Source organism: Erithacus rubecula (genome assembly GCF_903797595.1).
Source record: "Erithacus rubecula genome assembly, chromosome: 8".
In the NCBI taxonomy this organism is placed as follows: domain Eukaryota; kingdom Metazoa; phylum Chordata; class Aves; order Passeriformes; family Muscicapidae; genus Erithacus; species Erithacus rubecula.
Window position 1 is genome coordinate 31,814,356 of NC_136659.1, and position 142,769 is coordinate 31,957,124.

General features: G+C 40.1%; 2 protein-coding genes and 1 long non-coding RNA gene across 5 annotated transcripts; 1 reads left to right on the plus strand and 2 right to left on the minus strand.

The window, feature by feature from the left end:
- Window positions 1–29,561: 29,561 nt before the first annotated feature.
- Window positions 29,562–34,170, minus strand: LOC306804562. Its single transcript, XR_013774921.1, has 3 exons — window positions 33,668–34,170; window positions 32,701–32,769; window positions 29,562–29,654 (listed from the first exon to the last, which is right to left on the minus strand). It is a non-coding gene; the product is annotated as an uncharacterized lncRNA (long non-coding RNA).
- Window positions 34,171–34,996: 826 nt separating this feature from the next.
- On the plus strand, window positions 34,997–68,194 carry SPOPL (speckle type BTB/POZ protein like). 3 transcript variants are annotated; one of them, XR_013774970.1, is made up of 11 exons: window positions 34,997–35,289; window positions 50,197–50,331; window positions 50,505–50,626; window positions 50,893–51,044; window positions 54,430–54,557; window positions 58,608–58,785; window positions 58,882–58,937; window positions 60,511–60,633; window positions 61,738–61,880; window positions 61,966–62,124; window positions 64,035–64,174. XR_013774970.1 is itself a non-coding variant. In XM_079311659.1 (11 exons), the coding sequence occupies exons 2-11, from the start codon at window positions 50,254–50,256 to the stop codon at window positions 64,177–64,179; spliced, it is 1,179 nt and encodes a 392-aa protein (XP_079167785.1). In that variant the 5' UTR covers window positions 34,998–35,289; window positions 50,197–50,253; the 3' UTR covers window positions 64,180–68,194. The 3 variants fall into 3 exon arrangements, 2 of the variants coding, with proteins under 2 accessions (XP_079167785.1, XP_079167786.1); XM_079311659.1 differs by having other exon boundaries at window positions 34,998–35,289; window positions 61,966–62,019; window positions 64,035–68,194; XM_079311660.1 differs by lacking the exon at window positions 34,997–35,289 and adding an exon at window positions 47,789–48,269 and having other exon boundaries at window positions 61,966–62,019; window positions 64,035–68,194.
- A 12,267-nt stretch (window positions 68,195–80,461) lies between these two features.
- Window positions 80,462–113,858, minus strand: NXPH2 (neurexophilin 2). Its single transcript, XM_079311663.1, has 2 exons — window positions 113,399–113,858; window positions 80,462–83,207 (listed from the first exon to the last, which is right to left on the minus strand). The coding sequence occupies exons 1-2, from the start codon at window positions 113,450–113,452 to the stop codon at window positions 82,464–82,466; spliced, it is 798 nt and encodes a 265-aa protein (XP_079167789.1). The 5' UTR covers window positions 113,453–113,858; the 3' UTR covers window positions 80,462–82,463.
- Between the last annotated feature and the right edge of the window lie 28,911 nt (window positions 113,859–142,769).

Genomic DNA, 142,769 nt, shown 5'->3' on the forward strand with positions numbered 1-142,769 from the left:
AATATTAAAAAAATTAACTGGGTAAAATTACCATATATCTTATTTTCAGTTATTTCTATTAAAAATGGCAGTGCTCATATATCAGCTTAAATTGAGACGATGCTGGTACATGACAAAATCTTTTTCTTTTTTCTTTTTATGTTTTCTCATCAACTGTTCCTATTTAAAACTAAGAAAAAAAAAGGCAAAACACTATTACAGCATCTCAAATAATTTCAGAAGTTAGAAGAAATAGAACTATTTGGGATTTCAAGTTCAGAAATGGGCAAATACTATAAATACAACAAATATGATGTATATATATTAGAAAGCACTTTTCTGGAGAAGCCTGAATGCAAGAATTCAATTGTGATTTTCTGCCTTTTAAACACAAACTCAATTTAAAAATAAAACATTGCTTACACTGAAGTCCAAGACCTGATTGGAATGAACTGCACAGTCTTAGCCTGCCTCAGTGAATGCTGTAGGAATTCAAGTTCAGGTGCCAAAGGGAGTGTATCCACTACTTCAGCAGTGCCTCTGTTTGTAAAGAGAAGTGGTTTTCCAGCCCCTGGGAATTAACAACTGAGCTCTATACCAGATGTCGAGCTCTTACTGGGATTTCAGGGTGGAATGAAAGAAAACAAGAGTGCTCTCAGGGTAAATGGTACAGGAAATTGATAACTAGACTTGCCTCTAAAATGGGATCTACTCAGCTCCACTTGCTTCACTCAGTTTGTACTTAGAATGTGTCTTCAGATAAGCAACTCTCTTTTCCCTCACTTGCCAACAAAATCCAGCAGTCTTGAGTGGTATTCTAGAAAGGTTTAATACAGCTTGCAGTTTAAATTAAGCAGGATTCAAAGTTATTTCTCAAAAAAAGGGTCAATTATTCAGGATGGAAAGGATAAAATTCAGAGTTTTGTATAGACTCTTTTACTGTTTTCAGTACAAGGATCAGTTTAGCTTTGAATTTTTGTTGCAAGAACTTCATACTCTCAGAAACCTTTCTTTCCCCCTTCAGTAAAGAAGTGCTGTTAATTTTCCCCTGTTATCAGTTACTAGTAGAAGTTAAGACAAAGTGTCCTAGTTAGAATTCCAATTGACACTTTGTGGTGATGCATTTTATGGCTGATTTAGCATTTGCCCCTCTGCAGACTTAATACCAAAAAAATTGATTTAGTACTTCTGAAATGAATGAATGATCAATTATTGACATTACTAGTCTCATTCATTACTTTAAAAACTGAGAAAATGCTAGTGATGACTTATTTAGTAGTAACCACTGACAAATACAGTTTAAAGAGTTCTTTAATTGTGCCTGATAACTGGTGAAGGTAGAGGAGGAGGTGGAGGTGAAGGAGGAGGAGGAGCAAGAGGTCTTCTGATCCTTTCTAAAAAGGGTTGGAACTCCCTCTGCTGCTCTCTGTGGTTTGTGGGTTTCCTCTTATCTATTTCTGCTCCAGTGAAACAGAGGATGAAGAATTTGGTGTAACTATGAACCAATTGCACTGTCATGGTATGCAATCTGAGAGAGGTGAGATGTGAACACGGTACCTGCTTTGGGAACTACTTGGTGTGACTCATCTAAACAGGGCTGCAGAAATGCCAGGGACTTTCTGCTGATGGTCCCTTTGGGGACCCCTCTGTCCTCCTTTAAGATGTCTCAGTTGTCTTGAGAAGAAAAGCTTACATGCAATCAGGCAAAGCTGAGTCTTCCACATCTCAAGGTCTTCCAGCTGTCACTTGGCTTCTGAGGACAACAAGGATTATCCAACTGCCCACTTCCTACTGGATGGTTACAGTGGTGGTCCTGCCACATCCTGAAGGAGTGCAGAGACTTCATCCTGCTGCTTTATGCAGACTCTGACCCAGCCTCCCTCAAGCCAGAGGGATTTGAAGCAATGATCAGGTTTTCAGAGTCACCTCATGAGCCAGTGATCACATCCAAAGTCATCCAGCCCCTTGAGTCATTTATTTAACAGCCTACCTCCCAGTACCCTGAATCACAGCACAGGAATTCTCCATCTGGAAGGAGTGACAGGAGCATAGCCCTTCAAATTTTATGTGCCAAACTGTAAGTTATACTGAAATAGTAAAAGAATGAAGAGATACTTACAAAGAGAAATCTCGCTGACAAGATAGTAGGAAAAAAAAAACTCTACAAACCTGAAATGAAGTCAGTGACATTTAAAAAGAAAACTAAGAATCTACTCAGCTTGGCTTTGCAGTCCAGCAGCTTGGAAATGATGGCTCATGAGATGTTCTGTAACAAACAAATGTACCCTCTGGGCACAATACATATTATTGATCCTCAGGCAAATAGAGAGAAGATTGAAAAACATAGAGAGGTTTTTAGAAAAAAAGCTGTAAGAAAACCTCAATTTCAACTTCTCTTTCAAGTTTTAAAATAAATGCAATTGCAGATGTATACTTGGGAAAAGTGCTTCATATTTTCTAACACAGCACCTTCATATCTGCTGCAGTTCCACATGACATTGTAATTCACAGGGAATTCTCACAGGCTTCAGCTGTTGTGGACACTAATTGGAAAATTCAGTGAACAATGGAAATATAAAGAAGTTACATTTCAACACAAAATCATGTCCTCAGAAAAAAATAAAAAATACACCTGCAGTAGGATGTAAGCTCCTCAAAAAGGAGCTCCTCACTGTCCTGCAAGGCAACTCAGGGGAATTATTGTACAATGTTACACAGACATGAATGTCCTGAAACAAAATGATTTAAACAGCAGAGTCACCAACCCTCCCAAGTGTCTTCTCAGTTAAGAGTTTATGGAAACAAATTCTGAAATTATTTGAACTAGATTTGGCCCAAATTTCATAATTCTGGATCTAACAACCCTAATTCATTTAATTGAAATGCCTCCCAGGATAGTGCGAGAATGTGTTTATATAAACCTTTTCTTTTGTGAGACTAACAAAGCATTTCTCCCCATAAACTAACCCACAGCTTTGGATAATTCGTTTCTAGGTAAGTACTGCCCTCAGAAGGACACTTCTAAAATGTTGGGTGAGAAAAGGGGAAAAAATTAGTGCAGACACATAAATGTCTGCAATAATCAATAGTTCATTGCTTAAATCTTCCTATGTAACTGAGAAAATTTATATATTAAAAATCAAAATGTAAATATTGCAATTAAGTGTTAAAATTTTTTATTCAATCATTTTCTTAACTGGACATGATCTGTCCCTTTAAAAATATCTGCCTGTAGAAATCTGCAGCACAAATCTAGGACTCATTCTCAAACCAAGATTTTTAAGAGCAAGTCTTCTGTGATCATGGGGAACAGAGACTAAAAATAGTCTCCTACTCACAATTAATAGCATTCATGACTTTTTGTTGACTTTCTATTAATGATTTCAGAGGTATTCCAAGTGGAGTTACATTCAAATTAAAAATTAAAAGCACTTACCATATATGATGTAAATTCATCAGGATTGCTTAGTTACAGAAATGTTTATTTGAGAATATTTTTTGCAGTATTGTTAAAATAGGTTATCAGGTTGCAGATGCAAAATCTATGAATAATTATTGTCAAACTATACAATTAATTATAAATTATTACTATCTTACACCATAAAGTTGATGTACAATTTATTTGGCTCTGGAAATGCTGCCAGAGTTGATGCTAACCATAAAATTGATGAGATATCAGACAACAGAGCAATAAACAAAACAAACTAGACATTTTAAGTAATTGTATGGATAAAGCCCCACTTTTCTAACACAAATATATCTAAAATTCGAGTTGATGTTCGTACTTCAACTAACTGGAAAACAGCTGATCTGAAAAGGTATCAAAAACATACTGGTCTAGTGGGAGCTGATATTTTGCAGTATCATCCAGCCCTGGCCTGCTCTGTTTAGCTTATCATTAACATTTCACATTGCAAAGTCTGAAAACCTGCCGACAGGTTCTTGTGCAGCATCTCTTGCTCAGCTTCACTGCCCTTTTATGGAACATGATAATGCTTGCTTTTTTGTTTTTCAAAGCTTCTTTCCTTTATAGTTCTTCGACTGAAGGCATTTCCTGCTTCAAGAAATTTCTTTTTGTGTTTTCTACACTGACAGCACCCTGTTAAGTCTCCAGAAATCAGCTGTGTTATTAAATGATTATTTATGTATGAGGTCATGGTAATTACCATTCCTAATGCCTTGCATACCCTAATACCTCCAGGCTGGTAATCTTTAGCATGTCTTCTTCCAGTAAGTCTTAAGAGGCTTATGCCTGAGAATTTCAAACAACTTGGAGAACAAGACAGAGCCCTGTTGCATTTCCAGCCTCACTTTTAACTGACATGCCTTTCCAGCTTCAGTTCTCACATGTGTTATCATTCTTTCATCATCCAGTCTTTATAGCAAGTCCTCAGGGCTTCATCAATCTCAGACAACCTTCCCATACTGAGTAATACACCTGTTTAAATTCAAAAAAGACCGTTTCCTGGCCCTATTTGTTTATTCATCTCAGCAAGATCGTCTGAAAAGCACAAACATCCTCTTCTGAAGCTGGAGACACTTTCCTGCAACTTGTAAGGGCTGTAAGAGTACCCAGGAGGCATATTGATAGAAATTTCTGCTCCTCTGTTTGAGCAACAAGAAAATTGCTACAACTTCACTCACCTTTCCTTGTTATATGTGCAGTTGATTACTCTACACTAACTTACTGGCAGTGTGCTAAGTGCTACTCATATACCTTGTGTACATGTGACTCCAACTCACATTTCTCATTTTTATTACATCTTCTCCTTAATTCCATATCTTTTTACTGGTCTCTTATTTTTCCACAACAGCTTTTTTTAGCTTATTATAAATACCGACTGGTTCTAGTATGTCTGCTTCAGCACAAAACCAAACTTGGACAATGGTTTGCAGGTTTCCAAATAATCTCAGTAGCCTCCCATTTTAACCACATGGTGAGAAAATCAGTTTGGGTTCAAGGAAATAGTCAAAAGCCCCATGTATTGTCTCATCCTATTGCTGTTGTCTCAGAGGTATCAGCAGTGATTAGAGGAAATGTTTGCTCATCACATACTTGCATGCTAATGAGGGAGAATCTCCATCACACCTAAAGCTCTTTTTTTTTTCTTTCTTTTTTTCTTTTTTTTTTTTTTTTTTTTTTTTTTTTTTTTTTTTTTTTTTTTTTTTTTTTTTTGCCACAGGAAACTTTAGATGATTCAGCTTCCTGTGCATCACTGGTGATGAAAGAGGTAAACAATATATGGGTGGGAGGGCATGGCCCAGAGCTGACAAATGCAGCCTGATGTGGATGCTCACCCTTAACCTTTCTTAATACCAAAGCCAGTTAAAAAATTCCTGTTCCCCTCAACCCATGCACTCCTGAACCTCTCTTATGTTCTTCCAACTGTGTGATTTCTGTGCTCAGAGAAGTATATTAGAGAAAAGCTAAAGACAACCCTGAGAGCTTTAGACATCTCCACCTGCTGGATTTGGGTTACCATCTTCTTGATGGAGGTGACAGTGTGTCATGTTGTGGAATCAGTAATCCAAATGGGTTAATTTGACAGCTTGCCCACAGGAGGTCTGGTACCCTTCCTCTTTCTCCTTCTTTCTCTGCTTCTCACTGTGCCCTCAAGCCCCTGAGCCCACGCTGCTTTGGCCAAAATAATGCTAATTTTTTTTTCTGGCTAATGTTTGATCTGTTCGCAAAGGCTGGTGGAAGGAAAAGGATGAAACCAAGCAGGGTTTCCTCTTGGAGATCAGCAGGATCTGAGAAATGCAGCAGGTTCTGGAGAAATGCAGTATCATTCAATATTCCATGTTCATGCTCATGAGCTGCTTCAGTGCCAAGTCTTTAAGTTAAAACTGTGAGCAAAAACCAACACAGAAAAAAAACTTGTCACCCTCTGGGCACTGCGACCAGATTTCTACTGCCAGCAAGAAATGCAACATCCAGCAGATGGGCAGAATAAACAGCTGGAGGAAAAATGTAGCAACATATTTTGAAATATCATGAGAAGATGAGTTAGAGCTCATGTCATCATGCTGTCATGACACTTGGAGCATTTTTCTGCTCTTACTTCATTAAAAGCTGAACAAATTGCACAACTGAATCCATCAGCTGAAACCAACCACGTCAATCAAATCTGCATAAAACCACCCGAGAAATCAAAACAACACATCACTCTGGGCCAGCCCCAAGAGCTTTGGTTGGACCCATTTCATTGTGTCAGCACTGCAATGTGCTGACTGTGCTGTGAGCTCTGGGGGCTGAGGCAGAGGGCAGAGAGGGCCCCAGCAGCCCATGGAACTCTGTTCTCAGGGGTTTCTGTCCCCATTGCAGAAGTGCATGCAGTTCACTGCCTCCCTGCCTCAAGGTTACACAGAATGGGTGACAAATCTCTTTTAAAGCACTGGCCTAAACACCACTTAAGCTGCACTTTTTTTACAAGGTCTCCCTGCCAAGCTGCCCCTGCCCAGAGCAGGAACTCAGCAGTCCCAGTGTGATGCTGTGATTCCACATATCATTTAGGGCAGTAGAGGCTGGTGTTGTGTCCATATCCTCTACACTTTCAGCTTTCCTTTTCTTGTTTGTACATCTTTCTTGTACAGCACGAGCACTTGGTCACAAAGAGAAGCAGAGACTGAAACAAACCTTTTATGTTTAACTCCACCAAATCTGTTCTTTTAGACACATCAGCACAAATATTTGTGCTCTTACTAGGTCTTTTCTGGAAACACTTTGTGTTATGAGTCAGTGAGTGGTCATGTTACTTGCAGCCTGAGTTTAGTTCCTGTATTATGTAGTTCATACACAAGGAATTTTACCAGGTTCCTTGAGAAACTTATCTATGAATTTACAAACAAGAAGCCTAGTTTAAGTTCAAAGAAAATTAGGCAAATTTTATCTGGCTTGGCAATCCTTTTTGAAGATGTCTCTCTGGCTCTCCACCTCTGAAGAGTAGCTCAAACCAGCAAATAAGAAAAGATGAAAAGATTTCCAGTTCAGAGTCATAATCAAAGTTATTTTTAGACTAAATAGTCACACTTTTAAATAGTCAGATGACAAACTGTCTTTCAATGTTCAAAATGGCTAAATATTAATTCCTTTTAAATAAAATGGCATGATAGGTATCTATAATCCCAACTGGTATTTATAATCCTTGACATTAACGTGGAACCCTACACAATGTGTAATTTTGCAATTCTGCAACTATACTTTCAAAATTATGCAAATGAGCTCTTCAGTGTAGTGCAGCTGTTTCCTCAGCCACATACAGTGTTTGCTTGTTGCAGGAAAACATACGTAATTACGTTAGGTTGGCTGCCAAGAAATAATAGTCCTAGAAGTGAAACCTATGGATCAGACAACTGGTACATCAGTCTGCATGTCACAGCCCAGCTGCTGCCACTAGGAGCTGTGGGATCAGTCCTTTGTAAACTTTCCAGCTTTTCACAGGTTCATGCCACGCTGCTTTCCCTCTATTCAGCCTAATCTCTTCATGCTGTAAAAATCAGCACCCTTCATTTCTTCTGATAATGGATTTTCAAAAGGCAAATCCTACAACTCTCTTTTATATACATTTCTTTCAGGTATATAGTACATTGCACATGCACTTTCCAGCATCAATTGGATTTTCAGTGGAGACAGTTATGAAGCAGAGAGACTGAGTGTTCAATTTGGGATTCTGGAAACCACTGTAGAAATTTAATGGTGGGGACAGAGAGGTTTTGGGCATCAAAAGTTTGGCTGCTCCTCTGGGCACAGAAGCTGTTCCAGCTAGTTTGGATCCATCTGCCTGGCCTCCAAAAATTTCAGGCACCAGCTGCCCAGCAGGATGTATAAAAGACTAGCAGCCACACTAACAGCTCTACTACAACTACTTGTTGCTGGAACCATGGAGAATGGTGGCAGCTTATGAATCATTTAAATGGGATTCCTTAAACTGCGAGGGGTGGTCAACTGGAAACTTTACTGGGTTGTTAGAATCTCCTCTAATGCCAACTGGTTAAAACAAAACACCCAGATAACAACTCGCACTGTCCACTTTTCTCCATTCTGGAGTGGAGTAAAAAGCAAACTGAGACTCTGAGGTTGGTATTTTTCCTTTAGAACAGGCAGAGGCTGCAAGTCAATGACCAGGGAGAGAAGATAACAACCCACTATCCACTACAACTCTAGGTAATCTGGGAAGCTCTGAGACATGATTCTAGAGATTTCACATCATCTTTTCTCTCCCACAAAATGTTCAGGCAAATTTGTAAGGATCACCTGAATCAGAGAAGAAAAAATGATTACTGCTACATCCAGCCATGCCTTTTTTTGTGAATATGTTTCAGACTGACCCTCACTGCAGTCTCCAACTTAATCTTTAATACACATCAAATATTTTGCCTGCTGTACCATTTTATGCTCTCTGACTTAAGGTAAATAAAATGTTTGCAGCAACAAACACCTCAGCTGTAAACTACCTGCCTTCACTTGCAACACTGTAAGACCTTGAACCTCCTGCTGGTTCCTGCTTAGGTGTGGCCATGAAGGCTGAGGGTGTGAACACCTTTACTCAGCATCCCAATACGACTGTCAAACTGTAATAAAACACTTCAGAGTCAATGGATAAATGGATATATGTGTTTCTCTAGTTAATTATGGAATGCCTAACTGCCTCTGTGACATTTAGACTTTAACAATTACTTTAGAAAAATGCTTGCTATCTGTATTATCCTGTTGATTTTCACGATGAAAGAAAACCACAAAATAAGCATTTTTTAAAAAGCATTAGCTCCTGACTTTGTGGATATATGTGGCAAAGTTGTAGCAGCTGCAGCAATCTGATCTCACGTTGAATTTTGTTTGTTACAGATTGAAATTAGTTTATTTTTTCAGATGAAATAAGAAAGCTTGGTCAACAGTAGCATATATTTCGTAAAACCACAATCTATATATAAGCCACTTTGCAAATCCCATCTCTCAATCTTTTCTCAAATGAAGGCTCACAAATGGAGAACGGTGAAGACCCACATTTTGTCATAGCAAACAGTTTTTCCTTCTATTTTCTATTACCACATCTCAAAGTCTGTCCTCCCTGCCACTTTCCAAAAATGAAGATTCCCTCTTTTCTTCTGAGAGCCTCAGACTTCCCCTTTCCACACAGCCCACAGAACTCTCATAGTGAATCAGCAATGCAGTCACGGGAAGGCTGATGTGCCTCGCTCTGGAGAGCAGCTGAGGTGCAGGGAAATGAGGCACGCTGGCTCCAGCTGAGGATGTGCCTTATCAGCCCTCACAGCCCTGCCAGGGACTGACCTTGGTGATGGATTTCTGCACAGCTGAGCCACCAGCTCTGTTCCACACTCTATTTTCTCTCTGGCCTCTGCTGACAAAAGGGCTGCTGGTGCTGGATGTCCAAGGGCGTAGAATCCATGGAAAATCAGTGGAGCAGCCGGTGCTGCCTGAGAGCAGGGAGAGCTTCAACAAGTCCCCACCTGCAAACTCTGCTGAGACACTCACAGGCACAACGAGGGGAAATGCAACAAGCTGAGGTGTGTAGATGTTGGGGGAAAAGGGTGCCTTGAACTGCTGTCCATCCCATTTCACTGTGCTGTCAGTGGTGTTGGGCAAAACCTGCCTGTCACAGCACCAGATCACACTCATCTCTAATTAAATTCAATTCGCTGCTTCTAGTGCTAAGTAGAAACCACAGCCTCCCTGGAATTGCCATTTCTGCTAAAAAGCAAGTAAAAAAATCACAAGAAAGTATAGCTTAGAGCATGAAACAAATAGACAACTGTACAGACACTGCTTTTATTCTTTTAAAGAGAAGCCAATACACAAGTTTACAGCAATCACTGAGTTTATGAAACAAAGTTTGATGGGGAGGACCAAGTGCTCTGATGCTAAGGATTTCACAATCCCAGGGAGGCATTCCACCAGCACACTGTAAGTGAACTCCCACTCACCCATTGCAGAGGAGACAACAAAGCACTCATTTACAACACTGCACAACATCTGCAGGTAAAACCAGTCTCTGTGAGGACTCTGAACCAGGAACAGATGAGTTGCAGAAGCTCTTGTGAAAGAACAAGAGTGCTTCTGTTAAGGCCACCCAGTGCAGGTGAGGCCCGAGGCAAAGACAGTAACATAAGAAAAAGTGTAATCTAAGCCAGTCCATCAGAAATTGGTTCATCAGTGGTTAGTGCCTATTTCACAGGAAATAGATTGAGAAGCTGATAATTAATATACACAAACTAATCGTTACAAATCATGACTACAGCAATTGCTGCAGCTGAGTAAAGCTATAGATCTACTAATTTGCCACTTACACAACAATACATTCATTTGTTACAGCCTGGACTGGATGAGTCCTGCCAGGCTTAGTGGAACACTACTCTAATGGGGACATCAATTTGCTTTAGAGTAATCACAGGTAAGAGCTACTGTATGCTGAGAACTGATTTCTCACACATCTGCAATGGGAAACAATGAGCTTTCAGCTGCTTCTAGAATCTGAAGGCTAAAATACAGACAAGCCCGGGATCTGTACCTGGAACAAAAGCTCAAGCAGGGCAAAGGAATTAGAACAAAGGGAAGTGTGTCATATTCATCAGTTTTACCCTAAAGATCCTCTTGTTTTCTCTTAAGGCCTATTCCAGTTCTAACTCGAGAATTTCATTGACTTCACTTGGGCTGTGTGTTATTTTTTTTTCACTTCTACTGCATGACCCAGATTTTAGACACCATGCTCATTAATCTATTCCAAATACAAGTTAAGCATATGACAAACTATTTCCTCGTGTGTATTCTGTTCTAAAATCAGACCCAAAACAGCTCAGTAATTTGCATTGTTAGTATGTTTGAAAGTTCCTCACTTTTTGTCTTCAGACACTTTTTGCTACTATTAGAATTGTCCTTTCAATAAATGCACTTATTTAACCAGAAGAGAGGAGATCACTAATACAGAAAGAAGTTTTAATCCTACACATATCCACATAACCAAGGAAAAGGAAGCATGAGCCCAAATATATCAATTTTACTTTGAAGGACTTAATAAAAATCATAGACTAAAGAAGCTTATTTTCTTGGAGATGATTTTTTGGTACAGCAATATCTGACATCAATGTAAGGACAGCCAAACTTCCTTAGTATGCAGAGATGTGCCTGGAGCAGTGCAGTAATTACACATTTGGCAGGATGTAAACTCCTCTGCGTTTGTGAGCAGCCAGAGTTAGTCAGAGTGCAGAAGGTGAGGGGCACAGATCAAAAAGCAGGCTCAAACACCACATGAAAAAATAAAACAAGAAAGGAACTACAGCATCAATGGTCCACTGATCCCATCCCTCTGCATGTGGTAGAATAAAATCTGCTGAAGTCAAATCCCTTCCCTAAACTCTCATCATTCTTGAAACCATGAATACTCCTCAGGGTTGATGTAAATGTTGTCAGGCACCCAACCACCATTTCAAAAGCACCATTTCTCTCAGCAGTATGTTCCCCAGGTCTCCCAGCACAGTCTGCACTGTCTGCCTGCCATTAGACTGCACACTCCTTGGGCCACCAAGTGTCATTTTTGCTGCCTCTTACAGCACTAAGCACATTATTGAAGCTTAGCATCCATAACTACGAAAGCAAAGCAAAATCCCACAAGTTAACTTTGATGTGGTTGCAGATCCCAGTCCTGTTCTGACATCAGGAAATTGGACTCATGAAGGATTTGGGAAGGCTGTTAGAAAACACGGCGAAGATATTTAGAGCTCACCTACCGAGGGAAAAATGGGAAACTTGACATGGTTTACTGCAGGTTATTTAACTTCATGGAACCTCTCCATGGGCACTCATAATCAGTGACTTGGACTTGCTTAGGGAGGGCCTCTCCACATAAAGAAGCTTTATACAAACCTGAGCTATGAATTTCTGAATCTCTGATGGCTCTGCATTCACTTCCAGGTAATGATGATGGCCAAGTCTACTTTTACATACATATATATAAATAAATAAAAATACATATACATACAAATATTAAAAAAATATATAAATATATATATACTCACAAGCCATGTTCACACAGGGATTTAGCATAAGGAGAAATAAACAGCATGTCATCAACTCACATTCTGCTGAGCAGCACTCTGAAGTGTCAGATGGCAATGATAACAGCCAGATCTTCAGGGTATGTGTACCTTTATCATCAAACTTTAATCCAGACATTCTCTGCCATCTCTGAGCCCTGTTATTTCAGACAGTTTTTCTTCCATGTAGCATGGGGAATGCACAGGCTGGCACAGACTTTTTCATTTCTAGTTTCTATGGGGTGACAGCACTGTACCATTTAAGAAGAGAATTAAAATGCCATCATGCTGGGTGCATGCATAATGCCATAGTGAGAAATTCTGTCTCATCTCCTACCATTGAATATTTATACAGAACAAGTGACTGGATTCCCCAATGAAGTTTGGGGCTCTGCTGTGTTTGTGATTTTTTGCATGTCCATAACAAGTCAATCACAGGCCTAAAATATTTATCTCATTTTGAGATGACAAAATCCCAGAGAACATCTCCCTCTCATGATCCAAAACTCACATGACAGCACATTTTAGCAACACTGGATACTTCTCTTATAAATAGGTTTTAAGGGAAGCTAGGATTTTGTTTAAAATTCAACTGTTCCTAGAGTATCTAAGACACACTCCTCCTTGCCTATCTCCATTTCCAGTGCAGTGGGGAATGTTTTTACTACAGTAAAAGCTGGGACTTAAAGTACAGCAAGCCATACTCTGCTATGATAGTTGTGTGTAATTAGTGACAAGAATTCTGGAATGGATCATTGGATCAGGACTTCATCCTGACCTTTCTGAATAGGACATGATGAACTACATCCATCTAGATTTTGCCACCACTATTTTAAACCAGAAACCACAAAACCACACAGTATCAAATGCATTCTTAGTTATTTCATTCCCTTGGTGGAAGGAAACATCACTGATCTCTTCCTCAGGAGTTACATTCACAGTCTTCCTATTAAAAAGCAGAGAGACCAAGCACTTGTACCAAGTCATATTACATGATCAGTCATTCTGTTGGAAGGAGAATGTTTGGATGTACTCTGTCAATTCAACCCAATTCTCAAGTAATACTGCCCTTCCTTGCTATTAAGCCTCCCAGTTTATAATAAATGGAATTGGAATCCTCTGTCTTTTACCACAGCATTTCCCACTGATTTAATCAGTCTATTCATATTTCTTGCTGACCTGATTTTTCTCCCCTTTCACTTCTAAATCCTCTATTGACTTGAATTAATCTTGCAAAGTACAACTGGGAACTCATTGAGTTTTGAATGCAAGCTCTGGTAGCTCACAGAAGGCTTTCTCACACATCTATTTAAAAAAAAAAAAAAAAAAGGTTAAATGCTTAGTGAGAGAGGTAGCCAGGTGTAATTGAAAAAAAACATAGCTCAACACACACAAGTAGAGAATAAAAGTCATGGTTAAAGCAAATCTGCTCCTGAGAAACAGTTTCAATTCAAGTCAAAACTCATTTGGGTGAAAGAGTACAACTTTGCATAGGAAAAGCAACGACAGAATTGTTACTGAAATGAAGGCCCAGACAAGTTTCATGTGTACCATACTGAGGTCCTGCAATAAGCTCTCTTACTTCATCCTGTGCCACAGGCAAAATACAGACAATGCACTGCAAATATCAAAATCTGTAACTAGCTACACTTGAATAACATGAAGCTATTTAACAGGATCTGATCACAGGTTGATACTTTTGATCCCATCTTAAAAGTGGAGAATATTTACACAACAGCTACCTACCTGTACAAGCAAGGGCACTTCAGTATGATAGAAGCTCATGCTGTGCACCTGGTACAACCTCCCTAAATTAAAACTTTTTAGTTAAGAGTTTGTGAACAAAGGGCACTTCAAGCTGCTGCAGTTTCATGAGAAACACACATTTATCTCCTCAGCCTAATTGCCCCTTCTTAGCTGTACTAAACTGAGGAGACAAAGAGGCTGCAATTTCATGAGATAGACTGAACCTTTGTAATATAATAAATAAGAACACCAGAAACATAAATTCAAAAACTATTTTGTAATAGTCAGCCCATGTATACTGGGAAAGAAACATTCTTCTGCAGTGGAAAGTGTGAAAACAAATATCCAGTGATACCTAGAAAAATATGAAATTATTCATCACCTGTTTTTTTTTCTCAGTGTAACACGGTGTGGAGTAAAACAGTTCAGCCAAGTACAGTGGTTGCACTTGACATTTCTACTATTTTATAGATTTGAAAATTCTCTCAAAACTGGGAACAAGAAAGAGCATGATACTATAGCACTGAACAACACAACACAGATGTGATAGAAATCCCTACTTCAGTTTGCCTTTCATATCATTCTTTGGTTTTGGGGAATTGTTCCTGAGCTGTGGTCTGTGGATCACTGTTAGCCAGCTAAGTTGTGTCAGGGGCTCTGTAGAGCTGCATACTCAGTATTTGCAGCAAACAATTTGACAGAAGTGAATGTTTCCCTGAGAAATGTAGAGGGCTAATGTTGACCCATAATTACATGCTCAACACTCAACCCCTCCTCTCAGTTATAGGGAAATATTATCAGAAAGCACCATTGTCCATGTAAAGAACAAGGATTCAGGTTTCAGCTGGAATAGAAAGGTTTTAAATGGCCACAAGCTACACTTTCAACCAGGAGAAGGTACTCTTATCCAATTACAAGAAAAGTTCTTGTCCTTTCCTGTGATTAAACCATTTGCCTGCACTATTAATACCACCAGAGCAGTATTTTTTAGTCTAGAGAGGCAAAAGCCAGCACATGCAAAACAGAGCAGCCATTTGGCAGGGAAAACAGTGCAAGTTTAAAGGCACAGAAGTTGTCACTTAATAGCAGAATTGTTATTAACAGGTTTTTATCCCTTTTTTTTTTTTTTGCTAATTTTTATGTTCTTTGTGTTGTATTCCTGGTTTGTTGTGGTTTTAGGGTACTTTTTATTGGATTACTGAGAGCTTTATGACTTTCTGTCATGAAAAATACTACATAACTATTGTGCTAAGACAGAAACAAATGAAAAGACATTTTTCCTTAGGTGCTTAGGCATAAGGGAAAAGGTAAAGGAGAAAACCATTTCAGCAGGTTTCACAATTGCATTTAGCAAGTGTGATGAAGATACTTTAAAAGATGAATTTCATATCACAATAAAAGGTACAGAATCTTTTTGCCTATGTTGATAATTCTCCTCATTACTATACCATTACAGTAGCTGTTGATAGCACTCTTATGAAAGTAACAATTACAGAAACTGGTACATTAAATCTCATTTTCCTTCTTTATTCTAGTGCTTTGACCTTTGAAAGTTAGGGTAGATTCTTGGAGTGATTTTATGCAAGTTTATGTCCAGTATCTGCTGAAAGTATTTGCAAATTTAAAGGAAATATTTTCACCTTTAATTGCAACAGCAGAACTACTGTCTTATTACTATTCTTACCTACTTTAAAAGTGCCAAAGCTGCTGTGGGCAAATTGCCCCTTGGTAAAAAAACTGCACACAAAGTTGCTGAAAGAATCGTGCAGTACAGTATGGGCATTTAAAAATGAAATAAAACACATTATTCACAGATTCAGAGGATGAGCAATGAAAAAAATGAACTCTATCCCAGCCAAAACCAGAACAAGCAATGACAAGCATTTATTGGCTTTAAAGGTATTTGGGGCATTAACACTGCGATTTTTTTGGTTGTTTTTTGGGTTTTTTTTTACAAAACTATCTCATTTTTTAAAATGTCCTTGAGAGTTCCATGCCATTAGCTATCTGAGAAAATGAAATGCTCTTTTCCATCAATATGTGCACAAAATCCATATCAGATTTTCCTTTGAGAAGCTTATGCCAGTCAATATGGTTTCTGTATACCAGTGTTTTCCATATTATAACAAATTAAAATTAAATATCTGGTGAAGAGGACATGTGCATGTTTTTCTGACAAATAACTCTTTGCTGTGTATTATCACCATGTCTTCACCATGCTCAGGACACGGGAGCAAGTGGAACAAAGAGCAGAGGACAACAGAAGTAAGAAGAGGAGAATGAGTACATGTTTAAAAAGGATTTGAAAAGGCCTAAGAGCTCTTTGACACCCATAGCATGGCTTCCACCTCACAGGCAAAATATCCCTTACAGTCCAAATAAGCACTCTCCATATCCAGGGGTGCTCCCCTGCAGCTTGAAGAAGCCAAATCCTTTCCACAGTCTGAGCAAACCACAGCTCCTCTGGAAATGCTTCCCTCCAGCAGCATCTCTGTGGCCACAGCTTCTCTAAGTGTTCCAGCAATGCAAACACTGCAGACTGCCCAACATGCAGGACCAGCTCCTGGCTGCCTGCTCTGCTCTGCCCTTGAGACAAACACCACACTCAGGACCATCAGTCACTCTGTGCATCAGAGGAAAAACCTGGCTGAATCAACACAGTGTTAGGATCTAATCCTGCCAGAAGAGTGAAGAGAAATTTCTGGTCAAGCAGATTTGCCACACTGCATGTCTGTGATTAGTTTCAATTTAACCTGATGTAGTCTAAATAGAAGTGACAGCTAGAAAAAGCTGGAAACTGAACCTAAAAGTAAAGGGATGAACCACTGCTTGAACAGTGATCTTCCCTCTGTATTAAAGCAATTAATTTAATATTTGCATTGAATCACATCAATTACAGTTAACTGAAGGGGAGGATTCCTGTTTTCTGAAAATCCAAGATATAAATTATATCCTTCATTCTCCTATGCATTTATTACCTGAATTTTCAAGAACTCTTGGCTCTATAAAAGAGATACCATTCCTCCAATTTCTGGTTTTGCTTGAAATGTCTAACCTATTTGGTCCAGACTCCATTTGATTGTCAGTGAAAACAGCCTGAAAAGAATTAGAGATAATAAATTTATGCTAAGCCTTCAGGTGTTAATTCTTATTAATCAATTTGGCATGTATAAAGAAGTCTGTCCTAAGCCTGAGACCATGAAGATCTCAGGTCTCTCAGCTTTTCAACCATGATCACAATTTAATGCAGACTACATACACAGTACCAGGTAAAAATCAGATAGTTTAGTCCACTTAAAAGTAGCACAGAAATATATACTCAAGGATGCAGTTTCAGTATTACATTTGAGGTACTACAGCTGAACTATAACTCATCTGCAATTCCAAATGACTAAAATCACTTAGGGGCAGTTAGGTACAACATTCAGAGCCTGTACAAGAGTCCTGATCACTGCAGAGAGGGTACAAGAAAGGAGCACTTGCTGTTGTAATGATTATCTCTGGAGGCCATGCCTTTTGGACTGCACTGCTCCCATTCAGAGCATTTTGCCTGCCACTTGTGTTTCAAAGTGAAAACGGAGCTGCTGGAACACTGCAAAGAAGTCAGAAAAGAATCTGAGCTATTTCTCAGTTTTAGATCCCCATAAGCATTCAGATGTAATTCACTTTCATATGTTAAATTGGAAAGGGGAAGATTTGAAGTTTCAAAGGCCTATTTATCATCCTCTTAATCTGCCCTGCTTGTTTCCCATGCAGTGAAACTCTTCCTGTTATCTGCTCCTGTCTATTATCACATTCTCCAACTCCTCTCCAGTGTTTCTGACCTTCACCTGCTGCTTCTCTCATCCCAGGCTCCTCTGGGGGATGCCAGCTCTGCTCTAAAATGTAGCTACTTTTCTGTAAATTCTTTTTTTTTTTTTTTCTTAAAATCCACATCCACTGTGACATGTGGAAACAATGAAGTGACTGATGACAGGTCTGCCAAAGAGGATCTGGGAAATATGTGATAGTAGAAACAGCAAAATTTATTCTTCACTTATGAGTTTTTTTAGTGCATTTCTGCACTGTAAAATGCTACAGGATACAGGATGCTACTGGATGGAGCAGCTCTGAGGGACAGAGCTAATTAGCCCGAGCCCAGCACCAGGCCAGGAAGGTTAGAGAAGGAGCTTGGTGTGTCTTCATCAGAGTGTAGAATTTCATTAGCAGTTGAGCAAATGCAATTCCATTAATGTTAGCATGATGCTTATTTGTAGAGCTTTTTTTTTTTCTTAAGGTCTTAGGTGCAGGCAAACAAATGCTTCTTCTAGTAAAAACCCACCAATTTTGAACTGCTGTTGGAAAACAGGAAAAGGAATTCCTTGACATTTCTTGAAACACCTACAATGAAGCAATTATTCTCTTTTTATGGTGTTTTGACAATACAGAAATATGAATAATTATAAATTTAATTTTGAGAGGTCCCCCATCAGTGGAACAGAAAGCATGCCAAGCTGAGCTGCTCTGTTTGCTCACAGCTACTCCAGTGAGCTCTGAAATGCCATTCCCCACCTCGGGAGGCAGAGCAGAGAACTCAGTGTGCACACCAAGGCACCAGCTCACCCCATGGGAAGTGAGCAGGCACAGAACAAACCAGCTTTAGGGATAATGATCCGGGTGTGACCGACAACCAGCCCTGTCCCAGGGTCTCTCCCACGGGCTCCTGTGCCTGGTCAGCTCTGCAGCATCACAGCTATTTTTGAAAACATAGAACTCCTACACTAATGGGATTACTTGTAATGCTGTGTAGTGAAATCAAAACATGAATTTTGATTAAGTGCGTGTCCTGAATTTTTGTAGCTAGCCAGTGCCATAAACTGCATTTTTATGACATCCTCATCCTTGACATTTTGACTTCTATTTTTTCCAGGTGGGTTGCTTAATGACCAATTTCCAACATGCTCCCAGTGACTCAGGCATCGTTTCTGCACTAGTCTGATCACCCTGTCACAAGTTCTCACTCACACAGATCTCTACACCCACCTTCCATCTCAGGTTGGGGGCCATATCTTATTGGCTGAACAGCAGGAAAGCATTAGCAGTAATTACAGAAATGTTTTTCCTCTGCTCTAATTACAGTGACATCAGCATTCTATTAACCTTTAAATTACTGGTATTTTTCCAGAGAGAACTGTAATGAAAAGCAGTTAAGAAAAAGAGTTTCAGAGCAGAGAAAAGAAAGCAGAGGAGCTTTATGCTGGTGTCAGTGTAAAACCCTCCTGACAGTGCTCTGGTACAGATGGACACCACTGCCTCTCACAGGCCAGAGCTACAGCTGGTATATTTTGGAACAGCTTCACTGATCCTGGCAGCCTGGTATCTACAGAGCACAGTTTTTATTTCCCAGTCCTTAGACATCTTGGGAAAAGCCACCTGGAGATCAAAGTTTCAGCTTGCAGCTGAAAACAATGAGAAGTTACTATCTTGCATATGCTCCTAGATAGACAGAAAAAAGAATTTTTCTGGATTTACTTCAATAACAATATACATTAAAAGCTGAAGAAAATGAAAAAGAAATAATTTTCTTTCATTTCTGATAGTCCAATTTTATCTGTTATAACATTGATTTTATTTCCTTAATTTCTTTTGCAACTGGTCCCAAAATGGAAGTATCTTTTCAAGAGAAGCTAAGGAAAGAAAAGACTGGCAGGAAACCAATGTTTTTTGAGCAAGTCAAATGAAGTAACAGATATTTTTGTGTATTCTGAAAATTATGTTCAATATTATAGGGATGCTTAGTCAGAGGAAATGATCTTTTTGTCCCTTTAGTCTTTCCAAACACTTCATTCCTTTAAAGGAAGTGTGTGGAAATACTTCCCATGAGAATATGAATATTCTGGAAAAATAGGGACCATTTATGCAGCTACATATTTTTTGACTCAGTTGCTTCTGGCAGAGGTGCCCATTCCCCAAATACACCTCAGCATCCTGATACACAATGGCAAGCACTTCTACAGTGCTATAACACAAATTTGTGCTCACATCACACACACAGAAAGAACAGAGGAGAACCAGTAATGGAATAAAATAACCTTACTATCTCACACACAGCTAGAAGGAGCTCAATGCAGACAATTCTTTATGAAAACAAAATTGTTCTCTTCTTTCAATGACAAGAATTGCTTTTCTAGATGCAGTTCTTACTTCAGTATAGAACTCTGCTGTGTGCCCTTTGTAAATGTGCTTAGCTATTGCTTTCAAGCTGAAGCTTCTCTGGTTTTCACATTGATTTGTGGCTAACATATTTATGCACATATATTGTGAACTTCACACAATCCACTCCTGAAGAATAAGACCTGGATACAAGAGTTCTCACTCAGAGAATTGGGTTTTTTTATCAGAAGACAACCCTTATTTCCCTTTTTTTAGTGTCTTTCCAAAGAACTATTCCAGTGAATGCAAATACTTAGGAAAAAAAAATATTTTTTTAGAAATCTAATTTTCTAATTGAAGTGAAGTGAGTGGTATGACAAAAGATCTCAACTGAAACTCAAATCCTTGACCTGAGTCAGGCAGAGAAGGGACTTGAGCCAGATTTCTTCTCTTGCTGTGTGACAGATCCACCATGCCATAGATTATGCTGGATTGATTATCTCCCTCTGTGTTTGAAATTCCAGGCAGAATTTCAGGGACTCCTTCATTGGCCAAGAATGAAGGGGAAGTTTCTCAAAGGGGAAGTTTCAGCCTTTCCACAAAACAGTTCTGTCAAAACTGTTCTGAACAAAATATCATGACCAATGGACTTGTACCATTTCCTAAAACAGCCAAGAGGTTTCATTTTCAGAACTTTATACTCTTAGAAACCTTAATCTTACTTCATTTCCTTGAGGGTGAGAACAGTCAGCATGAATTTACCACAGGTCAGATGAAGATTAGAGAAAGCCAAAGGCAGAGAAGAGCATGTAACTGCAGCACAACCCTGATGGCTTTGGGAACGTGGTGTTTTCTGAGCCTTGGCAGGGGTGACTGACTCCAATACAGGAGCTCTTAAATCAGCACACACATTTATTGGAAATGCATCTGCAAAGAATTTTCTCCTAATGAAGCAAGTAAAAAGAACTGAAATTGCTTAGTATATGCCTTTAGAAAATCTTACTCATCTTAATATATTGGCATTGGTACAATTAATAGCCTGTTTGAATTTCCCTTACAGTTTCAATTACAAGAGGGTCATAATTCAGGCATAAAAATCTTACTCTAGGCTAAAACTTGTTATTATTTAGTGTCTGAACTTGTTTCATGCAGCTTTTCTGCACAACCCAGCTCACCCCCCATCCCCTAAGAGTAAGAGATGTCAGGTTCCTCAACATAACCTGCTGGTAAGGGGTCAACAAGCTCAGGTGTAAAATTTGCAAGAGTGTATTTTCAAAAGAAACAGCTGAGTCTGTCCAAGAGCAAATGGGGTAAGAGCTCAGGAATGGTTCTTCTGTCTAAATGTTTAAACACAATCAGAAAATGACCCTGTTCGGGGACAGGTCAAACAAATGAGCCAGAAAGAGAATGGAAACAGAACCATGTCTAAAAAAGAAGTGATGACATTGGGATTCTTTCCAGATTGGTCATTACTGTTCATTCTGGCTCAGGTCGTGACTGCAAACATCAAAACCAGACCTGTGCAGGATCAAACCACTTTGCCATGTTAATCTGATCCACAGCAGCCACAGATGCAAACTGCACTCCTGTTGAATTATCCAGAACAATGATGATACTTAGAAAGATTTTCTACCATGGTATGAAAACAGAGAATCTTAACTGCCAAATTATATTTTTGTGAGATGATGGTTTGCAGATGGAGCTCAAAATCCCAATTTACTACACCCTCAAATGCACTAAACATTTCCTTTTCCTTGAGGCATTACACGCTTTCTACACTCTCACTTTTACAACAATTTCTTGGAATGCTTTTGATAATCCTGAAATTTACAAGTCCATTCCTTGAACTCTCTCCTAATTTTTGAAAATTCTAAAGATTCAGAATTAAGACCTGCTTTTTAAAAAAAATATTTTCTCCAAAACACTGCCAGAATATCACCTTTAACTATTTTGCAATAAAATTGTATGACATTGATAAAGGTGACTTAATACATCACTTATCATACTATCTGCAAACCCGTAAAGATAATGACTTTTAAAAAGCAAATTTAAAAAATAAGGAGTAGTAGGGAATGGTCTCCATGCAGTAAAATGGATCTAGCAGTAAAGATCTCCAGTTTCTATTCCCAGCCTTGCCACTTACAGTATCACCATGAAAGTCACTTTCCTTCTCTGTTCCTGATCTCCCCTATTTGTAAAACATGAATATAAAGACTGACTTCACAGGAGCCTACATGGTTCACATAATCAAAATGCTTAACTGAAAAATATATATGAACCTTCCTTGAGGAAAAGAAAATACAAACTGCAGTTGATGTAATTTCCAGCTCGTTCTTCCCAAGACAAAAATTAACTGTCAATTATAATTTTTAAGAACTTTACCAAACTGTAAAGGCTATGACCCATGACATCATGCTAAAAGAGATTTCATGTGAAAATACAACTTTACAGGTGATCATTAATGAGCACTGGACAGGCACCCACCAAGGAAGTTGTGTTTATAGGAATCACTTGATCAGAAAATACAGAGTTCTTTTTCAATTTTATGTGCGTCATGTCAGAGCATGACAAGATTCCACCAATTCTTGTGCACTGATGCAGATTTCTCATAAAAAAGAAAATCTCCCAGGCTAAATCCACATATTTTAAGTCAGAGATTGGTTGAGTGTTTCATAGCCTTAAAAATAAACCTGTCTTTTAGGGTCTTTAAAAAATCTCTTCTCTTGCATGAGAGACAATATCTTCTCATTTGTACTATTTTGTTTTTCAGTGAGATCACTGAGCCTGGATTCCAGCTTCCTGTGGTATGGATGATCATCTTCAACCCGTAGTTCCCATGAGAACACTTCCTCATTTGCTCTAGACTGACATTCAAATTTTGAAGAAATAACGAACATTTAAAATATACAAAATAAAATAAACACTGCAACTTGTTTGGGATTGTTTCAGATGTTTGGTAGTTTGTATCTGGATAAGAGTTGGGAGGCATATCTCTGATAGTCAGGGGAGAGAAAAAACCCAACTGAACTAGAAAGGTTTATAAATTCTCAGATGAAATGATATATTTTTAATTCACAGGCATCTCTCTACAGCTCAGAAGCTTTCCTCTACTGTGACAGATTGGAAAACTCCAGTACAATTTGTCTTCTTGAGCTGTCCCTGAAAGAAGATTCTGGGGGAAGCTTTTCAAGTGCAGAAACATGTGCTGTGTTCTTTGCTTTTAGCTTATATCCAAGCCACTGAACTGAGAACATTTTATGTTCTGTCAGTTTTAATGTTTGTTAGTCTACTTCCATAATTGCGTCACTTGTGGGATTCTGTAAGAGCAAAGACTGGGGTTTGTAAAAATGTGAGGTGTGAATGCAACACAGGAATTCACAGAGAGCTTTGTATTAACAAAATTCCCAAACAGAAGATGTGTAAACTTTCTGGTTCTCCTGGACAGATTTGTCAACTCAGGCTTTGCCCTGTATCTCATGTGGAAACTGGAACCAGTTCCTTATTCCAGAGCAGTGAATTCTGCCTGCTATTCAATATCAAGGCACACTTTTTCATTATTATGGCACAAGTTCCTTGATTCTCTTGGTCAAATACTTTTTTATTTGCCAAAATACTGAAGAGAATCCAAGTTATTTGTGATTTTGAGTTACATTTTGTCTGGGTAAGTGTCAAAAATGAAAGGTAATGAAAGAAGTCAATGCATTTTAGAAAAAAATATTCTTCGTCTAGGTTATATAATTAATTCATTTGGGTTTTTCATTAGGACACATTTTAGGAGTCACTTTAATGTAAAAGAAAAAAGTAGAAAATATTTAACTCAATTTGATTTTAGAAAAAAAAGGTGAAACATTTCTATGGTAGATCAAGTTAGTGGCTCATCTGAGATTTACTCAGCTGTTTGGGAGGCAGTTTTCTTGGAAGATGGGGTATTTCTGTGCCAGTTGTTCAAAAATTCAGGCAACAATGCATCATCTCGTGCTGAATTTTTTGATAGCCAGTCCACTGGTCCTGCAATGCTGAAGTTCTCTTCTCATGGTCACGTACCACTTGCTTATCAGTGTTGCTGGAATAAGATTGCAGCTCTGCTGGTCAGCCAGAACCCAGCTTGTTACTGGTCTTACAGCAAGGTGGCAAAATAACATCCAGGATGTTATTTTCTCCATAAGAAGTTTTCTTTTGAGAATCTTGTCACACAGCTTGTGTTTCCTGGTAGCCTCTGTGGGTACTTGCATGTGCTTCAGTTTCCATTTTCTTTAGGGAACAAAAACTGGGATATTTCCTCTGCCCACAAAACACTCAGCAATATTTTGAGCTCAGTGTTTTAGTTCCTGCTTTTTGTGTGTTTTCTCTGCCTTAAGAGGCAATGTCTGCTCTCTCAGACAGTCCCTGCCTGCTCTGCTTCCCTGTACCCTTACCCTGAACTTTTGTAATTGTTGTGCATTAATGGCTATTAAGGTTTTGAACCTTTTTGCTCTAAAGCCTTTTTCTGTCTCAAGTCACAGTTCTCACCAAACACTAAATACTTATTCCAGAATTTCAGGCATTGTTCCTATAACAGTGTCAATCATTTTATATCCTTGCTTCACAATGGGAAAGCACAGAAATAGAAGAGCAAGAAAAATGAAAAACAATTTTATCTTCATTTTTCTTCATCACCATTTTCTGTAGGTGTTGCAGTTTTGCCTTGTTAATTGCATTTCCTGCCATGTAGTGGATGCCATAAATCTGCTCAGTGGCATCAAATTTCATCTTGGGAAAGCTGAACAGTAACAGCTCGAGCTTTACAATCAAATTGTTCTTTATCTGCTGCTTACAGAAATCCCACAACTATGGCAAATGCCTGAGCAGTGCATTTAGATTTGTACTGTCTGGTCTACACTCTTCTGTCTTTCAACTTGTATTCCTCATCTAAGTGCCATCCAATTTATTACTTGCATGAAAGACTCTTCACAGCACAGGAATTGAAAAGGCTTCAAATGCTGCAGGTTTTCAGCCATAATTGCTGCTCAACTTCAGCCTTATCTTCATGGGTAGCATTAACACCATGGTAATTTCTTTCTTTCAGGTGAGGCAGCACAGTCAGCAATAGTTACAAACAGGGCCTGCACTTGTAAAGTTGTTTGAGACTCAAAAGAGCTAATTAAAGCTTTTAACCAGCATGCCATACTCTATAACTGCAACTCTGCTATGAATAAAATGTTGTAAGGTCAGGAGCACGAGATTTTCTTTTTCAGCATTGTCTCTAACTGCTCCCAGGACACATTCTGCAGTTTTGTACTATGAAGCCCTGGGCTCGAGTCCTCAAGAGGTTTCCCTTATCTGGACAAATGAGTTTGCACAAATTCACTCTCTTCTTGTATTGTTCTGAAAGCCCTGCTGTGTATCTGCATTTTATTATCCAGTGTGTAGAGAGAATAACAAGTAATATTGACCACTCAATAACTAATTCTCTGATAAAGAGGCCAGCTGAATGGAAAACAGCTTTCCATTTATTTTAAAGAAAAGTATTGATAAATTTATCTTTTTAAATAAAACAGAAACACAATACCACCATCCATGTTTCTCACAAGTAAATATGTTTGCCACTGATGAGGAGCTCTCATGAACCAGTTTTTTAAGCACCTCTTGTGATTGTTCATTTAGGTAGAATAGAGCCAAATTCCCAAGCTTCGGTAAAAACATTTGAGACAAGGTGTACACAGTTAAGAGATAAGAGCTATCCACCTCCTTGCACATGAGCAGCCAAGGAACTAGAAGCAAGTGGAGGTGATATTAACTGAGAACAACAGTTGGAATTTTTCCTCTCTGTTTTGGGTTCTGAGTTAGCCTGTAACTCCAAGGAATTAGCATTTGTGAAAGGTCCTCCTTGCACAAAATTTTTTGAGATAAAAACTAAAAAATCAATCTCAGCAATGGTTGACTAAGCTTTGTCAACAAAGGCTGCTCAAAGCACTAAAACTAAATCACTCTCCATGCAGATGTTATGGAATTCAGACTCCTTCCTAAAGAAGTAGACAAAAAATTAGAACTGATTTCTAAAACAACAGAAAACCAAAGCTGCAAATCAAAAGTATTTCAAAGGCACTTTGATTAACTGGACTACAGTTATGTATTGTATTAATTGATCTCTGTTTCTTTCTTGCCAAGTATTGTTTCTTGTCTCCAGAATAAATTGTCCATATACTGGAGTATTAAAATTGCTATGAGGAAGAGAAAACTCAGAGAAAAGCCTCAAGGTATTCCATGAGATCATGGCTTCCCGTAAATCTCTTCATTTTGAGGAGATGCTGCTGCCATCTTCTCTGATCTTAAAACTTGCAGGGTCAAACAGGTGGTTTAGATGACAAATCTGATCCTTGTGTTCTTAGAAGACATTTTTTAGAGTTGAAACCATGATTGTCAATGACTCTGAGATAACACACTTTGAGTTCTGTTGGCACTTACAGAGTGTTCAAGGTAGTTATTCAGGATGATAATATTTTTTCTTCCTTTTTAATTATCTACCTTATATGCCTATGTAAACACCTTGAAATACTAAAATTCAAAGGACAGGCCAGTTTTTGAGTATTGAGCAACTGAAATGCAAAATATCTGTTTGGATTTGTACCTATCTGGTCTTTTTCACCAAGACTCACTAGGGAGCTATTATTTATGTCTTCTGAATTTAAACACAATATCTTGCCATTGTTCCATAGTGAATTCCTGCTTTTTGGATATGACCATTACTGAGTCACCTTCTGTACCACTATGAATAATTCTGTTGAATTTAATAGAGATACTCAGGCATAAAACAGCCATGTTAAAATACCTGATTCTAAATATCAAGTATTTAATTTTAAGTATTCAAAGTATAAAACAATAAAGAATTGAGAGAGATTAGGCACCTGAATTTTGGGTTACAAGAAAGTTGTTTAATATATGCTTGGGAAAACTATGGCAAATAATTTTTAAATTAAGAGATACAGAACCAAGCCACATGTAAATATGAAAATATCACATCTTTCCAAATCAATGGTGTCAATAAACTTTTTCTTTCTTTAAATGAAGCTACTTTCACCTTTTGATATAAGTGGAATTTTGACCTAAGCATAATGTGCACAGGAGTTTGCTGCATAATATTCATTGCTAATTAGCATTTGTGTTATGTAAATTTGGTAAAGCAGTTGAAAGCTGAAATCTCAAATGAAGTGTGCATCCAATTACAGTATTGCAAAATGATTCTAACACTGTTTTACCACTACACAATCTGACTCAGAAGACCCCTGCCTTAATCCACCTCTTCCTGACCAGCAGTTTTAAGCTGCTGAAGATTCTCCAGCAGATCTCCATCAGTGAGTAATACACTTGTCATACCACATTATTCATCTGAGATTTTGCTCTAGGAATAGGATACTTCCATGCTGGTCTCTTAAATCCCAGAGCAAGGGGAAGTTATTCATCTTATGAATCATAATATGTCTAGAGACACTAAATGCTTGCCAGCAAGGAGAAATGAACTGTATGGAAACATCAACAGTGCAAAATCTTTGCTAAGGAGAACTACAGCACTTACAGCACACATTGATAGGCAAAAAGGTGTTAAGTCAGGTAGATTCCAAAAAGAATAAAAAATAAGTAAGAAATACCTGTATTGACTTAAAATGAAAAGCTTGGCTTCATCCAAATTTCAAATATCTGTCATAATTCTGTTAGAAATTACCATGGGGCCGTTCTGCGCTGCCAGCTTGGTATTTAGCATTTGCATTGGGATTCTTCCAATGATCCAGAAAGTTGTTTGGTGTTTTTTCCTGGTATTCAGAATATGCCATTTGTCCTTACATGTATTCACAAGGAATGGGGAATCTCTTATGCAAATCTCCAATATTCCTTTTCAGTAAATTTCAGGAATCATTCTGCTTAGGAGGTTTGACTACAAAAACTCACACTTATTGCACAGATTATTTTGACAACTGAAGGTATTGTTATATACATATACATATACATATGCATCTAATATTGTTTATTATCTATTGTACATGGTTCAACACACTTTAACTTAGAGGATGTTCACAGTCTTATACTTTAACTATATAAATTTTAGTAAAACCATATGACCAGATTAATTATAGATAGTAGTGGTGAATAAAGCTGTGTAAATTACAACTTTTGTGGAGATGGTGAAATTGAAAAACTAATAAAAACAGCCAGTATAAAGCTTTCATTGCCCAGAAAAAATTATAAAAAACAATTTATGGTCAAACAAAAATGCTGTTTGATACACAGTAAAAGCATGTTTCATTAGGGATTAATTAACTTCCTGAATTAACAGAGGCCAAACCATGGGTAAAACATGAAGACATGAGATTTAAATTTAATATTTCTTCCCCAATCCATTTTTTCCCCAGTGTATGATTTACTACCCAAAAAATTGCACAATAGGGAAAAAAAAAGAATTAGAAAATACAGGATGTTTTGGTGGAATATGCAGAACTGAACAAAATAGGCAATTTCTTGTGTAACTCATAAATCCATGGGTAAATTATTGTGCAACAATCAGTGAATATCCAATTGCCTGTTATGCATATTTGGCAGGTCTAAAAGCAGGCATTTACTGGAATTATAATGCAGCTTTATTTTAGTCATTTTTAAAAGTTATGTTACTAGTGCTCCATGCTAAAAAAGTTTGGTTTACAAAGTATGGCAGAAGAGCTCAGTCCTATAAAGTACTACATTAGAAGGAATATGGGAGCTTTTACCATGCATGGAGACAATTAAACCAAGTCCTGTCAGGAAACTCAAGAGAATTTGGGGATATTAATATTGAAATGTACTCCTGTGAGCAGCATAATTTAGGATCTTGTTTATCAGCTGGGAAGCAGGAGGCTGTTTCAAGAGGCAACACCACACAATCTCACAACCAAAAAGGGTAATAAAGTTCAAAACAAGTTAATTTTCTGACAGAACTGAACTGAGGTGTGGTTTTTTCTCTAAATGTGCCTTAACAGCTTGATCTTCATTCAGTGAAGAATCTGTGGATTCCTCTGAGAGTCTGTTCATAGACTGTCTGAGCCAATGGAATTGTGTTAAGATGCTGGGCATATTTTCACTTATAAATAATAGTGTTTGGGCTTTCAGAAAATTCAGAACTTCATGTTTGTTCTACCCTCTATGAAAGTTACTTTTAAAGACATTTTAAAAGCTACTTGGTATTGAAATGAGGAAAAGATGCATTTGAGCCAAAATGCATTTGGCTTCATTATCAAATTCATGAGCATAAACCACAAAGCAACATTTGCTCTTTATTTCTGCTTTCTGGTACAAAAAGAAGTTTCCACTCTCTGAAGTCTGTAGAAGGGAAGCCCCTTTGTGTTTCAGTGCTGTTTGGAGAGCAGAAGGAAGTAGAGAAGGATAAATCTGGCATAACATTTAAAACCACAGGGTTTGATTTTACTTTTTTTTTTTTTTTTTTTAAGAGAGGAATGTTTATTTGAAAAGAACTTTAAAGAGGTTTTCTCATCCTTTAGCACGATCTCAAAATAATCTATTATTTTTACAAAGAAATTTTTTTTTTAATTATCTTTCCTTGAAGAAACTGTTATTAAAAATGTTACCACATCCAGTTGTGGCTATCAAGTTTGTGACTTACTGAGCAGATCAAATAATACCCACTTGTGATCCTCAGTGACCCAGCAGTGGTAGTGAAGGGAGAGTAAAGGAGAAAAACCCTGGGACACTGAACATGGTTACACAGCCATCATGGTTATGGAGTTCTGGAAAATAAGCAGGAAGAAAAATTAAGTACAAAATCAGAAGGGCTTGTTGGGGTGCATATGAGTTTTGTTTTTTTACAAGCAACTGGTGATATCACACCAGAAAATACTGAGGAGGAATAAAATAAAGGTGGTCAGTGATTTGCAGCTCATCATTCTGCAGAAAAATTATTGTCATGCAGTGCTGCAACCAGTTTCCAGAAATTTTCTGCCATTATGAGTTAAAGAAATATCCTCAGGAAGATAGGATACTTGCTTTGAAGTCCTTACTCTCTATTTTAAGGCATAACAGTGAGCAGTGCAAACACAGAAACTGATGGAAAGGAATATGACAACACAAAGCAAATTCTCTTTAATAATTCTTTTTTAACGCTAATAACATATAAGCACTTCTTGAAATAAAACGTATTGAAAAACTGACTGAAACTATTTGGGAAACATCTGCCTGTCTAGTAAAAGTCAGAAAACTGAAATGTTTTCACATTTTGCATGAAAATCCTTTCAGAGTTTATTTATTTGTTTTAATGGAAGAAGAAAGGGAAGCTCACAGCCAGCAGCTGCTGAGCTCAGGCAAAGTTTGGAAGTCCCAAGTTCAAGCCTCTATTAAAACTGGTGTTTGTTTATATAAAATAAAAGCAGAGAAGTCTTGGTGGTTACAGTAGCTTGGTGTTCTTTATGTGCTGTGAAAGATAGATCAAAACTCACACTGAATCAGGAAAAACAGATTTGGCTGTGACTCACCCCCACTGCCAGGCTCTGTGCTACAGCCACTGGAAGAACATTTCACTCCTCCTGTGTCACCCTCCTCTCTCAGGAAAAACTGCATCTTTGCTAAAACCTTCCTACTAAAACCAGCTTATATTTCACAGTGGAGTGCTGGCTTCAAAACATTGACCTTTTCAAGTGAAGACCCATTCTGTTGAAACATTTCTGAGTAATTTCAGGGCCTTATCACCACCTTTTAGGAAATTAGTTGCTTGGTGTGGCTTAACTATTTTATTTTCTTTTTCAGAGAGGAAATCCAGGAAAATATAAAAAAGAATTTAAGGTGGAAAAGTCACTCTAAATTGAGTAATATCTTAATGCCCTGGAACTTTAAATTCCAAAGAGCAATTTAAATTCTGAAGCCCCTATATTATAAAAAGACAAAAAACTCTCCTGCTGAAATTTTTCACTCCTTTAAAACTGCCTATATAATAGTGATTTATATCAGCTAGATCTGCCTTTGCATTTACTTAATGCAAAGTCACCCATACATCTTGGCAGCACATTTGCAGTGTTGTCTGCTGGCTCTGTTAAAAATAGGGTAGAATGAAATAAGATGCTACAGATTTATCAGGATTCCTCCAGAAAGTGCTCACATTTGGACAAGACAGGAGAAGAAAACAGAAAGCATGTAATACTTGCCTTCTCCTAGGCTGTTTGTCATAGATTTTTCTAGAATATGTTAATAAAATAATTACACTGATTAAGAAAATAGATTAAATTAATATTCTTGCCTTTAATTTATTTCAGAAATGTTATTTTAGTGACATAATCCTGTTGTGGATCTTGAAAACTTATTGCAGCAATGTGCTTACATGCATGTATATAAATGGCTCCTTTCAGCAGAAATATCTCAGAGATTTATAATGAATCTGTAATTAGGATATATAATTTCACCATTGAAATGTGACTACTTACTGGGTAGAGAATGGCTTCCACTCACAACTGCATTTAGCAAATCATTCCAATTCATGTTTACATATGCAAGTACTTCCCTTCAATCTGTGGGAGTAATACTAAAAACAATCTATTTACAGGCCCTGAGAGTTAACATCACCATGTGCAGCAGCTGAATTCAGCTCACCTCATACCATAAAACAAGGGGGAAGAAATCTCATCAACAATCTAGAATAAATTATCTATTTCACACAGAAGCACAGGAAGTATGATATTTAACATTACAGAAGAGAGAATTTAAATTTTGAAAGGTTTATCTAAGGTGAAAGTCCCAACAGCCTGAAACTTGATCACACTCTATTGCATGCCCAGACCAGAGCACTTAAAATCTCCATATACTAATCCTTTTATAGTTATCTGTTAATATGCCTTCTTAATCTTTCTAGAAGCATTCTTAAGTAAAATTATTTTAGAGGTCTTTCACATTAAACACAGAAATGTGTGCAGTGAGAGCTTTTTCATAGTGAAAGAAGGGATGAGCAGTCTAAATAGAGGAGTCAGTAGTGCTGGCTGTGTGTACAATTAAAAACAACTACAACAGCCACTGTGCTTTCTTCAGGTATATTTCTTTAGAAATATAGTTTCCCAGGCTATAATTTGGAAATTAAATACACTTAGTATTGGGTTTTATTTAGCAAAATAAGCTAGCACAGCCTCTTTCTGTGAATATTTTTGAAAAGTATAAATACCACCAAGGTCCTGCCAGAAAATGGTGCATATTGTAAGAGTATATTTCTGTGAGTCCTCCTGCCTGGTCTGAGGAAATCTGATCCAGGGCATTCACTCTGGAGCCAGGAAAGTTCTGTCCTCCATCTGGTCTCTGCCAAAATCTTTGTTCTGGAAGTGTGTTTAATCACTTCACCCTGCCTTGACTTTCTCTACCATTTCTGTCACAATTAGATTACAAACTCTGTGTTTGGTAAAACATTTGGCAGGAATGATCACTTATCTCAGTGGACCCACTAAGTGCTGCCAAAATGCAAATCACACCAATGCCTCCTGATGTGAGAGAATTTCACCTTAACATTTCACAACAGGCCAACACTATGTGGGGCACTTTAATTTAGCACTGAAAGGGTACAAAAATGGGAATCTGAGGGGGAATAGCAGGAAACAGGACTAAGCAAGAGATGAAAAGTACAGGAAAATAAGTTAAGCTTCTGCTAAAACTGGAGATCCCAGATCTGGAAGGTGGTAGTTGCTGCTCTTGGCCACCATTTACACACCCTGCCATGGCATGTGCCCACACCCCCCACAATATCCTATATCTGAGAGTGAGCAAAAGAACTTTTCAGCCCAAGGGATGCATGAGCTGAAATCTCACCTTTTGACTGCTAGCAAATATGCATGTTTTCCACAACTTCTGTTAATGATTCATCTTTGCAGACTTTCTCTAGAGTGGGATTTAAGGGAGATGATGGTTACTAGATACAAAGATTCACTTGACTCACTGATTTTCTTATGTGCCAAGTTACTCTATTTAAATCCTAAGATTCCCACTGCAGACTCTTCAGTTATAACTAGGAATGTACCTCAGATTTTCAGTAAGTGACTGAATTCTGCCCTGTGAAAAATGGTCATCTCTCACTTCCCAATTGCAACAGTGTCTCCAACCACTCAACTGTTCAGCTCACAAGACCAAACATCCTGGTACTCTGCGTTCTGTTTGTGCTTCTCACAAATGGCAAATGTTTTCTGTGTTTTCTTCTAAGTAGTGGGCCACATAAAAGCAGCCTGGTCCCTCTGCAAGAATCCTGCTCACTAAATGGAGCAAGCAGTGGCTGTGGATGTAAAGTTATTTCCTACAAGGGCTGGTGTGAAAAAGACTCCAAACAAACAAAAACTGCTGAGACATCTGAAAATACAGCGCAGTGCTGAACAGTTTCATGAAACAGCTCTGAGAGAACAGTACTACCAAAGGCAGCACGGCCCTGGCTGTGCAGTTTTTCTCTGCAGGATGAATTATCCAGGGCTCTGAGCCTCACTAATGCAGTTGTATCGATTTTGAGACCTTGCTAGGCTGGGTATCCTTACACAGCACAATGCTGTGTGTGTATTCTTAGTGCTCATTCTCAAGAGAAGCAATTAAGGTGTCACTGGGTCTTAATTGTCTCCACAGAGGATGTTTTCTTTAAAGCCATGTTTGTTTGAAAAACAAAGCAAAACATATTGCTTAAGTTTTATTTTCAGAACCTCCACGGGGAATTTCGCAGTACTGTGCATGTAATTTACAAATTATCACTACAAATTATTTTTAGAGGCAACTAGTTCAGCTATGTAGTGAAATTCACCTGCTTCAAAAGGAAACAGATCTGACCAACAGATCTGCTGGGTGGTGAACATGTTTGGAAGGAGCAGAAGAGTCCTGGTCAGGGGCTGTGGGCTGAAGATATTGAAGCCCATGACTGTGCCAGCCAGGAGCAGATCTGTGGGCAGGGTGAGAAGCTGAGAGCCCAACACCAGCCCTGTATGTGGGGGAGCAGTGACTCAGGACTGGTTCTTCTCCAGCCCCATTACTGGGGAGCAGATGGAGCTTGTGCATGCCAATTCCAGGCCAATTTCAGATCAATTTCAGGTCAACATCATCTGAAAAACAAAACAAAATTTAAAAGTAAATAAGGAGTCCTCAGAGGAGCCCTGCTGACCCCTTTGAGCAGAGGTCCAGAGGAGGGCAATGAGGATAATTGGGGACAGGAACATTTCTCTTACAGGGAAAGGCTGAGGGAGCTGAACCTGTTAAGCCTTGAGAATAGAGAACTGAGAGGGAACTCATTAATGTGTATAAATATCTAAAGGGGGTGCCAAGAAGATGACACCTGGGTCTTCTTGGTGGTGCCAAGCACCAGAAGCACAGAATGGCTTGGGTTAGGTGACCTCGATGACCTGTTCTACCTGTTCCAGCCCTGCCATGGGCAGGGACAGCTCCCTCAGCGCCAGGCTGCTCCAGGCCCTGTCCAGCCTGGCCTCGGCCACTGCAGGGATGGGGCAGCCACAGCTGGGATGGGCACCCTGTGCCAGGCCTCACCACCTTCAAAATAGGTTTTTTTTTTTTTTTTTTTTTTTTGTAATATGTGATCTGAACCTACTCTTTCTGTCTGAACTCATTCCCCCTTGTCCTGTCACTACGTGTTCCTGTAAACAGCCTTGCCTCATCTTTCCAGTAAGTTCCCTTCAAGTACTGCAAGGCCGCACTTAGGTCACCCCAAAGCTTCTCTTTCCCGGGCTGAGCGATCCCTTTGTCTCAGCCCCTCAGGAGAGGAGCTCCATCCTTCTGCTCCGGCAACACACACGCGGCCACGGGAAGGCACAGGAAATTCCACCAGAGCATGGGGAGGGAAAGACTACTTTCTGGAACAGACTGCAGGAGTCTCCTTCAGCGGAGATACTCCAGAACCACCTGGAGCAATCCTGCACCGTGTGCTCTGGGAAGGATCCGTGCGCCTCGATCAGCCACTGTGGGCCGCGGGAGCGCGCGCCCACAGCCTCGGCTCGGCTCGGCTCGGCTCGGCCCGGCCCGGCCCGGCCCGGCTCGGCTCGGCTATCCTCGGCTCGGCTCGGCCCGGCTCGGCTCGGCTCGGCTCGGCTCGGCTCGGCCCGGCCCGGCCCGGCCCGGCCCACTCCGCTGCCGCCCCGCCCCGCGCGCGTTCCCGGATGGAAGCGGCGCGTCCCGCGGCCGCGTGACCGCTCCCTCCCGGAAGTGCGGCGGGAGCGGGGCCGTGCGGGAGCCGGGAGGTGCCGAGCGCGGGGCGGGCACGGCCGGGAGCAGCGGGACTCGGCGCGGGCAGCAGCGATGCGGCTCCGCCGCCGCCCGGGCTCGCCGCCTTCGCCTCCCGCCGGGCGCCGGTGACCGTCACAGCGTCCCCGCCCCGGCGGAATGAGCCCCGCCGCGCCGCCCCGCCAGCGCCGCGATCCGGTACGTGCCGGGCCGGGAGTGCGGGGTGAGGGGGGAAAGGCTTTGTTGTGCCCTCAGGGCAGCGGCGGGAGGTGCTGCGGGAGGGCCGGGGCGGGCGGTGCCGGTCTGCGCGGTCCGGGGATCCAGCATGGATCTAGCATTGATTCGGGGATCCAGCAGTGATTCGGGGATCCAGCGGGGGTCCAGCATTGATTCAGGGATCCAGCATTGATTCGGGGGTCTAGCATTGATTCGGGGATCCAGCATTGATTCAGGGATCCAGCGGGGGTCCAGCAGTGATTCGGGGATCCAGCAGTGATTCGGGGATCCAGCGGGGGTCCAGCAGTGATTCGGGGATCCAGCATTGATTCAGGGATCCAGCGGGGGTCCAGCATTGATTCAGGGATCCAGCAGTGTTTCGGGGATCCAGCGGGGATCCAGCAGTGATGCGGGGATCCAGCATTGATTCAGGGATCCAGCAGTGATTCAGGGATCCAGCGGGGGTCCAGCATTGATTCAGGGATCCAGCATTGATTCAGGGATCCAGCAGTGATTCGGGGATCCAGCAGTGATTCGGGGATCCAGCAGTGATTCAGGGATCCAGCAGTGATCCGGGGATCCAGCGGTCCTCGGGCTGCTGCAGGCCCTGGGTGAGCGCTGAGCCCGCGGAACAGCGCGCTGGTTTCCGCCCGTGCCCTCATTCCCCCCTCCCCTGTGCAGTTTGTTTTGGGAAGTTCAGTCGTGTGGGAGAGCAGAAGGAGGAGGAGGGGCGGCGGGGAGGTTGGGGGTTGTTGGCCGTCTTTGGGCTGCGGCCAAGTTTGTGCGGGGTCCGTGTGGGGAGGGCTCCCCTGGATTCTCTGCGCGCACCATCTTAGCCGTGCTCAGGAAGTGGAGTTGACTCAGGCTGGGTTTCACCTGATGATGTCGTCTGCTGAAATTCCCGGGAGCCCGGGGGAATTTGCATCACTCTGAGGCTGTTCGAGGGCACAAGTAGGTGAGAAGGACCGTAAAGAATGGAAAACTGCAAAACAAAGGAAACAGCTCGAGCGGTGTCGATGAGCTCTCGGTAATGTTTTTAACAGTCGGATACTGAAATCAGCAATCCGTTTTAAAACGTAGCTTTGCTTTGTGACTGTATTGTACATTTCTTTTCTAAAGCGGTGTTAAGAGTCATAAAAATAGTATTTGAACAAAAAGGATTGTTTCGAACCTTCTGCCAGGAAGAACAATCTGTGACAGAGTCAAGCAGGGTCCTTCCTTATTCTTATCAGTTCTGCAGAAAGCATTATTTTGATAGATATCCCATATGGTTACAGGAATTTTTACCACAGTGGTTCTGAGCTAAACCATTTGTGTGACTGCCAAGGCATTTTCTTTTAACCATAAGAAAAACAGGTTAAAAAAAAAAAAAAAAAGAGTCCCCTTTTCTGCATTTTACTAAAAAGTTTTATATTTCTGGAAATGACCACCCTTTTTTAGAGGGGTACTTAGCAGTTACTGTCACTTTTGAAAGTATTTTACCTGGCTTCTCTCTCTGGGCCTTCTGGAATGTGTGGCCAGGACAACCATAAATGTTTGTGAAGGATTTCCACTGTGTGTCTATTGCATGGTATTTCCCCCTCACTGTAAGGGGATATTTACTCAGGAAAGGGAAAGTAATTTTTAAATAATATGCCTTTTGTATGTAAAGCTGCAAACTTGTCAGGCTTTGGTACATCAGCAGAAACTGCCTTTAGCTCTCTTCTGGAAATCTGAGATTTTAAATATCCAGAAATATCCTTGGTGTTATATTCCCTTGAAACAGCTTTCTGCCAAACTTTGGTACTTTGCAGCCTGCTTTTAAACTGTCAGTGAAAATAAAGAATTACATTCTGTACTTGCATAGGCGGCACAAGCTACTTGTTGCTATTAAAAACTTGTATATGCTATAGACAAATATAAAATGAATTTGAAAAGCCACCAAGTTTTCTTTCTGGCCCTACACACTGATTTTAACTGTCAGTGCATGCTGTTTACAGTTTTGCATGTTCAGTTGAAATCACATAGCACTACTTTTCTGTCCTTTTTTTTTCCCTGCACGTTGTGTTTCTTTGTTGATTTTTGTACATTTGAAAGCACCTAAACATAAATATAAGGAGAGAGAATGAAACCAGTTGTCATTATCAACGTAAGTTCCAGTGGAGAAGAAATAGCTGAGGATAGCAATAGGAAACAGTTGACTTGCACTTAAATCTCATTAATTTCTCTCTTCATTCATTCTTCTCAGGTTTGCTGTCTGCATTGTTTTTCCAGCGTTTCATATACAATCTCTTCACATCTGTTCACTTTTTTTCTCCTTGCGTCTGATGCCCTTGCAGAAATGGTGGTAATTAGAAATTTGTCCTGTTGAATGTTTCCAGGTGCTCTGGTATGCCCAGTCATATGCTTCTGTGTGTCTTGCCTTACAAAACTACCTCAGCCTGCTTTTTTTCTTTTTTGTTATATTTTCCTGTTGCTGACAAGTGGATATTTTTGGTGGTTTTTTTTCTCACAGTTTTTCTGACAAGTTCATGTGCTCCTTATGGGCATTTCTGTCTCCTTGTCAAAAGCAGTCTGCTTCCTGTGTATTTAGCAAAACCTGGCTAAGGAAGTCTTAAATGAGATTGTTACACTTCCCAGAAGCAGCAACCTGATACTTGTAGCCATAAAATCCTGAGATCTTCAAAATACTTGTTGTCTATGTCCTGGGCCCTCCATTTTTAGGATGAAATAGAAGGAACTTGCCTCAGTGCTTGACTGATGCCTGTGGTCTCCAAGAGCCTCTTGTACCTTGGCTCTTGGCACTGGCACAGGGTGCCCAGAGGAGCTGTGGCTGCCCCATCCCTGGAAGTGTCCAAGGCCAGGTTGGATGGGGCTTGGAGCAGCCTGGGATAGTGGAATGTGTCCTGCCCATTGATTTCTTGAGAAAATTCCCAGTTCATGTTCTTGTGACATGTGACATTCTGTTGCTTCTCCCACTCATATCAAAATGCTTCCTATTGGAATTGTCCCTTCAAATGGAAGTAGGAAATCTCTCACTCACTTTGTGCTGGTACTTAGTGGAGATTTTTTGCAGCTCTGTGAGAGGTGGAGGTGTTTTAGTGGTGGTAATTTAAGTATTGTAGTTCTTAACTCAGAGAAGATGGTCTCTTGCCTTAGTTCAGTGGGTTTCTTAAGAAGTGTGTGTAACTGTGTTACAGAGTGTGTGTTTTGCATAAATGTGGGGTTTTGGTAACTTTTTAGCTATTCATCTTGTGTGGTGGAATTTTGGCAGGAGTGTATGTTCAATATTGGCAAGAGTTTAACCTAAAACCCCTCAGCTATAAACCTCAACTCCATCGGTTCCATTTTATCCAAAGTTAATAGCTTTCCAATGTGTTTTTTGGTAGCCTGGTTTAAAATTATTCGTTATCAGCTACAAGGTTTTTATGTTTTGTACAAGGAATAACTTTGCAACCGTGCCTGTATCTGTCAACTTTGTTGTGATGAGTGTTTGCATATAGCATTTGGGAAATGTAGTGGAAAGTCAGATACTCTTTCAGCTGATTCAGTAAGTCATTGGCATGGAATAATCCAGAGAGCTCACATGTCCAAATTCCCTGAATTAGATTACTTATCCTTGATACTGCCTTGCATCTCCCAGAAGCCATTTATCACTTCATTTTTTGGTGAAAAATATTACTCATGCTACTTTTAATTCTAACAATCTGCATCAGCTTGTCCACCGCGGTTTTTGTGCCGTTTTCTCCTTGCATTATATTATACCTTGAGTTCTGAAGTAGTTCAAAAGTGAAGTATCATTTGATGTGTAATTTACCGGTGTGCTTTATAGAAAGAAAAAGCTATTGTGTGCCAGGCAGAATGCAACAGAGCAGCTCTTGGCGTAGGCAGTGCTGCTGCTGGTGGAGTAAATGTCTCCAGTTGGGAAACTTCCAAAGTTCACGGGGTGGGAACCTCTTGTTGTTGTGCAGTGGAAAGGATCACTGGGTGAAACTTGGGAGCCAAGCTTTCTCTTGGCCTCCTTCCTGCTTGTTCCTTTAATGTTCCCCTCCCAAGAGCTCACTTACCAGTTGGTCAAGTCTTTTGCAGAATCGATTCCTGAGTAGGGCTGCAGATGGAGATGAAGGAAATGGGGTGATGACTTGCACTTGATTTCTTTCAAATGCCTTGTTTTCTTGTGTGCTGATTGTTCAGCAAATTAATTAGACTTGGGTGTCTCTAAACTTGGGCTGGTTGCATCAGCAGTTGCTTTCTGAACAACTGAAATTAGGTGGAGGTGCAGAGCTCCTCTGGTCTGAGGAATAGCTGCTGACTTTCTCCTCTGGTGTCCTACTTTCTAGCTCTCTGTTCCATGCTGACTTTTTCTTTGGAAAAGTTCACAAAAGCTTTCATTTTCCTGGCTTTCTTCAGTTTCTATTTGCTGAATCTGCTTTCTCCATTAGTGTGGTCTGTAGACTATGAAGGACTGATGATTTCAGTACACAGAGTTTAAGTTAAGAATCACTGGATGAAGTCGAAGTAAAATCTGAACACAAGTTTGTTTTTTGTTTTTGTTTTTTTTGTTTCAAGTGTTTTATATATTAATCTAGTGATTCAGATTAGCTAATAATTTCTCTAAATTCTTTAGAGGAGATACATGTTTACTGTCTTCACAGAAGACAATAGGGCTCTGAATTGCTTCATCTGTAGACATTACCTCAGCAGCAAACCTATCAGTCTTTACTGGCAATTTTTCTTAAATTTTAAAACAGATAGGTTCCTTGTTAACTGAGATTAATTTCAGAGTTGTTTATAATCAAAACTCCTGAAGATAAAACCAGAACTGTTTTGTAATGAATTTATATGAGTGGTTAATATAGTTTCTTCAGCTTCAGGAATGGAGCAGTATATAATGAAAATATTACATTTTAGCTCCTTTTTGTAAGTATCAGATGTACCAGTGGGCACACTGATATTTACATACCAAGTTGAGTAACTGTAACAGGACAAAATAGTTATTTTAGCTAACATGTCTGTGCTGTGTGCAAATTTAATTGCAGCATTATTTGTGTACATCTGGATTTATACCTCTTTAATGCTTTTTAAAAATGCATTTGGAAAGTTCCACATAGAGTCTATATGAACTTATTTAAAGTCCATATTATTTCACTTCTGAAAATGCTATTGTGAAGACAGAGTTGTCTGAAACCTCTGACTGATTTGTGTGATTGCAGGTCAATGCAAGGCATTGCTGTACTGACTGTCCAGGTGGGTGTGATCTCACTCTTGGGTCTGGCACTGCACCTGGCATATGATGGTTTCAGAGGAATAAAATGTATGAAATCTATTTTCAGTGGGTTTTTCTGGTCTTTGCAGAACATGTCAAAGTAGATGTTTTTGTTTATTTATTTATATGCATATAGTGAGCAGATATCAATTAAAAATGGCAGCACAATAGTATTTGTGTTGGGATGGGTGAAATAGCTTCTAAGAAACTGAAACTTCTTACACTGAAAAAGTTTGCATAAATACATTTTTACATGTTTTGCAAAATCCACTGGGCAGGTGGCTGATGCAGGGTAAAAAATACAGTAAATAAATGAAGGATTTGAGTTAATACTGGTGCATCTCATGAGAGGCTTGTGATTAGGGGAGTTCCAGTCTTGCTATGGCAAAAAAAAAAGCCTGTTTAACATTCTGCTGAAGTGGGGGGGTTTTCCCTTTAAAAAAAAAAACAAAAAAAAAGAGAGGAAGGGAAGAGAGAAGGAAAGCATGATACAAGCAGAAGTGAAAGAGAAGTTTCCACAGGCAGCAGCCTGCTCAAAAATTGTGTGTGGCAAACTTTATACCCAGAGTTAGTTTCTATAATTAGCTATATTAATAATATCATCAAGTAAAATCCACCTTTATTCTGTAGTCAGTGGTTTTGAATATTGTTTTACAGGCCAGACATCATTTTTTATGATTAAATAGCAGTTGTGTTTGGAAGTGTGCCATCCCCTCCAACAAGTGTGAGACTCTGCTCACTGAGTGCTGAGGGGAAAGATATATGGCAGTAACATCATCAAGTGTTAGTCTGGGTTACACTAATAAATTACAGTGTCTGAGCCTTCAGAGGTTCCTGGAGTCGCTTGTAAAGAGGGGCTCAGCACTTGGTGTTGGCTGACTCCTTGGTTTGCTGGTAGTAAATTGCATTTTTGCTGCTGTTTGCTCCTCTCTCTGGGAGAGCGTTTCCGTGGCGGTTCCGCTCGGTGTGTGCGAGGTGGATGATTCAGGCAGGGCTGTGTCTCCTGTGCATGCAGGCAAAAAGCACAGACTCACATCTGCTTCTGGTCTGCCTTGTTTGACAGCACCCAAGGTGAAACCAAATCTATTTACTCCACAGCCAGGCCACCCGACAGGCCTGTGCCAGCCTCTTTGCCTTGCTACTTACTTGGGAAATTTTCTTCTGGCTTGAGCAACTCAGACTGTGTAAGTGGGGAAACTTAGAGGAAACTGCCAAACTTTGGATTGTGTGTGTATTGGAAAAAGGGATCTTTAATAGATTATATCACAATGGTTCTTAAATCCTGAACTATAAGCAAAACAGTACCTGGGTGTTTTTGGAACAATAGAATGGTAGAAGTTGTCTACTTGCCTTTGAAATTCAGAAGCCAGTTTCTGTTGGACTAATTTGTGAGCTGGACTCAATCATCCTTGCAACTCTATAGATAGTCTGATTCTGTGAACTTTTAGGATTTTCATTATCTCTGTGGGTCTAAACCAGTTTAGCTGCAGTCCAGTCCTGAGATGTCAAGTTTTGCTTTGATGGCTTTTATAGATTACTGCTTCATATTCACCAAAGCAAGTGTGTGTGCATCTCTACCTCTTGACCTGTCTGTCTTTCCTAGGTTGTATCTAATCAGCTCTTGTGGTTAGTTCAATTCCAAGACTGTTGGGGTAAATTAGCATCAAATGCAGTTTGGTCTTCTGACAGAATTGAGTTTTAGGCTTTTTTTCTCAATTTCCTAGCGTATCATGGTTTTTTGCTCAAAGTCTGACACTGGGGCATGGAGGGCACCTGAAATGAGCTGTGACTCTCACAATCTCCAAGATGCTGCTGTGTGCACAAATGTGACCACTGCTTTGCCATGAGAGGTACAGGGCAACAAATGACTGATCAACCCCCTCCTGACAGCATCTGTGAGTATGAGCTTTTGCCTGCTGAAAGCAGTTGTACCAATTGAATGAGAGCTTTGCAGGTGATGTCAGTCTGCAGAAGTTAATGAGGAGAACATTCTGCTGCTCTGTACAGATCCTTTGCAGCAAATGAAAATCCTTCTCTCTATAGGCCAGTGCTTTTCACAAATCTTATGGATTTTTAAAGAAAAGAAATCCAAAACAACCACCCCAGACTAGCTGTGAATCTGCTAGAGAAAGATATATTTTTTCTTACAATTGAAATCTTTCTGTTGGCTTATACAAACTCCTGTTCCAAATGCAAAGAAGAAAGTTAACATTAGTGTTTTCGATTTGGTGAACTCTTGATTGTGTGTAACTGAAGCATTTAGGGAAGAAATATCTTCATTTAATACACTTTCACATGCCAATGATTTGTTGGAGTAAGAGTAATGGAATGAAACTAAGGAGGGGAAAAGATCACTTTGGCTGTATACCAGGGAACAAACCCCGACAGCAATAGATTATTTGAATAGAATAGTTTCCCAGGAGGAATTGTGGTGGAAATACCCCTCTTTTGGGTCCTGTAAAACTAGACTGGGCAATGAAAATGAAAAATGCTGTGAGAAATAATCTTGCATTTCTTCTCCAGGGAAATGCATAGATGACTGCTGTAGGGAATGGTCTGGGATATCTAATACAGAGCACAGTGGGTTTTTTATATTACAGAACAATAATGCAAGGCTAATGCTGAGGGATTTTTATCAGTGAGCTTGGCTGATATAAACTAGACAGTTTTAGCTCCAGCTTTGCTGAGCACTTGGGCTTTCTCACAGCTGATGTAAAATTCAACTTTATTTTTCAAAGCCTAGGGATAGGAAGGAAAATTTAGAGAAAAGCCTGAAAATAGCATGTACGTAACTTTAGAGTTTTTACAACTAAAAGTATTATCTTGCTAATTTTGAGCTGCTGACTTCATTGTCATCTGTCATCCTTCTGAAAACTTGGGCATTTCCCACGTGCTGGATTTTGCCTTGCTGGGGTTTTTTTGCTGGAACCACCATGAGGATGTGCTTTTAAGTTCTGGAGTCTTAGTTGCAGCTATTTTGAGATGTCTGTGACCCCAGCTGCCTGCCCTCTCTCTGCTGGAGTTCACTGTCCCCAGGCAGGAGTGACAGGGTGTAGATGGAGTTTCTCAGCTGTCATGGCCCAGTCCGTGGTAGTATTTTTTTCTCAGTGGAAAAGTGTGGGGAGAGTCATGAATTGGCTCTTGGTGTGGCTGCTGGTTGTGTCTCCTGGCAGGGCACAGGCTTCCAGCAGAGCTGTGGGATGGCAAGGGTGACATGTTAAGCAGGAAACACACCAGAGCAGCCAGAGCTTCTGATTTAAGCCTCAAAGCTTGAGTTTGTGTAAACTTGGTTTCTATTGTGTGGTTCCAGAGGAAACATATACTTCAATAAGCATTTTTTAATATCAGGTTCTAAAAAAGCCTCAAACCTTTTTAACTGTTACAGGCTGCATCTTCAGTGTCATGGGGGTTTCCTGTGTGTAGCCCAACTGCTGTTCCCTTCTTTTGCCCCAAAAAAGAGAAATTTTTCGTGTTAGAAGTACTATAGATAATGTAAAGTTTTCTTTCCTATAAGGTTTCTAACTTAGGGGGCATATATATTCTTGCAATTGTGTAAGTATGAGTAATTCTGTTCACTCAAATGATGCAGTGATGGATGGGGATTAAAATCAATAAAAGCTAAACACTGTATTTAAATTTTTGTAGGTATATCTTGAGTATGTTTTCAGAGGAGATAATAACTGAACAAATTGGAAAACTGCCTGAGCTTAATAGACCTTTCAGACATTTGTTATTGCGTGTGGATCATCCAGCAGGAAACAGTTTAATAGTTAACTGTTTAGGAAATACAACAGCAATTCTTTCAGAAAGATCAATTGTGAAGAGATGCAAATCCTGCTCATTAAGAAAGCAATCCTGTTTTTTGCAAAGTTCATTTTTTTTCTACTTACTAGTAAAAATTGTAGGAAGTTGTGTAAGCTTAATTGGCTTATAAGACAAACTCCTAAACAGAAAAAAAAATTCAAGTCATAGGCATTTCATGCCACCTCATAAGTCTGACCCAGGGGTTGGGTGGCTGCTACACAAATATTTCTGTGATCACTGAGAAAAGGACATGGCTTTTTTTACTCTTAAATAGTTTGGCCTTCATGAGCTGATGCTGCCTAGAACTGTGTGATCCAGGTGGGGCAGTGCAGAAATAACTTTGTCTTTGGCCTTAGAATGTGCTTCACTTCAGACATAACTATTTTGATTGGGTTTGTTTGTTTCCTTCATTTTTATATTCATAAATGTATTCTTTCTCAGCCAACAGATGAGAAGATGGTGTTTTTCCCAAGAATTTGCCTTCTCTGTAAATTGAAAAACAGAACTGATTTCTTGAACAAATATTGATAGTTTTATATATAACACATATTCACTATATAATACTTTATTCACTGGTGATTACTTAATGAGGGGAAAGTAAGTATCTCTGTAACTATATTATATTTATATTTATTTTTGAATGGATTTTTGGGAGTTAGTGTTACCAAATGAAGGACTTTGGATTTTTTTTTTTAAAGCCAAACCCTCAAAATTTCACAAACTATATTTGGTTTCTGAATTATGTATTTACTAGGAATAAGAAGTTGGAGGAACCGAATGTTATTTACCAGTTAAACTTCAGAATGTGATATTTATTTCAGCCAGTCATGAAATATCAGTATTACTAGAGAGGGGACAAAAAGTTAATTCATAACAGCTTTGCATTTCATGCAATGTTGATCCCTGCTCAGGAAAAAACTGTCACAATCTGTGTGGAATATGCACTTGGAATTTGTTGGTGTGACCCTGGAGGGAACCACTTTGATCCTGGAGACCTGAGCCCTGGGAAGAAGGGATGCTGGCAGGAAGAGGCTCAGCAGGAACTGATCACTGAGTTCACAATGTACTTATGTGCTTTTCTTCTCGTTCTGGCCAGGGTCCTGCAGGACAGGGTCACTGATTTTGCTTTGGGGTGGGTTCTGGCAGGCTGGATTTGACTCTGGAGTGTGTTGGGTGCTGCAGACAGTTTGTCCAGCCATTCCTACCTGCAGTGTGCTGGCAGCAATCCCTCACTGGAATAGCGAGGTGAGCCATTGCTGTCACTGGTTCATGTGCACCTGCTGCTCTGTGCCTGCCCTGGCACAGCTCCTGGGCTCTGAGTGTTACTGAGCTGCTCCTAAGGGGAGAGCTGGCCCAGCATCTTCCTGCCAGGGAGCTCTTCAAACAGCTTTAGCAAGTGGTTTGTGGGTTTAGTATTGGGGACATAGAAAATCCTTCTTTGTGTGTTCCTATGTGTGTGGTGCTTTCTTAACGAGCTGGTTACTTTCTCAGTGAAAAAGTTGAGATAATTCCAGCACAGGATGTAAGAGACTGGGAATGTGCTCTTGTCTAGCTCCAAGAGGTTGAAAAGTAACTTTGGTTGCAAGAATGTTGATAAATACTCAATTTCACAGAGGAGAAACAAGATAATATTTTTGACAGTTATTTTATTGATGTAGGAGTCACTTTGAATCTTAAGATCTCTTCTTAAAAGTTAGAAAAATGGAGATCTGATACAGCTTCTGATGAAAATCTGTGCAAATACATTTTTTGGAAGGTAGCCTGTGCTTTCTTTACATTGTGTGTGCAGGTAATTAATTAAGAATACTCAATTTCAGATAGCTTTAAGTTTAGCATAAGTATTTGTTTGACTAGGAGAACAGTTAATTCCTAAATAAAATGTGTTTTGAGAAATCTCAGGGTTTTTTATGTTATTTCTGCCTACTTGCTCACTGTAGGAGGATCATCTCCTTGAAGATTTTAATTTAACAGAATCTGATCTCTTTGCAGAGTGATTATCAGGTGAAGCCAATACCTTCCTTAACAGACCAGCAGAAGTGATAAGCCAAATTTGTTTGGGGTGTGGAAGTACAAGCAAAGAACCTTTGACTTTTTTAATTTTTTTTTTTTAAATGAGCACAAGGAAGTGTTCAGTGAAGACAATTAACATAAACTCTGAATTAAATCAGCACTGACTGCTATACAACATTCAGTATGAGTATATAACTTTATTAGAAAAAACTCCAAACAAAGGAACTTGACATCCTTTAAAAATACATCTCATTTTCCTTTTGAAAACCAGAACCTTCTTTTACCTTGTCCATTAAAGGTTGCTTTCCTGTTCCCAGTGCATGTTTTCCCTGATGGTCAGACATTTCTGCCTGGCAGAATGGCCACACAGCACAGACTGGTTTGTTGGGCTGTGTCCAGACAGGCACAGCATTGCCTGAGTACTCCTGGAGCTATTGCCTGATAATGTTCCATCATTTCTGCTGCTTTGTTCATGACAGCCTGCAGAGTAATAAATGCAGGTTCTAGCATGACAGTTGTCCCCCTAAGTTATTTCATCCTGCAGATAGCAGACCTGTCTTCCTGCACTTCACTGATTTAATTACACCCAGTCGTTCTCCAACTGGTTTTGTGAACTGCAGCTCTCTTGTTCCCAACCATTTGGTCTAATAGGTTGTGATGAGGGGTTGGTACTTGGAAAATCATTTTGTCAGAGCTGATGTCAGTGGCTAATCAATGCTAATAAACAATTTATTCAGAGTAGTATTTAGTCTCCCCACACAGAGCACAGTAGTACAAAAGGTGTAGTTGCATCTCTGTTCTCACCTTCAGACTGCCCATGCAGGGTCCACTTTGCCCTGGTGACCATTGGTGACCACTCAGTGTGGTCTGGCTGTCAGCCTGAGGACTGCAAAAGTGCTTTTCCAAATACCTCTACACTTCAGGACAGCATCCTGAAAGTTTGTGTTCTCTCTCATCTCTTAGCTCTGGTAAATATCCCCATGACCCCACCCAAATCCCAATTAATTGATTAAGTGAAGGGCAGATCTGCAGTACTGCTAAACCATTTTCATCCTTCTCCCTTTTCTCTTTTGGTTCATGTTAACAGAACATCAGAAGCTCTGTTTATTCATTCTCCCATTATTCAGTTTATTTTTTTTTATGTGCTCAGGCGTAACTAAAAATACAGGCAGCTCCTCAACACAGGCTCCCAGTATCAAGGATTTAAAGTTACTGCTTTCTGCCAGTTTTCTCAGTCTAAAAATATGATTGGCTTAGTAAATCCATATAAAAAAGTGAGGTATTAGTCTGTTCCTCAGAGATGTGTCAAGAGGTCATGAGCATCAGTTGTGTGGTGCTAGTGCTGTTAAGGGGAAGCTACAAAAAGCTGAGGCTATTCAGAAAGACCTGAGAAGTGTACTTAGGTTAAATCAGGCCTTCCTTAAATAAAGGCCATGAAGCAAGTGGAAGGAGCCTCTGAAGCACAGATGCCATGGGTAGAACAGGTACAGAGACAAGGCAACAGATGGACCTGAAAATAATTGCAAATAACTACCTTTGCTTAGAGTTAAATTCTCAGTGAATCAAGCTGATTTAGCTGTGAGACAGGAGTGGGCAGATAACTACTGGTAGCTGGCCCGAGGTCACTGAACACTTTCTTAAAAGAGATTGTGTACAGCAGTTATTTTCAGGCTTTTCCAATTTAGAAACCCCTTCAGAGCAAATTTGGCTCAGATCTGCTGCTCCTTCATGGTTACTGGGAGCTGACTGGTCTAATGGGCTGAAGAATTGAGGTACAGATGAGAGATGAGACAGTCCTGTCTGTGCATCTCATGCAAATGGAAGAATAAGGAATGGGCTCTATTTCTTCTTGCTTTTAGCTTTGGGGAATCAAGGAGCAGTGAGCAGGTTCAGGAAGGCTGAGGTAAGCTGTTCTAACTCTTTCAGGGATGGTTCTGTGTCAAAATCCATTGGGTCTGGGGAACAGCTTCACTTGTCACCACTGAATAGGATGTACTTCCAGAAATAATGGCAATAAATGTGCTAATATTTGCTTTATGGAAGCAAAAGTTCATATGTATCCTTCCCAGGAATTTTACTCTGGGGTAGTCCTGTACAGAGACTCAAAATCAATTGTAAACAGGTGAGCAAAACCTGTGCAAACACAACATGCACTATGTGTGCTTCCTGCCTAAAAAAATGAGAAGCAAACAAGTTCACTTGTCTTAAATTTAGGGATGATGTTTGTTTTTAATTTATGGAAAGTACTAATGAGTGTTGAATGTTGCCACAAATAAAAGTTTTTTGGGGAAAACTCATTTGTTAAAGACAGCTGAAATGTATTTATGATTAGTTTTCAATGTGTCAGGGATCTGTGTTTTACAGGAGACCTATTCAATATTTTGTTTTCACCCTGTCATAGCAGATCTGTTGGTAGAGATTAATTAAGGGATATGATTATAAAGCATCTGCTTCCTCATCTGGTAAAAACTGAGAATTAGCTTTCTTTTCAAGGTCTTATACTTCTGTGATTCAGAGCAATCACCTGTCAGTAGACTTTGATGTGGAAGGGCTGCTTCATACCATGGGTGAGAAGCAGTACCAGAAAGGCAAGGGGAAAACATCCAGTGAGGATCACAGCATTTCACAGGACAGAATTCTTCCTGTAGGAATAAAGAACTTGTTACATCATGACTGAATTGTGCCTGCTCTTGCAGTGTCTTTTTACCAATTTGCATAAACCTGGTTTCTGAGTGTTGCTCCATCCCTGGAGAGTTCCATCACGATTACTGATGTGCAATCACATCTTTTGAGGAAGACAACTCATGCTGTTCTGTCACAGCTAAACAGAGCTGTGGAGCAGTCAAATGTTTCAAAAGATGGGTGCTGTTAAGTGATAGCATATGTTTAAAGAAACTTTCTGTACTAAGATAAAATGTTTTGTGGCAGAAATAATTGATTTTTTTCCTGGTTTGATTAGGGTTCGTTTCACTTTATTGCGAGTTAATGAAGCAGCTTAAGCAAGAGGCTGTGCTTGTGACAGGAACCTGTGCTCAGCAAACCCTCCCTTAAAGGAGAGCCAGCCAGGAGCCCACAGTGCCCTCTCATTGCCCACCTTTCATTAGCCAGGCCCAGTTACTGCTGTGCAGCCAGGTGAGAGGGATCTGGGCCAGTGATCCAGTCCCTGATGGGCAGGAGGAGCTTGGTGCTCTCTTAGGTGGTAGTTTATAACAAAATCTCTATTTGTTGTTGAGATTTCACTGAAACTGTTTCCCAGCTTTGTCCCTCATGAGGGAGCAGGCACATGGTTGTGGTGATTATAGTTCTTCAGCTTGTGTTGGTGTTAAAGAAAGAAGGCATCTGTGAAAGAAAATACTGCTTGAAGTGCAGGTTTGATTTCTTACCCTCCATTCAGAAATCTCAGAGTTGTGTGAACCCGTTCTACTCCCAGGTGGCTGAGTGTTCTTGTGAATTATGTCTGGGTGAAAAACTAAGGCATTGTACTCCTGACTGAGTGCTTTGGCTACTCTGCAAATCAAAGGAGGAGAGCCTGAAGAAAGTTATAACACTTCTGGAGTGGCCAGAGTTGTAATTTGCAAAGGGGGTGTTGAAATATTGTCATTAGTGGTGGTGTGTGATGCAGAGGTGCTTATTTTTATAAATTACTGTGTGAGGGCTCAGCCTGCAGGTTTTGAGTGCCAGTGGTTGTTCATTTGTGACACCCAGCAGAGCCATTGTCCTCTTTTCAGGTTTAATTTTCAGATGCATCATTTAGTAAACACAGTAGTATGCGTTTTTGTATTTCCCACACCTAAAAAGGGTGAACAAAATGTGTGAATTACATTTTCTAGGAGAATTACTGAAGCTTGGATTGCTCTCTTGATACTATAAACCTGCAATAAGTGGCAATGTCAAGGGTTCCCACCCCACCTCCTCCTGGGGAGATGTCCAGTGGACCTGTTGCTGAAAGCTGGTGTTACACACAGGTAATCTACATAAATTCCAGAGGCTTTATTTTCTGTTATTGTCATAATAATTGCTTAAAAAACTAAAGTTATTGACATATTGAAAAAATATAACTGACAATCTAAGTAGTTATCATAATTAATGCTTGACGTGCAAGTTAAATTTTCTTAACATTTTCTAATCTTTTGTTCAGGTTAAAGTAGTAAAATTTTCATACATGTGGACCATTAATAACTTCAGTTTTTGCCGTGAAGAAATGGGTGAAGTTTTAAAGAGTTCTACATTTTCATCAGGGCCAAATGACAAAATGAAGTGGTAAGATCTTTATTTGAGCAAGTGCTTTGGTTTTGTTTTGGGGTTATTTTGCTCACAAAAATTGTAAAGTTAAATTGCAAATAAATATTAAAACTTGGACACTTCTTGGAGGGTTACTGTAGGTATGGATTGGTTCTAATTTCAAATTGTTAGCAATCACAAAGGAAACATTTATTTCAGTAGCATTTATTATTGTGTCTTGTTAAAGTGTTTCTAAATTTATTCTGGGTACCATTTAAAAGTTACAATTTCTCCATTTTTTTCAGGTGCCTGAGAGTGAATCCAAAGGGATTAGATGATGAAAGCAAAGACTACTTGTCATTGTATTTGCTTTTAGTCAGTTGTCCAAAAAGTGAAGTCAGAGCAAAATTTAAATTTTCCCTGCTAAATGCTAAAAGAGAAGAAACAAAAGCAATGGGTAAGAGAATATTAATGGGGTTTTGTAAGAACATCAGCAATGTAATTTTTTTTTTCAGTTGAGAGAGGAATTTATTATTAAGATAAACTTGTAAAATACCTTTTTAAAATTTCCTTTTAGAAACTTAATTATAAAATCCTGTTCACGTTTCACACATTTCTGATCACTGAGCTATGTTAATTCTATCCTGAGCAGTATAAATTATAGCACATTGCCAACTGCTGTCACTCCAGGTCCTTGTCACTTAGTTTTTCCAGCAGATTATTCTTGTTTCCTGTTAGTGGAGGTGTATTTGCTTTGTTTGTAGCTACAGTGGAAGTATTTGATTTCCATCGTTAAATAGGATAAGCAGACATGGCTGGTTTTTCTTCAGGCATCCTTTGCAATATTTTGGTCTATTTCAGCTGATTTACACTTTAATCAGTTTAAAAACATGTGCCATGTACTCAAGAAATTAGAAGAGTTTGGAATAACTGGTGATTTGATTTAATTGTTGTGTTGATATAGAAAACATGGAAGGCTCTTGGTTTCGAACTTGTGAGCACAACCTTCATTGGAAATGATTTTTGGAAAAGCTGGAATTCTTGTAGAAATGAATAATTTAATGTTGATCTGCACTGAATTTGTTCTGCTGAAACCCCTGTATGTGAAGAATATCTATTTTTCTTCCCTTCTTCTACTCCAGGACTTAAGAGATGTTTCAGGTCCTGTTTTGTTGCAAGTTTTGAATTTCTTACAAAAAGTCTGTAGTTCTGCAGTGAACCCAAACTTCATGCTATTTCTCCTTAAGTAATTAGGCCCACTTGTAATATTCAAATTGAACCCACAGAACTGAGTTTACATGTAAAAATTAAATTATTGGACTCTTTAGAAGGAAGGTAAATACATATGTTTCACATGCATGTTTCACTGTACTAATCCTTTTACACTGATGGTGATGGTTTCTTCAGTCCCTGCAAACTTCCTGCTTCTGGAGCTTGTATGAGCAGAGCTACACGTGTGTACATTTGGAGAATGTATACATTTGGACTTGACACAGCCCAGGAGTAGATTGGTATTTATAATAAAATGTGAAACTGCATCAAAAACTACTTGGAGATAATCACAGAAGCACAGAATTGTTGAGTTTGCACAGGAGCTCTGGAGGCTGCCTGGCCCCAGACCCCTGCTGGAAGTAGGGTCTGCCTGAGTGGTTTGCTTGGGATTTGTGGCACTTTGAGATCTCTGAGGATGGAAACTCCACAGCTTATCTGGGCAATCAACTTCAGTCTAGCCAAGTCCTGCTGGCCCTTTTTTACCTTAGGGGTTCATTGTGGGTTTTTGTTGATTTGTGATCCCCCGTGACCCCAATCTCCAGTGACCTGTTTGTTCCTGACCAGTGGATCTGTAGCAAACACCCAAATCCTGACCCAACATCTCTCTGCTGCTTCATCATCCACTGCAGTGCTCAAAATCCTGTGAGTGGGTGTGTCTTCAGCTTCTGCAATAGTAGCTGTGCTGTGTTTGGCACCACAGGAGTTATAAATATCTTTTCACTTTGGGAAGTTACCAACAGAACTCTTATTTCTTGGACTCTCCAGCCATTTGCCATCTGCTTCTGTAGATGCTGTGTGTGTACTGAAACAGGAGAATGATGCCCCACTTCCAGTGTCCCCTGTAAACTGATAATTCGTGCATAGGCTGGTACTTCAAGAATAAAGAATTGGGCTGAATCTAGAGAGGAAATTTTGGAACACTTTTGGGAACATGGTTTTCTGATTTTTTTTTTTTTTTTTTCAATTCAATGTAATGATGTTAAAAATTGGTGAAAGTGTGAAAACACCAATCTAGATGCTTAAAAACTAGACTTTTTATTAAAATGTGATTTTCTTCCTTGGTGTACAGATTTTCAAATGTGAATAGCATTGTGTGTTTGTTCTGTTGCCCTCAAAGCCCACCCTGCAGTTCAGAGAGTGTGTTTCCCTCTGCTGCTGTGCTCTGCATGAGCAAAGGGCTGTTGATACAGGAGTGTGATGAGGTGACAGGGACAGACCTCACACCTCCTGCAGTGTCTGCTCCTGGGTGGCTCTCCACTGCTTTCTGACAATACAATGACAATCTCCATATTTTGTTTTATGTAATCCTAGTGAAGAACTGTTCTGGATATAATTTTTCCAGCTGTTGGAGGTGAGGGCAGTGTGTGACACGTGTGGGTTTTCTGTGGTACATGCTCGAGCATGTTCCAGTGGTGCTGCCAGGGTCAATAGTGTAGGGAAGTCTGGCTTTGCTGATGGCTTCATTTTGGAGGCTGTAGAAGGAATGATATTTTAACAGATTCTGTAATGAAAAACACTTTGTTTTTATTACAAACTCCTGATTTGAACTTCTAAAGTGTTCTCTGGAAGGCTGAAGCATCTCTGCCTACAGTAAATGAGGTGGTGACGTGTTTCTTGCCCTCCTTTTCTGGAATAAAAGAAAAGTTCTTTCTTAAAGAACTCTTCATGAGATCCCTCCCCACTTCCCACTCTGCTCTTATTTCAGTACTGTCTTAATTTTGAACAATCTTTCTAAATTTAATTCAGAATGTGCTTTATTCCACTTAGATTCTCAAAGCCGCTTCCAAATAACCTCTTACTTAAAGTATATGGTGCTTTTTCCTGTGGTTTAATTTGGGCAACAAGTAGCCACTTTTCAGTCAATCAGTCATGTAAAATGTGTGATCTTACTGAATTTACATGTGTGTGCACTGAGATGACTGTGGGAATTCTTTTTTTGGCTGTGAACGTTAGAAAAAAAAGCAACTTGTGTGGTCAGAGCAAATCTGATGGATTAAAAAAGTAATTCTTTCTCCTAACTAGGGCCAAAAGATAATTAATATCTTAAAACAATTTAGTAGCTGAAACCTTTCATTTCTGTTTTGCTATTTTAATGCTTTTACTGTATTTCAAACTAATTTCAACCTGTGAAACAAGATTTTCCATTTCAGGAAGAAGTCATACCAGATTGTTATGACAACTGCAGAGCGTTGTCAGGATGGGTTTGTGGTGACAAATTCATTGTAATGGTGCTTCCCTCTGAACAATTCCTGTTTTGACACACTGGCATTCTTAAACACTTACTGAAAACACTCCTTATGCTGGATGGTGCCTGAGAGATCTAAGGAGATGATAATGGTTTGAATTACAAATTGTGCTCCACTAAGTTCTATGAAGTGTTATATAAGATAACACTATTACAATATTAAAAAGGTTTTAATCAGTTCTGTGTTTTCTACACAAGTATAACGTGATCCAGATGTGTGAAACAGATTAGTTTTTTTATTAACACTGAGTCTTGGTGTGGAATTAGGTGTAATTTGTTAATATTTTCCTTTAACTTGCTGTATCTGTACACCATTTTTTATCAGAAAGCCAAAGAGCATATCGATTTGTGCAAGGCAAGGACTGGGGGTTTAAGAAATTTATCCGAAGAGATTTTTTACTAGATGAAGCTAATGGTCTGCTACCAGATGACAAGCTTACATTATTTTGTGAGGTGGGTACTAATTTATAAGTAATAAAGTTTTAAATAAAATGTTTCCTGCTCTAATAGAGATTTATATTGATTTAAACAGTAACATAGTCTATAATTGTCTTCTGAAAACTGTAAGCTTGGTAAAATATGCATTGCTTTGTCTGCATTGCATTTTGTTTTATTTTTTGGTGCTTATACACTGAGGTGTAGAATATTGAATTGATCACATGTAAACTGCTGGGCTTCTCCATGAATTCACCACAGTTACACCAGAATTAACTGTAGAATTATTTATGTCAGGGCTGACTGATGTGTGCTGTCTACAGAAATGCTGTTTTACTGAGGTCATTTTTATTTAAAGAAGTTGTGTTTGGAATTAAAGGATTGGTTTTCACTGGATAAGCAGAAGAAAATGTTTACCTACTGGCTCACAATATAAAAGAAAACCCAACTGATTATCAGAATCTGTATTCCTTTAATATCCTAATTGATGGCTTTAACCAATGAACTGGTCTTTCTAGTAAATTAAACACTTTATTTTTGACCAATTGTTACATTCTGTTTTCTGGTTGCATGCAAGTATCTTGTGGAAGGTGGGCTTGATACTGAAAATTAATATTGAGAGCTGTGGTATAAATTTGACTTCATGGTGTATTGTGGGTCCCTTCTTCTGTAATATCATTTATGTTCATAACCTAAATTTTCATATTAAATTTCAGTGAAAGGCTTACTCAGTGATAAAAATGGAAAGTATCAGTGTGAGTGGAGTGTATGTTGAATATACATTGGCTGGTTATCTGGGCTGCCATAAAGTGATTAGTGACTTAGGAGGATGATAGATGCTCTAACTGCTAATAAGTTTGCTTTGATCTGTGTATTTACAGGAAATGTGTAAAATTGTCTTGGCAAGATTACAATTTAATTATATGTCATTATGCTGGGTAGGAAGAATAATTGAAATGTGGCCCTTGAGACTAGATATTGCAAATATAGTGCATCTTATTTTCACTTAGACAAGTTAAATGAGCTGCATGATAAATTTGTTATGAATACAATTATTTGGGTGATAAAAGCAGATAAAACAAGTGTTTTATGGTTCTGTAAAGATACTTTTGAGTATTTTCTCTTCTTAAGTTGTACTAATGAACACTTACTTTGATGTAAATGAACAGCTCTTAAAAAGTAGCATTTGGTTTTGGAATGGATCACTCTCTAATTTTAGACATTAGGTTTGCTTAAAAATATATATGTAGGAGAAATACTGAACTTCCACAGAGAAATGCTGTTGTTTAAATTCTGATGCTAATCACTGAATTTGGCTGTGTTTTCCTTCAAAATGTCTTGGTGTTTTAATGTGAGTGGCTTTTGTGAAGTGTTGGACCTACCCTGATTATAAATGTGGAAGTAAAGCATTTAGTTGTTCACAGCAAGCGTGTTAAAATAACTTCTGGCTTGTTTCAGAGTGAAGGAAAAACTTGGAAATCCAAATATTTTAAGAATTTCTTTCTTTGGATGTGTGATGCCAGCTCTTCAGCTGTCCTTAAAAATGACAGGTGTTGTTTGAAGGACCTGTTTCTATAGACAAGCCTGAGGTTTTTTTCATTTTAACACTTTACTGTTAAGCTCTAATTTCCATGTTTGCCTTCCTACTTGTTTCCTCTTTGGAAAACTGAGGAAACCACTCTTTACCGCTTCTTAAGCCTATATTACACTTGGCTTGATAAAACTTGTCTGATGTAGCAGATATTTAGTGAAGGTCCCTGATTAATGACTGTTGGTTGGCCCTTCTTCCCATTGGCTGGCAGGAAGTTAATTTGGTTGTCTTTGGCAGCAAAGACATTAATTCTATGTTGCCAGAGATTCTCAAGATCAGCTGGATATGCCCTTGGATTGGACCTGAAGGGTTGTTAAGTTTAATACTTTTTAAAGTCTGGTGCTGCCAGCAACTGCTAGTGATTAAATACAACCTCAGGTCTTTTTTGATCTCTGACTGAATTCTCTCTTTCCATATAACCTGAAAGTGCTGAAGCCTTGCAGATGTTCCATTTGCTAATGGAATAGAATGTTCTCTGCTTTCACAGATCTCTTACCTGCCTTAGTAGTCCAAGGAAATATTTGTATCACCCATACCATTAGATTATCACAGATTCAAAATCCAGAAAATCATGGACACTATCCTTGTTAAGTGTGATCACAGAGCTTGTTTAAGTTGACAAGTTTCCCATAGTTATATGGGATTAACTTGATTGGATTTCAGCTTTATTTAAATAAATTATAAATAATCAGAGGATACACTTGATTTATGGCATGCCATCTGGACAAGTGGGATATGAAATATCAGACCCCTGTAATCCTTTGTATTTAGAATCTTTAAAGGACAATACACATCAGGACACTTAGGTAGGAGAGACTTTAATTAAAACTTTGCTCATCTTAAAAAGATGAGCTGTTGCACAGCTCTCACTACGTATTAGAAACCATTGTAAACCAGAAGTTTGGAAGGTCAGAGTTGCACAGAGTGTGTAGATAACTTTCCCTAGGCACTGTCTGTAGCTTACAGGAGGATGTTGTGTGGACAACTGGGACCAAGAGCTGTGAGTCAAGGAAAAGCAGAACTCTTCTCTGGCAACAAAAGATGAGCTTGGCTAAGATAAAACTTCCTTTGGGTGTATGTATATCTCCTGAAATCACTGTGTGTATGAAGAATGGGAAAAAGCTGTATAGATTTTTTTCTATGTTATGAATGTACAGTCAAATTGTGAAAGGGAAATTTTGCTGTGCTTTGGATTTTTGTGTTTTTTTAAGGTAGAAGAATATAAAGGAGTTTCTTGTATTCACAGGGGGGTATGAGATGATACAGGGAATTAGGCAGTGATTCACATCCCCAGGCTGCTGTCATAATTGAATCATCCTCCTCCTCTTCTGGTTTGGAGTTTGGCTTGCAGTGCTCCAACTTCCTGTGAAGCTGAGCTGTGCTTTTTTTTCTTTATGCCAGATTTATTCCAGATGCCTTTGGAAATCAACCAAGGCCCTGATCCCAACAGTTTCAGCATTTTCTCCTAAGATCTAATCCTAATTTTCTATATTTTGGGGATGGAGTGATCAAGATCTTGTAGTATGGCTCATTACAAAGGTTTATTCTCAGGTCTGTGCTCTCAGACAAGAGAAGCAAAACCTGCTTAGCTTTTCTGTTTTCCCAACACATTGATTAAAAGGACTTGGTATGTGAAGATAACTGAAAAAGCAACAAGGAGTGTTGCTGTCCTGTTCAATTCCTATATGAAAGACTTAAACATGGGGAATAATGGCAGAATATTCACTTCAAGTGCACATATTTCAGTTTTCTTAACTGTACAGAAGTTACATATTGTGAGCATGCATTTCATTATTGAAGTTAACTACTGCACCTTGTAGTTTGAAAGTAATGACTTTTAATCTTGTTTGGAAAACAATTGCTTGTGATTCCTGCCTCATCTGGACTAAGGAAAATGAAATTATGAAGGAGCTGTTACTTGCACTTAGTTTGCATTGTCACATTGCAGGTTATGTATAAACTTAGTACAATAAGGGGTATCTTGTTGAAAAATTCTGTGGATTATTCTTATGAAACTTTTCTGTGACCATGTGATCCTGATGACCTGTATAGAATTTTATACTGTGTATATTCTATTCGGATGTGTGAAGTGTTGAACTGCTAATTTAACTCTGAAATAGCATTAAGTTGTTTTTGTTCCCATTGGTTTTCCAAGAACTGTATCTTATTTACTTTACTTTAACTGTCCTTATTTACTTTGGTACTTCTGTCAGGTGGCATGTGGTATTATGCTCTCTTTTTGTTTTGGTTGGATAAGTACACAATATTAGAGTTTCTAAGTAAGCCCTATTTGTTTTATGTTACTTAAGAGTAAACTGTAAAGCATTAGTTTATTGTTCTGGCCTATTGCCAGAAGCTTCATTGTTTTTTGCTTTGCTTTGCTTTGGAATTGTTGGAATTCTAGCAATAGGTACTGTGATTTAATTGTTGTTGGCATTCAGTTATGAAGGAGTTGTCTTGCTGTGATTTTCTGTTAGGTAAGCGTGGTCCAAGACTCAGTAAATATATCAGGACAGTCTAATACAAACACTTTGAAGGTACCTGAATGTCGACTAGCAGAAGATTTAGGGAATCTCTGGGAAACAACAAGATTTACAGATTGCAGTTTTTATGTAGGAGGACAAGAATTCAAAGCTCATAAATCTGTCCTTGCAGGTACTTTCTACTTTTGTATTGCTATTATTTTGTAATTTAAATCGCTATAAGTTTAAATTTTGATTATATTTAATATTTACTTTTCTTTTGATACAGCACGATCTCCAGTTTTTAATGCAATGTTTGAACATGAAATGGAGGAAAGCAAAAAGGTGAGCTTTAGTGAAAAATGTTACATGTAAATATTTGTATCTTGTGAAAGAAGAAAATATTGCAGAAACCTTGAGGTCGAGCAGATTGAGGAGGATGAGAGTTCTTGTGGTGCATGAGGGACAGTTCCTGAGCCTCTCCTGGAAAGTTCTCAGGGAATTTTTGTGGGAAGAGTGGGGATGTGCTGGAGGATTTGGATTTTTTCAGGTACTTGTATCTGGCCTAGATAATGTTTTTAAACATTAGCTATTGGTGTAATTGACCTGGTAATCTCTGCACCCTTTTTGCCTCAGTTTTTATCTTCCTATCAGCTGATTGACTTGACTAAGGTTTTGCTGTAGAGTATTAAAGTGTTTTTCATGGTAACCAAGAAACAAGAGGTGAATTATGACTGGAATTAAGCCCTCAGGCAGTGGAACACTTATTTTCATTCACAGCTTCTGCAGGCACTTGACCTGTGTAAGTGTTTTGGATGGGTGGTTACTTAATCAGCACAGAGCTGCTTCTGCTTTTATGCACTTGATGTCTCCCACAGCGAGGAGCTGTTTGTGTCTTTCTTGAAGAAGAATTATCAAAAATGGGTTGCTTATAGGCAGAATCCATCAAAAGGTGAGGAATTTATCACCTCCCAAAAAGGTTGTGATAGGTGATCATCATTTGGTCTTGAAAACTGCAAGATGCCATTTGTGTGCACAGATACATCAGGTGAATGTGGTGCTCTGGTACAGCTTTCCTGGCACCTCTCCAGTTTGGAAACTGTCACTGGTGGAATTTTGGAGTACTGGGAGCATTTTATTGAGATTCCTGGAATGAAAGAAATCCAGACATGTCCCAGCTTCAGTAATGTACCATGCCAGGCCTTCACCTTCATGCTAGCAGTGGATCTCCAGTGCAGCCCTACTCCTCAATACTGATAGGAAACCAGACCATGTACATCTCCTGTGCCTGGGATTTTAATGCTCCATTCAGAAGTCTGGTGTTTGTTTCTGCATCTTTGACATCATCCATCATCTCTTACTTGGTTAGTTGCTTGTAGGGGACTCTGTTATAGGATTGGTCAAGCTTGCAGTGCCACTGTTGGATTAGGGTAATTTTCAGCTGTGTGATCTCAGTTCAATGTGTTTGCTTTTTGGATTCTCTGAACAAAACCTGGGTTGTGTTGACTCAGTTTGAGCCAAGAATGGCTCAATTTATTTTGTCTGCTGCTCTGACTTCTGTTACTCCAAACACATTGTCTTTGTGTTGGAAACTCAGAAGCATTTTTAAATATTCCTGAAACTCTCTTGATTTCTGTATATGGTCTGTGTGATAGACTCCAGAGTTATGCATTTCTAGGAAAAAAATTGCAATGACTTTTTATTGTTGCAGCTTTTCCAGCTGATTTCTACCTAACTTTTAAGAGCTTTTTTGATTGCTTTTGGCTTAACATTGTTGAATGTTATCTTAAATTTGTAAGGATTTTGTGTGATGGATGTTAAATGACAACTTGTAGCATGCATGCAGATGATATTTAATATTCACTTTGAAATTGTAGCTAAATTCCAAAGACTTTTATTGATTCTTCTTCTTTACCAGAATCGTGTAGAAATAAATGATGTAGACCCTGAAGTTTTTAAAGAAATGATGAGATTCATTTACACAGGAAAAGCACCAAACCTTGAAAAAATGGCTGACAATTTGTTGGCAGCTGCAGACAAAGTAAGTAATTGCCTCCAAAGTTCCCAAACCTGGTGTTTGCTTGGGGAATGTTGATTAAAAAAATAATCTTATTTTCAGATTTTTTAATACATATTTTGCTTTTTTAAAACAAGAGAAGCAGTTCTCATCAGAAATGAAGGAACATAGAGTACACTTTTTTTAGCAGTAGAAGGCTGGTCAATCTTTTATCAAGGGAAGTGTTTCAGGTATTCTAATACCAAATTTTTTAGAAATTTGAGACCATTAATATTGTTTTGAAAATTGGATTTCAAATAAAATGTATACTAGATCTTTGTATTCTTCAAGAAGATTTATCCAAGTTCTTGAATTAACTGTGCTTCCCTAAAGTGCTGCTGCTTTAGAACTTTCATCTTTTTGTCTTCCTTACAAATGTAATTGTATTAATGTTTCATCTTCCTTTTGTTGGGATCTTGTCTACTCTTAAAATTGTTGCTCTTTGAAATACTTTTTCTACTGTGATTTTTGAGATGAAGGGATTTACAGCAGCTCAGCAGTTGTTTTTTTTTGAATGCTGGCCTTGATTTAGGGCATAATTGATAAATGTAGAGTTATATGATTGTCTGCAATACCAGAAAACAAAAATGAAACCTGTTCTGACTGTGACATCCTTCAAAAAAGAAGCACAGTTTATTCATGCAAAATGCAACATGGGAGTGCAGTTATTTTCCATCAGATTTCTTGTAGGCTGTACCAAAGGTATGAAGGAAATTAGGAAATTCAGAGATGGGTTGGGGCTAAACCTAAATTTGTTTTAAACCATTGTATCATTTCTTGCCCCTCACCTACGGGTGTGAACATTTTCAATGTTGATTTGGCTCTTTGCACCTCCTCCTTTATCAAGTGGAAGTGAAATGAAAACTTCTGAGTTATTTTTGTTTTGATAAAAACTGTCAGCAAGGTCTTTAATTAGTTTGTGTGACGCCTGTGTTGCATTTGAGAACTGTTCAGTGCAGCACACTGAGCTCCGCAGCACCCGTGGGGAAGCAGTTTGTGTTAAGGCACCAAGCCTGGGGGAGTGTTTGTAGAGATGAGGATGGAAGGCATGAGTTGGAGCAATGATGAGTGCAGTTTCTCTCCCTGCAGTATGCACTGGAAAGGCTGAAGGTGATGTGTGAGGAAGCACTCTGTAGTAACCTCTCGGTGGAAAACGTTGCTGACATTCTTATCCTCGCAGATTTGCACAGCGCTGAACAGCTCAAAGCACAAGCAATAGACTTTATTAACAGGCAAGTAATACTTAGGAGACTCTAAATATCTTTGTTGCTTGTACTTGGTGTATTTTTTCAATATTACCACACTTCTCTCTTACAGGTGCAGTGTTCTTAGACAACTTGGGTGTAAAGATGGGAAAAACTGGAATAGCAAGTAAGTTTCCCTGCCCCACGATGTTCTGTACAAACACTGCTAAGTAGACTGCAGATCTTAAGAACTGTTGCTTCATTTCCACACTACTGAGGCCTGTCACTGACTGTAAGTAAAGTAGGATTCAGCAGATGCTACCTCAGTTATGCTTGTGACTCCCCCTTTAAATGACAGGGAATGTTAACTGCTCTCCAGTGTGAGATCCTAATGGCAGCTGGTTTTCATTCCCTCTCCCAGGGACATAGTGCTGTGAGATGATGGAAGCAGCCTGTATAGAGAAAACCTTCTCATGAGTACCCAGGTTTGTGCCTGGAGGAGAGGAGTGATAACCCAGTGTGGTTTTGAGACTTGCTTGGGTCAGTCTGAGCCTGCATTATTTCCACAGAAAGGAGGGCAGTTGCTCTCTTTCCCTTTGGGGACGTGTTAGTGCACCTTCCCACATGCCAGCACAGGTGTTGTGGTGGCCACACAACTTGTCAGTCAGGTCCCTCTGACTCTAAGGGCTCCTGCCTACACTGGAAATAGGTTGAGCCCAGGCTCTGGCACTGATTGCAGCAGCTCAGATGAATCACCGAGTGGAAGAGAGCCAGCTGCAGAGTAGTTGGTGGTAGGCTCAAACCAGGGCAAGGGCAGTGGAGCACTTATTTCTTCCCATCAGAATCTGCAGAGAACTTAGAGGCTGTGTTGTACCACTTGGTTTAAATTATTGTTTCTCCTTGAAACAAAAAAAGCTATGCAGGCGTAATGATTGAGCATGATGTGGAAAGGGAGTGGGTGGTGAAAGGTAAATAGTAAAATACCAAGAACAGAGATAAGTCAGAATCATAACTGTGTCACTATTTAATGTATTTCTTCTCAAGTGATTTGGGAGTTCCTGAGCAGAACTTCTGAGTGTTTGCTAGTTAACATGCTGGTTCATCTTTGCTTCAGCTAAAACATCTACAGTAATTCAGGGAAATAATATGAGAGGGCCTGGCTTAATTTACTGACTCTGGGCACCAGAGAGTCTGAACTTTGGTACTGTTTCTCAAGGCCCTACCTTCACTGACTTGCAGCAGCAGATTAAAGGCTTGCATTAGAAATTTGCCAGAGGTGTTTTCGAGATCATGTGGTGTAGAGGTCAGCTGATAACTTCATGCTTGATAATGTTCCTGAAACAGTGTGAGGGTGCTCATGAAAGGCTTTTGAAAATGCAGAGCAATGGGAATTTGGGATTGATGCATATTAGTTATATTAAAAATTTATCCTGTGTCAGTGTGCCATGCAACCTAACCAATATAATATTCTTCATATGCAAAGTTAATTTTTTGCTTTTTTTCTATGCTATTTCACCAAAAAGTAAATTCATACATTGAGTAAATGTATAGTTTTTAATCTCCTGGGTGTCAGTGTGATACCTGCTGAAATCTGTTGTTGCTCTTGTGTTAGTTAAAAGTCAACAGTGACCATGAAAGCTCTTTTGTGCAACATCTGCACTGATGAAAGAGTGAATATTCTCAGTATACTCCACTGGTACTGAGACTGCAGGCTCCCAGTGAAGGGGTCTGGAGCCAGCCAGCTAATCTGCCTTCATGGCTCCTTCTAGATGAGCTACATAATTTTTTGCTTCAGTTTCAGCTGATTCATCTTGTCATCCTTCTCTCTCCCCAGATTGAGCATGCCCTTTTATGTAATGAGATTATCATGTCTTCCCTTGCTTTTTGTCTCTGCACTAGACCTCATTTTCTTCTAGTTTTCCTCTTGATTGTTTCTCCTGACCAATTTCAAAGTGGTTATTCTGACACAGTTCTCTAGCTGAGCTCTGTCTGGTACTGAGTAGACCAGAACAAGTACCTTTTGTCCCACATCTGATTATATTTCTATACCCAAACTGCCAATTGCTGCTTCTCTCTTTTGGCACCCACAAAGCTCCACAATATTTAACTTCCCTTCTACAGCGCTTGTGCCTTGCCTGCTCTTCTCCACCGTGCATTTGGTTTGTAAAATTGTGTGACTGTTCTTAATGCTTCTGTTTTCAGCCAAGCAACAGACATAATGGAAACTGCAGGCTGGAAGTCCATGATCCACTCCCACCCTCACTTAGTAGCCGAGGCCTTTCGTGCTCTGGCGTCTGCACAGTGTCCACAGTTCGGCATTCCACGCAAACGGCTAAAACAGTCCTGAAATCTTCCATGGACTCTAGAGAAACTGGACTGCCTCCACTCCTCCTTGTCCAGAGGTGTTTTCACAAACCATAACAAGAGTTTTTGTTATCCTTGTCCACAGAACAGAAGCTGAAAAAGCCTATTGTTTGCTTTTCAGATGGATAATTTATGGTTTAATCCTCAGCTTTAAATTAGACTGATTACTCTAATTCACTGAAAGGCCTTAAATTATCTTCAATGACTCTCTAGTCCATATAGTCTAATGTATCTTGATTTTTTTATTATTATTTTTTAATGTGCCTTGTCTTTTTGACTAGGCTTTGCAGGATTGCACTAGCTCCATAATGCAGTAAAGTTGATAACTGAAGATTAATTTTTGAAAGGGATCTTCCATTATTTTCAGAAGAAAAAAAAAAGATTATAGTTTGGTCCTGTGCTAACTGGAAGGTTTTAACTGGCCTCTCGTTAAAAGCACTTGAACCAGAGGCACATCATGTACCCTAGGCAAGTGCTAAATATAGGGAGAGCCTGTTTACCTTCAGCGAATGCCTACAGGCTATTTATGGCAATATACTGCTTTGAACATAATTTATTTTTCATTGTGGGGGCAAATATGCAATGGTTTGGCCCAAAAATGTATTTTCATTACAATTTGTAATGCTTACTGTGTGTGTGTCAAAGCTGTCCAAGCAGTGAAAAGAAACACAGAATAAACCTTTTGCTTGTGTTTCTTTACGGTCCATCATTAGTTTACATTTAATGCAGAACTGAATGAGAGGTTAAAGAGTTCAATATGAAAAGGAATAGTGTTGTATATGAAATAAATTAATCCCAGTGTATGGTTGCATAGAAAAGTCAAGGATGCATAGAATGACCAAATGTAAATTGAGGAAATGGGCCAAATGGATTCTGAATATGCACTTTTAATGTGTAACTTTTGTATGTTGTGTGGTACATATATATTTTGCTTTTGATGAATCAATGAGGTACAGGTAATTGTGGCTTAAATTTTTAGATACATTTTAAGATGCCCACAGCCACATGGGATTTAGTTTTGTTAGAAAAGAAAGGCATGTCTTTTTCAGACTCAATTGAAGGTGGCTATTGCAAGCTTTCATATTTAAGTAACAGAATATTTTCGCTTATTTGAAAAAGGCATGTGAATGGTAAAAAACTTTGAGGGGATTTTTTCCCATCTTGACGTACATGCATGGCTTCCACAAACACCTGGGGAGGCTGTGCACCCTTTGAGGAGTATTTCCCTGAAATGTCAGATGGTATCTGCAAGCAGAGACTTGCTCAGTCTTGCATTTCAGTTATTGTACTAGCATTGTGGATGGTATTGAAATTCTGCATAATGTGAAAAGGATGAAACATTTGTAAACTGCTTGTCACGGGCCAGTTCTTTATTATATGAACCTTAGCTTTAATATCAACATCCTCAGTGTTTGATAGCTTTGTTTACAATTGGGAGGAAAAGTCTGCAGTAGTGCACACTCTAAATGTTCCCTGAGTTATTGCATTGAGTTTACTGTAATAGTGATAATATGCTGTATTTCTTCTTTTTGGGGGGAAGACTTCAGTTTTGCAGTGGGGAATGGGAGGAGATCTCACCTAATTTATACACATCTTTGTGTAAGGGTTTGGGTTTGCCTATTAAAAAAAAGTCATGCAGGGAGGAGAGAGGAAGTTCAGATTGTTTTACCATCCTCATTTCATTAAGATTCATCTGACTTGCTCTGAATGAAATTTTTAGTGGAGAGAATATATAATTTATGGCATCTAGTAAACCACTCACAAAGGTAAATTGGAAAAAAATGCCCAGTCCAATTTTGAAGACTAAAACCTCTAAACATAATTTTTTTCTTACCCTCTTAACTAAATCTTTATGATAGCTAAAGTGTAAAATCAGATATTTTAATAATACACAAGGCATCAAATTATATATTTACAGAGATTTACCAATTTTTAAATATTTATCTAAGATAAGGTCTCATGAGCATTCTCCACAACAGGAGGAGAAGGTGTTTACTCCAGAATCACCATGTTTTTGCTGCACTGTGTAATGTGTACAGCTCCTCATCCTCATCACTGTAAAACTCACAGTGCTCACGTGCAAAGTGACTTGAATATTTAATGATTGCCCAGGTCAGCCTGTTCTAAAGTAACTTAAAGTAATCAGATGGAAAGCTTAAGGATTTCTAGAATTATTTTTTTTTAAAGCTTAATAGCACGCTTTGTACCAAAAAAATGTCAGGCTGTGATACCACCTGCATCATAGAGTGTCCCCTCCTCGAGCCAGGCAGAGTGAGCTGTGTGTTAAAAGAGCCCTCTGCTGATCCATCTGCTTAGATTGGACTTTATTTATTTATGTTTTCAACTTCTGCCAGATCTTGAGAAAAAGGTAAAGCAGTTGCTGTATTCTTAAGTGAGTGCACTAATTATTCACCTCTTTAATTACCTACATGCAGTGTTCTCACTGGAATGGGACATTGGTAATTGCAACCTTCCCCTTTGGGTTCAGTAGATCAGTTTCATTCCCCACATCTCAAGAACTTGCCCTGAAAGCCTCAGTTGGAAGTGCAGCAGATCAGGAACGATCCAATAATCAGTGGTTTTTCCAGGCTGAAATCTTGGGGTTTTTTCCTAGTTTTCCCTCCAGGTTAGGAATATGCTGTATGAAGGTGCCATGTTTTGGCTTGCCAACACTACTCTCTCAGATAGATGTGAGCCACCACGTCCATGCTGTTCTGGGGAGAACCCTGCATGTGTCCTGTGTGTGTGCGTGTGTGTGTGTGTGACTGTGTGGTGTTTTTTGTCAAGGGTGACTTTCTAAAAATAAGGACTCAATTTGCTGTTAAAATGCTATTATGTATTATATATATATTTTTTTTTTCCTCCATTCAGACCTCTCCTAAGGAGATGCTTTGGGTGGAAGTTGCTTCAATAAATAATCCTTATTTCCTAGTCCATTTACTGCATGCAGAAGTATGAACACATTGTGCCTTTTTAGAAAACTGTTGCAATGAAGGGATGATTTAACAGGGTGCAAGGTCTTTGTAAAAAGTATTTTTAAAGGTGAAGAAGAATGCTCTTTGGTACACAACTGAGATGGAAAAGTTCAAGTTGCATTTGACTTCTGTTGCATGTTGATTCTTGCTTCCTAACTTCAATTTCACCGAGGTTCCACACAAACAAGTGGAATAAGTATTACAGATACAAGTTGAGTAATGGTATATTTTTGTGAAATTGTGATAATATTTGCTGTTACAAGATAAGTGTATGTCAAATGTGATAATCATGGTCACAAGGTTACTCTAGTTCTGATGTTTTTCTAAACATTGAGTATTTAGTATAAAATTCACCTTTGCACAGGAGATCAATAGAAGACCTTCATGGAGATTATGTTCCTTTTAAATCCTCACAACAAGGCTTCTTCTTTGGGAGAATAAAAGCCATGTGCAGTATTTGAAACGGTGTTTCATAGAAGGCAGTGAATTGCAAATGTGAGGTACTGCTACCTGAAATGGTGTTGAATTTTGTTGAATTTTACAGTTGATTAAAATTCCTAAGCTTAATTGATTTTTTTTTTTTTTTTTTTTTTGTAATTGACAAATGGAATGTTACCTGTCCTCTTTGTCTGGTGTTGATAGTGTATTTAGTGCAGAGCTTAGCTCCTTAGCTAGCCAAGACACTTAGTCTCATATCTTGTCTTCTGCTTACAGTAAATGGACTATGTTTGTAAAGGGAATTCACTATTTCAAGTGTTTTGCAAGGAACTTCACTGTATTTGTAATCTGGTTTTTGAAGGCTTAAGATCAATGAGTCCTATTTTAGAAGTTAAACCAGTGAAATGACTTTGACCTGTTTTGGGGTGGAAATGATAAAGAAAATTCAGATATGTAAACAGTTGTATCAAACCATCCAGCCTTTTTTTATCAGCTGATGTTAATGGTGAAATACTTTTTGTACCTTGTTGCTGAAAATATTTTTGCGTTTCAGCACATCAAGTTACAATAAAGTTGTTACTTATACAGAGTGTGTCTATCTTTATTTGTTGTCTGTACCTGCATTTGTTCCAATAGCTGCATTTGCTTTGAGAAAGGTATTTTACCAGCACTGTCAGTCTAGTGTCAAATCTGCTGCTGTGCTTTGGGAAACCTCTTTGGGGAAGGATCATCTTGCAGCCTTGCTCTGATCTCCATTTACTTGGTTATTTTTCTGTTTTGACACTTTAAAACTCTGGACAGCTTAACTTGCCTACCTGAGAAGTGTCTTCCTTTACACAGACTCTGTCAGGACTGGTGGGAAGAAGAGTTGCTGCTGTGATAATGAAGATGGGATTGGTGGGTTTGAAATCTGCTTTCATCAAAAACCATCATCCTTTGTCCTGCCCAAGAGTACAGGCTGCTAATGAGCACATCCAGCAGGAATGCTGTTGGCATTTGTTCCAGGAGAAGTGGTATGTAAGAGGAATCTGTATGGGGAGCACAGGGGTTTAATTTGGTTATAAATACTTGGCAGTGATTTGTGGGACTGCTGCTAGGCTGATGTCAAGGTAAGGCATTTTATAGCAAGTGTGGGTCTGGGTAGGTACATGCAAAATTCTCCAGGTGTGCATAAAACACATCCTTTGACTGACTCCACAGGGATCCAGTCCAAGGTTCCTCGTGGGGTTTATCTCAATAGTGGCACAACTGCATCCTCACAGTGACCTCTGAGGGGAACAGGCCAGCAGAATTATTTACACAATCCAAATGTCTGATCTGAGCTTCAAATTCCAGATTAGAAAAACAACATTAAACTCCATTGTTTCTTATTTTAAAAGGCTATATTTTTATTCTTTCTGGGGATGGTTTTCTTCCCAGTTGTCATCATAGAATTTTCTTTGTTATTCAGAAAAATTGATTCAATGAGCATTGATTTTTAAAAAACACCTGTTTTCTTTCCATAGCAACTTCCTTCTGCTTTTTCTCCTTTTAGCTGAATGTTGTTGAAACTATTTTACAGTGTTGCTGCAGTCCTGTGTATATTTTTTTCTTTCTTTAAAAGGGGAAAGCTCAAATACTGGATCTGGAGTGGTGATAGAGGCTGGTAGACTAAAAACCATCTCTTGCTGTACAGAATTACCTGTCCTGGCCTGTGCTGAAGGGATGGTTTGATGTTGAAGTATTTGAGTGCAGCCTGAGCAGTCAGGTGAGAAATTAAAGTTGATTAAAGTGAGTCTTTGTGCCAGTACTCCAAACTTCATAGTATTAATGGGTTTCTGTTTTAGATGGTTTCAGTTATAATTCCTATTCAAGTTAGAATATTACCCATTCTACTACAAATACTACTTGCCACATTTATGAAGTAAATGAGATTAAACATGCAGCTGCTGCCATTGCACACAAATAACTTTGCACTTAACACTGTGGTAGTGTGCTAACAGAGGAAATGCTATTAATTGCCACTTAAAAGTATCTTGAACAGTTTATTTTTCTGCAAACTACTTGGCAGTTTTCCACTAGAACACGGTTTTTGTTGTCAATTTTGAAGATTCCTTCTTTGTACTTAGAGACAGTTGGAAAAAATGCAAGGAGTGAAGTGATGCATTTCAGATGTGAGATGCAAAGGACTTGCATTTTCCCTTACAAGCACCAAGTAAAAAATCCCATCCCAGGCTCAGCTGAGAGAATTCTTGAGTGCTTTGGAATGACATTCCAGGGGGTGTCAATAAGTTATATTTTAAACGGTATGTGAAGTTGGTGCACTAAGTGTAAAATTGGGCTTCTCACAAGTCAAGTAGAAAGAACAGAAACAAGCTTGTGATTTTGAGACTCGGGAAGAAAAAACAACTTTGCAGAGTTTGCATGGCCTTGGCTTACAGAGAGAGTAGCAGGAGTGTTGTGAGCTCTTGGTTTGTGTTCTGAAGGAGCCTCAGAGCTGCAGCAACACCTGGTGAGCATCATCCTGTCAGGCAGGCAGCAAGGCCTCCTTTGAAAATGTTACCTGACACCAACATTTTTGTCTTGCATTCTTAGCAGGGTTTGGAGCATAACAATATTTTCGTGCAGGTGCTGTGTTTCAATCAAGGGTAGGTGTATAATGAGTGGGAATCTCTGCTTTGCCCAACTTATGCATGTTTCATGCGTTGGCAGTGATAGTCATGCAGAAAATAAATTATACCATGTCAGACTTGGTGCTGCTGATCAGAATGGAGGCAACTGGTGCTGCATTTTAAGCAGTTACAGTTCTTGACTTCCCACGTTTCTCCCTGCACAGTTGACTGAGCCATTTGGGTTAAAAAGGTAAATTTTGAAGAGTATGCAAAAACATTCTAATAGGATGAAATCTTAAAGCATGGAAGCTCTAACTCCAGGCTGACCTATTTTAACCTTAATTGCCACATAAACTATTTATATTTTGCATTTTTAGGTTGGTGACTTTTCTGTAAGCTTTGAAATTAATTTTATGTATTATGTACACAATTTTCTAACTCAGCTGTGTTTGTTGAGTCCTGAAACTTTAAAACAAACCACTTGTACCACTTGTACCACTTGTACACATGCTGAAATGTACAACTAAAATGTTTGCCTCTAGTAAAGATTTAATCTTGCCTCTGGTACTTGTGCTATCCTCAGTTTAAGAGCTGTGGTGGTCTTTGTAAAACCCACACCACATTTTTTATTTATTCTCCATTTTTAAATTTTTAAATGGAGAATAAAATGTCAATTACATGGTGGATCTTGTCCCTGTCACCTGTTGCAGATGGATGCCCTTGTCACACACACACAAGGGACTTCTTACACTACCCAGCCCTCATTCCTCCCCCAGCAGGACTGGGGGTTATTGTGCTGCATCAAGAGTTTGGACCAACTCAACTCAATGAGGAGAATTACTGCAGGACCACAAAAAGAGGGACATAAAATATTTGCCTATTTATTGGCTGTTCTGGTCACGATAAATTTGAGGTGTGGGTGTGTAGCAGGGTGGTTGTTTTTTGACTGCAGTTTTTTCTTATTGCCTTGCTGTTAACCTCTTCTGGGTTTTTTGAATGTGTGCTGGCACCTCTCAAATAATGAAAATAAATACAAAATACCTAGAGCACCTACAAATGCTTAATAGTGAAATTTGAGCAAGTTCAATTTTGCTGATTTAAAGAAATGGAGATGCAAATTTCCTTCTGACAGTCCCTTCTAGCAAAAAATGTGGGGTGTCAGATGTGGTTAATCTCAGAACAAAGTATAAAAGGGGTTAAATTGTGTACTAGATTAGGAAAATACTCACTATTTTACCAGTAGTGTTAGAATAGCAGACATCTACTTCTGACAAGCTGACAGACCAGAGAATTGAAACTTAATGAATCTTAATGCTTTCTGTCATGTACTTCAATTTTCTCAAATTATTTCTCCAATTAGTTCTAGTCTTTGTGAAGGAATGATTAATGATAATTAATACATTCTTATAATTTGCATATTCAATCTCCAGTGTTTCTAAAAAAAATACAGATTTGTGTATGTGGGCGAGGCTGGTTTGTCTGTTATTTCTTTGGAGTGCTGGGATTTTTCACATTTCCAGCTTTGCATTTCCAGTTGAACAGAGAATAAGATGGATGCATTAGGGAGTTTAATATGCTCTTTCCACATAAATAATTTGGGCATAACCCAGGTCTTCAATCTTTCCTGTAAAGATGTTTTTTTCTCTAGAGAGTGTAGGGGTACAGAGTTACTGTCAGGAGCTCAAATCATCCTGTATCAGCTTTGGGAAACATTTACAGCTGCAATTTGGCAAAACTGGGTAAATCCTGGAGGGCATCTGCTCTTCAGAGGTTGGTTTGGTTTGTTTATTTCATTTTAATTTTAGACTCCTTTATGTTGTCATTAATTTTTTTTTCTACCCCTGACACGTGCACATGGAGGGATTTATCCAGATAAATAATCATAAGAATTTTGTGTTTAAAATCAATAGCATAAGATTTTGAAAGTCAATATTTTTTTTTTTTTGTCTGTGTAGGAGCTCAGGCTTTCCCTGCTGCTCTGCAGGTATCCAACCTTTGACTCATTAAAACAAACCCCAAACCTGCCCCAGCTCTGGGAGCCTGCAAGAGTGGAGGGCTCTGTATGTCTGAAATTAGCATCTCTTTGGGTAACTCTGGAAATCCTTTTTCTTTAGATGCACTTTATCAGAGAAGTGGAGTGTTGGCAGTTTCAGCTATTTTTTAAACCAATAAATACTTCATTCTAGTTGTTTTGCCACCCAGTTAAATATGTGGTGTTTACAGGGGCAGTGTGCCCCAGTTAGATTCACCTCTGAATATTCTCTACAAATTGTAATTGAAGTACTTAAGCAGAGTACAAAAACTGGCTTTATGGAAGAATTACCCTGAAAAAAATTAGTATATGTGTTTGAATGTGTTGATTTGGTAACCAAGGCACACACTCAGCAGGAGGCTGCAGTTTTCCAATAAGATATTGGAATATTCTGGGCATTTACAAAAAGAAGCAGAGGTAAAAAATGCAGGTATTTTATGCCTTTAAAGAGGAAAGGTTCGAAGGACCAGTTTATTTTGTTTTGTTTTTAATAATCAGCTGTTGAGGGTGCTTTATGTGGCATAAAACTAAGAGCACTTTGAAGCTGGGCCCACTTTGTGTAATGAATACTCACATCTACACTCTTGGTCATAGTCATACCATGAACAGTTGTATTTACTTTGTCAGTGCTGTCAAAAGAATCTATAATCTTGTTGCTTGTTTGCAGAGAGCAAACTAAACATTTGTTCCTGATTCCCCTGGATAACAATGTGTAGAGGAAGGTGCTATTGCACTGAGATTGTCTTTAACAATAAACCTGGTTTGTGTTTTTGCACGAATGACAAAGATAGAAAGTAATTTTTTCTGGCATGAATATTTTTCTTCATTCTTTAGAAGCAAGAAGGGAACCTAGGGCTGCTCAGCAACGTTCAGTGCCACTGGGACAGCATCAGTAATAAAAATAAGCTTTATTTAGCTGTATGTAGAGATTCTTACCACAGAACCAGGTGAGGATTCTGCTCCTGCAGCTCCCCAGGGTTTGAAGAGCTGGGAGGGAAGTGCAGCCCTGGAGGGAGGCTGGGTGGAGCTGAGGCACCACTGCTCAGCTGCCCTCGGCTGATGCTCCTGTATGGGGCTGTCTAAAGCTCTTTATTCAGCAAGTTTGGCTTAACAGTGCAGCTGGGGGTGAAGAGCCCTCAGCAGTGCCCTCCACCAGGGCAGCAGGAGCAGCCAGAGGAACAATGGGGCAACTGCACTTTGCTTAGGCTGTGATTTTTTTTCTCTTACATCTTTGTCAAATATTCAGGATAGAAGATTCATCAAATAATCAATAAGCAGAGGGTGATGAGTGCTTTTATTTCCAGTGAATTGGGACTGGAAGGACTTGGTGTCCCTTTCCCATGGTGGGCCAAGTATTCTTCCCATTTGCAACTTGCAGAGTTTATTTTGTCCCCCTCTCCTGGGTATCAGGGAGTAGGTGAAGGGAAATGACAGTGAGGGGCTCAGTGCTGTGAGTGCTGGGCTCAGCACCCTGTTCCAGAGTGGGTGGGGGCAGAGCTGCTCTTGGCAAGAACTGCAGACATGGTTGGGAAGGGAAGAATCTTTCTTTGGTCCTTGGCCCCAGAGCTGTGTGCTGATATCCTGTGTGTCCTCCTGCAGCCTGGAACAGGAATTTGAACAGACACGTGGAAGAGCCTGGTGTGATGGTGGTGCAGTTTGTTTTGTGAAAATGTTGGTTTAGCAGAACATTGCCCTCAGTGCAGAAATGCCTTAGCCAAATGCACGTGCACGTCGTGAGCTTTAATGAGCTTTGGTATCCTGCAGTAGATTAGAATGTCAGTCATATTCTCCAATTCCAGAGTCTCCTCCAATCCCTGGGGAAGGTGCACGTGTCTTATGGTGCTTTTGTCCCACCAATAAAACAACCCTCTAGCAGGGAACCTGTGCAGACCATACAGCAAGATGTCAAATTAATTGCACCGAAATAATGAGTTAGCACCAAATGCTAATTAAATATTGATGGAAGTCATACTTTCAATTATCTTCATTATGGCACAATGTTTTATGTAGACATGAAGTGCTGGGAATGTGGGCATATATTATCATTAATCTTGTCATATAAAAATATTAGTAATTTCTCAAAAATTCACTGTAAATGTGCTGAAGTATGTTTGGTATCTTTTTGAGGGAGTAAAGTTTGTGTTCACTCCTTTTCCTTTTTGAAGGAGCAGGGGTGGAAGGGCCAGCCTTGAGCTCAGGGAGCTGCAGGAAAGCACAGCAGATCCAGAGTGACACAGGAGATGGGGCTGGTGAGTGAGATAGGACCCAGGGTGTTCTGCTTTTGGGAGAATGGGATGGGCAGGAGCCACTCCCCTCCTCTGCATTAGCACTGGGGAAAAGGCCATTAAGCCTAAGAAATTAGAGGATTTTTTAAAAGATAAGGACTTTGTTAGTAAAAAAACAAAAGTTCAGGACTATCTAGACTAAAGATAATTAAATGGTGAGTCCCAGGAAGAATCCTATCCCAAAACAGTTTATATACAGTTGCCTTTGTGGAGGATGGACAGAACTAACCATGTAATTCACAGATGAAACAGGTACTATACTGTGCAGTCTTCTTCCTCTCAAGTCCCTTTGGGCTTCTCTAGAAAAAGAAAAAAAAAATCCAAGATCTCCAAAGCCTTCCTGGAAAATGCTGTCCTAGGAACTATTTTTATTTGAAATGTAATTTCTTTTTCGTCAATAAATAGAAGGTATTAACTGAGGAGAAAATTAATCCTTCCTGCAGACTTTGAGAAAGGGAGAAGTTTGTACAGGAGTGCCTTGGTGGACCTTCTTTTTCAAGCTGCACTGGAAAAGAGATTTTCCTGTTGCAGAAGAAAAAAAAACCAAAAACAAACCCAAAAAAACTGGTTTTGTGCCTCTTGGCCATAATTGGCAACTTTTGCAGGAGGTGAGCTGAAGGATGCTCATAGCAATGACTGCAGATGTGCCAGTGTGTCTGAGTCTCCGTGTGGTGAATGGACAACAAAAAATTCTGTCCCAGGAGTGTGAATGTTCTTTGTCACTTCTGAGAGCACTGAAGGGTTAAGAGTGGAGACAGGTGGGAGACCACAATTAGGGAGGAGGGTGAAAAGCTTTTTATTGCAGTGGGTGCAGCCTTAGTGCCATTGTCTAAATGTGCAAATTGTTCCTGAAGATAACTCTGAGATTATTCACCCTGGAATCTCTGTGAGTCCAGGGAGAGGCATTTCCAAATTACCTGTGGTGAAGTGTGGCAGAGCAAAAGGAGCACTTGAGCTGAAGAGCAGATAATGCCCAGCAGAGCAGAATTGCAGCAGCAGCTGCTGAGGAGGTAATTCTGTGCTCATAATGATTCCAACTTCTCTCAAAAACTATCACTTTGCAAGTATCCCTCATCTGAAGTGCAGAGCTTCCCCAGACCATCAGAGTAGAATCTCTCCACATCCTGAGCATGTGAAATTAATGACTGAATATTATGCTGAGAGCCATTTAATTAAAAACACTTTCATTAATAATGCAGCTGGAGAGTGTATGTGTGTTATGTAATTAAAGATAGTACATCAGTAAATGATACTATGCAAAACCAATTCAAAAAATTCAAATGAGTTGGTGTAGCATAAGGAACTTAATTCAAGTGGGAATAAAGTCAGTGTGAAACAAGCTCAGAGTTTTTTCCTGGAAGCTGCAATTCATCTGCTTCTGGCAACACAATTCAATACTCATATTTTAAATAAGGGGCTGTGCTTGGGGAGAGAAAATAGATTTCTGTCTCCCCTCTTTTCATATATTTGATATAAATATAAGTATCCCTTAGTGTCTGGACACCGATGAGCCTGGCTGGCCTCGAGGATCTGGGCAGCCTCACCCCATTCATCTGTGCTGCTGTTCTTGCTTGGAGCAGTCAGGTTGTGCTGGCTGTGACAAAAGACTGTAGGCTTGGTATTTGTAGTGTTTTTACTTTAAAGCCAAGTGATGGAAGTGGAAGAGAGAGGTTGTTCCCTCGGGGCAGATCAATCTCCCTGTGTGGCACTGCCTTCAAGCAGCTGGGGTGAGCAGGCATCTTGTTTTCCCCGGGTGCTTTGGCTAATCCAAATCTTCCCCGATTGAAGTCAGAACTGCCTCACTTAAATATATCTGACATGAGAAGTGGATTGGAATTAAGTAGCTCTAAGTACTGTATAAAAAATAGGCTTGCTTATCATCTTCAATATGGCAAGTTGAAATAGTTTTTAATCCTTTAGTTTACCTGCTCAGAAATCTGTGTTAAATATTCTGTGCTCCCAGGTTAGCAGTGCTCAGCATCACCTGCTTCACTCTTCCACCATCTCTTCTTTTAAGGAGTACTGCTGGCTTAGAAGGGGCTGACAGCTCCTCTCAGAGCAGTTCTCCTCCTAAGCCAGAACATGTTCTCCTGTCCAAGTTAAATGAACTTGATGTGTTTTGAAAACCTGAACTGATTTTTTATTTATTTATTTATTTATTTATTCTCAGGAATAGCTCAGTGTGAGTTGAATTTCATCAGGGGCTTTTGAGATGTGGGTGAGAGTGTAAGTGCTCTCCACCCATCTAAACCCTCATAATTGGGATGTTTCTGTCATTTATCATTTATCATTTCAGTCATGGGATGGTTTGGGTTGGAAGGAACCTTCAAGGTTCTCTGCCATGGGCACAGACACCTTCCCAGGCCAGGCTGCTCCAAGCAGGATCTCTAGCACAGAAGATGTCAAGTCTTGTTCCTGGGAAGCAACGATAGAAGTTCAAAGCAAAGCTTTGATAGCTTTAGGTAGGGGTGGGGTTTTTGACCATTTTAAACTTTAGGGCTACTTCAAATAACCTCTAACTCTGGTTTCACTATTCTCTTTGCAGGCAATTTGGAGCCAATTATAATGTATCACCTTTCAGGAAGATCACCAGCTTATTTGGAGCTTCTTAAGATAAGGTAGCCAAGGATTAATTGGCTTGTAATGATGAAAGAGCCACACACTGTCTGGGAATGAGCCAAGAGAACAACGAAATGGGATTTGCATCCGAGGGGGCTGAAATGTAGAGCTGCCAAGGGCAGATGAGCAGGGGGAGGACTGAATGTGAGGTGCTGGTCTGGGGTCAGGCTGCCAAAACTGCTGCCTTGTTTTCCAAGGATGGTTAGGGTGAGAGGCAAGGAGAGCCCTGTGTGTCTGGGGAGGGGTCCAGGGGCTCCTCTGTCCTGGCTGTGCTCAGCTCCTGCCATCAGACCATGTCCTGTGCTGCCCTGCCCTGCCCCATGGCCCAGCTCAGGGGGGAGTTCAGGTCTGGCCTCCTGACAAGCCAAAACACACCAGAGTCTCCCCATCTGCCCCACATGTGCTTCCCACATCCCTCCTTTCCTGGCAGCTGGGAAAGGTGTTGAGCTTTGGGCTTGCTCATCACCTCTGGACCCTGGTGTAGCTCAGCTTCTCGTGCTGGGTGAGGAATCACAGAGCATTCTGAGCTGGAAGTGAGCCAGAGGATCTCTGGGTCCAGCCCTAAGTGGATGGTGCATGTGGGGTCTAACCCACAGCCTTGGTGCTATCACCACTGTGCCTGACCAGCTCAGCTGATCTCAGTGTGCATTTTCCATAAAATGAAGAAAATACATTAAAAAGTCCCTGAAGCACTGGAGATTTTTTCCCTCTGCAGAGAGCAGTGCAAGTATTTGACCTGGTTGGCTGTTCCATTACTGTTGAATAGGAAATTTCTTCTGGAGTCTATTTTAGAGCCTCACCATTGTTAATGCAGGTAGGATTTTTTCTTCCCCAACTAAACTGTTTTCCCATGACTGTGATTGCTTTTTAATTGGGCTGCAGCTGGTGCTGGATTTGTGCTGAGTTGGAGACTGAATTGCATATTTGGAAAAAGCTTTTCTTTTTGTGGGTTTTTTTTTTTCCTCCTTTTAAAATTCAGTCAGGATGGCTGGGATCTTGTTTGAGAGTACCAGCAGCTCTGGCCTTGCTTCTGGCTGACACCCCCCAGTATTTGGGGCTGGAGAGCTGTGCCATGGGGTTGGTGCAGCAGCCTCAGCTGTGTCCTGGGGACTGTTCAGTTCTCCTGGCTGCAGATCTGAACAGATCTTGCAGCCCCAAGCTCAACATTCCCAAGGGAGCATGGTTTGACATCAACTAGGATATTTCATGATAATTCAACTCCTCTCCTGTAAATCCACTTGGTTTGTTAGTTCCAAAACAAAGGGTGCTGCTCCTGATGGACACGTGCAGGAGGAGCTCACGAGGGAGAGATGGGAATGGCTAAGTCTGGTTTTTCAAACCAGACACCCTACAGCTAAAAATCTACTTGATTGATGTGTGTTTCATTGAGCTACTTAGTGTAGTGCAGCTTGTTATTGTCTTTTTGACTGTGCAAATTTGAATAGAGACAGTGCTAATGACGAATCATTATTATACTATAAATAAAACATTATCCAGATTATGCTGGTCAACAGAGCATAAAACAAATAGCAAATTCTAATGTCCTTGAATTACAATTTAAAAAGAAAATCAGCACAGGATGCTGATCTGCACAGAACACCCTTGCTTGGTTGCTGTGAGAGTTTTTCCAGTTGCATCAGGATCATCCAGGGGTTTGTTCATTTGCCAGTAGTTGGTGCATTCACCCTAAAAAGCAAATGTGGAACCCCAGGGAGCTCATGGCACAGTCTCAGCTCTGCTGCTCTCTGCCCTGCTGGCCCCTGTGGCACAGCTGCTCCTTGTCAGGGCCTGGGCACTCATGGGGAGGCTGAAAACCCACAGCAGGATGTGACCACTGGTGAGGGCTACAGGGGATGAGAAATCTGGAGAGCCAGAGGACAAAATTCTTCAGGGAGAAAAGAAGAAAAACCCCAAATTGTTACTTCTTTAAGTTGGAATGATTTAAAAACCATAGATATGCATGGTCCTGCAGCTCTGCACAGAGTACTGGGTAAAAAAAAAAAGCAAAGGCTTTATCTGTTTGTCATGAATGAGCTTTTTATTGGAATTTTTTAATGGGTATCCATTGGGTGGGTAGAACAATAGGAAATGTATTTAGCAAGAAGTTTATATTCTTAATATGAACTCCCCAGGGAAATGGTCACAGCCCCAAACCTGCCAGGGTTCAGGAAGTGCTTCAGGCACAGGTGGGATTTTCGGGGTGTCCTGTGCAGGGCCAGGAGCTGGACTCAATCCCTGTGGGACCCTTCCACCTCAGGATATTCCATGATTCTTTTACATTGATATAAATGTGTGAAAAACTATCCTGGGGAGATTGGGGTTAAATAAAGGCTGTACATTAAAAACTTCTAGATTAAGTTGCTGTAGTCATAAATTGTCACTGCCCACTCAAGACACTTTTAAAAATGGTATCTAATCATTCGAGTTTTTGTTTCAAAATCCTTTGAGTAAGAGCCATAATAGTAAGAATTTGGCACTTGTCTGAAACAGTCACCTATTACACAGGAAAATGTTTTTAAAACCACGGCCTGTTCTGTGTGAAATAAAATCACATTTAGTTTTGTTTACATGGGCAGCATGACATCTGACCTAATCAATCCTGTCACCATTGCATTGTATTTTGCTCACCCTGCTGGGTGTAAATAATTTCTTCTTAATCAGAATTTGACTGCAATAAGAATGCAACTGCTTTATTTTTTTTTTCTTTTTTTTTGCTGTGATGTTTTCAAAATTGTTCTGAACATAAAACCAACCACCTGCTGTTAGGGATAGTTAAAGTGTTGTGGTTGGGAGAAGAGTGGTGGGGACTTGTTGGGTGTCACATCTCCCTCTGCTCCTGCTCCAGCTGCCTCCTTGTGCCAGGGCTGGATGGGAGGAGATTGGGGTGAGTTTCTTCCATAGTTTGTCTGAGTTTTCCCTGGAAACCTCAGCCTGGGAAGTGCCACAGCCAAGGAGGAGAACCCAGCTCCCCTTTTGATGAGGAACTGAACAAGGGCTGAACCAGCAGCAAGCTGCCCTCTCTCTCAAATGTTGACCAATTTAAACTTCCCTCTTCACTTTTAATGTATCTGGTGCAATTATTAAACAGTTAATGATTGTCTTCATCAAAACATGTGCTTCATTTCTCAAATATCATGGAATGCTGCTGAACCTACTCTGCCTGGGCTTGTGCACAGTTCACTACAGCACAAATTTACATATCTTCTACAAAAACAAATTCCAGGGCAAAAATGTTCAGTGAGATGTTGCTGTGCCTTCGTTTTACTTTGTGTCTTCATGCATGCAAAATTTAAAACCAAAAATCAAATAGGCCACAAGCAAGTGCCAGATTTAATAAACTCTGTTTATTTACATACAAATACATGTACACATATGTTCTGCATATGTACACATATTTAAGTGTATATACATACATGGTTTCCACATACTCTACAATAAATAGCATGTAGGGTTCTCTTTTAATTGCCTACAGTGCTGATTAAAAACACATGGCAATAAAATCATGGCTTACAGCTAAGTTACAAAAGCACCAACCACTGAACTCGTAGCAATAAATCCAAGCTCATGTACAGCTGGGGCAAGGACACAGAATACAAAGTAGACCAACTTGTAGGAATTGACAGGAATAGGCAAACTAAAAAACATCATTATAGACCAGGAGAGACTCTGTATGAAATAAGATGAAGAAAAACATTTAGATTATTGATCAAACTAAACCACATATTTAAATTTGTCACCTAGAGAGAAAAATCACCCAGTTACTTGTGTATTTTTAGCAGAGTAATTTTTTTGCGTGAGTCTTTACCAAGGAAATCAGAATTAATCTCATGAGTGAGTCCTTCTGAGCTGCCATAGTCACTTGTCTGTGAGCACATCACCAACAGTATTTCAATAGTGCTTTATTTAAGCTGTGTTTAACTTTGTGAACCCTGCATGCCAGTCTGATTGCAGGCAGTCAGCACTTCCTCAGCCAGCCCCTTCCACAGGAGCTGAGACATGGAATTGTCACCAAGGAGCAGGAGAGCAAATGGGCAGCAGCAGCAGCAGATCAATGCCCAGTGACAGCACAGGGCATGATGCTGGAACCTGTCTGTGGGACAAGCACAGCTGGAGCCTCCCTGGCCACAGCTGCAGAGCAGGGAGCTGGCTCTGCACCAGGGGAAAGAAAGCCTGGATGAGTATCTGCATGAACAGTTTCAAACCTGCTTTATGAGGTGAAGGTGCATAGATTTTTGTTGTTCTCTCTTGGTCATGGCTGATATTTTGACTTAAGGTGTGCAGTGCTATAGGAACAACTGGTGCCAAGAAGGAGAAAGCTGCTTGTTCAGGTATCATCCTTGTGCTGTTTTCCTTGCTGCACTTTAATGCTCAGGGGCTGGATAGCAAAATAATTGCTTCCTTGGCCTGGAAGCCAATCCCTGTTACAGTTCAGACTTCAGAGAATCACAGAATGGTTTGGGCTGGAACAAATCTTAAAGATCATCCAGTTCCAACCCCCTCTGCCATGGGCAGGGGCACTTTCCACAAGACCAGGTTGACTTAAACAGAGATTATCTTTTTCCCAGGTATTTCTAGATTCTCTGTTGCTGCAAAACTAATACCAGGGTGTGCTTGCGTGAATGTGTGAGAGGAATCAAAGCCAGTGGTGGGCACAGGAGGAAGGAATGTACAGCACACGTGCACACCTGTGGGGTCTAATAAACTAAAGCTCATCAAGGTCTACTTACATCATTGCATATCCATGGGTAGGAAGTCTGAAGGAAGAACTACTCACTCTTCACTTCATTGAACACCTACAGCTACTACAACTCATAAAAATGCAGATTTCTTTCCTTTTTTTTCAAAGAATTAGCACTTGCTCTTAGTATTTGGATTTGACTACTTGAACCCTCTGTGTAACATTCTTTATGAAATCAGTGGGAGAGCTGTTTATTTGAAGTCTGAACAGCTTCAAGGCTGCTTCATCACTTGTTTTTTTCTATTGTCACCTTAAGTTCCCAATGAGAAATAGAACCTGCTAAGTGCTGTCCAATTCAAGTAAAAGACAACATCTCTGTCATGGGGTTGTTTTAAAAAGTGATTTTTAAGATCAATGTTCATTACAGAAATAACTTAGTTTGATTTTTGTCACTGCCTGGCAGTTCCCTTACGAATGATGAGAGAGCTAAAAATGCAACGGCCTCAAATGAAAACGACTGTTCCATAAACAGCTGGATTAGTTACAATACAGCACGAACACAGCTACAGTTTTTAGAGACTTTTTAACCTGATAGGAAAGCATATTCTTCTCCAAAGGTGAAGGGGGATGGTTTGTGAGTGGTGCTGGCTCAGCCGGAGGACAGGTAGGGCGTCTCGCTGTGGTAGTTGTAGTCGGGACAGACCTTCTGCACCAGCTTGTAATCGACGCTGTAGAAAGCGATGTAGATGCAGATGACTTTGAAGGGTTTGGAACACAGCCAGGACACGTGGCTCTGGGTCTGCTCTTGGTAGCAGATCTTGGAAGGGTCAAAGTTGCACAAGGCAGTTTTTTTAGCGCGGTCTGTTTTCTCGTACTCGATGCGGCAGTTGAAGGATTTGGACTCCTTGGTCTCCAGCGTGGACTGTGGGGATGGTTCAAACTCCACCACTTTGGAAGGCGGCACCAGGCTGACAGAAACGTTCCCCAGGCCCGTGGAGTTGTGTCGGAAATAAACGCTGAAGGTTCCGTTGCCGTGATCGACGATTTTCCCCGTGATCAGCAGGTTCAGCTTTACAGTTTTGATGTTGGAGTGGAAGTCGCCCCATCCAAACATTTTCTTGAATTTCCCAGTTTTTACTATAGGTCTGCGTTTAGTTCGTGCCAGAGATTCCTGCACCTCCGTGATGTTGGACAACCAATCCCAAAAGTTTTCTATGCTGTCCGAGTAGGACACCTGGCCGTGTTTCAGCACTGGGGATGGCTTAACAAAGAGGCGTAAGGGGTTGATGATCCTGGAATGGACCACGTTGTCCACCAGTGTCTCTGCAGCATCCTTGTCTTCCCAGTCCAGCACATCCGCAGCCTGCACGACCCGCCCGGTGTCACAGAACACCTGCCCCAAACAGAAAGGGAGAGCAGTGTCAAGGGTGGACATCTAACAGCCAAGACACAGAAGGAGCCATTAATATTTGTTTTTATACCCACGGGGTCTGAATCAGTCACTTGGATCACTGTAATGAGTAATTTCCACTGCCCTATGAAAGTTCAAGGATTTTACTCAAAATAGCTTATGGAAGATGCAGAAATCTCACTGGAGCCATCCACGGGGACAAATGGCTGAACCTCTGGACAGGCTGATGGCTGTGATGGGCAAGAGCAGGCAGGTGCCCCATGCTCACAGATTTGTTAGATGAATCCCTGACTGAGGAAAATGAAGTGGCCCTCTGCTGAAAGATGGAGTGAAATAGAACAGCACAACACAGATTTTCCACTCCCTTCCTTTTTCTCCCCACCACCTTCCAGCTGGTTTAGGCTTAAAATCCTGTTCTGTTGGTGTAATTGTCTCCTAAACCATTCATTGTACATTTGTCTTTTCTGGTGTTGCTTTTTCCATTTGGTCCAAACTTAGTCTGCATGCTTGTGCCCTTAGTTTGACACACTGAACGTGGCCCTATTTTGGTGTGCTGGTTCCAGCTGCTCAGCTGCCTGTGCTTAGCAAGGCTCAGCCTTCCAGAAGTGCTGAGCCACACAGCACAGCTCAGTTCTAAGATCCATGACAAGGCCAAGCTGAGTCTGCAATCAGAAAGAAGAACATCAAACACACAGGCCTCAGTAAAACCCCCAACTCAATGCAGACACACATTTCCCAGGTGTGTTCCTCCTGTTCTCTCTGGCAGACAAGTCCTGTTGGAAATGCAGAACCTGAGTGATCCAGAGGTCAGAAGCAAGATCTGTGTTTCAACAGGATAGAAATGCCTCATCGCCCTCACAGTAAAGAATTTCTTCCTAATAACCAATCAAAACCTGTCCTCCTTCAGCTTAAGGCCATTCCACTTGTCCCATCACTTATTTTTCACTAGAAATAAATCCATGGCTGGGTGGAAATGCAGTGGGCCAGGTGTGTCTCTGCAGAAATACCTTTTTTCCTTCTTCAGATTAAAATCAGGGGAAGAAAAGACAACAGTAATCACTCTCAGCCCGAGACCTTGGGTGTCAACTTTCTGCCTCTACCTTATATTTTTTTATGGCTGAGCTATGAACCCGGGGAAATAGGAGATTCTAATGGAAACAGTGACAGATGCTGATCTGTACCAGCCCAAATAGCACTGTCATAATGATGCTGGGGGAAACATCACTTCTGCTGTGATGGAAAGTTCCTGGTGAAGCTCTGTCATGTTTATGGGTGGCTCTGCAGCCACTCTTCAGCCTGTCACCAGCCCAGGATCAGCTGGGTGCTGATGAGAACGCTGGCCACCCCCACTGCCAGGGAAATCACTGCCCTGCTGCAGAGAGGTGACTCTGCTCACATGAAGCAGGCAGTGCTGCACACATTCACCCATCCCAAATGGCACCTGAGGCCTTCAGAAGCACAAAAAAGAGGCTTTTCTGCTGCATTTCTAGATTACAGCTGGGCCCAGGGGCCTGCAAGAGCTGGAATACCAGAAAGTTTCCTCATTTGCATAGCTAAATGAAATGCTGTTTAAAATGCTAATGACCACTCAAACCATGGGCACCTACAGCTGGCACTGCTGTTAGTAACTGAGTCAGAGGCAGAAGTGGTTGGATATTTTAAGGTGAAATGTATGGAAAGGAAGGTGTTTAATTCACAGGGACTCTGGTTTGCTGGTGTCTGCACCCAGCTCTGACTGTCCTCTGGCAAGGGCACAGAACACTCCAATATCCTTCAGGGCTCCCTGTGCTCTGCAGGGCTCATTGCAATCCTGCAATGGCTCTCTGGCTTTTCTCCCCTCTCCTTTATGAGGAGATGCAGAGGACACTGAGCCATGTGCTCAGTGTATGTCTCTTCTGGGGGCTCTCACACCAGATGAGATGGCAGTGCTGCTTTCCCAGGGGCGCCCTGCTGAAGGCTCTGAGAGGGAAAGAAGAAATATGTGGGTATAGGGCTGGGGGTGGCTGAAGGGTGGGAAACATTAACACGTGCTAAAGCCAGGCAGCTTTGCCACATCAATAACGTGTCAGGGCACAAGGATTTCAAGACCATGATGGTGAAATCACAGAATTGCACCTTGCTAGACCAATGTTACTTTTATTTATGTATGTGTTACACCAAATGACGTTTACTCATGGGATAATGAAACACACCCCTGAAGCTAAAGTGACCTGGGCTATTTCATGTGGCAACAAAACAGCTTTCATAACACAGGGATGTGAAATCATTGATAAATTGAATTATAAGGATGTAATACTCTGTTTAAGGCCCAGACAGCAATCCCTAGGCACTGCACAAAGCCATACCTTACATTTCGCTTGAGTTGTTTTTTTTTTCCTCTTTTTTGAAGCATTTTGCAAGGCTGTGGGATTCTCCAGTCTAGCACAGCCTTAATTCCTGACTCTGCTCCATCCTAGTGCTGACTTGTTCCGCTGATTTCCTTACAGGGGTGAGGTTAGGAGCTCTGTCAGCTCAGAGGGCAGCAGGGAAGGGACCTTGTGGCAGTATATTGGTTGTGTTTTGCAAATGTTCAGTAAAAAAGGTGCTTAACAAAGAACTGCTTGGTTCTGCTCAGCGCCCACTGCAGCAGCAGGAATGAGGGGACACTGCTCAGAGATGTGAATAATGTTTGTGCTTTTGTAATGTAAAACCTTTGTGGCACACAGATTTTTTCCTGTTTTGAGTAAAGCTTTCTGCAATATAAGAGAACCCAACTCTAACACTCAGTTTTCCCAAGCCCTTCCCTCACTGGCTGCATTTTGCTGTTAGTGAGGAAGGGCCCATGGCTTTGTTCAGCTGTTTATTCACATTGCTTAGCAATTTCCTGGCAATAAAAAAAATCTGTATTAAAAGAATGCAGCACATGCTAGAAAAAAATTACTTCCTCAGCATCTTTCCATTTCACTATAATACATTGCTATAGTGAAAAATATTGCTGGTAGGGTATTTGAAAAATACCAGCTTAGGGAAGTTAGTGTATCCATTTAAACAGATGGCTATTGCTGGAGTTCTCCTCCGCTGCACCAGTGTTTTCCCATTCCCTCCAAACCATCAATTTCCAAACAGAAATCACCTAATCTTTTTCCATATTACAGAGGCTGTAAAGTGGCAGCCAGTTACCCTAAAATTTCCATTAGCCTGTAGATATTTTCCAGTAAGAAACACAATCTTGGTCCCATCCACAGTGCATCTTGCTGTTTTCTTTCACTGCATAAACGATGAGAACAGCTCAAATCAGTGTGATGTGGTTTATATTTGTGCAGTTATAAACTTCAAACCTTTGGTTCTTCCTGTGCCCTCCTCTAAAAGATGGTGATTGCTCTTCAAAATCTCCCCCTTCCATGCACGATCCTGACCATGGCAGAGCAGCACAGGGTTAAATAACATTCCCTGTGAGCTATTTTTGAGAAATGAGCTGACACTGATGAGACACTGGTATCAGGAAATGCTCTATTCTCTCTATTTGCCCAATTTTGGGTTCATTTGGAACTCACTCCCGTGCCTTTCTCTGTGGGCAAGGCACTAAATAAAAGCAGGTGTCCCCATGCAAGAGTTAATAGTTCTGGTGCTTTGGGAATTTTATCCAGGTTAGTCATCAATCACCAGTAATCATTCCTTTAGCTTCATCCCTGCCAGGAATCATTTAAAAACTCTCAGCAATTAGCTGAAATGAATTGGTCTGTTGGAATAAACAGCTCTGAAGCACCATTCTGCTGCTCACTGGGAGCTTTTCATCCCACTGCTGGAGAGGAGGGGTACCACCACTGCTCTTGCCCCCCCAGTTTCACCAGTGAAAAACTCATACTGGGGGGAGGATTGCAGTGATCTCCTCACTCTCTGCTGCTTCCATGCCCACGTGTCCCATGGTGTCCACTCGTGTCCCCTCTGCAGCAGCACAGACACCTCCCTGGGCTCCCTGTGCTGATTTTGGAGCCTCAGGCCATGAGACAACGTGGCCCCAGTGAGTGGCTGCACAAAAGCCCCAGTTTGAAAGGGGGTGTGTGGTGGGGAAGAGAAATAACTCTGCTTTATTGGTTTGAAAATTCAGTGATTTCAACACATTTATCAAATTTTAAATAATTTATGTCTTGACAGAGCTTATCAATTTTGCAAAGCACACACATTAACCAGATACAATGATCTCATATTAGCTTTTTCAGCATCTTACACTGGAGCCCAGAAATATTAATAAAAACTCAGCCCATCATCAATTAAATGGAAAAAACCATAAAACTGTGTTCCATTATAGTCTTTTAGTCTTTTTTCCCCCCCAAGAAAATGATGACGGGCTCTAATAATTCATCACAACAAGCTGAGCTTGAACTTTACTGATTATTAATTTTTTTTTTTCAAAGACAGAGGCTGTGGAGGGTTTTATGGCTGCAGATGTGACTGCTGTCAGGAACGCTGCGAGGAATTTGGGAGTTAAGCAACATCTTTCAGCAGGACTGTAGAAGAGTGTTCCATCCAGTCACAGCCTTATTTATCAGGATGCTGTGGAGCTGCTTTGCAGTGAAGCAAAAAGGCCAAGCTGGATGTGGCTTGGAGCAGCCTGGTCTGGTGGAAGATGTCCCTGCCCATCCATGGCACAGGGCTGGGATGAGTTTTAAGATCCCTTCCAACCCAAACCTTTCTGTGCTTCTATGATCCACCAAGCACTGAGCTGCTGGTGTTGGTGGGATGTGAATATCCAAAAGAGAGGCTGAACCTTGTAACTGAGGGTGCCCTCACTCCTCAGGCACCCAAAAGGCCTTTCTAGGTTCTGCAGCCTCCTCCTTGCTAAACTGTAAGTAAATAAAAACTAGCAGGTTCTTGTGCAAAGATGAAATTAAGTCACAAATTCAGAGTTCACTTGCTTGATTTCTGTGTCATTTTGAATTGGATGATAGGGAGGGACTGTGGGGTTCAGTGTGCCAAATCCAGCAGAGAAATCCAGTCTGGGGGGAGCTGCAGAGCTGGAAGTCAAGACTTCTCAAAGTCCCCCAGACAGATTAGGGAGGTACAATATAGAAATCTTTAAATGCTAATGCAATTTTCTTTTACTTAGGGAAGGTAGTCAGAAATCCCCTGTTCAGTAACTAACAGAATTGGATTATTTTAACAATTTTACCCAGCCTTGTGTTGTTAAAAATACAATGAGGAGATGCTTCAGCAGAAAAGAAAGCCTTCATGACTGAACCTTGCAGCCCACTACATTTTCTGCTTGTAAGCAGAATAATTGAATCATTAAGGCTGGAAAAGCCCTCAGAGATCATGGAGTGCAGCCTATGAGCACTTCATCCCCTCTCTGTCCTTCCTGGCCACACCTGGGCTCCTGCTCAGCCAGACAGGACCACTGAAAGGGGCACTGCCATTCCTCCTCAAACCATCTGAGGGAGGAACATCTCTGTGCACACCTGCATCCAGCTAAAGGCCAGCCAAGGGACAGGTAAAAATCTTTAGTTTAATGAGAATATGAGATGGTAACATCCAAATAACCTGCAGAGAAAAATACAAATCTAAAAGGGGCATGTTGGGAGAAATTTCCAATCCCAGATACAATTTCATTGCATGTTTTTTAAACAAAATTGACACTTCAAACTCAGTATCATATTTTACAGAGGAAAAAAAAACTGCTTTAAAATTTTCCAATTTGTGCAAGCAAGCAAAATGCTATTTTACTAAAACAGCACTTCAGTAAAGAAACAAAACTGGGAGGGAGAAGCAGCAGAAGAAAAGAGTGAAAATTAAAAATAGAGCCTGCAAAGATTTCCTATTTCAAAAATGTGCTTTTTTCCACAATCCTGACAAGTAGTTTTAGGTTATCTGAAGTGTTCCCTCCAGCTGCAATCGGATAAATTGCTTAGAGCATAGATTGCTTTTAAATTATATCCATGCATTGAATTGATCTACCTTTTTGCTGAGAGAACAGAAAATTTGTTCTGAGAAATGTTTCTTGCCAAAAAAATGTGCACCAATTCTCTTCTTAAAGACTTTGACTCTTCAGGTTCCCCTCCCCCTGCCTTAAATCTAAATTAGAGATTTTTGAGATAAAAAGAATTAGGTCTCTTTTTCTATGTTTGTTGAAGAACAACTTTTAAATTTTTTTTCTGAGATATCACTAAATAGTTTTAGTTCTTCACTATGTATGAGGAATTCTGGAAGGGTGGGGAACTAACAGAAATGTAAACCTTTCTTGTGACAGGTCTGAAAAAGTCTTGTGAGATAGATACAAAAAACTTAGATTATTATTATATTACTACCAAATAATCACCACTGATTCTCAAGTGGCTTTTTTGGTCACTCTCTGCATTTTCTTGAAATTCTGGCTGAATTCTCTAATTTGCACTGAGCTTCACTGGTACTCTGGACACATGTACTGTGTTATGGGACTGAGATGTGCTTTTGGGGTGGAGATCTGGCATTTAGTTATTTTTAGCAGACATTTAGAAGACAGTCCCGTTTATCTGGAAATCCTGTGAGATGAGCCAGGTGTTTTCAATCTACACTGAAGTTGTGCTGCTTGCAGGTGCAGTTCATGGAGTCATTCAGGTTGGAAAAGATGTAAAAAACGTCGAGTCCAACCCCTGATCTGGCACTGCCAAGTCCCCCAAAACCCTGTCCCTAAAACCACGGCAGCTTGCAGGAGCAAAGCCCAGCCCAGCCTCCTGCTCTGCAAAGGGAAGCAGGGACACCCAGCCCCTCTGCCAAGCCAGCACCTGCACTCTGCTCAACTCCACACTTGATAATTTCCCCTCCTGCTTATTTCCTTAATGCCTGGGAGATTTCTCTTTACGTGTGCGGGATCAGTTCATTAAAATCCTAATTTCATCGGTAATTATCTGTGTGTGAGTGCTGCTGGTGGAACTGTGCTGGTGCTGATACACTCTCAGCTGCAGGGTGAGATGCTCAGGCCCCTGCAGGAGTCACCCTGGTGCTCAGGATTTCTGGGGGGGAATGTTTTAACACTCGTGGTTAACTGTGAAGGTTGTTTGGTGTGGCAGGGAAAACATGTGAACAGAAAACTGCTGTATCTCTTAGAAATGAACCTGACTTTACTGAAGTTGTCATGAGGCTTTTTCATGCCCTGCGAAGTTTAAATTAAAAATCAATTATGGAAGAGCCCTTAATCTTCTCTCTGGAGTTGTTTCATGTTTGGATGTGAACTGTGAGACCTGATGACCTCCCTCGGTGCTAAATGCGACACAGCAAAGGCTGGCTTTCCCCTCTTCCCACTCATGTGCAATTATTCAATTTTTTACTGCATTACGAAGAGGAGAGTTTTAATAATCGAAGCAGATTAAAAGAATGAAAGGATGCTTCTGACGAGTTAGAAACAGAGAGAAGCTGTGCATTTCTAGCATATTTCAAGCTCTGTATTATTACAATGCGTAAGAGATGATTAACAAAGAAAAATATTACAGTTATCTACTCCCTTTGAGAGCTTAACTAATGAACCTCTACCAGCTGCTCTTGAAAAATCAGTAACACTATCACTATCAATTTCAAGACAAAGCACAGCTGACAGATGTTTGAAGTGATAAATCAGGCTGCACAAGGATTAAAATAACAAGCCCCAAATGGCCTTTAAAAGACAAAGGTGCTGCAGTGAACTATTTTCAGCCACTTTGGATCCTGTCAAAAGTTAGATCACTGATACAATTATCTTGCAAAACAGTAATGACCAAAGTAATATGTTATGAAAAATCTAACAATGGTGATACTCGAGCCAGGCTTTTGAAAAGAACAGGTTTGATAGTCATTTGTGCTTTTAATGGCAGAACTGAGAATGCCGTGCTTCCCTGAATGCTACTTCTGAGAATGAGTGATGAAAAGTGAGCACTGGGCTGAAGCATTAAATGTAACCGAATTGCATTCTTGTACATTTTAATTAATCTTTTTTTAAAGCAATAAGTTGCATTTTAATAGGCAATGAACACCATTATTTAAATCAAGCATAAGATTTTTGTGTTGCTCCACTGCAGGCTGCACTTTCTAACACCCTGCCCGTGAGGTGATGGAGATAAAGATGCTGGAGAACAGCGTGTGTGCTTCCAATCCCTTTCATGGGAAACAAGTATAGGGGAGTGACCAGAAACAAATCCCAAATTTCTGAACTTTGCCCCAGCTTTCACAGTTTAGTGCATCCTGTCAGTGTGCACTTCCTAACAGTCAGGTGGGTTAGGAAGGAAATGCTCTGTTTAATTAAAAGGTGTTTTCTGGCACCACTCTTGGCTCAGGCAGGGTCACCACAGAGCTCAGCGTGGAAAGCTCCCAGAGGAGGAGCTCCCTAAGTGCTTTTGGCACTGACATCTCGGGAAAGCTGTGGTCACCCCCAGCTCCTGCCACAGGAGCAGCTAACTGGGGCTATGCAGTGACTCTTGAATTCCCCCTGGATCCTCCTGCTGTTTGGAGGAAGCACGTGGATGCATCCAGGGAGATTGACTCATACTGCCAGGTTAAAAGCTCTCTTCCAGAGGACACTGCTGTTGTTTTTCAGGGGTGATGTTTTTCCTGGAGGCCCTGCTGCCCATGTGCACTGCCATCAATGCAGGGCCAGCCCAGCTCTGGGAGCCTCACGGGGCTGAGGGGTGGCAGGGTCACCCTGGGGAGATGCTCCACTGCCAGCTGCTCAGTCAGATGGAGACCCAGGAAAAGAGCACCAAAACCTGTCGCTTGCTGGACAAGCCCTTTCTCCCTGCCTTCCCCAGGTGCTCCAGGTGACAGCAGAGTTTGGGATGAAGGCAGCTGAGGGTTCCTCCTCCCTCCAGGCAGGCAGTGTGGAAGCTGTGCTGGAGCTGCCTGTCCCCACGCCCGCTCACAGCTTGTGTCCTCCCTGCTGAATGTGTGCAAGGCCACAGCAGTTTTCTAAATTAAATTAAAATTCTTTTTCCTTTCAAAGCACTTAGCTTGAGGTAGCACACTGGGGCACTTGGAGGTATTTCACTGCTGCCTACACACATGTATGCATGCTGTTTTCCTAAATGAATTACTCTCTTAAAAGAAGAGAAAATCACCGACTGAGGCTGCCTGATTATTAAGTTTTAAGGTGAAACAATATTAGCTTTTGCCTGGCATGAGCCAGCCAATCCTGTAGTCATTGTGTTCTTCATAATGGTGTACTAACAGTGACTTCATATTGTAAGGTCCTATTTAAACCCAATTTTAATCCCTTTTAATTTATTCAGCCATTTTTTCTGTCCCCAAGAACAGGAAAATCAGAATTCCTTTTCAGAAACAACAAAATGACAGGTTTAAGATATTTTGAAAATGACATGGTTCAAATTTGAAATCCAGTCACCATATAAGTTTTAACAGGGCTTAATTAGAAGTTGGTCAGTCATCTGCCCTGATATAATAAATCCATGACTTGTGTTTAACAAAGGGAGATGAGTTTGACACCGAAATTACCCTGAAGAATGTCACAACATGTGCCTGGTTTGTTCCCTTGCGGGAATTTACCAAGATAATTAATATCTAAAATCTTTGTAAATGCACTGTAAGAACAGAAAGAGGATCTGAAGACAGAAAGGCTTAGATCAGATGAAAATGTTACATTCTAGCACAATAGGAGTTAATACAAATTGCTGTCATTTGCATGCAAAAATATAATTTCAAATCTATTTGCTCCACATCTGTATCAAACAAGAAGGGAGCACATTCAACACATCTTTACATCTTCCAATCTTTCTTTTACTGTATCAGTGCACATAACCCCAAGTGTTAATTTGGTCTCATTTCACTATGCATTTAATGTATTCCAATTGGCATATAAAGAATAACATTTCCAGGTTGTGTAAGAGAACTGTACTAGCAGGGTGCTTGCAGTTGGTGAAACAAGCCCTGACAGCAGATAAATCATCCAGGGGGGCTGGTGGGGAGGGGAATGGCACTTTAACACGTGGCTTTTAAGGCACACATGTCTGAAATATATACCCCAGAAATGTACAATTCTAGAAGGAGGGCAGGGGGAAGTGTTCTCTTTGGAGGCACACTAGTGGTGTTTTACAGGAAAGGCTGTATAAAAGCATGACCTGAAAAAAATCTTTCCTGTCTTAGCACAAATAATGCAAACTCAAATATCAGTGGATCAGTGGACCCAGACAGCTGGATCCCAAACCAGAAAAACCCTGAGGTTTTGTCTGAACCTGGGGTCAGTTTAGATAAGCCCTCAGTGAGAAATGTCAGCTCTGTTGGCTTGTCTGTCTTCACTTACAGCAGACTTCTTTTCCCTCCCCAAAAGTTTAGATAACCATAGAATCACAGAATGGTTTGCATTGGAAGGGATCCTAAAGATCATCTTGTTCCAACCCCCAGCCATGGGCAGGGACACCTCCAGCCAGGAAGGTTCCATGGATATTCCTATCCACATTCCCACAACAACCCCTTTGACTATTCCCTGCTCCAGGACTTGACCATGCAGGGTAACAAAACCAAAGTGTTCCTTAAACACCTCAGTTTTCAGATTTATTCTTTTTTTCGGCTGACCATAGTCTTGACTTCCCTGGCAAATAATGCTTCCAAAACAGTCTTTGCTAATTTAAGATTTACTCTGAAAATTACCAATTTGCAGTAGTTATTTATCCCTATTTATCACATTTGCAGTAGTTATTTATCATTTAAAATGTTGAAAAAACCAATTCAGAAGGACCCCAAAATTCCTAGTAAGACTTATAGTCACTGCTTAATTCACACACTGACTGAACAGGACAAAGTGAGGTGTTTTTCATTAAATTGTCAAATTCTGAGCCTGTATAAGAAACCTAAGCACTGGTCATGAACAGGTTTGGGAATGAGTGTCAACAAGTGCCCTGAGTCATCTCAACCCCCAAACATTCAGGGGTTAGGAAGAGCAGGATTTTAGAGCAAGAGATGAGACATGAGCTGATGAAGGGAAGCTACAAGAACTGTGATGTTTAAGTGATGCCAGGCTTCAAAAGTCACGCAGTCCTTCTTGTTCCTAATGCCTGTTTTCCCACAGATTGTGGAGATCAAAGAAGGAAACAAATCTAAATGTAACTGCCTAGACCAAAGCTGGTAATAAGAATATGACAGAGATGAAAGCAACTCTGCTGTAAATGTTTTAAACTGTCTCCTGTGGATACCAAAGGTGGTTCTACAGGGACAGGAAGTAATTCCCTGTATTAAAATTTAATGTGTTGCCCTATGTGATCAATTACAAAGCTATAAATATGTATGTGCGTGACTGAATCAGTAATAAAAGTGTGATTTTATAAGTCTCTGAGTCTCCATGACCAGGCCAATAAACTTATTACAACAAATTACATTGCAGCTTCTGATACTACAGGAGTGCCAGTTCTTGTGATGAACCATTTTTTGTTTGCCTGTCCTGCTTGCCTGTGATTCTGCAGGGGTAAGGATAAATGGAGCACAGCCCTGTGGAACTTCCCTGTGCCTGAATCACTAGTACAAACATAATCTGGACCAGTCACAACATCAAATTCACCAGGGTATATTCAAGGTAGACTGCTACAGATTTTGGCTCAGAAATTGGTAAATAAATCTGGTTTCCCCGTTTTTCTTAGCTGGGTTTGAGTCTGGGAACCTTCCAGCTCCTGTTTGAGGTAGAGCAGCTTCTGCTGTCCACAAGCCATGGAGGAGAGAGCAGGATGGCTGCACTCAGTGAGAAACAAGCATTGTTATCACCCAAATTCAGGGCACAAGGAGTTGATTATGTTACTGCACTGAACAGAGTTAGCATTTCCACATCATGCTCTAGAAAAGAAGGATCTCAGCAGATCTCTGTCCAGCCAGCAAAGTGCAACACCTCACTAGGAAAGATAAGTTGTATGTCTTATAAGATAAGCTCTGGTTTGACTTTGCTCAAAATTCTGCAAAAATTCTGACAGCTGAATATGGATCAAAATGTCCAAAGACTTCTGATGTGCAGTTCACTGCTGTTCCATACTGAGAGATGTCTTCTCTGGAGTGCCAAAACCTGCTTCACTTGGCTGCTTTTCTCCATCTCCACAGTCACTACACAGGATAAACAGGTTGGAGGGAGAGGAAGGGACCCAACACTCTCAGTTTGCTCCTCTCTCTGCTTTGGGATGCTGCTTCCCTGGCCTCCAGCCAGGCAGTGATGCTCCCACCACTGTGTGGAAGTACTAAAAGGTCAGATCAGGTCTGAAGTTCTGCATTTAGGGGTGTACTTGACTTCCTGTACAGTAAGTCCAAAGTTAATGCACTACAATTGGGTAATTTTTTTTTTATAAAATAGCCTTGCATTTTGCATGACTGTACAAGGAAAATATTCCTTACCAGAAGTCAGACCCATGCAGACACCCATGAATTTCAGTAGGAGGTAACAGGAAGCACATTGGCTGCAGGCTTAACTTCTGTCTGATAGCTACAGGCAGGGAACATGCAAATAACTGAAAGATGTGATTGTGGCAAAAGTGAATTGTAGCACCAGCTAGTCCTGAGAGAATCTCCTCTGTTGCAGAGAATGGCAAACCACCTTTGCCTTTGGCTTTAATGATTTATATGAAGTGGTAAGTGAATGAACAAGATACATGCTGTTTATATTGCTCCACCCATGCCCTCAACTAAGCATTTCTTATTTTTTTTAATCCTGTGGCTAATATTACAACTAAACTTTGGTATATGATCTGAGAATTGATAAAAAACCTTCTCAGCTGTTCTGCACAAAATACTTATTCTACAGAACCATTCCTTTCCCGATTTCCTTCATGAGTGTATTTACAGAGCAAAAAACCAGAGGGAATCAAATCACACAACCTACAAAAAGAGTGAAAAGCAGGACCTTACTTGCTCCCAGTAGTGAAGAAATGTAGTGTTAAGGCTTGAAACTCATTTCCAATTTTCTGTGTTCTACCATGGTCTCTAAACAGAGCATTATCTCGCACACCAGATGTGCAGCTGTATCCAGGAACTACAGGGTGTGATAAGTACGGAATTTCAGCCCTATTTCTTCTTTAATGTTTTAAATCAAATCCTTATTCTGATTTTAATTTAGGTTTTTTCTTGCTTTTCATGTGCTCTGTGGGGTGGGAGAGAAGTGGGGAGTTTGCTGTTCAATTATAGAAATGGAAGAAGGAAATCCTGAGGGACACATAGTACTTTAGCTTAACACCACAAGAGAAATCAACATCCACACCTCTACTTTTATTTAAATTGGTGTAAAATTAGACTACAGAAACAACTTAATAAACACTTAAGTGGAATTAGCCCACAAGTCAGCAATCTCTTGGCTGCATCTGCAACTGAAATAAAATGGAGAGATCATGAAAGTTATTTGAACCACTGTCAAGTGCTATTCTAAAATACTACTTGGATATTAAATAATTTGAACACTTACAATAAATGTTACTCTTATGTTACTAAGAGGTTTATTTTTATTCTTATAACAACAATAATAGCCATAATGATGATGATGATAATAACAATAATAGTACTGTTCTGTCTCAGGTGGGAGGTGGTGACCCCACGAAGGTGTTGCAAATGCCTGTTTTTCATCTATGAGTTTTCCATCCTGAAAACAGAGGACATTAAACTTTGCACCAGGACAAATATAAAACCTGGATCCAGCATGTTAATTTTCTGGGATGACAATAGTATTTGGGAGCTGGAAGGTGGAGTACCAGCTCAAGAGAAAAGACAGGCCACAGAGGGAGAAAAGGAGTTTTATTCTTCAAGGCAGATTTTTGCCTTGCTGCTTCTCTGGGAAGGTTCCTGAGCCTGCCAGGAGTCACAGAGCACTCACTGGATTCCAAGGAACTTTTGGTGGCTTTGACAACACCTGAACACCAGCGTGGTGCTGCTGTTCCCTGGCTGTGAGTGTGGTTTCTGTGGGAGCTGACAGGGGTTGGTTCCTCACAGGATCAAGTGGCTGCTCACCTCTAAAGGAGCTGAGCCTGATGTGCAGTGCTTGCACTCATCCACAAACAAATGAGCTAATTAATTTTTTTTTTTTTTTTGTGCTCTGGTATACTGCATAGTCCAATTAAGTTGCTAAGCCAATCATCTTGAAATAAATCAACCATATTGTTACATAATTCTTTTTAACAAACAGAGACATCATTATATGAACTAGGTTATAAGGGTGCCAGATGCTCCTAAACAGGGAGTCTAATTTATTTTGTTGATTTTAAGAAGCAACTCATTCATGTGTGATAGCTTTTGTCATCCAAAATGCTAATTCTTGTCTGAGTTAAAAGAAGATTTCTGTCTTTCTCATCCATAAATGAGAGCAGAGAAGAGCTAAATATGGACCCTCTTTAATTCCTTGTCATACAATCCACATAAAAATCTTGTCCCAAAACACTGAATAAATGTCCTTTTAAACACAGCTAATAGGACTGCAATAGAAAAGAGGCCAAAACCACTTCTCAAAATTTTTGTCTCCAAGATGAAAAAAACCCACCTGATCTCTAAAAACAAAGGATTTGCTGAAGAAAGAGCACTTGCTGAAAGGTTAGCATTGCATAGTGGGAAAAATGGGATGGACTGGATTCCTGGGCACCCAGGGTGCTGCCCAGTAATTACATTCAACCTTAGAGCAGAGCAGCCTAGCAGACAGCACACAGGCTCTGCAGACTGGGAAACCTCACTCCCTCTGGAAAAAAAAAAAAAAAAAGAAAAAAAAAGAAAGATGATGTGCTTTTGATTTGATTAACGTTCCAAGGATACTATTAAGGGAGATGGGCAGCAGAGATGTTCCCTTCCAACACTGCCAGAGGAGAGCAGAATGCACACATCTAACCCTGCAATCAAACAAGCCTCTTTTTATCTTTTTGCCCTTGTTAATGCTTCTTTTTCTCCCAGAGAGATTTTAGGAAACAAAAAAACCCATGTTGGTTGTTTTCTCTGATGCATTCATTGGAGGGTTGAGTGACTCAGGCAGAAGTCAAGGTGTGCAGAGCAGCTTTGGCTGGCAGCCTTTTCCTAACCCCCCTCCAAGGGTTTCCTGAAGAAATTGCTCTGGACCATTAGTAACCTGCACCCTCAGAGATGCACAGCAGCACTGAGGAGAAAGAAATGGGCATTGCTGAGTATTTTCTGTGCACCTGTGCTTACCATTCTGACTTCTTCCTGCTCATTTTGGGCCACAACAAAACAGCCTTGCTTTGTATTTTCACTTGGCCAGTGATGATTGAAAGTGATTTCTCTGGATAAAAGTTGAAGAAAAAACCCCCGTGGTTTCCATTTGGACATGAGAAGGTTGATGTGTTTTGCTGTCACATTCTATTTTTAAATGCATGACACTGCACAGGTGTTCAGACTCCAAATCCTTAGTGGAATCTGTCATCTCTCTGCAGCTTGTCACTACATCAGCTCACAGACTGAGGGGAGAATGAAGTTTCTGTATGGCAGAAAACTGCAAGTGCTCGACTGTGGTTAATGATAATTTCTTTCTCTAGCTAAAAAACATCCCTACATTTGATAAATTTTTCAGGTGTTATAACTGCTTTGAGGTTCATTTGCCAAGATAGAATTTCTCAGATTACTTTTCTACAAGCCCTCAATGTGTAGGACACAAACTAACATTAAAAATGTGAATAATTTTTTCAGGAGCAAAAGTTAGTCTGAGACAAAGACCAGGCTGGAGTTTTACATCTGTGCTTGCTCTCCATAAAACTCTGACTGAATTCAGAAATAGGAGATTTACAAAGAATTACACATCTTCTTCCTGTGCCTGCCTTAAGCATGTATTATTTCTGTATCTGTTGGCATTGCTAAAATGTAACACAGCAAATAATTTAATAATCAGTATTTTAAGGAAACGATTCTTGAGTTTAAAATCAGAAAAAAAAATGGGGCTAACCCACACTAATGCTGTTCTCCAAATGTTTGTTCAATCTCATACAATGCTAATGTAGAAGTGTCCAGTTCAAGCTGCAGTGAAAGGTGGGGAGTGAAGCAGCTCTTACAGGACTGCTCCAGTCACCAAGCAAGTGCCCATTTCTGCCCCACCTTGTCCACAAGGAACATTTCCCTCTGCCTCTGTGGGGCAATTCTCTGTTGATACTGGAAGATCAAACTCAAGACCTGCTTAGATCTCCTAAAGAGACCTGAAGTGAACTATCCATGTCCTTCTAGCTAAATGAGACACAAAATTGTGAATGAAAGCTATTCCTTTGCAGATGATTATTTAAATTTTGGCTTGATCATTTAACATCCATCACTAAACAAAAACAATGCTGCCTGTCTCAGTGATATCATATTGAGCTCCAAGGAATCCATCTGGCTCTTGCACAACTAATTCAAGTCCTGTGAAATTTTGTTCTATTCCCTACTATCAGTCAGAGAGAGCAGGGAATTGGAGTCCCTTGAGCAATCTGAACCCAAACATTGCCCAGAGGGTGGGTGTCATTCTAGTGTGCTGAAGGAGCCAGCTGATTTTATTGTGAGGCCAAAACTATCAGGTTTGAAAGGTTTTGAAGACTGGGAGAGGGCCCTGACAACCAGGAAAGACCCCAAATACAGCAACTGTTTTCAAAAATGCTAAAAACAATCTAGGAGATTACCAGCTGCTCAGACTCACTTCAGCCCCCTGGGAAATCAGGGAGCACATCCTTCTAAAGTCTGACCTGGTAAGGAAGGGGATGATGACTGGGAATAGACAGCATAGATTTACCATGGATTTACTAAATTTACCATGATTGACTAAACTTATCAAAAAACTAGATCTGAGGATGAGGAAGCAGAGGAATGTCACCTACTTTGCTCAGGTTTTTGACACATCCTCCCAAGCACTTCTGCCTCCAAGCTGGGATGTTGCTGCCCTGATGAGGAGTGAAAAGCAGCTGGACTGAGGCTCAGAAGGCAGTGGCTAATGAGTCACACTCCTAGCAGACATCAGGAGCAAGGGGGGTCGTGTTCTCCTGTAAGACTGCAGACTGAATTCACAGATGGGCTTTGAATCACTGGCCATAATCACTGTCACCACTGAAGAGATTTGACGTAGTTACTGGAAATCACAGTGTAACAGAATAACTCCCCCTGGAAAGTAATCTTCCCAAAGATGATTTAAACAATCTTGTTTGCTTCAGATTTCATTAAAAAGTTATTTTCACAATATATTGTTGACAGTTGCTGATGTTGGACTAAAGGTGATTATATGAATTCTAGGCTTTGATTGGCAGCATTTAATTGAATTTAGCAATCTCCCCCCTTGTTTCTAATGTACATATTCCTTGAAACAAGTCATATTTGCATTGTGTGGTAAACTTAAAGGACTGCTAACTTCCCAGGATGTTGTCTTATCTATATATACTGAGCATGGCACAGGATGAGATGTTTTTTCTTGCTGGACAATACATCCAGGACTGCTTCCTATTTGAGTTTTCAGGAAGACAGTGCATTTCTTGAATTGATGGCTCAAAAACATTTTGAATAAAACAGAAATTTTTTTTGCCTGTTTAGTTTCAAAATATCATGGAGCAGACATAGACTTAGTATGATGTAAAAGAAGAATTGTCTCAAAAGTTAATTTATTATATTTGTATTTATATTAAAGGAGATTTAAAAAATGATTTTAACCCTGTCATCTCCTGGTTTAATCTTTCACCCTTCACTTGGATGTAAGCCTATAGGTCTTATTGCTTTCAGGATTCTCACACACCACAGAGAGGGTTAAACCAGTTTGCTTCAGAATTGAGACCACATAATGAAATTAGCAACCAGATCAGAAAGAAAGAGACAATTATGGGCTTTCATGAGTTACATCAATCACTTGGATTTATTCATACTATCTTACAGAAGATTAATAGATATATAGAACATTAATATACTTTTACAGCAGTGTAATTTATAAAGGGAAAAAAACTTTCAGGAAAAGCTGTGATGCAATCTACTATTAATATTTTGCTGAGGGGGGATGAGACTGTTAAACGATTCACCTTGCAAATGCAACTTAAAATTGACCAAGTACAGCCTAGGAAGGTTATTCTGTATCTTATCCTCCAGGGTCAATAATTCCACACTTGAAGCCTTCTCTGAACTGATTTGTCTATATTTCAGATAGGAACACACTTTGATGTTCCTCACCAAATTGATGCATTTCCCCCACACATTTATTGTTCTTATTTCTAACTGCTGAAAGAAAAACTAGCACCTTCTCCAGCTCTTAATGGAAAGCTTATCTATTAAAGATGATGACTTGTATGAGAAAAGGTGGTGGTTCCAGGCAAAAGGACTATTTTACAGACTACTCTAAATGTATTTCTTTCAGTAATAGGAAATTTGAAGCAATATCAGGTTTATATCAACAGAACACGATTCTTTAATAGCATCTTTCAACAGGAGCTTTTCTTACACACTGACAGCTACAAAGGTTGTCACTGCTTGCAAAGAAATGTGTCCCTTGGGAATTCATGGGATATTTCTTTAATAGGAAATTAAGGACTGAGAGAAAAAAAAAAAAAAACCATTAAGGTGTACATCTGTTTATCTGTATTTCCTGCTGGTATTTTTCTTTTCAGGCACTATCAATTTTACTCAGAGCACTGACACCTCTGAAGAGCTTGCAATGGGAATGCTTCACTGGAGAGACTGGTAATGTTTCTGGGAGACACAAGAATGTTCTCCCTAAGGTCTGAGCTGACCAAAACCTCCCAGCTGTATTCATCCTCCTTTTTGTGGCTGTGCCTGTGAGCTCATGCATGGTGCTAATCCAGTCACATCTTCAGAATATCCACAGAGCACACACAGTGTCCCATCCTCATGGGCTGGCTGAAGATGTCCAGGAAAAACTCAACCTGTCTACATCACATGCCCATTAAAAAAAAAAAAAAAAAAATTGGCAGTGAAAGCATCACAATTTGAAGTAGAAAAAATATTCTAAGAGAATGATTCTTCCTCCTGAATCTAGTCCATTATCTAAATCAGAAATTGTCATATTCTCCAAGACTCCTCTGTGTTAGGGTTAAAAGACACTGTCTAAGCAAATTGGGTCAGCACATATCTTTCCAGTAAAATGTTCTGTGAAAACCAACAGGAAAGAGGCAAGCAAAAAAAAAAAAGTAAATTACTCTAAACACTCAGAATCAGAAGAAAAGATCAATAAAAAGGCAAAACTCGCTGTGACTCACAGTGCTAATGTTGCAGATCTTTGAGGAAAAGGTGCCCAGAAACAGACAAATAATGCAGCCTGAACAAAGTGTCCCAAGAGAGATAAAAGAAGATAGCTAAGCATAAAGGCAACAAATTAAGAAAACTTTGTGCACAGTAGTAGGAAAAACTAAACAATATAATACCATCAGCTGTGAGATTTCCTAGGGACTATCATGGGACTTTTTAAAAACTCTAAGGAAGAATACTTAGGAAGTGTTTAGCATCAGCAATCCTACATCACAGGAAGGTATTGGGTAGTTTTCCAGGTATCCATCTGATAGGGAGAACAACAAAAGCAGGGAGAGTTTGGCAGACAGCAGCTGCAGTTCCTCCCCAGTTTCATAACTGGTGCCTAAATCTATAATCTCTAAAATCACACAGTAAAATACATGACCCGAGTGGTCCTACATTTTAAGACTTCAAATTCCCTCTAGTTTGTTTAACAGCACACCTCACCAAGCACCCACACTGCTAATCCATGGATGGGCTCTCCCAGGACACAACCCAGGCATTCCTTCCTTGATTTCTGATGAAGGATCCAACCCAAGATGGGTTTTCACACAGCTCTGACTAAGGCTTTAAAAAGAGGGAAAAAATGCTTCCAGTGATGCTTCTACCATGTTTCATTTTCTAGTGTTTCTTTGCAGGAGCAAGAACAGGTAAGAAAAGTCACTTTCCTGCTCTCATTGAATTTGTACATATTCTACCTCTCACCAAAATAAATGAACACATTTGTACCTATTGTATCTCTTCAAGGTAGATCCAAGCAGGTTTCAGTCCTGTGCTGTAGAATACTCTCCCCTGAGAAATTTGATACTGTCTTGAGAGATCCAAGCTCGTTTTCCCTTCTGCCATCCTAACCAGGGGATAGGCACTGACTTATTTGTGCAGAGAGAATGGAAATGCCACTTGTTTATTCATCAGTCACTAAAAACTGTTCTACCTTAAGCCACCCAGATACCTTTAAACAGCCTGTTAGTCCAAGTGGAAGCAGGCATCCCTGCAATCCCTGTTCTGAACCTTTCCTTCTGTGGGGGGAGCTGGCTGAATCTCATTCTCAGGTACCATACACAATCTGCAGGTGTTTAATTCAAAATCATGATATTGATAACCTCTGTACTATCTTTTAATGACTGAATTTTCCAGAAGTGTGTGTAGAAAACTCCTGACCACATTTAGCCAAGATGTTATTTTCAAATTGAAGAAACAAGGAAAATAACCCAAACAAACCAACTGAATTTATGTAGGTTTTCTTGCCCCACTAAAATTGATCACTAATCCTTTTCCAGGTTAGTATTTTGAGGAGGAGGCAGAACCAAATTAATTATGCAACAGCCCATGTTTCCATTACAGCCAAAGAAAGATTAAAAGCTCTTCTGCAGCCTCTACATGTCCAAAACACCAAAATGTGGCCACCCAGGAAATCCTGGTGAACTTCTGATTGCAATGCAGGTGTGTTTTGCCTTTCCAACTTGTTTCTGTTTCAAGTACTATTTTAGCCCATTTCCTAAGAAAATCAAGCTTCCTGTGATGCTGTTGCCCATCACTGAAAGAATTGTTCATCCTGTGCACTTCAGTTGGATCAGTGTTGGTGTTCCCAAGGATAATTAAATTTCTGTTGGATAATTGTAGTGGATGAGACAGGAATATGGATACAGGGCACATGTTCAGCAGACTTTATTAATAACTGATCACAGACAGAGTTTATCTCAATAGTCCCTGAAAGCACAGAAGGATTTCACTGGTTTAGGACAAGTCATTCAGTGACTACTGAGTTGCATTATCAGGACTACAGTTTCAACATCTAAAAAGAATAAAGTTCTATCTCCCTCACAGTTACTGGCATTATTAAAAACAATTAAAACTAAATCTAGTAGCTAGTCTGGATGGACAAGACAATTCAATCCATCAAAACACAAGAAAGATACAACAGCCATTACATTTATATTTGTCCCCATATTAATTCCATTATTCCACCAAAACTACAACTGTGCTGTTCATTGAAAGAATACTGCAAACTCACCAGAAGGCAAATTTCTGCAGAATGGTGTCCTTAGTCAGCATAAATACAAGGTTTGCTGTTTTAAATTCATTCTTTCCTCCATTGTTCAACATCAAATATTAAAACCAGCAACACTGAACCCTCAGTCTAAGCAAGCAGAGTAACAGATCCCATCCAATACCCACAAAAAGGTTTTGTTGAATAAAAGATGGAGTTGAAATTCCCTGGTTACTGCAGTGTTAGGCTGCCCATTGCTGATAACACATAGGTCACACATGTCTGAATAAAAGGATTATGGGGTGAACACCATAAAATGGATCTGAGTATGAGGTATGCCATGTTTGTTCATCCTTACATTTAGAGACATTTTATTTCATTTAAATCAAATAGGTCCTAACTCAACAATGCATTTATTCCCCTGTCAGACACTCAACACATTGGTATTATTTTAAGCTAGCTTAGCTTGGTGCCAGAAACTGGATACTAAATTCTAGTCAGAGGAAAAATAAGAAAAGACTTGAATAGTGAGACAGATGAGAATGGCTTTCCCACTCTTTAAGAACTTTGAGGAAAGGCATTAACTGTGATTTCACCAAAACTGATATGAAAAAAAAAAAAAAGAAATAAATCTAGGATTATGGGTTCTAGGGGGAAGGAGAGAAAGCATAAAAAATACTAAAAACCTTCTGTGCCCCAGGAAAGTAATGTGGTAGAAATGCAGTTTGTTGCACCTCTTGGTCTGGATTAAAGTTTTACACAACACAGCTCACTGCCACAATAAGACCTTCACAGGTAGAGGGTGTCCCTACACAGAGAGGAAAAATTTGCTTTTTAGAAACAAATGCTTTTTGTTTCTACAGAATCTACATCTACAGCTCCATAAAACTTGCTCCTTAAAAACCAACCCTTACATCACATTCCAATCATGTGCTTTAAAAGTGGGTATCTGCACAGAATGGAAATTGTGACAAAAATGGACAATTTGAAATGGAAAGACTCTGGAAATACATTATATAACCTAGGACCCAAAGCTGATAAACCCTTGGATTGATTTGCTACCAGAGAGCTTGGACAGAAGCTGTCAGTGAGGGGTGAATGGATGATCACTAATAGATTCTGGAAATGTAACTCTAACAATGTTTCCTGAAAAAAAAATTAAATAAAATGTTTCTAAAAATATTTTTTTAAATATTTAAAGTTTAAAAATTGCAGCTGAGTAGTAGAAAGGAAGGCAGTACTTCTACATGCTCTTGGCTGCTGTACTTTGGATTGAGGGGCATCTCTAGAAGGAAGAGGAAAGCAAGGAAGCTGCTGGTTCTCCCAGAGGAACTGAGCATCCTCTGCTTGGGAAAAAACCTCAGGAACATGGAGCACGGAGGGAGAGAGAAACAGAGGGAACCAGCAGGCAGCTCACAGCAGAATGCAGCTTAGAAAAGCTCCCTGGAGGGCCAGAAACTTCTTCACAGCAGTGAGCAGACCCAAGCCAGGGGAAGGCAAAGAAGACTGATGGATTTGTCATTCAGCAGAGAAGAGAGTGCAGTTTGACTCAGAGTTAACTCAAGAATGGATGTTTCCAGCACTGGAAGAGTAATTTGATGCCTGGAAATGGACACACAGCTCAGCAGAGGCAGCAGCAGAGGCTGGCACACAACAGCAGCTGTACCACAGGATTGTGCCAGCTCCACAAGGAGTTTAGCATTGGTCTTTTCCCTGCCTCAATGGTGACAGAACTGCAAGTGGTCAATGAGCAAAAAAGAATCAGTTTCAAAAAAGACTGAGGTGTTTCAACCACCTAATTTAAAGCGGTCCAGGCTAACACACCCAGTTAAGTCAGTGGTGCCACAGTAACATTATCTCCTGAGGATCTTTCCACAGAGCTGATTAGCATTTTGTTAGTTTAATGAGTGGAAAACAACAGAGGCACTCTGCCCGAGAAACTGAAGGACTGGGCTTCACTCCTGCCTTGATCCACTTAATCCAAATTATGTCCCTCCAAAACCACCTCTGTTGTCAGCCAGTTAAGATCAGATTCTGCAGCTCTTTGCTTTTGCATGGAGGTGGGCCAGGGAAGGGCAGTCAATTATGCAGAATATTCTTCTGGTTTACTGGGGTGAAAACAAGAAATTTGCCTCTAGGCTGTTTTATTTCTTTAGTTTCCCAAAATAATGATATGTATGTAACACACCTTGACTATAAAGTGCCATGAACTCCAATTACAGTGCACTATAAAATTACTGTTATGTGCTTATTCCTGTACTACAATTTCAGAAGTTTTCTTCTAGAAACCACCCAACTACCTGGAATAAGGAGAAAATCCAACCTGGGAACACCTTGCCTGGGTTTAGATTCGCAGTGGTGGAGACACACACTAGTAACAGCTACAACCAAAGAACTGAAAACAAATCACTGCCAATGAGACCCTTAAATTCCCACTGGGAACAGGAATCCCAACTTTCCAAACACATGTTATGAACAACAATCAATGAGCAGCTGCTTGCAAGAAGAGAGACAGGCAGCAATGAAAGACAAAAACTTCAAGGTCGGATATTTCACCCAGCTGGGTTTCACACATAAGTAGAACCCTGTTATTGTGGGAACATTCCTAGTTACTGTCAGTCTGTCTGTCCCTCTGCCTGCAGCAACCTCTCAGGCTCACTCCACTTGCTCATGAGGCTGTTTTACATCCATCATCATTCTCCCTCTCACATTCACCTCTTATTCCCTCAGCAAAGTCCCAGGGCTTTTTTTCCTCCAGGTCAGCCTCAAGCACAGCCATCTCCTTTTCCATTTAAACCCCTTAAACCTACTTAATAGCACAACAAATATGGAAGCACTTCTATGCACAGTGTTTTATTTTCCTAGATAATGATTAAAATAAAATAAAATTAAGATTATGTTTATACTGGTGATTGATGATATTAGAAATACCTGGTCATCACCTAAAACAAGTACTATAATGTCAAGAAATTCACAGCTGATCATAAACATAAAACCAAACATGCTGGATCTGGAGAAGAAGCAGAATGAGGGTTTTTGGAGTAGCCTCAAATCTGTACTGTAATGATACAATAACCATAATTGGCCCCAATGCACATAAAACCTGATTTTAGAGACGTTAGATCCTTCACTTCATTTTTTTATTTCTCCCTATTCTTTCATTTTCACTTCCCAGCTAATAATAGCTTCTATTACTACCAATCATTTGGAACAAAGAGAAAGCCTATGTCAAGAACTACAGCTCTTTAAATCTACCTTAAATTATATTCAATTGTTCCAATTCTATATTTACAGTAAGCACTGCCATTCTAGGGAGAGCAGAGCATCACAGCAGCACTGCAAACCTTGCTGCAAAGACAAAACTACCCAGTCTTACCTGCTGACCCAACTTCACAGCCCTTCATTTCCTCCCCACTCCTCATTTGTTTCCTTGAACCTCTGTTAACTGCAGCTGAGCTTACAGCAGACACAGAACACCAGCCCACAATGAGATTTCCTATAGGAAAGGAATTAGCATTGTTTTCCAAATCCTGACCTGCAGACTGGATTTACTTCACAGTAGTGATGCCATGCTGGAAGCAAAAACTGCCTAGCAGGTCCACCCCTTATTTTCACTCTGATTGATCCTTTAAGCACCTAAACACACTACACAGACTCTAGCTACAAACCCAGTGGGAAATTGAGTGAACGGAAACATAATGGGAAGGATGAATGGGGTTGGGAAAATAAATATAAACATAATTAAGACTCCAAGTGAAAGGCCAAAGCTGCCTGAAATAAGGTGGTTTTGGATGTCAAGTTCAGGATGAATTTGTAACAGCCACGTGAATGGGAACTTCCACCTTCTTGTTTTCCAGTTCTGCTAGATTTTATCTGGTGAAGATTTTACAGCCAGTGTTTGTACTTTATAACGAGTATAGTGAAGTGGTGTGTTAAACTGGTCAAAAATCAGGATAAGAAGACAGATTGGCAGAGCAAATGGACTGTCCTGCTAAGTGCTAGCACAAACCCAGAAAACACCCTTCTTTTTCCATGCTGTCTCTGGTTTTGATACACTGACAAGTAGCTACAGGCTTCCCTGAACACCCAACAGCCCACTCTGTTTCTGAACAAGATGCAGTCCCCACCTATGGAATCACAGCTTTTGCCTTAAAACCATTCAGCACAGAGTGGCACTGATCTTTCCTTAGTGCAGCTCTTAATCAGGGGTGCCTAAGAATTACTGAGTCTTATTCAATACCTGGACCAAATAAAGACCAACATCTCACCCACAGACCACAAGTAACTTGCTGGCAGATCAGTGCAGATTTCCCAAACAGTTCTTGCTCCCCCTTGTACAGTTTTGTTTGTAAAGTATTGTTTAAGTGTAAAAATTTTAACAGTATAGGAGGAATTTGGTGTACCCAGGGCAGAGTTGTACTTCCCTGATATCCAAGTCAGAGAGTGGTTTCTGCTTCTCCCTTTCAACTCCCATTCCTGAGTTCCCTTCTTGCAGAAACCAAAGTGCAGGAGGAAAACCAGAAAGGTGGGAGTGATGAGAGGACCTTAATTTAGCACTGGAGCCTCACCAGTATTTCCATTTCACTTCCCTGTCTGTTACACTTAGGGCACAGCTCTGACATCTCTCAAAGTGCTTTACAATGGCAGAAAAGCTCCTTGTGTGTTACAGATGGAAAGTGTGAGAGTTGGATTCTATGTGTCCTGTGCTGGGGAAGCCTGGGGTATCTCGTGGCCTACTGGACACCAGTCAAAGTCTTGCTGTACAGATTTTAAACAGGATCTGTAATCTTTCTGTGCTCCAGTCAACCTACAAAGAAAGGGACACGGATCACAGAACCAGTTTCACAGAACAAGGTCAGAAGATGTGATGTAAGGAGAGGTTGAGTTGTGAACCTCCTATAAACTAAACTTGTCCTCATCCACCTTAAGACACAACTCCTTATTCAGGGAAATGAATTCTCAATCTGCTGGAACCAGAATTTGTTGATCTGTCTTCAGTTCCAAATTACCTGCAATTCTTGGTTACCTACATTACTTTGTTACACATGGATGCTGTAGACTCATCATGCCTACAGCATCAAAAAAAATGCCAAAGGCAGCCAAATGAAAGGTTGGGTCCAATACATTTTATGACAAAGTTCTCCCTGAAATTAAGGGGGGGGGGGGAGATAGAATTTCATCTCTGCACATCAAGATGACCAGAGGGAAGCATTTACCTTTCTGAAATGGAGCTGAGAGTCTTGCATGGTGCCTATTTCCGATTGTCACTGCAAGGACATGATACCTGGACCACATTTGCAAGGCTATGGAGACAAAATTAAAGTAGCCAGAAGGAACAGATCTCTCTGTTTCTACACCTCACAGGTATGCATATTTTAAATGGAAAGGCAGCTTTAGGTCAGCTTTTAAGATATTTCTTCTTATGAAGTGGTATCTTGTACTATATATAGCAAATATTCTTTCAGCTCAAGTTGCTAAGAACCTTAAATTCTGTTAAAAAAAATAAAACCAAACCTCTGTAAAAAATTTCTTTCATTGTCAAAAATTGTTTCAGTTATAATTAATCTCAGCCCTTGAAATTTCAAGGCAAACAATCTGTCATTGAATTTCACTCATGTCAAATGCTATTTCAAAGTAGGTGGAGAAAAAAAATAACAATCTTAATTATTTCTCATTTATACAAACAGTGTTGGGGGAAAAAAAACCCCAACTGCTTTTAAGGGTTTGTAAAAGGATTGATTCCTAGATTTCTAATGCAGTAACAACTGTGCCCAATGCTAGCATTGGAAGAGAGTTTATTGATAGGATACTGAAGTAACTTTGGCCATAAGCACTGGAAAATGCTGCTGTGATCCTTTCTTAATTTCAGACCACAGAGATGCAAGAATAAACCAAGAGTTACAGTGCCTGATTGCCCTGCAGAACCACAGGTCCTGCCTGGGAGCGTGTGTGTGCAACTACACAAAGGGACAGGGACAACTTTTTTTTGTTCCAACAAGAATTCTTTAAATATAACTCATATTTGCAGGGAAGTAGAAGAAGCCCCTCCTGCCTCCTTAGAGGTATTTAGAGCTGACTTAACAAAACACTAGCAGGGATTCTATGAAACTGCATTATCCTAATGCTTCACTTACTTTAATTCTCAACATGTAGAACTCCATTACTTCCAAAGAGATAACTAACAGGGCATTCAGCAATTATGTGACAATTGGAAAAGCTTGCTGAAAATTAATAGCAAAGCAAGCGCACCTATTAATGATAACACAACAGCAATTTTTCATCTTCTTATCAATAACAGCCCAGACATGCACAGACTGTGCATTGCAAATTGTTGTTTGCTCCATATTGTCAACAGAAGGTAAAATTGGCTTTAAAAATTAATGTATTTATACGGGAGCAAGTTTGCACCTTAACCTGACTCAACAGTAGCCTTCCTTACTGCTTAATATATCCAAATATGCAAAATATTTTAAGAAATATGTATGTGCTATTGCTGCATGCATACTGGTACCTTATCTACTAATCCAAATAATCTAGAAACATGCCACAAAAATACAAACATGCTGTATTTAAAGTACTAAACATGAACTTCTGACTGAACAATGTTACATATAGCATAAAAAGAATCACCTAATATTGCCTTCAGAAATTCAGTGAGACACTGCCGTAATCTCCTCAGATTTGTGAAGTTTCACATGGATTTCACCCTAATTTATGCATCTTTAAGAGGTAGGTAAGTAGACAGCACACTTTGATAGCTGAAAGACAGCATTTGAAGTTCAATCTATTAAAATAAAAAGCACTTCTCCCTTCACTGAAAGGCAGTGCCAAAATATTTCCTATTCTAACACCTCTGATTTTATAAAAAATTCAGATTTCCCCATCAGGAAGGGTTTGATGGCAGCATTTCTGGTTTGCTAAAATGCTGCTGTATTGCATCACTGAAACCCAGGAATTTTTTTTTTTTCTTGGCTGAAATGCTGAGCCTTCACTGTATTATTATTATCCACATTGATTTTTGATAAAAAAAAAGGAAAGAAAAAGTCAAGAATCAGTAACACTAATGCCTCCCTTCTAAACCTGTTAATCAGATTCCATGAAGACACCAGTCCCTCCAAATTCTGGTCAGAGAACAAAGAATAGCAGACTTGCATTCAGTGCATTACCACCAATATCAGATATTTCTTAATTTATAATAAGCTGTAACTATAACTAGATGTTGATAAAATGCCAAAATGCATTCACACAACTTTTTAGTAGTAGGTTTGCATTAAAAGGTATACATAAAATGCCTGAAAAACTCACACATTTTCATTTGGCTTAACTTTATTATCTAAACTAATTTATATAAGCTATAAAACTAACTGACTCCAAAACCTTGTTGTTTTGTATCTAAAGAATGCAGAAAAAAAAGAATCCTCCTGGGTGAGCTGAGTGCCACATCATCCTGAGAACCTGCAGTGGCTGTTTATGATTTTGTTTGATTCAAGGCAGCAACTTTGCTTCATTTAGTCAGTCTTCACTCACAAGTAACATCCCAACATCATCCATAAAACATCGCATAACAAACCCCATCCCCGATGGTGCAACTTTCAATTGATCCCTCTGATAGCTCTTTAAAAAAAAAAAAAAAAAAAAAAAGAAAAAAAGAAAAAAAGAAAAAAAAAAGAGGGTGCGAGTGAGTTAGAGAGGTTGTAAGTATGAGGAAGGAGGTTTTATTTAGTTCCCTTCTGCTCAGCAACTTTGTAATCCATTTGCTGCTCTCCTTTCCCATCTCTCACCCCTGCGCGTTGTTTAGCTGGAAACTGGGCTGCAAGAATGTGAAGAATGTAAACAGCCTTTTATTGTCCAAAAGGATGGGAGTGTGAAAGAAACGCGCGCCTTATCGCAGGGCTGCAGCTCGCTACTTCATTGCTATGATAAAGTGCTGGAGCAAAAAACATTACACGACAAGCACAATCCAAAAACCGGATTAGAATTTGACATAAGCTTCCTCAAAAACTAATCAATCACCTCACGCTGTAATACTAGACTCCAGTTCTTAAGGAGGGTGTTTAATCCCTTCAAGGTTTATTACACACTCCCTATTGACTACTTCGTGACTAACTTGCACGTCCAAGGCAGCTGGGGAAGAGAGGCATAACTTTTGCGGCAGAGGTATTTATGAGAGTAACACCAAAACTCCCCCCAAAACAGCAAGCGCAGTTAAAATCTTTTCGAAATAAAAGTGAAGACGGTCAAACTCTTTTACAAAATCATTTTTTCTCATTATGACCGCCCGATGAACACGAGCATCAGTCCATTTGTTTCCGACATCAGCGCCCCACGAACGAGGCGCTGGGCGTGGGAGAAGTTGAGCTCCGGGCTTTGCCTCCCTCCCTTCGCAGCTCCGAATTTCGCAGTCCGCAGCTCACCTTGCCGCCACGTCAGTCCCGCATTCCCCCACCGCATGCAGAGGAATATTCAGCACAACACCGGCGTGTCCCACAGTTTTCCGACAAAAATTAAGGAAACACCTGGCGTGTTTTCGCTGCAGCAAGCCGAAACTAACGGGGGAGCTTCCGAGCGCAGGTGACTCTACCTGCACACCCAGCTTTGTCTTGTACGCGTTAAAAAAAGGCGCTTGAGGCCAGCAGAAAACTTTCCGGGAGCGGGCAGTCTCGGTGATGCTCGGCACACACACACACACATCCCTCCCATCCCTGCCCGCGGTATTTTCCAGCTCCCGGCGGCTCCCGGCGCATCCCGGTCCCCGGGGCCGCGCTGTGCTGGGGAACGCGAGCGTCCCGCATCCCCAAACGGGGCGAGCCGAGGAAAACCCGCTTAATTAAAGCAAAATAAGAAAAAAAAAAAAAAAAAAAAAAAAAAAAAAAAAAGATAAAAAGTGAAGGAAAAAAAAGAAAAGCAAGAATATGCTTGGGGCTGTGGGAGGTGGGTTTGGGGGGCTGCTCGGAGCCGGGCTCCAGAAGGGACCGCGCCCGCCGCGCTCCCCGGAGGAAGGCACCGGCGTCCCCCAAGCCCCCCGTGAGAGTCCGGGGCCGCGGGGATGGAGACTTACGAGCTGGAGGACGCCCTGGACCACGACGAGGGGCAGGGGCTGCAGGGGCACCATCCTGGCTGCCGGTCTAGGCGGCGACTCCCCCGGCGCGGGTCTCGCTCATCGCCGCTCCGGGAGGAGGACGGGGGGCAGGACCGAGCGCAGGGACACGCCGCCCGCTGTCCCCGCTCACGGGGCGCTGCCAGGCAGCGGCCAGAGCCCGGCACTGCCGCGGCGCTCGGCTCGGCGCCGCTCGGCACGGCGGGCGGCCATGGCGGGCGGGAGGCGGGCTGAGGCGGGCGGGAGGCGGCGGCGCTGCCCGGCTCCCCCCGCGGGCACGGCGGGGCCCCTCGCAGCCCGCGGCCGGGCCCGCCGCTCCGCGCCGCAGGGACCCGCCCGGGCCGCGGCTGAGGGGAGCGCTGCCGGGGGCGGCGCGTCCCCGCCGGGCGCCGAGCGGACCCGCTGCCCCGGGCGGGGCGGCCCGGCCCTCACGGCAAGTTTGAAGAGGCGGCGGCCCCTCCTCCGCCCCGCCGAGCCTGGCTGCTGACAGCCGCGCCGGGCTGCCCGGCCCCGCCGCTGTGGGGAGCGCAGGCAGGGGAACAGACTCGACGGCCATGCCCCGGTCCCCCCTTTATAGGGCGCTCTGTCACAGCTCACTTCTGTGGGGGATCTGCCCCCCGCATCCACACACGGCTGGGCAACCGCGGTCCTTGTGGGGAAACCCGACGTGTTTCTGCTTCCCAGCTGTCAGCAGACACGGTGGGACGGCCCGGGGACACACAGACTGTCCCGGGGACACCGAGCCCGCCCTGGGGACACCACAGTGCCTCGGGCGGGCACAGGCACCGGGCCGTGTTCCAGCGGGCTCCTTGTGCAGGGCCGCGGGTCTGGGTGATGGTGTCCGAGCGTGTGGGGAACGCCCGGGGCTGCAGGGCCCATCTCCAAAGAAATCACTGGGATCAGGTCAATTTAATAACATAACTTAATGAAACTCGCCAAGGGCATTGTTGAGGTAGCTGTGAACAGGCTGAAGCAGTTCTCCCTGTGTTTTTGAGCTGCAGGAGTAATAACTGTGTACGGTGGCAACCTTGAGAGGGGAAATAAAGTTTTGGGTGCAGGAAGCTGGGTGGAATTGGTGACCCCATTTAGCCAGGTTTGGCATATGTGCCACACACAGCCTGGGCTGAGGCAGTGCCACCACAGCAGGGACACACACCTGTGTCAGGGCTGGCAATGCCCGTGTTTGCTCATCTGTAATTCCATGGTGTGATATGTGAGCTCTCTGCCACAAGGATGAAGTGCAGGTACTGGTTTCAGTTTTCAAACCTTGCCTTTCATTTGTAGATTACTTTCCTTTTAATTCTCAGCTTCATCTTCTCACTATGTCTGTGTTCAGGTTACATTCTGATAAAACTCTTGTATGTTCAACTGCTGAAATCCTTGTCAGTGGAAACAACTTTGCAATCCCTCTTGTGGCCCATAAGAGCAGCCATGATTTTACCAGATAGTGATTGTGGTTGTTTGGTTACATCCCACTGGTTCCCTTCCTAACTCTGATGCAAGATGTCTTGTAAAAAGTATCATGTGTTTGTGATGAGCCATAAGTCACAATCAGTCGTTTGGGTTTAGACAAAACGCTTTATCTATAGCAAAAGAATTTGCTTAAAAAGGGAACGACTTAAAATGAGTTCATTTGTAGTAGATTCGAAGAGAAAATTGAAATAGTGATGGTCACCGAGTCAATGTATGATAATGGAATTAATGTAATTAATTAGTTTTTGTAGCAGTATTCAAAAGTTGTTTTTTACATAGAATCATACACTCTCAGAATGATTTGTGTAGGAAGGGACCTTAAAGTTTATCTTGTTCCATCCCTGCGTTGGACAGGGACAATTCCCACTATCCCAGGTTGCTCCAAGCCTCATCCAACCTGGCCTTGGATGCTTCCAGGGATGGAGCAGCCACAGCTTCTCTGGGCACCCTGTGCCAGGGCCTCACCACCCTCACAGGGAACAATTTCTTCCTAATCTCTGCTCTAGCTCTGCTCTCTGTCAGTTTGAAGCCACCCCCCTTGTCCTGTCCCTCCATCCCTTGTCCCCAGTCCCTCTCCAGCTCTCCTGGAGCCCCTTTGGGCACTGGCAGCGGCTCTGAGGTTTCTGCAGCGCCTTCTCTTCTCCAGGCACACACCCTCAGCTCTCCCAGCCTCCAGAGCAGAGCTGCTCCACTTCTCAGAGCATCTTTGTGACCTCCTCTCGCTCCAGCATGTCCGTGTCCTTTGTGCCTGGACCGCGGCGCTGATGCGGTGCTGCAGGTGAGGTGTCACAGAGTGGAAGGGGCAGGATCCCCTCGCTCAACCCGCTGCCCACGCTGCTTTTGAGACACAGGAGAACGGGAGAATTTCTGGGCTGCCAGAGCTCATTGCTGGGTCATGTTGAGCTTTGCATCAACCTTCTTTTTTGGGGATGCCTTCGATCCTTTCTCCGCTCAGACTGCACTCATGCTTGGGGTTGCCCCGACGTCATTTTAGTGCCACCATCCCGTTCAATACAGAACGATCAGAATAAAATATATTAGTATTTACCCGTATTATAATGTAAACCCGAAAAGCTGCGTGGATGGAGAGCAGTCAAACGCTGCTGTGCGTGTGTTTAGTACTGAAATCGGTACTTTGTGCGGTGCCGAAATCGCGGTTTTTGCGCTCAGTGTTCGGGCCCGGCGGCGAATGGACACATCTCGGGCGCCCTCTGCCGCCCGCGGGCGGTACCGCGGCCCCGCTCCTGCCGGATCGCTCCCCCAAAGGCCCCGTTCTCAGGACTGGGAAGGCTCCATTCGGATCAAGGATTTAGATGGATCTCGTCTGTATTTAAAAAAAAAAAAAAAATCTATAAGCTCTATAAATTCAAGGAAAGCTGAATTTCTGTAATTGGCTTTTAATGGAATAATAGTGCTGAAACTAAAGCACTGCAGTTCTATCCTGTTAAGTACAAACAGAGTCGATTCAAATGACATTAACTTTGTCACACAAGCTACCAGAAGCCGGCCTGAAATCATACTTTTTCCAGATTAAGTAGCGGTAAATAATTGTAAAGCACTTTGAAGATGAGAAGCATCATGCACAGTAAGTGCTAAGTATTGTTATTTGCATTACTTGCCAGAAAATTCACAGCACAGTAGTGCTGGCTAAGAAGAGAATGGAAGGCCTGTGCTTTGCATTCCCTCACTTTGCCGTGTTAGCATGATCTTCATTTAAAAGGGGATGGGCAAATTTTCTGGTCTTAATTTTAAGGCACAATAACTGATAGTTGGTTAATCTCAGGAAATAATGGTTGTATACTGCAGGAAGTAATCCTAATCTCCCTAAAAAGTGGATTGATAAACCAGCTGTGGAAAAAACAAACTAAAAGCTCAGGATCCTGCTAAAGCATCTTGGCTGCTACAAGACAGTGAAAAATACCTGATTACCATATGATCTCTAATGCTTCTGCAAAAAGTCACTAGTAATTTTTATTCCTTTATCAAGTAATTTGTCTGCACAAACAACTTTGATGCCTGTAGTTAGCATCAAACCCATCTATTTTCAACCCCAATTCAAGTCTCAAATCTCATTCCTCTGAGTTAATTTAAAGCATTGATGTCAATTTTAACTTCTCTTAGTCCTAAGACTGCTCACTCTGTTTCCAGCTTCTGGGAACAGTGGACTGGAAAGAGCTGCCTGTGTCATTCAGTCCATCTCCCTTAACTGCAGACAGTGAAGTGTGGGGTTTTTGGAGACTCTTCAAGATCCACCTTTAAATTAGCTAGTAAGGAATAGGGGAGTTTCACGCTCCAAAAATTCACACCTCTGGCATTTGAAAACCTCTTCCTAACCTCTAACTTTTAAATTTTCTGTATTTGATAGCTGGATTCTTTTACTCTCAACTGCTTTATGTTAATGAGCTCTTCTTTCTAATTATAATATGTAGCCCAAAAAATTTATAAGGTACAGATTCCATCTAAAATTATATGAATCATGTGAGCTAAGCAGTCTCTCTTGGGCAATAGCACTCAATTTCCTGTATTAGTCTAGTAAAATTTTACTTTTATTTGTTCCCATTGGAATAAATAAATAAATAAATAAATATACATATATATTTAAGTGTGGGTGAGCATTCAAATTTAGATGCTGGATTCTTGTGGAACATCCTTAATGCCTAATTTATGTCTGTTGAAAAGAGTCTTTGATACATGATGTGACTGTATTTTCCTTGTCCAGAATGCCTCCCATTATATTTTCTCTGGATTGTTCCAGTTGTTCCAATGTATTACCCAGATCCTTCACACTACTGAGTTCCTGCTGCTTTTGTGTGAGCAGCATATTTCAATAGCAAGGTCCTACCTTGCTGGAATTGCTAATTAATTTATTGAATAGCTAATTAATTTATTGAATACCAGTGGTCCCAAGGATCAGTCTCTGAAGAACCCTATTAGTTATTTCCTCCCAGACCTTGAACACAGTCTGTTAAACCCTACCTTGTCCTCTTCACAACTTTTTCCTAATCACTCTCTCCAGCATATTTGTTTCTCTCCATGCCATCCAATCATATTTTGACTGAAGTGCTGATAAATGACTCTATTTCTTTTGTCTATAAAATTAGTAACCTAATCAAAGGCAGGTAATGAAATATTTGTCATCCTAGAATAATCTACCTTTCTAAAAAAAAAAACAACCTTAAAACAAACAGAAACACAGATTAATTTATCCCATATTCTGTTTCTCAGTGTTTCCAAGCCTTTTTTTCTCCTCCTTCAGGTAGCTTTCAGCAGCTTTGCATATTTCTAAAGCTCATATTTGCTGATGCTGTGTTTCTCTTCATATTCTTAGGAATTAGGTTTGCATTTGCTGTTCTACATTTATACCACTCCTGATTTCATAGCTTTATTACCATCTCCTTTCTCTGACTTGCAGTTTCCCAAGTTGGTTATTTCAGAGTCCAGGAGTGAGAATTGTCCACTTCCACATCTCTGCTTGTCTGAGCACATCAGCCCTTGGAATTCCATTTTACTGAGGTTGTTGCAATTTATATTTTCTCCTGCTCTTTGATTAGTAATATTTGCTCTAAGATTCAGGATATTTGTTAACACTGAAAGCTAAAGTAGAATATTAATTTGTGGGAGATTGATTTCCTTCCAAAGGGAGAGTGCCTTGTTTTTTTTTTTGTTTTGTTTTGGTTTTTTTTGGTTTTTTTCCATGTACTTTAAAATGAGGCTGAAGAGTCATGGCTACTTTTTCATGTGATCTTTTATGACTCTCAGTTTATTACACTTTCTGACCTCTAAAATATCAATTAACTTTGATTGTCAATATTTTGCCTTATTTTCGTGGTCTATGCTTGTCATTAAATGCTAAACTATTTCTTTTCTAGATAGTCCCAACACACTCAGCACTGAGACATTAAGAACTCAAGTTAAACTTCCAAAGTTTATAAACTATTTTAGAAATGTCAAAACAGGAAAATGGGAAAGATTTTGGAAGGAACATTAAAGGGAAGTAGTAATGATGAAAACCTTCATTCAAGGAAAATGGGTTGTCTGTAACTGGTTAAAGAGAGCTATTAAATAAAATTGTTTTTAAAAGTCATACCAGCTAGAGTTATTGCAGAACTAAATATTCAAAGAAAGCAATCACGGTATTTGAGGGCAGAGTGACTGCATTAACACCCTCAGGGGTTTTTCCCTACCTTCAAAATTTTTAATATATTTTGCTCATCAGAAATTGATACATTATTTAATCAGTTAATTTCTTGTGAAGGAACATTTTCTCATTTGTAATGAACCCTCATGTGAGATTCATTTATGCTGTGGCTACCCTGTTGAATTTATCTCTAAGGTTCTAAGTTCTAAAAATGCTTTAGTTTTGTTTCTGTTTTTTTTGAGAATCCAATTATTTAACTATTTCTTTTCCCATAGAATATGTGTTTAAAAGTGTACCGTGTGCTTTCTATTTAACCCAACAGAAGAAAGATGCAAATCTGCATTATGACAAAAATATTTGCTGTGTAATTCTATTAAAAAAAATCCAGCTTTATAATATGGGAAAATAAGTCCCAGAGCTGTGCTAAGATTTTGTCTGTGACTTGAGAGATTAAATTTGCTGTTGCATTCATTTAGTACTGAAAAAAACTGTTCAGCAGATGCTTCCAAATCTACTTCCCTTTCATTTCATTACATTTCTAAGTAATAATCTTTATATTAAAAGGTGCATTTTTTATTGTCACCTTTCATATCAGGAATGATAAGAAAATATGTGTATAAAACATGTAAATTACTAATACCAAGGTGAACTCTGGCTAGTTCTAAAAGACAACTCCAATATAATATTTTCAATAGAGCTTCATTAAGGTAGGGGTATAAATAGCTTAAAGGGATGATAACATGCCCAAGAGAACTTTTTCAGAGACAGAGAGAAACATATCACATTATGCCTGAAAGAGGCCCTATGTGGCTTTTAAACCCATCATTTTTCTGGCCAAATTGGCCAAAATGAGATTGCCTTTATTTGCATAATTTCTAACATAAGTGACTTCAATCACCGATGGAGACATTTTTCTCTGCATCTCTTTTCACATTGTTTATCAGCAGATGTCAGATTGTGTTACTCTTTTTTTAATGTTCTAAATCTACCCAGACTACAGCACAGCACATGTCCCAGTGGCCTTTGGTACCCTGAGAGATAAAATTGTTCATAAAACATCCAGAATGTGCCTTCTGTTATCAGAACAATTAGAGCAGGTTGACAAATGCACGAGCTCTCAGGTTAAATACGTAATTGGCTATTTTTGAAAATTGACACAAATTCTTTATTTTCCTTATCATCTTCCACAAAGCCAAAGCAATTATTCACAAGGTGTTTTTGTACCCCAGAGAAACAGGGAATTTTTTGAGCTTTCCTCATGTCAGGCCACTTTGAAGGAATTTGTGTTTCCCAGATGCTGCCTGTAATTTTGTCACCAGGAAGCTGAGCTGGAGACTAAGCACAATTCCTTCCACCTTCCCTTCCAATTGCAGCCCAGGTGGGGTCAGAGCAAACCTTTGCAAGGTTTGTTCAGGAGAACAGCCAACACAAACCAACACAAGCCTCTTTTTCTTTAGAATCCAGAACCACTGAGGAACCTGGAAGCAATGCTATGATCCTCAGGAGAAACAGCTTTCCTCTAAGGATGGAGAGTGTGAGAGAGGCAAACTTTAATTTCTGGCACAGTTGTTTTGGAGAGCTGGCAAAGCTGCTGCAAAGGTGCTCTGTTTGTTCAGCACTGAAATAAATCAGAGGGCCTCAGGAGTCTTCCCTGAAGCAAGGTAATTTATGTTGTTTTTAGGTTTCCATTTGCTGGGATTTTTTTTTTTTTTTTTTTTAAATCTACGATCTTTGGAGACCAGGTGTTTGAAATTTAAAAAAAAAAAAAAAAAAAAAAAAAGTGGGTTTGAGGAAGCCTGGCTTGGAGAAATTGTTTTGTTTTTTTATTTGACCAGCAACTCAGGGCAGGGGCATAAGTTTGCCATTAAATTTACCATATATTCCAGTCAATGCTGTTTAGCTTTGCCTTTTGCCCTGAAACCCATCTCATTAAGGGCAAGATGTCTAAAAAGAGTGCAGTGAGACCAGCTGGGTTATCTAAGAGAGCAGCAGTGATTTTTGAGGAACCTGTTGAATTCCTGTGTGAGGTCACACGACAGTTTGTTCTGTGTTGACAGATTTACCATCCAGCTCAGGGCATAGATACCTGTGTGAAAATTGTAGTACAGAAGGGAAAGTTACATAACCTTTGAGAGAACTGGAACAGAGCAGGTTTCCTCAGTTCTGGAAAATGTGTTAGAAATCAGCCTAGGTTGGCCTTGAGAGTATAGGAGTCCAAAATTGCATCTTGGGGTATCATCAATATCACCAAGCCTGATGCTGCTGGACTGAACAGTGAACATCCTCCCTGTGCTCACGGGGAGACAAAGCTGTAAACTTGGTGTGCCTGGGGGATGAGGAACAGAGTGTTCCTGCTGGTGACTCTGAAGAGCTTTTCTTTCACTTGCAGCAGAAAGAGGCATATATATGTCTTGTTGCATTCATTTTTATCCACTGAGTCTTTGACAAATCTATCATGCTCTCATTTTTCTTGCAGAGATCTGTCAATTTTTAATGGTTGTAAAACTAAGTTGAAAAGACCCATGAAAGCCTCCACCAATTTTAAAAGTTTCAGAGTTACAGAAAGACAGATTTGACAGATCGATTTTTCTTTTCTTTTGAGAGTGGAATCAGGAGGGAAGAAGACAAGAAAGTATCTAGGTGGATGAGAAAAGTTAGGTTTCTCAAATCAAAAGACATTCTTCAGAAATGTTCCCAAAATTAAAACTTTAACAGTCTTCTTTGATCTGATGATTAGTGGAGGCAAGTGCTACTGTAACTTTTCAGCCAGCCAATATTGCCAATAAAGTAATGGATGAAAGAAAACAAGATTTGTGGGATTAAGTAATTTGTAAAAGATTGGGATTTTGTGCCATCACTTAATTCCCTCCTTATTCTCACATCACATAAAGCACATTGCAGCCAGAGTGCAAATATTTAAGTGTAACAAGTAGAAATTTTCAATAGATTTTCCAGAATTCATTATAGGAGCCAAACCCATTGCTATATACAGGTAGTGTTCTGTTCTTTCTCATCAGTAGTGATGCTCCAGTCATTTCAGGGGACATAAATATAGACAGGTGAAATTTGACATACACAGACTCCTTCAAAGTTATGTCCAAAAGCTTTGATGTTACCAGGGATCCTTGTTTAGTAATTGCAATTTCCACAAGCTGACAGCATTTGTGACATTTTGCTAGAAACACTTACCATAGTTAATTTTCTATGACAACTAACATTCAGGATAAAATCAATTGTTACAAGTGCTTAACAGAATAGATTTTGCAAGACAACCCTTACTGTAAGGAGTAGATGGGTGCTGGGACATTAAAAAGAGAAAAAATAGTTGCAGTGAGGAAACTTATGTCTGCTCTGTTTGTCTGACCTGTTGTCCAGAGGTTTATGGATTTCTTCTCAGGGGTCAAGAAGAATAGTTTGGATAATATATTATTTGTAAGTTGGTTTACATTTACAGGATTGGAATATTGTGACTTTTTAAGAGCTTTCCATCTGAGAAAAGATGGAAAACACTTATTTAGCTGTTCAGCTGAACAAATCAGTGGGGTCATGCAGTTAGATGTAATTGCCTGGTAGGATATGGAAATTTTTTATCTCACAAGAGAGACAAAGTGCCACACATCAGGTTGTTATATCCATGATGGCTTTCTTATTTCCTGTGCTTTTCCTGCAGTGCCACATCTGGCACATGTTGCCTAGGCTGTTTGCACACACCAAACTTTTCTTGCTGCTGCATTCCCAGAGTGTGCAGGTTCTTATCTGTGAGGGCTGGCAGTGCTTTATCCTGCTATTGCTCATCAGGGCAGAGAGAGTTAGCTAGTGCTTCTTCCCTTCCATTTGTGACTGCCTAATGAGACTCAAAATATGATCAGTCACTCTGTAGAATGTGCTCAGTATTAAAAGCAAATCACTGACTGTAGGCAGGAGGTCATTTAGCATTGCCACTAACAGCTTTTGATATTCCTGCATTAAAACCCAAGCCAAGCATTATAGGCACTGAACCATCTGCAGGCCTAAGTAGGCTTATTGTTGCTTAACTTCTTAGTGCAAATGAAGAGGTCTGTTATGTACTTCTGTCTGCTTTTGTGTGAATCCTCTGCTGCTCTCACTGCTGTGTCAGAGTTGAATGAGATGCAAAGATGTTCTTTTCTTTTATTAAGTGTGTGTATCTGCTCTCTGCTGCCTTGCAGCAACGTGATCTGACAATAAAAGTGATGGCTCTTTGTAAGAGAATGCCAATAGTTTTCCAGAATAGCCTGTTGTCCCTGTAACCTTCCTCCCAGTGGTTCAGCTGTCTGTGATCCAAGAACCAGCAATATTTGTGCAGCCCCAGCTCAGACTTCTGGGAAACCTGCTGTCCTGATGGCAAGAACTGGAAAAACCTACACAGAATAGAGCTGTGCAAAGAAACAAGGTGAAACTGTAGAGATAAGGTTGGTAAGAAGGACATAATTGGCATCTCAAGTATTCAAAAGGAAAATTAAAAAAAAAAGGAAAAATATGCAGCTGTAAGAAAAAACCCCGAGATTTAAGATGGCAGCTCTGCCCCACCAAGGTTCAACCTGTCCCAAGAACAAATAGAGAAAAGCTTCCTCATATGATCTTCCTGTCTGGCAAATGTTGTTTGGAGCAGTCATCTGGAGTCATCTCTGGAGCAGTGAACTCTCAAGGATTGGATTGGTAGCTCATTATTCCTAGCAATTGTTTTTGTGTATTAGACAGTAATGAACTGGTTTGTACATGGTGTGTCCTCTGCTCCCTTTGTGCCTGGTAAAAATTGCCTGAAGTGATCCAGAGGGTGTGTTATGTACCAAATAATTTGACTGCAGAGCAAACTGCATCAAATCATGCCTTTGGTTTATCTAAGCTGATTATCTCCTACCTCATCATTTTTCTCCTTTTTAATTCCTACTTTTCCTTCAAGATGAGTCCAGGTTATTAAAGATAATCCTCAGACCTTTTGTGCTTTTGAAGCTGGCTTCTGCAGCTGCACTACCTTTTGTAATCCAGGCCTGATTTTTGAGATGTGGCTTCATTTCCAAAGCATTGGTGAATGCAGGGAAAGTACAAGAGGGACTGATGCTGTATTTGAAACTTTTCTGTCAGTGTCAGAACTGAGAAGTTGTTTTATAAACAGATGAAATAGTTTTGTAGTTACAGGAACTTGCATAAGGACAAGGGTGGCCTAATGCAGGCAGTGTCAGAAAATTGCAAACACTAAAGTTGCTCATCCATATGAACATGGCCAAAATTAAATATATTCTTCCTATTGACACGCTTCTCTAAAAATCCATTCTCTTTTTCATTTGTAGGTCCTATATTTGCTTTTTAGTGAGGTCAGACATTGAGTCTGTGACTCCTCATAAATTTTGATCTGATGTTTTCTAGCTGCATTTAGTTGCCAATTAACCTAAATATTTGAAACTGTCTAGATCAGGTATCATTACCTGTAACTCAGTGGCTGTTCTCTTAGCTGGAAACAGCACAATTATCTTATTGCCTCTGCTAAATTGTGCCTTAATTTCTTGCATGTTTCTATGTCCAGAACTATTTCCCTTGTATAAATTCCTATTTAAATTTATGCCAAATTCAGCTTATTTTGCTGGTATCATAGTTAGCCCATGCAGAAAATATTATTTGTATATCAGTTTTATTATACAGATATATGTATATGCCTATATATATAGAGATATACATATCTATAATATTTAGATTATATATATAAATATACAGATATATCTTCCATATACATAGAAATATCTGTGAAGAATCTTCTGTTATGCTACTTCATCCACTCTGCTTTTAACTCTACTATTAAACTTCTTCTGTGTTAGTTTTCTGTGACTTTGAGTGTAATCTTTGAATTTCTAACTCTACAAAAAAAAACTCTGAACATTTCTGAATGCAGATAAATTAGACTGGTTGTAGGGAAGGAGATTTTACAATCTATTTGTGCAATGTTCCAGCAGAGGTTAAACTGGGCTATCATGTGAGGAGGCAGAAAGCTGGCTTGTACCTTTAGGGACAGCTGGTGAATTCTGGCATGCCTGCTCATGCACTATTAGCACTATTTAAATATATAATGACATTAGATCCTGTTGCCCCCCCTTTTAACCTTATCTTTGTTAAATGCTGCTTCAGAGAAGATCCTTCCCTCCCCCAATGTTATTATACATCAAATTTATTGAGACCTGAAGAAATACAGGAGAAAACACCTGGAGAGAGAAGTCAGGGAGGAAGTAGAGATTAATGGCAAGGTAATAAGGAAAAAGAGATCATAAAAAAGAAATCAAAGGATGGGAAGAATATTTATCAAAGACGTAAAGAATTGTGTTGTCAGTTGCCATATTGTGTATAAGGAGTGCTCAGAAACTGCAAAGCAATAGTTGCAAGTAGGATATATTGTGGCAGTGTTAGAACATGGAGAAGTAAAAAAGTGTTTCCCTGCATTTACAGTACTAGGTTGATGCAGACCTTTTGCTGCCATTCTTTGCTATAATTGATGCCATTTTAATTGTCATTACCTTGGGATCTTTAAATCCCACCATAATTTTACTCCATTAATACTGCTTAGCAATACAGAGGATTTTTGCAGCCTTTTTCGTAGTTCATCTGTTGCTACTCAAAGCACACTGAATGTCAAAGGCATATTGAAATTTGGACTTTTTGAGATAGTCTGTGGCATTAATTGCCTAGTGATGCTCTCCATGGATGAGCAGCTGGTTTCAACTTCTGTTCCTTGACAGATGGACTTTTGGAGATTAGATAACCTGAGGAGCTGCCAGGGGAAGCTTGGGAGAGCACATGCTCCTCCTGACAGACCCTGGGAGTCCTGGAGCAGCAGCAGTGGGTAGGGAGAGCCCCTGATCTGAGTGCCCAGAGCTCAGAGGCTGGAAGGAGCCTGTGGCTGAAGCACATGAGCCCTCTCCAAGGAGCCCAGGATTCACAGGCAGTGCTTCCATCAGTGCTGTGCACTCCAGCTATCCTGCCTCTGGCGTGGGAGCCATGTCCACTACCCTCACAGGCTCCAAACAAATACTGCTTTAAAACATCCATGAGCTCTCACTTGTCAGAGGGCCCTTCTGAGGTCTTGTTTTATTAAGATCAATTGTGTGATATGTTGCAATTTAAAAGCACTATGTTGTTTGACAAAAGGGCTTTTTTTCCCCACAGTGCTGAAGCAGCTCCCACTTGCAATGAGGAAAAAGTAGAATTTTTGCTGCTTCTGAGGGACAGAATAAGGCTAATGAAATCATGTCAGGTAAGAAAAACACACCAGCAATCTAAAATAGGTTCTTGTTTCTTTAGCATTTATTTTGGAATGGCCAAGTAATTCTGACTGTAGAACCAACACGAAACAGGAGATGCATGAGCTGTTTGTGGATTCTTAGCACTTTTATAAAATTTTCTGAAAAATACACTGTTAAGCTTCTATATTGTCAGAAAGTGAAAGGGATATATCCAGGAAGGAGAGAGGAAGTTTCTATCTACTGTAAAAACTCTGTTATAAATATACCCTGAATTTCCTAACCTGAAAATCCATGTCACATAAATTGAAATAAACTTTGCATACAGAAACACACTTTTTTAATGTTGCCCATAGCATTTAATATAATTACTTACTCAGAGAAGCAAACTGTAGATTGCAAGTGCAAATAGCAATTTGCACTTGCAATCTACAGTTTGCTTCTCTGTGCATTTTCTCAAGTCTATTTTGGTTTTGGAAATGTAAAGAATTAGGAATTTAAAATGAATGGAATTTGTACATGGTACTAACTTGGGATTTGTTTCCATTTAAATTATCATATGAAAACCAGTTGAGAGAGGAGTGAAATTTTGGAATCCATTATTTTAAATTTTGTTAGGTATATACTCCTGGATACACTGCTGCATCCTTTTATACAGGTAGGAGAAAGAAAATATTATATATGTGTGTGCATTGTTGATAGCAGGAAAGTACTCTGTGATGTCAAGAACTGTTTTTGTTGTCAAGAATTGGTTTTGTTGCTAGAACTGATGTCTTGAACTTCAGATATAGGGCTGGAATTCCAAATTTACAAACCTTTCTGAGAACCTGTACCAAGAGACTTGGTCCAGATTATCTCTGCTTTACAGAAATCTTTTAATTTCTGCTGCAGTTTTATACAGGGGCAAAAAAAAATTCTCAACCAAAAATCAAAGAAAGTTTCACAGTTTGCCTCAGGCCCTGAAGGATTTTGTAAGAGACATGGCTGCAGTATTTTGCTGGGGCAGATATGTAGGGATTGGGGTTTACAAAGACCCAGCTGTTTCTGTAAGAACGTTTTTCACCTGTAGGAATTTTGGCAGAATCTGTGTGCTAAGCAGCCACATGCTGCCATCTACTGTCAACAGGCCTCTGCAACAAATAGTGTCACAGAATTCCACAACTTCTTTAAATTCATGCACTGTAGGAGAAAACCCAGCAATTTAAATACAAAGTCGAACAAAACAAACAAAAAAAAATTGTTCAGAGTGAAAAAAACCCTGAAATGAAAGTGGGTGAAATGAGTGCTGTAAATCACAATTCTACACAACTCCTATATATGCAGGATATAAAAGTGGTATTTCACATGAGAGTAAAAATGCAGCAAAGAAGAAACTATTTCTTTATGAATAAGTTTCATGTTTTCAATGCCCAACACACTGAAAACAAGAGAAATATTCTGCATTTCCCTCAAGGAAGGTACTTGAGACTGAGATGGTTCTGTGATTGTGCAGCCAAAGGGGACAGTTGTGAGAATGTGTGCAGTGAACAGGACTTAGCATGAAACAGATTCAGTGGGAAAAATGACATTTGTAATCCCCTCTGAACGTTTCTAACTTCTCATACTTGGATGAGTAATATGTCTTCTCACTTTTAACTCTCTCTTGAGATGAGGTCTGTAAGGAATGAGGGCTTGCATGTATGGTGTACAGTCAACACATCATCTGGGGAGAACATAAAAGCAACAAGCACTCTTCAGTGTTTTTAATGAATTGTTCTGAAAACTGTTTTTCAATGCATGACCTGTTTTGGTTTCCCAGGCTGCTGTACAAGATGCTAAGGCAGGGAGTGAGAGGGAAGATATTGTGTTTCTATGAGAGTTTCCTGCTAATTTTTCCTAAATATTTTGTATTTGAATAAAGAAATAGATGCAGCTCTTCTTTAATTTAAATGAAAAAGGAACCTATATAATAATCCTGAAAACTGGATGTTAACCAGAAAGTAAAATCATTCTGTTTATGATCACTCCTGCCATCTGCCATTGCAGAATTGATGTATTTACATTTGCAGAAGAGGAATCCCTCTCCAAACTGGTAAATGGGAAACAAATATTTTCCTAAAACAGCTTAAAAATCTGTGTGTTCAGTTGCATGTTTGTTGCCATGAAGGTCATATTCTTTCCTGTTTCTTGTTTAGGACATACCCATTTTTGGAGCTTCCTATGCACATCTGAATGTGTTTTTTAATGAATGCATGCAGTGCTGTCACAGGTTCTCCTATAATTTGAAACAGTGTATGTATTTGCTGAAATTTATAATTCTGACCAACGAGGAACATTGGCAAGCACTTTCATGAGTAACCTTCAATGTTTTTTCCCTTATCTCAATCAGAATACTATTAGAAACACTAAGTGTATTTTAGACAGCAGTAGATAATATCTGTGGTTGGATAGAGTAGTAAATTCCTTGGTACAGATAAAAGATTAGGAATAAGATTTATAGGCTGACTTTCCTTTGATGCATATTGGCTTCCTATTAAATTTTTTTGTGTTATTTTAGTGTGCCAAAGCCTAGATTTTGTGAGACTAATTTACAACTTGGTGTTGGTAGTGTCCAATATGTCCACCCAGTCTGAGACATGGGTGAAAGTTGGAGAATTGGAAACGGGACCTTTGAACAAGTGCTCAAAGCTTGGTTGAGTAAAAGCTGGGCAGAAAGGGGAATAGGATCTGCCTCTTTCTGTGTTTGCAAATGCTGCCAGCAAGGTTTGTAACCTTTGTGTAACCAGAATTGTTTAAATTCCTGACACTTCTGGCTGCCTGTAGACTGCCAAATCACACCAGTGATCAGGGAAAGATGTTGGTTATGGAAGGTTCTTCCCTTTTTGGTGGCTTTCTCTTCCACCCTTGTTTGGCTAAAAGCTGCTGATCAAACTTTTCCATGGAAACTCAGCACTACTCTGATGGACCAGTTATCCAAGGCTGTGTCCTGATTCAATGTCAGAGTAGAATTGCACAGGATGTGTGGAGGGGTCAGTCAGCAAACCTGGCTTCCATCCATGTGGATTTCTATGTATTTGTTTGTATCTGTTTGGTGGTTAAAGATTTTGGCTCAGAGATGGGGCAACCTGCTGCCCTCAGCAGAGATGCCTGTACTACTATGGCATAAAAAACCCAACAGATCCTTTTGCTTATCCACTCCTTTGGCCCCTTCCTTTTCTTCCTGCTAGAATCTGACTGTTGGAATTCCCTATATAAAGTTTATCACTTTATTCAGTTTTTTCAGGGTGAGGGTGAGGACATATGAGTTATCTTCCCTACTCTTTTTGGGTGAAGTCCAAAAGTAGATGGCACCTGTTTTCTAGATCTGGATGGGCTGCAATCCAAGTTGATAGCTGATGGAAATGTCATGAACAGCTGATCTGGAAGCAAGAACTGTCAAAACACTCATGGCTTACAACCTTAAGCCCATTTTTAGCATCAAACAAATAATGTTCTGTTCTACTGAGCAACAGCAAACCTCCTGTTTTCTTTCTGTGATTTTGTCTTGAAATTTTGTTGTGAACTGTATCAAATACGGCTGCTTTCAAATGTCAAATGCATGTACTGGTACAGTCATAAAATTAAGCCTTGATCTGAACCTGCCCTGCACCTAAACCCAAGACTGATTCAGGCTATTTCTGCTGAACAAAAATAGTAGGAATTGGATTATGAAAAATGTACAAGCCTGTTCTAAATTGACTTCTTACTGAAGAACATTCTGAAAGAAGTTAAACCCTCTGCCATGATTTTTGCAAGTCTTGCTATAAAGGTTCAAATCAGCCAGGTACAGAGACATAAAAGGTTTTACTGCTGTGCCCAGCCCTAAGTAATTTCAACATGACTTTCTTCTGTATTAGAGCCTGTGCTTTCTCATGCTAAGTATTTCCTCAATATTTCAGCTTTTGTATGTGGCTTCATGGGAAAATAAAAAGTATGAGAGATGCCATGGTGGTGAAAATTTTATAGAAGACTGGTTTTATCTTGTCTGATTTTAATCAGACCCTTTGGATACTGGGTTTGTGGCTTCTCTGGTAACAAGGCAAACTCCTTGTAGTGCTAATCAGGTTTTTAAACTGAGAGTTTGGTTAAATTTATGGGGCAGGGTATTTTATTGATAGAAGAGCTTGCCAGACCTCTTTGGCAATGCTCTCTTTTCACTTAAAAGACCTTGGTGTAAATCTTTTTAATGCTTCAGCTACAAAAAAAATCTGAAAGGATCTTTCCCCACTTCTTACCATTGCACTATCATCTGTGTAAATCATCTTGCTTACTCATTCTCTTAGCTACTTTAGATTGTTAGTCTTAATGACAGGACTGCAGTAAAAGTGGGGGGAAAAGTATTTTAAACTGTCATTAGTCCATAAAACTTTGATCATTTATAGTAAGTGGGAATTCATCCTAGACTTTTAAGAGAACTGAGAGGTCAGTCAGAGCATTCCTAGTCAGTTGTGCACCTGTGTAATGAAGCAAACCTCAAGGGAAAAGCAGAAGATGGAAATGTAATTAAGACTTAGATACAGCTAATTTTTAATTTATAATATATGATGCAAGAATAAAAAACAAGGGTTTTTCTCCTTGAACTTTTCCTGTACTTGAGAATTGCATATTGAGAGTTATTTTAGTGGCCCAAATTTTGCAGTAAATAATTTCAGAGTTATCTGAAATGATTGTTATCATTGAGCAGCTCATGAAATGCAAATGCTGTGCTAATTGTAGTACAGCAAAAGAACTTTTTGTTTTATATTCATTACTTACATTCATGTTTAATATCTGTGACAATGTGTGGGAAGTTCTTGCAGGGTGAATGTGGGTGCAGTGCAGAGAAATCTTACAATTGCATTAGCATTTTTCTAGTTAAATCTTTAGAAAAGCTTTTAGTAAGACAGCAAGTCTTTCCTGGACCTTGTACAATATTGGCATGAACTTCGACCACAGTCTCTGTGTTTGCCAAGCTTTACTGCTATTGATAAACTGCAGTGCATGACCAGATTAAAGTATTCTAAAAAGAGATTTTTTCTGTAGTTTCTAAGATATATCATTTGACAGATTAAGAGTTGGTCACTTGAAATGCCAATACTTTGTACATGGGTCTCTTTGAACTTTCAGATGAATTTTGGATTACTGCTGAAGTGTGCAGGTCTCTTTCAATTAAAAGACTTTCAGAGTTGAAAGCACTGCATAAGTATTTAGGAACTTGTCTTTTCAAACTAAGAGGGGTCATTAATGAATATGTTGTTTCATGTGCTAAAGTATTGAGCTAGAAGAATGTGTGCATTCTAGTTGGTTTGTTGGTTTCTTTTCTTTTTAATACATATATCTTGTAGCAAACCTGCAGATTGCTTCCTGCCATTCTGTCAAGCATTACTCCAGTTCACTCAGTGACCTTATCCCACTTTTTCCAGAATCCATTTAGACTATTTTCATCATGCTTAGTTTCAGCACAAAGAGATAACTGTAATAATCAGATGAAAATCTGGTTATTTTTTCTAAATAAATAGATTATATAAAATACACTGTTATACCTGCTACTAAAGGTTGATTTTGGCATGCTGCTGGACTTAGTGTAGCCAGTATATTTGTGAAACAGAGCAGCATGAGACTCTGGTATTCTGCACTTACATGAAAATCAAAAGGGTTTAACAGGAGTAACCATCCATGCAGAACAAAACAACACATGGATGATCTTCCTTAAACACTCACACACTTTTGGGCAAATGCAGGCATTGTTGTGAGCAGAAGAGTACATGATGTGCACTGTGCTGAAGAGCTCTGCCATGTTTCTTTTTCCCTGATCATTTATAGGAAGTCAGGTTGCACAAAAGAAGAGTTAAACACTGGGTAAATATCCTTACTGAATCTCAACCTGGATTATAATAATTATTTTGAAGTATTAGACCTCAGTTTACAATATATGCATTTCAAAGGTCTTGTTCCTAGCTTGCTTTATTTAGCGTCCTCACAAATAGCTTTTTTTAATTATTGATTTTGTGTTGTGTTTTCCTACAAGGTTTACTAGATGTACTGGAGGTTCCTTCGTACAATTTCCTTTTCTTTTATTGTCTCCCCTAGGACATCATTATCCTATGAATAAGCACAGAAAACTGGGTTCTCTTTCTCCTCTTTGGATTTATTCTACTCCTTATTTCTATTTGAATGACAAGATTGGTTAGGGAATTCAGAATCAAGACTTTGTTTCACATTCTCTTCTTTGCCCAACTATATTACAACAAATATTATCCTCAAGGTAATAAAGTGAGACAGGAATGCATCCTGACAAAACAGTAAGGCCACATGTGAGTGGCTGGGATGCATCAGATCACAAAACTGTGTGAAAATGTCCCTCAGCTTAAAAGAGATGGATTGGAAAGGTTTGCAGTCAGAATTGCTCAGTGAGGTGGAAGGATGTCAGAATTAGATAAAGATACCTACAAAACAGAAGAAAACTCTTTTTAGGTTTATTTTTCTTGTGAATCCCTTATCCTTTTCTGTCCTGTCTATCTTTCCATGTAGTCTGAATCCTACTTTGCATTTATTAAAAAAACTCTTTTAAAATGAAATTATAATCCAGTGGTGCAAGCAATTTTATTTCATCATGGGAAAGAAAACAAAAGAAAGTCTTCTTTAAGCTTGTTTATCCCAAAGAGATGGGTGGTTTCTGCCATGGTTTCAGGAAAAAAGAGATACTTGAATGGCACATTTACTACTGACCCTAAGATTTCAATGAATTTAAAAAAAAAAGGAAGAAAGAAAATTAAAGCAGAGAAACCTTTAAATTAAAAAGCTGAGCAAGAAGAACTCTTCTCATTTTATTTGTTCTATAAAGCTTTGACTGCTGAAAAGAAAAAAAAAAATCCATATTTCATCTGGAGTAGGAATGAAAGATAAAATTGTCAGACCTTTAAAAAAAAACCAACAAGCCAAAAGCATGGTGAAAGGCATTGTCATAGTGCAGGGTGTCAGGGATGACCCTCAGTTGCAAGGATGCAAACAACAAATTGCAGAGCAGTTTGAAATTACTGCATCACATAAAATCTGAGTCAGACTGTGCCATTGCAAAGGGCCTTTTCTTTAGTTTCAATTGTATTTTAATATAAACCAGGTTTACTCAGATTTGATTGTATGCTGCTAGTCCTGATTTAAGCCATGAACTCTCACTCTACTGGAAGCATCAGAGGAAGGTTTAAGTGAGCAGCACTTTTAGTAAAACTCTTGCTGTTCCTCTGCTTTGGTGTGGTGTCAAACCCCTAATGTTTACTGCTTTATTATGCATTTGTGTGTGAATGAGCAGCTTAGTGAGGCTCCATCTGCTCCCTTCTGCTGGAGCCCAGGAGGATGTGAAGGGTTCAGTTTCAGTGTTTGAAGAGTAGTAGATGACTCCAGTGCTGTGGCCAGCACTGCCTTCCCTCAGCCCATAGCTCTGCAGATTAACTGGCATTAGTGCAAGCATTCACAGCTGCACATGGAATATTACAGAAAGCACCAGGGCTCCAGCTTCCACTTGCATATGCTCATTTGCCTACAAATATGGCTAGAGTCTAGTTCTGGCTTTCTTTTTTCTTCTTTTTATTTTTTTTTTTCTTTCCCCTTTGTATTTTCTGTCTTGAGAAAATGTACAATTGAAAGCTCTTCTGGTCATTGTACAGGACTTTCCTTTGTATCTCCATTTATCTGTATTATATCAAACCTGTCAAAGTGTGTTCTAAAGACCAACAACCTACAGAGCTCATACTTGTGAATTTGTAGCTCCCAAGCGACTCTGCTCAACTTTTTAAAGCACACACAAGCCTGAATTAGATTTGTTAAAGAAATCTTGCTATTAGACTATTAGTGATGAGTGTTGAACATGTTCAAATTGAGAACATGAACCTTTACTTTCCCTTTGGGTTCAATAATTTCCATTCCTCAGTCTCACTGCAGTTCAATATCTTTACTCAGACCTTGAGTATGGTCATCTTGGTGAGTGTTCAGAGATTAACCTGGGTGTCTCAATCTAGAACTATAAACTGATGCTTATTTCCTTACTCTCTTACATATTACTGAAGAATATTTCTGTATTTTGCTGCAGACTCTCATTCTGTGTAATTTTTTATAGTTTTCACCATTTTCTTTTGGATCACATTTGATCCTGAGAAGGAAGTAGCTTTCTTTGCTGAAGGAAAGGTCTTTTTTTGTTTTTATTCCCCATAGTCTCTGCATATTTATAACACCATTCTGGGGTGGGTTTAGCTCAGTGTGAGATTCTTTTTTACCAGCTTTTAATCTTTACTTGAAACAGAAGTACCAAGTATATTTTAAATTTAAACCCCTCCTTAACTTAAAAGATGGTTTTGGCCCACTAATAGGTAGTAGTTTCAAAAGGTTAAGCTGCCTGGAAAATGTGACAAGATGTACTTTTAAAATTAGGGATGAATCCAGCCTGTATAAATTCAGGTTTTTGATGTACATTTTAAATGTATCACATCATGCAATTTTAAATCAGTCTTCTCTGCTGGCATCCAGAACTGGCGTAGATGACAGTCAGCTGCTGGGTCCAGCTCTTGTTTGTACTGCTGCAACCTTTTCAGAAATGTCATGGCTGGGCACAGTGTTTGGTCCATTTGAAAGAGCTCTTCTTCCTCTGAAAGGAGGCATGAAGAATATCTCAAAATTAAGTGTTTTCCCACTTTGGACCAGATCTTGGCATCACTAGTGCTGTGATACCAGCCTGAGTCTTCAGCCAGTGTTGAACACAGCTTGGTGTCGTGGCCTGCATTGCACAAGCCCTGAGCTATTGGGGGTCCTGGTTGCTACCAAGCCACTGATCCTCCACATGCTGCTTTCCTTCTGGCAGTTAATTCAGTTCTTCCTCAGTGAGGAGGGACACAGGCCTCTCCTCTCTCTGTGCTCCTGAGGGAGAGGGCTACCAGCAGGGAATCAGCCTTGCTCCTAAGGCACTGTAAGTGTGCTGGCTCTGAGGCAGAAACAGGAGTTCCACCAACAGCTACCTAATTTCATCCTTTGGCTGACTTGGCTTTGTCTGACAGCACAAGGACAGGCAGCAAAGTGTAGTTTTGCAGCATGCTGGGACAGAATCCAATTTTGGATGGGTTCTGTGTACTGCTGCAGGGAGCTGTCGGATTGTGCCATTGCTGGTTGCACTATTTTGCTTGGGGATGTGCTCAGATTCTGTCTAAACAAAAATTAAATTTCATTTGCAAGGGATGGCTGAATGTGTGGAAAGAGAGATAAAATAATCAAGGACACGATTATTCACAAAATCAATAGAAATTCTAATAGTCTTATAAAGTACCACTTCATTTCTTTCATAAAGCTGCTGGATTGTTCGTATTTCATATTTTTCTCCTGTACAGGTCAATTAAATTTTAGGTAATTAAATACATTTTTTCATTCTTACTCGCCTTCAAAGGCTACTGTACATCACCAATTTATATAAACTACACTTGCACAGGCTATTTTTAACTTTCCATACTTGAACACAGTGCCTGGCTGTCGACCTTTGCAGGGTCACACCTGTGCATATTACTGAGTAATAGCCAATTTGTTGAGCTGATCTGTGTCCTACATGTTTGATTAAACCTACCAGCTAATCTGAGTTAATTTTATTTGAATATACAGAATTATTTTTGTTGGAAGATCAGGGAGGTTTGTGCTGGGACTCACAAATGCTGTGCCTGACAATTTAAAGAGGAAATACCACTATTCTATTATTTTTTTGACTTTTTTAATACTAAAATTTATTTCAGAATACATATATGGAAAATGAAAACAGAGTAGCTCTTAATTTAAAAATATTAAACCTTGATAATTTCAGTGCAGTATAACAGATTAAAATTTGTCTTTATGCATGTACTAATGGCACCTAATTGCCAGATATGTGCTGATATTGTCTTCATTCACTGGAAGTGAATGTCTAAATGGATTTTATAGTATATAAATATTTTCAGATCACCTATTCAACTAGGAATTAATCTCTTTCCACAGGTCTACTTGCCAGATAGAAACAGGTCCCAAAATAAAAGCATATAATTCAATTTCTGCATTTTAATTAGACATCCAATTATAAAATGAAGAATGATACAAAGATTAACATACAGAAGTATATTTTTTTCACGAGCTATTAAGCATCAAGTTATTTAATGAAATGGTTGGGTATGAAGATGGGCAGAACACATAGTCCAACTAAGGCAATAGACTGCAGCACTGCAGTAACTGCTGTTACTGTCAGTCATGGGTTTAAAATACTCCTCACCACAAGCCTTTCTGTCAGCAACCTTGAATTAAATTCCACAAAGTTCCTAATTAACACAGAAATGTACAGTAGCCTCCTGGAACTGGAGATTTGTTACTGTATGGAGGACTTGCTAAATCTTGCATTGATTTCATTTAGAGATGAGCTCCTAAAGCAAGAGTTACAAGTGAGTGTGTGTATTGTTGTTACTCATATTATGCTGCCTGCATTAAAATTATTTACTTTGTCAGTGTCAAAGCAAAACAAACAACAAGACCTCACAAAACCAGATGATTTATTTTTGCAAGATTACAAACAACTGTCCAAGAGCCATCTGCAGAGGGCTCAGGCACCTCAGAATATTGAATGCTTCAATTTCCTCTCTGTTACTACATCCCAGTGCTCAAGGCCACTTCAGTGCCTATTTGTCATGCTTGTGAGCACCTGAAATCTGATTTTTCTTACTCACCGTGCAGCCTCTGCAAACACCAATATAGAAAGATCCATAATGGGATGGGAAAGTTTAGTGAACACGACACTTAATCAGTGCCATGAAATTTGTTTTAGCTATACTTTCATATACAATCAGAACAAGAGCTACTATTTTAATTTTCCAAGGTGACACAGAGTTATTAGAAACCTATCTTACATATTGAGGCAAAGTGGGCTGTAGGTTTCATTTCCACCCAAAGTGGGGGCATAATGGAGTACCAATCCTGGAAAAAGATTGGGATTGGGATGTTTTCTGGTGTAATATTCCAATTCTGCTTGCTAGTTGACTTGACAGGGATTCACAAGGAAGCTCAAACCATGTACCATATGTCATCACACAGCCAAAGAGAAGGGGTTTCTGTTATTTGCCTTGGTCAGCATTGAGATTTCCTTTCTCCTTCCAAGCTCCTGAGCTCTCCTTTCCCCTCCCAGGCCTGTGTGTGGCTCAGCTGCTCTGCTGACATTTGCTTGTGGAACAGCAGTTGTGTGTTGGGGACCTGCTCAGTGGAAATTGCAGAATGTGCTGTTTTCAGCTAAGTTACTGAAACGTACATTTCAATTCTGTGTCTTGGGAGTGGAAAAAGGAACAAACACTGAGCAGAACATTTTTCCCAGTTCCTCCTCCCTGTTCATGGCTGGTCTTTTGAGCAGGGATGGAGAAGGGTGCTCTGTCTGCATCTTTGTGGAATTAGGCTGGTAGCAAACATACATTCTCTGTTCATCAGTTCCTAGCTGATGTCCACCCCTTCAAATCACTGCATTATTTTGATCATTTTCTCAATTTGGAACACACAAAGATGGTGCCTCTGTTCCTGCTCCTTTCCACACTGGCCAGTTCTTGTGTGCTTCAGGTGATGATTGATTTGGAAGGGGATTTGTGTGTGTATAGATGTTGATTTTTTTAATGCATTGTGATTTTTATTCAGCATCTGAATCCTAGCAAATTTTTCCCCATAAAGCCTTAGTTTCATTTACAAAGACCCAAATGTAGCTGAAAATCAGATGAGTTTGGATATTGAGAAGTAAGTTCAGCAATTCCCAACTGTATGATTTTAGGAGATGCTGCCTTTGCCTGTGGCAGAGAGAGGAACTAGCAGGGCTGGCAAAAGGAACCAGAGCCTTACCCACCAGAACCAACTGTCTAATGCATTCTTTAAAACTGCTACTGATATATTTTAAGCCATTTTCTCAGTCCAGAAGCAGTGATACCTACAAGGTTTGATCTGTTTCTGCTGGTACAGACAGAAACTTTCAGCAGATGGAGGTGGTGAGCAACAAATTCTGAATCACTAGTTCAGCAATTGCTCAACTTTGTATTTTAACAGCTTTGATTTTCTGCATTACTTAAACTCTTAATCTTTCTTTTTATTTTTAATTTTTGAAAATTTTTTTGGCATCTGTTAAACTACTTGTGAAAGAGAAGCAGATCTGGAGGGTAATGGAGTGAAATTATTAGCCTTTTAGAATCAGACAATAATTCAGCCAAAATGAGAAAATCACTGGCTATAAACAATGCCAGTGAAAATAAATAAATTAATTCTTATTTACATTATGGAGACTTTTGGACCCCTTTGTACTCTTTGAGGCCATACGATCTCTAAAGTCCATAATGGAATGAAAATAAGCCTTTTAAATAGTTTTAATTAAGCAGGTTAACCATCTTAATTAAAACATTTCAAGAGCGGCAGTGTTTTCCTAACAGTAGTGATATTTCAAGTAATTTTTCCTGTGTATTTCCCCTCCTGGGGAAAGCTGGGCCACTTGAAGAGAGGCAAACACCCCAAGAGGGCAGAGAAGAGGATCTGTCATTTGCAGTAGGCTGGTGGCAGCTGCCACGTGCCAGAGGATTGTCTGGTGTGATGCAGGACTCAGCAATTGCAGCATTTGCTGGAATGCAGAGTCTCCCCATAACGTACATTTTCTTTCTGTTCCATCTCATCGCAGAGGCTAAAATAAGCACTAACATGTTTTATGTAGCAGAAAAGTGATCTTTGATTTTGCTCCTGCCTCTGGCTGGTTTCAGCTCTGTTGTGTGCAGTGCAGGGATGGTGTGGGTTGCTGCTGTTGGCTGTTTCTCTTTGGGTCTCTCTTGCTGGTCGCTGCTCATGCTTCAGTGGGCCTGACCTATGCTTGGCTGCTCCAGGGCTGGTGTTTCACTCTGCTGTAGATACTGAGTGTTCCAGAGACTGCCTCTTACATCAGCCAGAAACTCTCACTTATGCTGTTATCTTTCACAGCACCTGTTATTAAAGCCTGTCTTTTCCACTCAGGTTTTCTTTGAGCAGTGTGGCAAATAAAAATAATCGGTTGCAGTGGTAACAAAACAACACACAGTAGGATCTTGCTCCCTGCAGCCTCGTGCCTGTTTCCCATGGATATATCTTGAATCCCTTTGTTTTACCTCTTACCATGATGCTAAAACTTCTATTGTACATTTCTGATAGTCTAATTGTTGTATATGCATGTATTTAGCATATTCTCAGGCTTCAATCACTAGCAGCACCACAGGTTCTTTAAATGTTACCCTTTAAAACTTCAGGGGTCTCATAACTTCTTTTTATATCACTGCTGGTGTCTTTGGGAGACATTTACTGGTTAATAAGATACAGATATCCTCTTTCACTGTTACCTAGTTTGGCATTCACAATCTCAAGTCCCTCTCCATCATTTCATTTGCACAGCCTCTGTAGTTAAGACTATGTACTTCTCTACTTGTAATATTCTTCTAAGTTAAAACTTTTAAAAAATTTTCCACCCAGCCAGATATTTTAGACAAAATTCAGGGAAAATATTGTCAAAAGGAGTCCTGGTGAAATTTGCATACAGTGTGGAGTTTGCTTTTCTTGTAAAGGTTTGTCATGTTGTGATATGCAACACCTCAAAAATAATTTTATGCTTGTCATTTTCCATCATATGTTTCTGTGGTGCATTATTCCTGATGGATGTGGCACTACCAACATTTCTACATTGAAATACATCTTTTAAAAAACATTTATAGTGAGTTAATCCCTGATTCTAATTGGCCCTCTGAAATTGTCACCTGTACATTTAACCATCATCAAAACAAATAATAGAGAACTCTTTACTAATTCAGGCCTGAGAAGTCCTTCTAATAGAAACAGACCCCTGCCTCTAACAGTTTCTATTTATGGAAATTCACTTTATAGGCCTGTTGAGTTCCTACTTTCTCCAAGAATCTTTTTTGTTCCCTCCTGGTATGCATACTCATCTTGTCTGGCATAATAGATCCAGGCACTAACCAGGGTTTTTTCCTGCAGAGTCCTTGCATTTTTCTTTTTATTCTCTTCTACAACCTGTCTTTCCAGAGAGCCCTAAGCTCATAATTTCATGAAATCACAGGAAAAAAATTAGATTGGAAAGTTTTTCTATTCAGAAAAATAAATTCTGAATTATTCAATATATCTTCCATTTTCAAGGCAAGGCTGACTTCAAAGTTAGACCCAACTGGGCCCTCACTCTGTCAGGTTCTGGGGCTCTCCAAGGCAGAGGCTGCCACAGCCTCTCTGGATGACCTGTTCCAGTGCTTAACTATGCTTGTGGTGAGAAGCTTTCTTCCTTAAGTCAAAGAAAATAAAGATTCAATTATTGCAACTTGTGATTTTTGCTGCTTGTGGTTTTATTGTGTGTCCCTTGGGAAAGCCTGGCTCTACCAGCCCGTGTGGCTGTTGTGAGACTGCTGCTGGATTTCTATCTTCTTGGCTTTCTTGTCTCTTTTTAACCACCTCTCTTCCCACAGCCTGTGCTGGGTGTCCTGTGTTCCAACCCTCTTATTGTCCCAGTGGCTCTCTGCAGAGATTATTGTTGCTAAAATCACCTTTGTTTCTAATACAAAGGATTATTTTGAGGCTATAGAGTGAAATGATCCTCTCACCCTTTATTTTACAGTTTGGTAAAGATGTTATCCTTCTCTCATCCTGCATCTTTTCACCTGATATAGAGTTGGTATTTTGGATTAAAATGAGCTCTGAGAGTTCGTGTTTTCTCAGCTTATCTGTTTGGAGACTTCACTTCATTTTGCTGCTTTTCATACTGAAGATGTTATTTCCCCAGGAAAACTGAGCTTCATGGCATCATTTCAGGATAGAGCACAGCTGTCTGATCTTATCTGGGCCTGACAGATGCCTACCCTTCCCACCAAGCTCCACTGTCTTATTAAAATAATTACCTGTTTCTGCAATCTTTGTATTTAAAAATGATCTGCATACATATGCTTGGAAAGTAGGGCTTATTTTAATAATGTGAAGGAAACACAATAAGATGTTGGAGAGAGATGCCATAACAAGTAGAATTGCTTTTATCACTTCCTTGTTCCATCACCCATTTCAGTGTAATTGTCTTATTTGTATTGGCTTCTCCTTTGGAAGAACACATAGCAATTTACAAATGTTTAATTAAAATCTCACAACACTTCTGTGATGTGAATGTTGTAAATGAAAGAGAATAGATAAGGTCTTCCTAAAGCAACTTTTGTCTTAAGTATTTTGTTTCATTTTATCTACCACCAAAAAGGGATCACTTTCTTTGGTGCACCATAGTTTACTTTACTAAATCCTTGCAAAGAGGGAGATTTCTTGGCATCAGGGGGAATATCCTCTGTGATGGGCTACTGGTTATTCTTCTTTATTCATCCATGCCTCTCTTTCTCCTTCCTCTTCTGGGGAAACCTGTGTTTCTTGCTGTACACATCAAAAGTGGGAGGAATCTTCAAGGTTTCTAAAACTTTATACTTATGTTGTAACAGCTAAAGGATTTCACTTGAAATAAGAACCTAGGCTGCCTGGATATGAATGTATATTCAAATTTTGAGAAGGTTTTTGGAGAAATACATCCACAGCAGCTAGTTTAGTTTTCTTCTTACTATTAAGAAATGGCTTCCCCGCCCCAAGCTTTCATGAAACTCTATGGTATATTTTATCCCAGTAATAATTTTCTTTTATTCTCCCACAATCCTCATGTTGATTCATTAGAAACATTTTTTTTTTCAACCTTCAAAGGATTTCTGGTATAAGAGATTTCCCAGATCTCTTGCCTTTGCAGCATGCCTGTTTTAGCCAATTTTATATAAATTCTTTCTCTTCACCTTGTATTATCCAGTATACTGTTAATCAAGACATCATTCTCTCTTTTCAGAGGTGTTATTTAGGCAGTCAGTTTGGGTTTTATATAAATGTTGGCGATATTCTCTCACTGTAGCATCAACAGGCTGAAAATGCAACAGGCCAAGGCACAGAGAGATGGCAGGGACTGCTCACACTCTGGGCTGTTTGCTTGTCTGCCCTGATGAACTTCCACTGAAGAATCAACCTCTTCCTTTCTTCTCCCTCTGTTTTTGCCCCATCCCTTCCCTCCCTCCATCTCCTCTTATGCTTGGCACTTAGGATATTGCACAGAGCCTGAGCAGAGAAGCTCACTTTTCATTTTCCCAAGCTTTCCACCCACTTCCCTTCTCTCCTGCCAATGCACACACATGGTGCATTCGTACACGTCAGTATGCTGCTGAAATCTTGGAGAGATAGATTTGAACAAGGTAAAGAGGAACACTAAATACTTATATCTTGAGATGGCTATAGAGCTTCTATCACAGTGTTTGCAGTTTATTCTTTAAATTAGTAACAAAAATACTGTTTATTTTAGCAAATATAATCACATTTTGCAAACAAATACAGATTTTTGTAAAGAAGCAGATTTTCCATGAAAGAAAACTTCTGTTTTGTAGAA

What these genes read in the sequence shown, in the direction of transcription:
- NXPH2 (XM_079311663.1), bottom strand. Translation starts at nt 113,452, where the DNA reads ATGGTGCCCCTGCAGCCCCTGCCCCTCGTCGTGGTCCAGGGCGTCCTC. An exon ending in TCCAGGGCGTCCTCCAGCTC is followed by an intron (nt 83,208 to 113,398) that starts GTAAGTCTCCAT and finishes TGTTTGGGGCAG; the next exon opens with GTGTTCTGTGACACCGGGCG.
- SPOPL (XM_079311659.1), top strand. Translation starts at nt 50,254, where the DNA reads ATGTCAAGGGTTCCCACCCCACCTCCTCCTGGGGAGATGTCCAGTGGA. An exon ending in AAAGCTGGTGTTACACACAG is followed by an intron (nt 50,332 to 50,504) that starts GTAATCTACATA and finishes TCTTTTGTTCAG; the next exon opens with GTTAAAGTAGTAAAATTTTC. An exon ending in AGAAGAAACAAAAGCAATGG is followed by an intron (nt 51,045 to 54,429) that starts GTAAGAGAATAT and finishes ATTTTTTATCAG; the next exon opens with AAAGCCAAAGAGCATATCGA.